The 144,179-nt window shown below is 43.2% G+C and overlaps 1 protein-coding gene, 2 long non-coding RNA genes and 2 pseudogenes across 4 annotated transcripts in view; 4 read left to right on the top strand and 1 right to left on the bottom strand.

Moving 5' to 3' along the window:
- Nucleotides 1–5,196: 5,196 nt before the first annotated feature.
- Nucleotides 5,197–7,972, bottom strand: LOC143667836 (uncharacterized). The gene is made up of 3 exons (XR_013168150.1): nucleotides 7,922–7,972; nucleotides 6,914–6,995; nucleotides 5,197–5,254 (listed from the first exon to the last, which is right to left on the bottom strand). It is a non-coding gene; the product is annotated as an uncharacterized LOC143667836 (long non-coding RNA).
- A 30,581-nt stretch (nucleotides 7,973–38,553) lies between these two features.
- On the top strand, nucleotides 38,554–94,972 carry LOC143667830 (lamina-associated polypeptide 2, isoforms beta/gamma-like). Its single transcript, XM_077142385.1, is given in 10 exon segments — nucleotides 38,554–38,681; nucleotides 40,343–40,527; nucleotides 77,700–77,894; nucleotides 79,544–79,702; nucleotides 85,131–85,178; nucleotides 85,181–85,227; nucleotides 92,318–92,413; nucleotides 92,834–92,944; nucleotides 93,979–94,067; nucleotides 94,687–94,972. Coding segments are annotated over 10 exon segments (1,344 nt in total).
- On the top strand, nucleotides 80,495–82,240 carry LOC143666453 (lamina-associated polypeptide 2 pseudogene; annotated as a pseudogene).
- Nucleotides 94,973–98,387: 3,415 nt separating the features above from the next.
- On the top strand, nucleotides 98,388–118,563 carry LOC143666849 (myosin-9 pseudogene; annotated as a pseudogene). Its single transcript, XR_013167755.1, has 4 exons — nucleotides 98,388–98,611; nucleotides 100,071–100,162; nucleotides 104,325–104,477; nucleotides 105,113–118,563. The product of XR_013167755.1 is annotated as a myosin-9 pseudogene (transcript).
- Nucleotides 118,564–135,230: 16,667 nt separating this feature from the next.
- LOC143666850 (uncharacterized) overlaps nucleotides 135,231–144,179 on the top strand; it is a 13,279-nt gene continuing 4,330 nt past the window's right edge. Inside the window, exons 1-2 of the long non-coding RNA XR_013167756.1 lie at nucleotides 135,231–135,689; nucleotides 144,121–144,179. The exon at nucleotides 144,121–144,179 is cut by the window's right edge and continues 166 nt beyond it. This is a non-coding gene — a long non-coding RNA (uncharacterized LOC143666850). The remainder of the gene's footprint in view (nucleotides 135,690–144,120) is intronic.

Below are 144,179 nucleotides of genomic sequence, written 5' to 3'. Positions count from 1 at the left end.
AGCACCTGAGGTCAGGCTCCAATCATTTTATTGGGCTGCGCAACAGGGCACAAAGCTTTGTGGGTGCCGTGGTGAGTTGGGACCAAGGAGGTGCAAACAGCTGCAGGTTTATACATAGCAGGATGGAGACATTCGGTTAAGTCAATCATAAGCCAAGTTAGAAATGATAACCACAACTGGGGCGAGCTGCAGATGTGTTCTCACTGATTTATTGACCTTTGCACTGTGCATGTGCGAGGGACTTTCCAGCCAGCTTATGTGACTGCCTCATTTAAGATTAATGGTGCCGGCTGACTATGGCTCGTTTTGATGACCTGTGGCAAGCTCCACACAAGGGCAGCTTGTTGTCAAAGATCCAGAAGTGGGAGATTGAGCCTGAAGGATGCAGAGCTCAGGTACCTGAATATGCTAGATGTCAACCAGGAGATACAGGCAGATGTCAACCAGGAAATACAGGCAGGTGTCACCCAGAAAGTACAGGCAGGTGTCTACAGGAGATACAGGCAGATGTCAACCAGGAAACACAGGCAGGTGTCTACAGGAAATACAGGCAGGTGTCCACAGGAAATACAGGCAGGTGTCTATAGGAAGCACAGGCAGATGTCTACGGGAGATACAGGCAGGTGTCTACAGGAGATACAGGTAGGTGTCAACCAGGAAATACAGGCAGGTGTCTACAGGAAGCGCAGGCAGATGTGTACGGGAGATACAGGCAGGTGTCTACAGGAGATACAGGTAGGTGTCAACCAGGAAATACAGGCAGGTGTCTACAGGAAGTACAGGCAGATGTGTACGGGAGATACAGGCAGGTGTCTACCGGAGATACAGGCAGGTGTCTGCAAGAAATACAGGCAGGTGTCTATAGGAAGCACAGGCAGGTGTCTACAGGAGATACAGGCATGTGTCTACAGGAAGTACAAGCAGGTGTCTACAGGATATACAAGCAGGTGTCTACAGGATATACAGGCAGTGTCTACAGGAGATACAGGCAGATGTCTACAGGAAATACAAGCAGTGTCTACAGGAAGTACAGGCAGGTGTCTACAGGAGATATAGGCAAGTGTCCGCAGGAAATACAGGCAGGTGTCTACAGGAGATATAGGCAAGTGTCCGCAGGAAATACAGGCATGTGTCTACAGGAAGTACAGGCAGGTGTCTACAGGAGATACAGGCAGTGTCTACAGGAGATACAGGCAGATGTCTACAGGAAGTACAGGCAGGTGTCTACAGGAGATACAGGCAGTGTCTACAGGAGATACAGGCAGTGTCTACAGGAGATACAGGCAGATGTCTACAGGAAATACAAGCAGTGTCTACAGGAAGTACAGGCAGGTGTCTACAGGAGATATAGGCAAGTGTCTACAGGAAGTACAGGCAGGTGTCTACAGGAGATACAGGCAGTGTCTACAGGAGATACAGGCAGATGTCTACAGGAAATACAAGCAGTGTCTACAGGAAGTACAGGTAGATGTCTACAGGAAATATAGTATCTGCTATAAATCTAAAGAAATCGTGACACTCAGAGGGCTCCTAAAGGAAGTGAGGACTCTGGAGGGCTCGCCTGTGGTGTCACAGGAGTAGCTGAGCAGTCGTGTAACCCATGACTACATGGAAAATGGCTATTTTAGCTCAGTTACTAGTTATTTTGTGGTAACAACTCCACTTTTCCTTGTTTGAATCCATAAAATCCTTAAAGTCTTTAGACTTGGGAGACGGATCTGGGAATTTTTTTTCACTCCTGTCTCCTTTCTTGGCAGCCATGAAATGAAGCCTGTGTCTCTCTGCAGCCCTGGGCACTAACCTGTCCTCAATTTACCCTGGGCAGCACTCACCCATCAGCACCCTCTCCCCACTGCGCTGCTTTCTTCCCTGTCTTTGCCCGGCACGCCCAGACATTCCCAGGATATCACCAGCGGCTGACCATAAGAGCACTTGCGCGAAGGCTGCCAGTGCCCATTCATATTTGTCTCTCAGTCCAGTTGTACACTCTCCCTCCCACGCCCTCTAACCACCAGCTCTTTTTCCTGGCCAGAATGGCCCCGTCCCGGCCCCCTTCTTTCTAGCCCATGGGAACAGAAGCTTCCTCACCCCACTCCTCCCACAGCTTCAGTCCCGGGCCGTGAGAGCCAGGTGCTGCCCAGGGGTCTTGACCTCCGGGAGGGACTGGCAGCCACGTTTCTTGTTCCCCTCAAGATGCAGGGGTTCCACCTGGCTCTGCGAGGTCAGCCCCATGAGCAGTTTTCTCTACGACTGTGGCAAGTGAGAAAATTAACTGCTCGTCTGTATCTTCTCACTTCTCCCCATCTCACGTCCCTCTCCTCGTACTCCTGCTGCCCTGGGACTGCAACCACCCTCAGCCTAATCAATCTCCCTAAGCTCAGTTTTCTGAGGACCCAGGTGGGGAGAGCAGGTTGCCCCCTGCCCTGCCCTCCCCGTAGCCTGCGTTTGCTCGTTTCCAGCGTTCTGGACACTTTGACGAAACACTCACATCTGTGAATTGCTGAGTGCGACCTTCGACCTCAGGGTGAAACCAAAATGAGAAAACAGGAAGGAAGCATTTATCTAACCTCAAACAAAATTAAAATAGTGCTCAGGCCGAAACAAAACAAACTCTCAAAAACACAAACAACCAGCCACACGAAAACACCCAGGGTCATGGCCTGGTGAGAGCAGACAGCCAACAGAGACATAAAAAGGGAAATTTCTTAGTGAGTAAAGAGCTTTAATGGAGAAATGCCTCCTCATACAGGAGCACATGAGAAGAGCCCCAACAGGTGGGCCACACACAAGGAAATAAGACAGGTAGGGACCGTGCGATGAAGTCCCCTCACAAGGCACTGCGTCTCCAGCCTCCCGCGTTCCTCTCCTCCCTTCCCATGTCCACCTCATGAGCTAATTTTTGAGGAACAAATAAAATGCACAGGGAGCTGTTAGAGCAGTCCCTGCTCATGGTGGGCCGTCCGTAAATGCCCCGTCCTTCCATAGATGTACCATGCGGTGGGCACTCACTGAGCTGGCCCCGCCCACTGTCCTCACGTCCGTCCTCGAGGGGCCTTTGCCCCCTTCCTCGGGGGATACAAGAGGTCCCGAAACCAGGAGGTCTGAGGCCCAGATTCCTGCTAAGTGCAGGAAGGATTTGGGGAGAGCTTACAAGGAGGCAGCTCGAGGGGCAGGGAGGGCGGCTCCACATCCCCCCGCCCTGGCCGAGTCTCCACCTTTTCTGTCCTCCCTGGGGCCCTGGAAGGTGAAAGCCCAGTGGCTCCGGTCACCCCTCCACAGGGACGGAGGCTCTGGGCTACAGTAGCCCCTGCCTGGCTGCAAGCAGACACTTCCCGTGGCCCCAAGTGTGAAAGAATCATCTGGAGCCATTTCGGGAAACTTTGGGCAGGATAGCCCTACCCTTGGAAATTGTGCTAACATGCTCAACACACAAATATAACCTGCGAGCGAATACATGCACCAAGGTGAGACAAAGCACTAACCATCCAGCAGCTGTCCAGCCGTGCAGTGCCACCGCCTGGGCCAGGCCCCGCTGAGGGCGGCTCGGCTGGAATAGCCGCTGCGCTCCCCGCAGGCAGCCGCAGTCCTTCTCCCTCTAGGCCCTGGGAAGGTGCAGAATCCAAGGGGTCACAGTTCTCAACCCAACCCCAGCCCCGGGAGCCGGGGGAGCTGCCGGGTAGGGCTCAGAGCATCCCCCTGCTTTGAGCTGGGATTTCTGCCCCTGGACTCTCTGGCCCATGGCTGGGACCCCTTTTGGACTCTCAGCAGGCCTGCCTGTGGCAGCCGTTGACCGTCTGCTGGGCATATGCATGCGAGGCCGGCACCCCAGCTCAGGGCTCGGCATCTGCCTAAACGCGTCCTCTCCCAGGGCCCCACTCCCGCAGGGCTGGCCTGCTCTCCCACATTCCCAGGGAGCTCCAAGGGCTAAAAATAACCAACTCTTTCTGCTTTATCCAGAGAAGTGGAAGTGTGCACTTCATTTAGTAACACTTTCCAGTTTTGAAAACCCCACTTTTTCCCACACATATTTTTAAAAATTGCCTTTGGAGACATCCTCGGAGGAAAAGATACTCAGGGTCAATTTTGCTGAGGACCTGCCATTTGTAACCCAGCAGGTCCTGATGGCAGGCCCAGATTTCAGGGAAAAGTGCCTGGTGAGAAGAGACAGAGGGGAAGAGGAAGGAAAACTTCTGAACTCGCCAAGTAGCTGCCGACTGCAAACCTCTGGGGTGCCGTGGCTGAGGGTGGTAAGACCAGCTCGCAGGGATCAGGAGAGTTGTCGCCCGCTGTGTGTCTGGCCCGGCCCCTGTGTGGTGTGTCTCCTGCACAGCATGCGTGGCTTGGAAGCTGTGCTGGGCTCTGCCGGGGTGGGCAGGTCAGGGCTCCCCATTCTCCGAGTAGGAAGCACCCCCGTGTCCAACGCGTACCCTCAGACACTGAAGGGAAGAGGTCATGTTAGTCCCTCCAAGGATTGGCTGTTGGTGGTCGGTGCTGTTCCCTCACCTTCCTTCTCACTGGAAGGAGAGCTGCACCTGTCCACAAAGCTCCCAGTCCAGACCTGAGAGGAATTGCTGATGCTCTTCCACCTTCTGCTTATGACAAGGAGAAGCCGCCCACTTGCTGGCTGATGCTAAGTCTGGGCAGCCTTAGCTTATTCCATGGTGACTAAACCCCCAACCCGCAACCTGCAGCCACTGCAGTAAGATATGAAAAGGAAATAGGGGCGTAAATGAGAACAGAGGTGACATGGATGTATAAACGAACATTTTTCTTATGAACAGAGTCATAATTTGGAAAATGAAACAGAGACGCTAAGACCCCAACCTCAGCAGTAAGGACCCAGGGATGACCTCACCTGGAAGGGCAGGGGACAAGGCGGAGTGGCCACAGTGTCACCAAGCACGAGGACAGGACGACAAACACACTAAGGCTTCCCAGACTTTAAAGATTTATTAACAGTCAAAGAAAATACCTGGACTTTAAAAACCTGATAGTGTGGTCCTAAAGCTCATAGAAGACTGCCTGAGCGTGAGGAGCCAGGCGGCAACTTCAGGGAATTCCAGGACCTTCCTCATCAGACGCGAGGCCATTGGGTGAAGCTGCAGTCGCTGAGGGAAACACGCTGCAGTGGCAGGCCGTCAGCTCATCCTGGAGGAGGCAGATGAAAGAGTCTGCGTTCACGTGGGGACTGTGCTGCGGTGAAACGACAGCCCACCAAAGGCTGATGGCATAACCACTAGTTAATAAAGAGTTTCTGCAATCAAGATGTGGAATCAAGAAGTAAATTACATAGAGTAAAATTAGATCTTTCCCATCACTTTAAAATATGCTTGACATTAAGTCGATTTGATTTTAATATAAAAACATAAAAATGAGACAAAACAGACAATGTTTATTGTTTTTGAAGATAAAATGATATTTTAGAAAAATATGTAAGAAAGCACAGCAACATTAGATCTGAATTCACATTAAAACTATAATTTAAAATAACAGTAAAAATATGGATGCAAATAAACCACAGAGTAGGGTAGCTATAAAAATATATAATAGGGCAGTGCAACGGTGGCTCAGTGGCAGAATTCTCGCCTGCCATGCTAGAGACCCAGGTTCGATTCCCGGTGCCTGCCCATGCAAAATAAATAAATAAAAATAAATTAATAAATAAATAAATATATGTATCATAGGCAGAGTCCCCTTTACATGTAAGAGTTTCTTAGAAATAATAATTATCATATCAGTTGAAAAATGGGCAAAAGACAATCACAAAGATGAAAATAATAGTTAATAAACATGGAAAAAATGTTTAGCTTCATTATTGACCAAATAAAGGTAATTTAAGCAGGAAACTATGAATTTTTTAATAGCATAATACACAACATTGTTAACTGAGGCGTTTTGACCTTCTGATGAGGTCGTTGAAATGAACAAACTTCCTGGAGGCAGCAATTGAACAGACATAGGCACGGCTCCCCTCCTCCCCGAAAACCCAGTGTTAAACCCATCAGGGGTCGCTGAGGCCGGCACCCGAGCGTGCGGACAGGACCTGTTGGCTCAGAGCAGGCTCAGGGCGCATGTGGAGCGAGGGCCAGCGGGGATGGGACGGGTCACGTCCCTCTAAAAGCCACGTCCAAGTCCTCGCCCCGGACCCCTGCCTGTGACCTTATGGAAAAGGGTCTCTGCAGGCGGGACTGGTTAAGACAGGGTGGTAGAGGGTGGGCCCTGATGCCCTATGACTGCTGTCTTTTGAGGAGGGGCAAAGAGTCAGACAGACGCACAGGGGCCGCGACTGAGGGAAGCTGGAGAAGAGACTGGGGGCTCCATGGCCCTCGGCCTGGGAGGGGCAGACAGGGCCCCCTGGGGCCTTTGGAGGGCATAGTCTGGCCCACCTGGACGTGGGACCTGTTGTCTCGAGCCCCCGGGTTTGTGGCGCTTTGTCAAGTCACCCTCTACCCTGTGCACCCAAGACCTCCCAGACTGCCAGCCGTGCTGTCATTGAATGCCGCCAAGAACGCCGTCCTCGAGCTGGACATGTCTGGAGGCTTGAGCTGCTTCATGTCTGCCATGGGACCAAGGCCCAGGAGAGGGGTGGTGGGCGCCCCGAAGCCTGCCTGAGCGTCACCCAGCATTGGGAAACCACCGAGTGAGGGAGCCCAATTGCTTTGACTGGCCCAGACCCGGCTCTGGGGCTGATGTCACCTCTTTTCCTCCTGGAGGCGGGGGGAGGAGGGGTCCCCCAGTGGGGGGTGGGTTTCTCCACTCCTGGGCAGGGGGTGGGCGGCCGGTAGCCCACAGTCCCATTTCCCCTCGAGCCCCCTGCTCCCTGCAGCAAAGAAGGACCCTTGGCCTTGGCCTGCTTTCCACTGAGCCTGCTGCCGCCAACAGGCAGAGCACGTCAGGCCCATTGGCTCTTTACCTGCAAGCATCCCTGCTGGGGTGGGAGGGCTGGCAGTGTCCATTCTTCCATGGAGAAGAAAAAAAGAATGGAAACAAGAATCCTGAATCCAGGAGAACAAAATAAGGGGAAGAAGACAGAAAATGGGAACAAATATCCGCCTTTCGACCCAATTGGGAATCCAAAATTTACTGAAGAGGTAATAATAAACAAAATTAAGGGGTGCTGGGTTTTCTCCATGCGTCGCCCAGTTTGAAGCCAACTTTAGCAGGTTTTGAAGTCACCACTGCAGGTCTCAGACTTAGATCAGTGCCAGGGTTCAAAACTGCATTGCACCTGGGTCCTCACTAAGCTTAATTACAGTACCCTAAAACCTAGGGGGCTGCTGAATACAAAACATAGACAAAGAGGTTGGACTCACCTTGCCCACCCAGGTATCTAAATATCCCACTGTGGACGAGATATGCTGAGCCAATGAGCTAAAGACAAACATTAAGGAAGATCTTTGGCTCTTACGAATAGTCGGGTTGAAATGGCGTCCCATGGACCCCCCACCCCCACCCCAGCTAAAACCGTCGATACAGAACAGGATCCCAAAGGGCCCAGCCCATTAAACAACGTGAGGGGTGACTGGTGGGGTGGAGCCCACGGCGGGGGGACCCGCCATGGTGATGCCAGAACCGGCTGTGCCCGGTCAGCAGCAACGCCTGTTCCGCAGCTGTGGGAATGTTGGGCAGCTTTGCTCCACGCCGCAATGCTGCACACGCGCCCACCTCCACCACATCCCCATTCAGACCAGTAAATGCCATAAGGGGCACCTCTAAAGGGGCCCCCAGGCGATGCTCCCCCAACACCCTGCTCTGACAGTATCGGGGCAGGGAGGGGAAGGCAGGGAGAGGGGAGGGAGGGGAAGGAGGAAAGCGCTTCCTGGGCCTCTATGAAGCACCCAGAGTAAACCTGGAGCCTCTGGCAGGTGTACAAGGGCCAGGCTGCCCCTCACTCCCTGTGACATGGGGCAAGAGCACTGACCTTGCTGTGAGCATGAGGCAGGAAAAGTCATTTGCTTTATTTTTTCCTGAGGATGTTGAAAGAAGGAGGGGAAGTGGCTTATGAAAGAGAGCAAGCAGTTGTGATATGAGCAGGGATCTGAAAGTAGACAAGGCTTGTGGGATGTGCTGTGTCTCGTGGTTCATCCTCTCTCCTCTCTTCTTGCTCTTGCCAGCCCAGAAGCCCCATCTAGAAACTCCACAGATACTCCAGTTTGTACTTGTCGACGATGAAGTTGTGCCCCACTCAACTCAAGTCCCAGGAAATGACTCTGATTGTGGCCTCTCTAACAAATGAAGCACACATTTTTCTAAGCGTGACTCAAAGGATGTAAATTTCATGAATAAGGCAGTTCTAAAAGTGGATGGGTAAGTGCTGGCTCTGCTTCCCGGGATGATGTTGTAAGATCTCACACACACGTGCACGCTCACACACACAGAGAAAACAGTGTGGCATCTGTGCGCAGTGCACACAGGAGTCCCCTGAAGGCATTGGAGAGTGACCAGCAGCAGGTGGGCTTGGGGCAGAGTGCACGCTGGAGAAAGGGGGTTGGATGGGCGAGCGCTTGTTTCTGTCATTTGAGCCTGGGGAGGCAGAAGTGTTGCTGGCAAAACCATAGCCTTTATGGCCTGGAGAGTAAGAAAAATGGAATTGGGGGGGCTGTGGTCACCAAAGGAAGAGAAGATTCCCAGAAGGGAAGAAGCGCGGGAAGAGCCTCACATCGTGTCTACAGGGATGAGAGAGGCATAAAGCAAACCAGTGGAAGGCAAAGGATCTGACTTGAGATGGAGGCGGACATTCTAAGACTCTAATTCCACTCATTTCAAGCCAGGCGGAGTCATTCACAGTTATTTTCTTATCGATTTTGCGTGTGTGTGTGTGTGTGTATTTTCTATGTTTAGTTTCAAATTTTTTTAATATATCTTCAAGTTCATTAACCTTTACTTTTGCAGCATCTAATCTGTCCTCAACCTCATGCAGCAAGTTTTTCATTGCAGACATTATAGTTTTCAAAAGTAGAAATTGTACTGGGTATTTTTCATATCTCCACCTAACATTATCAGTCTTTCCCCTGCCTTCTTGAGCATATGGAATACAGTTATAGTAAAGCGTCTGTGTCTGTGGATCCCGTCATTTCTGGATGTGTTTCAGTTGGTTTTTTTCTCCTCATTGCATGTATTTTTCTGCTACTTTGCATATCCAGTAAATTCTGATTGGCTGCTAGACACTGTGAACTTCTCATTCTTGGATCCTGAATAGTTTATTTTTTAGTTCATGAAGGAGCTTTTTAATTTTAATCACAGTCACCGTCCACCACAAGATTCCCCGTGTTATACATTCACAGTGTTACACAGTCCTGTGTTTTAACTTCCAACTTTCCTTCTGGTGACTTACATGACTCTAAACCTCTCTGCTTCATCTCTGCTTCAGCACACTCACACACCATTCAGTACTGTTAATCATTCTCACAATAATATGCTACCATCACCTCTGTCTATTCCCAGACATTTAAGTTTACCCTCATTAAACATTCTGTACGTATTAAGCAACCGCTCCCCCTCCTTGTATATCCAGGTAACCTATATTCTGTATTTTATGTCTAATGAGTTTATGTATTATAATTAGTTTATATCAATGAGATCATAAAATATTTGTTCTTTTGCGTCTGACTTATTTTACATAACAAAATGTCTTCAAAGTCCATCCATGTTGTCCTCTGCTTAAAGACTTCATTCCTTCTTACTGCTGAATAATAGTCCATCGTGTGTACGCACGACATTTTGTTTCTCTGTTCCTCTGTTGAAGGACACTTGGGTTGTTTCCATCTTTTGGCAAGTGTGAATAATGCTGCCATGGATATTGGTGTGCAAATGTCTGTTTGCGTTCCTGCTTTCAGATCTTCCAGGCATATCCCAAGTAGCGGGACTGCTGAGTCCTCAGGCAACTTTATGCTAGGCTTCCTGAGGAACTGCCAACCCATCCTCCACAGCGGCTGCACCATTTTACATTCCCACCAGCAGTGAATAAGTGTTCCAATTTTTCCACATGAGCTCCAGCACTTCTAGTTACATGTTTGTGTAACAGCGGCCATTCTAGTGGGTGTGAGATGATATCTCATTGCGGTTTTGATTTGCATTTCCCTAATAGCCAGTTGTGATAGTTGGGTTCATCTGTCAGCCTGGCCAGGTGATGGTGCCCAGCTGTCTGGTCAAGGAAACACTGGCCCAACTTACTGAGAGGACATTTCATGGACTTAAATCATCAGCCATTGCATCTATGTCTGATTACATCTGTAATCAACCAAGAGGGATGCCTTCTGTAACGAGAGATGTTTAATCCAATCAACTGAAGCCTTTGAAGGGGGGAGTGATGCATTCAGCAGTCAGAAGAGAGAATTTTCGTCTCTGCTTCATCCACCACACCTTCCTGGGGTAATTCATTGAAAACCTTCATTGGAGTTGCCGGCGCGCAGCCTGCCCCATGGAATTTGGACTCATGCATCTCCACAGTTGCCATGAGACACCTTCATAAAATTTCATATTTACAGATACCTCCTGTTGGTTCCTTTTATAGAGAACCCTGGCTAGCACACCAGTGAGCTGAGCATCTTTTCACGTGCCTCTTAGCCACCTGTATTTTCTCTCTGGAGAAATGTCTTTTCATGTTCTTTGCCCATTTTTTTTACTGGGTTGCTTGTCTTTTTAATGTTGAATTATAGGATTTCTTTATATATACTGGATATCAAACCTTTTTTTTAGATATGTGGTTTCCAAATATTTTCTCTCATTAAGTCAGTTGTCTTTTCATCCTTTTGACAAAGTCCTTTGAAGCACGGAAGTATTTGATTTTAAGGAGGTCCCACTTATCTATTTTTTTTTTCATTTATTCCTTGTGCTTTTGGTGTAAAGTCCAAGAAACTACTCCCTATTACCAGATCTTGAAGATGTTTCCCCACATTTTCTTCTAAGAGTTTTATGGGACTGGTTCTTATATTTAGGTCTTTGACCCATTTTGAGTTAATTTTTGAATAGGGGATGAGATAAGGGTCCTCTTTCATTCTTTAGGTTATGGTTATCCAGTTTTCCCAGCACCATTTATTGAAGAGACTCTTCTGTCCCAGTTGAGTGGGTTTGTGAGGCTTATCAAAAATAAGTTAACCTTAGATCTGAGGGTCTATTTCTGAGCTTTCAATTCAATTCCATTGGTCTCTATGCCTAACTTTATGCCAGTACCATGCTGTTTTGACCACTGGCTTTACAATATGCTTTAAAGACAGAAAGTGTGATATCAATACTTCATTCATCTTTTTCAAGATGTTTTTGGCTATTTGTGGTTCCTTACCCTTCCTAAAATTGATAATTAGCTTCTCCACTTTTGCACAGTAGTCTGTTGGAAGTTTGATTGGTATTACAAAGAATCTGTAGATCATTTTGGGTAGAGTTCATGTCTTAACAACATTTAGCCTTCTGATCCATGAACACAGAATGTCTTTCCATTTATTCAGATCCTCTTTGACTTATTTTAGCAATGCTTTATAGTTTTCTGTGTACGAGTCCTTTATATCCTTGGTTAACTTTATTCCTAGATATGTGATTGTTTTAGTTGCTACTGTAAATGGAATTTTTTTCTTGATTACCTCCTTGGATAGCTCATCACTAGTATATAGGAACTCTATTAATTTTTGCATGTTGATCTTGAAGCCCGCCACTCTGCTGAACTCACTTAGTAGCTCAAGTAGCTTTGCTGTCATTTTTTCTGGATTTTCTAAATATAGGATCATGTCATTTGTAAATAGCAGCAGTTTTACTTCTTCCTTTCCAATCTGAATGCATTTTGTTTCTCTGTCTTGCCTAATAGCTCTAGCTAGAGCTGCTAGTACAGTGTTGAATGGCAGTGGAGACAGAGGTCATTCTTGTCTCACTCCTGATCTTAGGGGGAAAGCTTTCAGTCTCCCACCATTCAGATGATGTTAGCTGTGGGTTTTCATTTGTCCCTTTATCGTGTTGGGGAAGTTTCCTTCAATTCCTACATTTTGAAGTGTTTTTATCACGAATTTTGTCAAATTGAGATGATCATGTGGGTTTTCCCTTTTAATTTGTTAATGCATATTAACATTATTTCCTTGTGTTGTGTTTCTTGTGATTTTCTTGCATACCTGGAATACAACTCATTTGGCCATGGTGCATAATTTTTTAATATGATGTTGGATCCTATTTGTAAGTATTTTGTGGAGGATTTGTGCATTTATATTCATTAGAAAGATTGGTTTTCTTTTCTTGTAGTTTCTCTATCTGGTTTTCTTTTCTTGTAGTTTCTCTATCTGGCTTTGGTATTAGGATGATGTCGGTTTCATAGAATGAGTTAGGTAGTGTTCCTTCAATTTTTTGAAAGGGTTTGAGCATGACTGGTGCTAATTCTTCTTGCAATACTTGGCAAAATGTGTCTGTAAAGCTGTCTGGTCCTGGGCTTTAATTTTTGGTAGGTTTTTGATAACTGATGTAATCTCTTTGCTTGTGATTGGTTTGTTGAGGTCATCTATTTCTTCTCGAGTCAGTGTAGGTTATCCATGGGATTATAGGAAGTTGTCCATTTCATCTAAATTGACTAGCTTATTGGCATACAGCTGCTTATAGTAACCACTTATTATTTCTTTTTATTTTTTCAGGGTCTGTTGTAATGTCTCCTCACTTATTTCTGATTTTATTTGCAGCTTCTCTCTTTTTGTTTTGCCAGTCTAAGGGTTTGTCAATTTTTTTGACCTTCTCAAAGAAACAACTTTTGGTTTTATTGGTTCTCTCTATTGTTTTCTTATTCTCTATTGCATTACTTTCTGCTCTAATCTTTGTTATTTCTTTCCTTCTGTTTGCTTTGGAATTAGTTTGCTATTTTTTCTCCAGTTACTCAGTTAGATCATTAACCTTAGCTCTTTCTTCCTTTTTAACTTAGGTATTTAGGACTATAAATTTCCCTTTCAGCAATGCCTTTACTGCATCCCACAAGTTTTGATACATTGTGTTCTTGTTTTCATTGTCTCAAGACATTTACTGATTTCTCTTGTAATTTCTTTTTTGACCCACTACTTGTTTAAAATTGTGTTGTTTAGCCTCCACATATTTATGTATTTTCTGGTTCTCCATTTTTTATTGATTCCCAGCTTCATTCCACTATGATCAGAGAAAGTACTTAGTATTCCATATTTTTAGATTTATTAAGACCTGTTTTGTGCCCCAGCATGTAACCTATCCTCGAGAATGTTCCATGAGCGCTTAAGAAGAAATTATCTCCTGCTGTTTGGGGATGCAGCGTTCTATATATGTCTGTAATGTTTAGTTCGTGTATCATATTACTAAGGTTCTCTGTTCCTTTGTTGACCCTGCGCTTACTTATTCTGTCTGCTGTAGAGAGTGCTGAGTCTTTTATCACTCCCTTCAGCTTCGCTGTGTTTGCGGCCTTTGCTTCGGGGCACCTTGCTTAGGAGCATACATATTTATGATTGTTGTTTATTTCTGTTGAATTACTTTATTACTATATAGTATCTTTTATTATTTTATAGTATCTTTTATTACTATATAGTATCCTTCTTTATCTCTTATAACATTTTAACATTTGAAGTCTATTTTGTCTGATATTAGTAGCTACCCCCATTTTCTTTTAGTTATTATTTGCATGGAATATCTTTCTCCATGCTTTCACTTTTACTGTATTAGCATCTTTGGGTCTAAGGCGAGTCTCTTGGAAACAGCATGTAGAGGGATCACATTTTCTAATCCATTCTGCCAATTTGTGTCTTTTGATTGGGGAATTTAATCCACTAACCTTCAAAGTTATAACTGTAAAGGTAATTCTTTATTCAACCATCTTATCCTTTGGTTTTCATTTGTCAGATCTGTTTTTCTCTCTCTTTCTCTTTTTATCCTTTAAGTCATGTTTACTAATATTCCCCAATTCTGTATCCTCCTCTGGATCACTCTCTTTCCTGTCTTTTGTTTTCATCTGGCAGGATACCCTTTAATAGTCCTCGTAGGGCTGGTCTCTTATTAACGAACTCTCTCAGCTTCTTTTTATCTGTAAATATTTTAAACTCTTCCTCATTTTTGAAGGACAGCTTTTTTGGATAGAGAATATTGGGCTGGCAATTTTTCTCTTTTAGTGTCTTAAATATATTGTGCCACTGCTTTCTCTAATGAGAAATCACCCCTTAGTCTTATTTAGCTTCCCTTGTATGTGGTGAATCACTTTTCTCTTGCTGTTTTCAGTATTTTCTCATTCTCTTTGGCATTTAACAGTGTGATTAATATGTGTCCTGGAGTGGGTGATTTTGGAGTATAGCGAGCTTCCTCAATTTGCATATTTATGTCTTTTGTAAGGGTTGGGAAATTTTCAGCCATTATTTCTTCAAATATTCTTCCTGAACTTTTTCCTTTTTCTTATCCTTCTGGGACACTCGTGATGTGTATATTTCTGTGCTTTGAGATCAGTAATCTCCCTGAGACCATGCTCAGATTTTTCCCTTTTTTCTCCCTTTGTTATTTTGTCTGTTCAAATTTGATTGATGTGACTTCTAGCAGAGTAGGGTAGTTATAAAAATATATCATAGGTATAGTCATTTAATTCCATAATATCTGTATTTTTTCCTACGAAGTCTTTCGAATTGTTTTTTATGCTCTTCTAGTGTCTTCTTAATGTCCTTTATCTCTTTATATATACTTCCCTTCATTTCTTTGAATTGATTCTGATTTGTTCACACATTTTTGATTCGCTGTCCAGATTCTGTATCTCCTCCGATTTTTCTATCTGTTCTTTTGACCAGGTCATTTTTTCTTGAATTTTAGTGTGCCTTGTGATTTGTTACTGATATCTGATCATCTGATAATCTTAATGGATCTTATTTTGAAGGTCAGTTTCTCTTTCTTGTCTAGGGTTTAGTTGTTGCTTGGGTTTGTTTTAGGGCACTGCTTTGATGGTTGATTCGTCTGTGCTTCTCAGCCAAAACAGGGCCGGGTTCCCGTGCAGGGTGTAGACCAGCTCCAGTGGGCCTGGGACAGGGTCTGGAGAAGCTCTGTAATGCCCTGTGGTTCCCTTAACAGGGCTGGGTTCCATGCAGGGTGTAGACCAGCTCCAGTGGGCCTGGGACAGGGTCTGGAGAAGCTCTGTAATGCCCTGCGGTTCCCTTAACAGGGCTGGGTCCTGTGCAGGGTGTAGACCATTCCACTGGGCTTGGGACAGGGTCTGGGGAGGCTCTGAAAGGCCTTGCAGTTCCCCTGCCCTCTCCACCTGCCCCGCAGATGGCAGTTTGGTGACTTATTCGTCCTCAGAAGCCGTTTGTCTCCTGGAGCCCAGACAGTGTCTGACCAGGTGGGGCTGAAACTGCAGGTTCCTGTGCCCTCACTGGGTCCTGGATTGTTCTGTGCTCCTAAACATACTTTTAAGTTTTTGTCTTGGATGGAATTATGTCACTTGGAAACAATTTGAACCATTTGAGGTTTTAGCTTTGTTAGGTGGGATGTGAATGGTCCATGGTTGGTTACGTCCCACTCTGCTGACCCATCCAGTTGCCTGTGAGCTGTGAGGTCTCAGCCATGTGTGAGCCTCTTGGAGCACAAACCATTCCTGGTCCTGTGTGAGCTTCGGGGGTTGTTTCTTCTAATTCTTTTGGGCATTTTACGCCCAGGCTTTGGCAGCCTCCTCATTCTCATGCACTGAAGACTCGCAGGGACCCACTGAGGATCTCGGCAGCTCTCTTCTTTGGTCTCTTCCACGTAAACCACGGTGTCTCAGCCTCCCAGGACTCCCAGCGTCATCTCCTGGGTTCAGGGAGACCACCGGGCTCCCACGGGCTCTTCCCATCCTGGAGTCTGGACCTCCCTCCAGCTGAGGCAACCACAGGGCTCAGCTCATCAGGGTGACCTTCCAGCAGCATGGGGCTGCACTGTCTGTCCCCCGGTGCCTGAAAACTGCTGCTTCATCTATTGTTTCCAGTTTTGTAGTTGTTTCCAGCAGGAGGGTAAACCTGTTCTTTGTTACTTCATCTTGGCTGGCAGCTGAAATATAAAAAAATTTATATGTGGCTATTAGAAACACCCCAATGAAATAAAACAAATATGCTTCCAGTGAACTGAAAAATGGGAAATCTCAGCAGAGAAATATGGACAATAGAAAAACAGAAGATGCTTGAATTGAAAACTACAATGCCAAAAATTAAAAATTCACTGCATAGAATTAACAGCTAAATGGAGATGACAGTAAGCAGCGAATTTGAAGATCGAGCAATATAAATAATTTAATGTGAAGGACATTAAAAAGTGAAAAAAATCTCAGGACGATTTCACATGGAATAAAATTCCAACATACATGCAGTAAGAGTTAGAAAAGAGGGGGAAATGGGTAGAAAACATATTTAAAGAAACAGTGGAATAATTTGAAGAATAATGGAGAAAAGTTTGCAAATGCAAGATACTCAAATAACACCAAACAGAAAAAAGACAAATAATTCCAGTTAGAGGCACACCAGCCAAACCATTGATTTTCGGCACCAATGACAAAAAACGAATATTGAAAGCAGCAAGAGAAAAATGGTGCTTTATAGTATAGAGAAGAATGATTTTATTAACACCTGAATTCTTATTGGAAATTATGAATTCCAGAAGAGAGCAAAAATATATTTGAAGTCCTGAAAAAGTAAAAGAGCTGTTGTGCTGATTTGAAAAGATTATGTACCCTAGAAAAGCCGTGTTTTAATCCTGATTCATCCATGGAAGCAGCCATTTCTTTTAATCCCTATCCAGTACTATAGTTTGGAAACTTGATTAGATTATATCCATGGAGATGTGACGCACCCAACTGTGGGTATTAATCTCTGATGTGACGCCACCCATTCCAGGTGGGTCTTGATTTGATTACCAGAATCCTTTAAAAGAGGAAGCATTTGTTTACAATACTGTGGTAGTTTGGAACTGGGTATGTACCCCAGAAACAGCCATATTATTTAAATCCATCATTGTGGGTACAGACCTGTTGTGGGTGGGACTTTTTGGTTAGGTTGTTTCGACTGAGATGGGACTCAGGCCATTCAAGGTGGGTCTTAAGTTTTTACTGGAATCCTTTACGAGAGGATAGAAGGTGGAAACACCAAGAGAAAGAGCTTAGAGAGATGCACCCCAGAGATGCTAAACGAGGACCCACAGATACTCGGAGAGAAAGCAGGAACCAGAAGCTGAAGCAATGAAACCCGGGAGCAAAGGACCAGCAGATGCTGGTCACGCGCCTTCCCCTGGGACAGAGGAACCTCGGATGCCAGCAGCCTTTTCTCGGATGCTAGCTTCCTCTTGATGCCTTAATTTGGACATTTTTAGGGCCATAGAACTGCGAAGTTATAAACTAATAATTGTAAAAGCCAAGCCATTTTAGTATATTGCGTCTTGGCAGCTTAAGCAAACTGAAATAAATACACGTAACTATTTATAACTCTAATATTTTCTTCTGAGGTTATAAGATATATAGATGTTTTATATATATATCTATACACGCACACAGTATGGTTGCAATATTTCCATATTTTACTGGTAGTGGGAAAATGTTGACTGCAAGTAAAATGTGAAAAGTTAAGGAGCACCGTCTCTGCTGTTTCAGAGGGGCCCGTTTCCTTTGTGGCCACAGTCGTGTGTGAGACCCCACCCCACAATGCCACCCACTGAGTGCCTTCAGGTCTGTCGTGAGGGTGGTTTTAATGGATTTCCACCATTTCCTGATGGCAGGTGGGGAGGGAGGATGGGCTCTCACATGGCAAAGGGTCACAGTTCCCTCCCATCTTCCACCTCCTCGGCTATTCCCCACTTTTCTCCATTGTCAGGGTGTGAATGGATGCGCCACTTTCTTTCCAATCAGGGTGCGAAATGGATAATTTCTCCCAATGGAATTTCATTTTAATGAGAGACTAGATCACAGGAGAGAGTAATTACTTAGATTCTAGGCATGTCAGGTTAATTTAAAATCAGCTCTTAGGTCAATCTATTTTAATTATTCTATTAACTATTTTTGACTAGCAATTTCTGTAATTCTATTAGCATAATGCTTGGCAATGTAATTTCTTTTTGGAGTCTGTTCATTGTGACATCCCAGCCAGTTCCTGGGCGAACAGCGCCTGGTTGGATATGGGCATGTGTGCATAGGTGTGAGTGTGTGTGCTTGTGCATGCACATTTGCATGTGTGTGTGTATGCTTCCACATGCATGTGTGCACACGTGTATGAGTGCATGTGTGTGCGTTTACATGTGTGCCTGCACAAGTGCCTGTGGGCACTAGTGCGTGTTTGTGTGTGCGCACTGGGGAAAACACTTTCCCTGATTATTAATGAGCGGTTTTCCATGGGACTGATTGATATCAGGGGGTCCTGTCTTTATCTTTTTTTCATTTTTTAATTTTTTGATGCATGGGCTGGGAATGCAACCCAGGTCTTCCACGTGACAGGTGAGCATTCTACCACCAAACCACCTATGTACACTTGTCTTCATTTTTTGAAAATACACTTTTAATTTTAGAACAATTTTAGATCAACAGAAAAAAATTGTGAAGCCGTAGAGAGGGCTCCCATAACCTCTTCTCAATTTCCCCTATTATTAAATGCTTATATTGCATTTGTTACAATTAATGAGTCAACGTGGACATGCTATTATTCATTGCAGCCCATACTTTATTCATATTCTCTTAGTTTTTACCCAATGTCGTTTCCCTGTTCCAGGATCTCCCCTCTGGTCCCTGGTTCTGGTGGCCTGGGCGGTTTTGAGGAGCATGGTCAGGGTTTTTATAGGGTGTCTCTGTCTTGGGGTTTGCCTGCTGTCCCTTGGGTGCCCTGGGGTGAGGTCAGGTGTTCCCGTCACGTCACATCCAGGGAACAAGCCATCAACAGGACTCTCGCTGCTGGCATTGACCTTGAACACCTGGCTGAGGCCATGCTTGTCAGACTCTGCACTGCGGAGTTTCTCCTTTGCCCCCTTCCATACTCTACTTTGCAAGGAGGTGACCATGCAGTGCCTTTATTTTCTGAACAGCTGAATTGAGATGCTATAAATGCACATATGCTATAAGGATTCAAAGTGTACAATTCATTGGATTTTAGATATTTACAGATTGTTAAACTATTGCCACAATTCCATTTTAAGACATTTTCATCCAGGAAGAAGCCCCGTCCCCACAGCAGGCACCCCGTTCTCCTCCCCTACCCCAGGTCACATTAATCTACTTCCTGTCTCCGTGGAGTCCTGTTGTGGACACGTCACATAAATGGAATCATTGCAGTATGTGCTCCTTTGTGGTGAGATTCTTTCTTAGGCACAATGTTTTCAAAGCTTCACCATACGTAGCATTTATCTGTAGTTCATCTTTTTTATGGCCTAATATACTTCATTGTATGTTATCCCGTTGATGGATATTTGAGTTGTTTCTCCTTCTTGGCTATTATGAATAATGTTGCTATAAACATTTGTGAACCATTGTTTTGCATATATACTTAGAGGCAGAATTTCTGAGTCATATGATGACTCTATGTTTAACATTTTGAGGGCTGACCAAACTTTTCTACAGCAGCGGCACTGTTTTACATTCCCCCAGCAATGTACAAGGTTCCACTTTCTCCGCATCCTGGCTAATGCATTATCTTCTGGCTTCCCGAGCACAGCCTGAGTGTGTGTGGAGTGGTAGCTCACCGTGCTTTTGATTTGCATTTCCTTAAAGACTAATGATGTTCATTTCCTAAGCAAATTACCACAACTTGGGTGGCTTTAAGCAACAGGAGTTTCCTGTCTCACGGGTCTGGAGTCCCGGAGTCTGGAATCAAGGTGCTGCTGGCTCCCAGGTCCCGGGGACACCCGTTCCTGCCTCCTCCAGCTTCCTGACGCCATATGCTGTGGTGTCTCAGCTGGCCAGTCAAGGCTTTTTGTACCCACCTTCCCCCACGAACTCCCCAAGTTGTACCAATGACGTCTGTGACTTTAGTAAGTGACAGATGGTTGCTGAGCAACTAAGCAACGGCACAACTGAAGTTCTAGTGAACTGGGCCCAGCCTGGAGTGTCCTTAAGCCAGAACCACTGGCATGCAAGAAAGACCAACCCTCCACATCTGACTTCCTTTTGCCGTGAAATCCCCAAAGTTCTGGTGTGTCCTCTCACCGAGGTCCTCTCGGCTTCGAGGGCCCTGATGTGCCACGGGACCCCTGTGCCCCCTCACTGGCACTCATCCCATGAGGGGCTTTGAGGTTTCTGCTTGCAATGAGCATAGCGCACCAGGCTGACGAAAAGGCTGTCAGCTGTTGCCTCTCAGGAGCATAACACAAGTGTTTATGCACAAAACACTAAATAATGTGCATAATTAGGCAAACAATTCCCCTGAGTTTCCAATGCAGAGGGAAGTTGTGGGGGGATGTTCAAGCTTGTGGGCTCCCAGTACTGCAGGACAGGGGCTTCCAGGGCCCAGGGCCTGGCAGGGCTCCTGCCTACCTTTGGGGTACTTTGAGAGCCTGTGTGCACAGAGGAGGGACGCACCTCGCTTCCTGGAGAGGGGACGGGGGGGGGGTGACAGCAGGTGGCGTTTCTTCGGATACACAGGGATTGAGAGGCATCCGTTCTCCTGCACTCGAGGCTTGAACCTTTTGGGTCTTCTTGGAGCCTTGGTGGGTCCAAACGAGTCCAAGCAAACGGGACTTTGTTTTCCCCCAAAGGCAGCCCTGGTCACCCTGTGTCTGACTCGGGGTGGGGGTGGGGGGTGGTCAGTTATGCTGGTGGCTCACCTGAGCTGAAGTCTCAGGGATCCGAGACAGCAACACCCCTGGAGGGGGTCTGGATCAGCTGAGCGCCCCCTCCAGCCTGTTCCTTCCTGGGGCTGATGGTCGAGGGAGGACGGGAAGGGGGGTCCAAGCAGAAGGGCAGCAACTTAATTCACAGGCACCCAAGGATCCCGCGCAGAGCAGACAGCCATCAGGGAGCCTCCCTGGAGGGTGAGGGGCTATGAGGTGAGGGGCCCCCAGTTGAGGAGCGGTTTCAGCAGCCTACAAGATGTCCCCAGGCCGGTGTCCAGACACCCACCATGAAATCCACTCTGCCACGTGGGCTGGCAGAGCCTCTGTTTACTTCCCTGCCAGCCAAGGAGGTGCTGGGGGCATCAGCCTGGTGGCCCGCCTCCCCTCTCCCCATGGAACCCCACCTGGCCTGCTCGGAGGAAAGAGCACTGACCCAGCTTATGGCCAACTGGTCACTGGGGTGGTGGTGTATGATCTGCTGCTGGGACAGTTTCCACGCAGTCCCCTTTCCCCATCCAGAGGGGCCAAGCAGTGTCTTGGGTGCCCCTCCTCGGGTGAATGGCAGTTACTGAGCAGCTCCAGGGGGCACAGCTGGGGAGCCTCCCTGACTACCTAGCAGTGCAGGGAGGGAGAGAATGACACCCCATTTCATAGACGAGAAATGAGGTACAGACAGGTTAGGAGCCTTGTCCCCAGCAAGGCTTGTCTGGCTTGGTCTGCTCCCAGGCCCAGGCGAGGAAGCTGCTCCTGGCTGAGGGTCCAGCACACTGGTGGCTGTTGCTCACATGAGCGGCCACCTCGGCCCGGGAGTGGACCTGTGGCTCTGGGTGTCCTCCAAACCTGTAGGCCTGCTGTACTCTGGACCCAACAGTGGCAGTGGAATCTCTTGCCACACAGGTACTGTGCACAGTGGCTTTACTTTTTGTCCCAACTAGCAGCCAAAGGTACATTTTTCATACTTATTCGCCGCTAGGTTCCCTCTTGCCGGAGTTTTCTGCTCACGCCTTTTCTTCTTTAAGAATGACCTGTGTCCTTTCTGTGACAATGTCCCTCCATTATGGACCTTAGATGCAAAGAACTGGAGCGAGGAAGAGGCTGCTGGGGGCTCGGTAAGCCCCGCCTCCTTGGGGGCCCCTCCCTTGTCTGCCCCTGCCGGTCCCAGGAGACAGCCCTGTTGCACAGGGCAGGTGGTGAGTCACGGCGTGGCCAAACTGTGGGCGTCTGAGCTGCCCACTGTGGGTGAGGAAGGAGGAAGTGGCCGTGAGTCAGAGGCCCCTGGTGGGCGTGATTCCGGGACACTGTCCGCCCCATGACCCTATGGAAAGGCAGATGGGGAGGCTACAGGCCAGGGCTTCTGCTTATGCTGCTGGCTGTGTGTGTGTGAGCACATGGGCACACACACACGTGCACATAGACATGGGTGACAGCATACGTATGCAAATATGTGTGAGCATGTGGGCACATGCACATCTACAAGACACATGCATACATGCACACATATACACTCGTGTGCACATACCAAGACACACATGTGCAAATGCCCATACACACATGCATACACACACACACATGCACTCACCTATACCTATGTGCACAAGCCCCCCACATGTGCACATACCCACACGCACTCACATACACATCCATACACACATGCACAGACACATGCACACTTACACTTGCATACACACATCAACACACACACACATACACCAAGACACACATGTACACACCAAGACACACACACGTGCAAATGCTCATACACCCCCCCCACACCCCCACACATACATATGTGCACATGTGCAATGTGCACTGCTGGTCATGGGTGTTGGTGGCCAGAGGCCTGAGGTTGGGCACAGGCCTAGCCATCTCCTCCTTACAGGTTCCTGGAGCACCAGCTCTGCCCACTCCGGCCCAACTTCAAGTCTGGCTTCTCCCTGTCCCTCTGTCCCTGCAGGTCAGCCTTAGAGTTTGTGCTCTGGCCGGCAGGCGTGCACCCAGCTCTGCACAGATGTGTCACACAGTCTCTTGCCTCTTCGGCCGGCCGCTGAGCCCCCGAGATGTCTTCAGAGCGATCTTGTCTCAGACCGGCCTGTGCAGTCCCTATCCCCAAAATTTAAAACCCAGGTCTCTATTTCTTCTAGAAAACAGAGAGAGGCCTTTTCAGGTAGAAAAGCAGGGAAAATGTCAAGGAACAGGAAAGCAGAAGAGTAAAACACACCCTGGAAACCAGGGTAGACCAAATGAATTTCGCTTTGACCCCCTGTGATTTCTGCAGACTTCTCATGGGAAGGTGCTTGGGGGGTTTCACACCCCCATGACCTGCCCTGAGGTACCCCCAAGGCCCCCCTCTCCCTGGGAAAGCATCATCCCCACCTCCAGTGGCCCAGAATATATTTCCTTTTGGAATTTTCTTTCCCCAGAGACCGAAAGAACACAGGAAGGCAGATATGAGGCAGCCTGGCTGGAGAGAAGGGGGCTGCACAGAACCGTCCTCGGCGAGCCGGAGAAGCTGGAGCCAAGGGGGTTCAAGCTATTTCTGTACGCTGTTTGGGGAAACACTGGTGTTATTTTCCCATGTGGATTTTAAACATGAGGGTGTTTGCATGAATTGGATGTTAATTTAAGCTGGTCTTGATTGCGTTTGACTTCAAGGAGTTAAAGTGCTGAGCCACCCACCTTCTGTGTAATCAGGACGCTGTGCTTAGCTCTTCCATTTGCATTTTAATTGCAACGTTTTTTCAGAGCTTCTCAGCACGGGGTCACGAGGGGCCTTCTGTCCAACGTCCAGGGCTGGAGTCCAGCACTGCAGCCCCCCGGGCTTCTCCGTCTTGCTGGAGGAGCAGCACCAGCCAGAACGAGCAGATGAGCAGAAAGCTTCTGCTTGGGCCTGCGGGGCCCGTCGTCCCTTCCGTCACTGTCGAGGGGGCACAAACCCCTGCACGAAAGAGGGAGGCTGGGCTGCTCCCCTTGGGGAGGCTGTGAGCCCCTCTCCTGGGGGCCTCCATGGCTGGCAGTGGCCCCCTCTGGGTGAGGCAGACGCTTGGAGGGCAGCAGCGGCCAGGCTCCTGTGGGGGCCGGGGGTTCAGCCTATTTGCCAGAGGACGGAGCGAGCCCCTGTCAGTCCCAGGGTCTTCAGGGCATGTTTATTCCATGTCACTGCCCACGCCGTGGGCCTGCTGGGCCTGGCACTGCCTCCCCCGCCACCGGGCAGACGGACCGAAGAGAAGATAGGAAGCGTCTGTGCCCAGATGCTTTCGTTAAGCGGCTGTTCCTGGCGGTTGGAGGAAAGAGGGACATCAGGCATTTCACCTGTACATTCTTGGACCTTCCTTCTGCAGATGACACAGAAGCATCCAGTAGCAGTTGGACCATCAAGATGTCCCTGGGCTCCCATCTGCTGTGGTGTGTGCAGGTCTGCAAGGGCGTGCAAGGGCTTGGCTGATGCACACACGTGTGGGTATGAGGGCCTGCTCCGGTGCATGTGAGCGCATGTGTGCAGTGCATGTCCTGTGTACAGAGTGGAAAAGCCTGGGGAGGGAGGTGCCTGGGACTCAGGCGAGTCAAAGCCCCATACCAGGGCTGCAGCTGGAGGTGCCCCCTGACTCTGACTCACTCACAGGGGAGCACATGCCCCACTCTCCAAAGTCCCCAGTGTCAGGAAAGCACAGGAAGAAGTGGCCATCTTCACAGGGTAACTGTGCTGGGAAGGGCACACAGGTATGACATTCAGACCCGCAGCTGACCCCACAGAAAGAAGTGGGAATGGTGACGTCGTACAAGGACTGATACACAATTATACAAAATTAAGACTAAAACTATGGGGCAGGCCATGGTGGCTCAGTGGCAGAGCTCTTGCCTGCCATGCCCGAGACCTGGGTTCGATTCCCGGTGCCTGCCCATGTTAAAAAAAAAAAAAAGACTAAAACTATGGTACATTAGATGGGGCTGGAAGTCAAATTAGCCAGCTGGAAGAAAAGCCAGGGAAAATCACAGTAACACAGATAAGGAAAAGCCAAGCACATTGCAGCAATTATGGAGAAGAAAACCAGCAATCGGACAAAGCCACCTGACAAAAGGATCACTGGGTGTTTCTGAAGTAGAGAGCCTGTAGGTGAAACAGACAGCTTGTTTCACCCAGGGAGCACTGAAACTTTCCCTCAAAGAAAATTCCTACATCTTTGCAGGCCCGTGGTGTTCCTTGGGCATTGAAATGGAGCTGTAATGGCTCAGCTTCCCAGGGAAAGAGGGGCTCATCCAGGCTCCTGGGGCGGGAGCAGAGTCATACAGATCAGGAGGAGGCCAGGCTGCCCCCCAAGTGCACGGAAACCACAATCCCTTCTTTAACTTCTATTAGGTTCAAAGGAAAAGAAATTTGTTTCACCAAAAAGTAGCACACATCACATCATTGCATTGTTATACAAATATATTTGTCTAGCTAGCCAGCTGGTTATCACCATTCAATCTGCTATCATCTTTCCAAACAAATATCCCGCCCCACCTGTGAGGTTTCTACCCGTCCATCTCCACAGGGGCTTGGTGGGGAGGGTAAGGGGCCTGCGGCACCAACAACGGCTCAGATCCACACTGTGGAGAACTGGGCGGTTTACTATTTTGTCTACATTTTCTTGATTGAATTCTTTATAATAAGTCTGTGTTGTGGTTTATTCCAGTTGTAAGCGGCCAGAACGCGATATGCAAGAAAACGAAAAGCTTTTAAAAAGGAGAATGTATGAAGTTGCAGGAAGACCTGGGCCCCAGGACCCACGTTTCTGCCAGAGCAGCATGTGTTCCCCTCCCCACCCAGAGTGCTCCCCTCCCCACCCACAGCAGCACAGTGCTTCCCTCCCCACCCAGAGTGCTCCCCTCCCCACCCACAGCAGCACAATGCTCCCCTCCCCACCCAGAGTGCTCCCCTCCCCACCCACAGCAGCACAGTGCTCCCCTCCCCACCCAGAGCAGGGCCGGTGCTTCTGGACACAAGTCTATCTACTCCATAGGAGGCTCGTTGAATGTCATCCTTCCCTTCTGGCTGGAAAATGTCCAAATTAAGGCATCCAGAGAAAGATACTTAACTTCAAAAAAAAGGGCTGATGAAGTTCAGGGTTTCTCTCTCAGCTGGAAAGGCACATGGTGCCATCTGCTACCTTCTGTCCAGGTTTCTTGAACAGCTTCCCCCAGGCTCTGTTGGTTCTGGTGGCTCTGAGGCTTTTTCCAAAATGGTTCCCTCTTCAAGGGTTCCAGGGAGCAACCCCACCTTGAATGGGTGGGGGGTGTCACATCTCCATGGAAACCGTCTAATCAAAGGTTATCACCCACAATGGGGTGGGTCCCATCTCCATGGGAACAGTCAGAAAGCTCCCACCCAGCAGTACTGAACGTGGATTAAAGGACATGGCCCTTGTGGGGTACAGAATAGCTTCAAACCAGCTCAGGGTTATAAGAAAAGAAGTTCATAAGAAGGAAGGGAGGAAGGGAGGGGAGGAGGAAGCAGTGAAGAACCCGAGCCCAGGCTGCTGAAGAGAGCAAGGGGAGTCTCACTGGTGGTGGAATTTTGCTGGTGAATGAATGGCAATTGCTCATTTCTCACACTTTACATAATGATTTCAAGTACGTGTCACAACTGGATCAATTTTCTCAGTGTAGTCAAATATTTCAAAACCGGAGAGGCTGAGGGAAGCATGTTCCGTAAGCAGCCCCCATGTTCCCCCCACCTGCCCCCCTGCAGGATGCTTCTCTCGCCAGGATTTGCTCTCTTGGGCCTGGAGCCGAGACCCTCAGGCCAGGTAAAGGCAGCTTCCCTGGTGAACAGGTGGGGCCGGGCCTGGGTGAGCTGGGGCCTCGGCTCTGGACCCCAGAGACTGGGGCACCCCTTCACCCCACACCCCACCCTGTCGTGCAGGCCTCCCTCTGCCCGCCTGCCCCCCAGAAAGCAGTGAAGCCCTTCTTGGGTGACTCAGCCCCCGGGACCGCAGTCCCCTCTCTTGCCCCACAGAGCAGCGGTAAACTCGGTCCCCCCAACTCCACTGCCTTCCCGGAGGTCCTCATCATCTTTTAATACATGCAATGTGCTTACATAGTGTGCTTATTAATATAGAATATTCGTCTGTGAGGACAGGGTTTTCCTACTTGCCCCTCCTCTGCTCCGGCCCAAATACCGGGAACGGAACCCTGGATAAAGTGGGGTTCAGGTAATGGATGACGCAGTACTTCCTCTTATAATACATCTTTAACACATTTACTCCTTTAAAAATGACTTTATTTTTGTAGCGCGCTTTTACGGTCACAGAAAATTTGTGCCGACAGTTCAGAGAAAACACACTTCCACAAGTTTTCAGTGACAAACCCCAGTTGTACTAATAATAACTGAGTAAGATGTTTGTGGCTCAGGGGGATTCGTGAGAAGAATGGACAACCACGTTCACTTAACTGGGCTTCAGGGTTTCCTGCGGTGAGAACCGACAACCAATGTGCGCCTGCTAGTGCCGGCTGCATGGAGCACGGGGCGCTCACGCTCACCCTAACAGGCTCTTTAACACGTGACAGGTTCAAACATTCCCCCCAAAGCACCTGAAAATGAGTAAAACAATAGCAAGCTTGTGCCTCAAATGACCCACATTTTCACCGGTTTTGTCAGTTCGCCTAACTGCGCCTTCCTCTGCTCCATGTGTACTTCTCCCACCATAGGAACACATGCAGCAGATTCTCCTTCAGGATTTAGTGAGTTCAGGAGAAGATCTCACTCGTGGTCAAGTACTTCCATGCAGACACCAGAGACGGCGATCGTCGGTCGCTTCCCCCTTTGTCTCCCGGAATAAACAACCACGACACCTGTGGACTCATCGGGAGCCAAGGAAACCCACTTCAAATCACTTGCCTTGTCCCCTTTTTTCCTCCATTTTCACCATTTCAAGTGTATAAATCGGTGGTATTTTTATATTCACAATACTTTAAGACCATCACTTTCGTCTAGTTCCTAAAAATTTTCATCTCCCCAAACAGAAACTCTGCACACATTAAACAATAACTCCTCATCCCTCACCTGTAATCTACTTTGTCTCTATGGATTTCCTAATTTTACATACTTCATATAAATCTTCAGACTCGTTCTATATTTGTCCTTCCGTACCTGGTTTATCTCACTTAGCCTAAGGTCTTCAAGCCTCATCCATGCTGCAGTATGTCTCAGTACCTGTCAGAAAAAAGCTCCCAACAGCAGTTAAAGTGCAGGGACAGCTTTCTTCAAGCTGCCATGACAGAGCAGAAGAGAGGCCAGCACAGCCAGAGTCAACTCTGATCAGCACAGAGGTGGATAGAGTTCTAGGGGGGCAAGAGGGAAGGGGAATTGTCAATGGTGAAACTAGAGAGAGGGTCTGGCTGCATCTCCAAGGAATAAAGGGAAGAGAACATAGTTGAGGGAGGTCTGGCAATGGACTTGCAGAGCGGGGACAGGCAGTTGAGCAGCCTTTCTGAGAATAGCATATTCTGTGGTTTAGGTGGTATTGCCTCATCTTAGGAAGTGCTCAGACTGGGGTCAGAGGGATACCCAAGGACATGGCCTGGCATTAGGGAAGTCCACAGAAAAGCTTGCATAAGTCTCTTGTGCAAAGTTTGGTGAGCAGCGGAGCCAAGCAAGTCTCTTGCAAGGACCCACAGTTCCTCGTCCTGTTCAAGAGAAAGAGCAGTTCTTTCTCTCAGAACAAACACATTTATTCAGGGTGGTTTCACAAGGTCTTCAGGAAGGGTCTGGCCATTGCTTCCAAATTCTCTGTGATTGCAGAGGAAACGAGTCAGCAGGCGGGACCCAGGAGGTTTAACGTTATCTGCGGCGGCAGCCTCGCTTATCCCATGAGAGTGAAGATGCACTGGAGAGACAAAAATATGACCATTAAGAGCACAGTAAAGGAGCCATTTCCCTTGAGAAGCCCCCTGAGCTACCCAGTACACTGAGAAAAGCAACTAAATAGGGAATAAAGCTGGAGACTCTGGAAGGCGGAAGCGACTTTGGCTCTTTTCCAGCAAGGACTTCTGCTTCTGCTCCCTCCTGGTAAACTCTGTTCTGACTCCCACTTACAACTCCATAGCACTGTGTGTCCACTAGCGCCCACCTGCCTCCTTGGGAAGCCAGAATACAGTCTTATGCCAATTGGCTAGGTAGAGTCATTTGTCAAGTTCAGCACCTCAGCAGGCAGTGCAGTGACGGCTGAACGCCAGCGGGAAGTGAATTATTCTTTCCCGATTCCATCTGAGATCTTACAGCGTGAATTCCAGCACAGGGATGGCTGCCCCAGTGAAAGGGGGTGTGCTGGCTTGACATTATGCACCCCAGAAAAGCCACGTTTTCTATCCTGATCCAGTCTTGTGGGGGCAGCCAGGTGCCATAATCCCAATTCAATATTATTGGGTGGGACATTGATTAGGTTGTTTCCATGACAGTGACCCACCTAATTGTGGGTGTGACTTTTTGATTAGAGGGAGATGTGACGCTGTCCATTCAAGGTGGGTCTTGTTTAGTTTACTGGAGTCTTTTAGAAGAGGAAACATTTTGGAGAGAGCTCAGAGCCCACAGAGATGCAAACATCCGGCGATGCTAGGAGTGCGACAGAGAGAGCAGTCTTCTAGACATGGATGTTTCGAGATGCAGAGCCCAGCAGACGCCGTGAACTACCTTCCCATGACATGCTAACAAGCCAGAACCCAGAGTTGTGTCCCGGAGGAGCTAAGTGAAGGCCCACAGATGCTTACAGAGGAAACCACAGGCATCAGGAGCTAGAAGCAGTGGAACCAGAAACAAGGACAAGCAGACGCCAGCAACGGGCCGTCCCATGTCCCAGACATAAACCTTTCTTGAGCCAAGGTATCTTTCTCTTGATTCCTTAGTTTGAAAATTTTTATGACCTTAGAACTAAACTTGTAACTTAATAAATTCCCTTTTTAAAAGCCTTTTTGTTTCTGGTATAATGCATTCCGGCAACATTAACAAACTAAAACAGGGGGATGTTACAAGAACAGAAAACCTCCTGAGTTTGACTTGTGTTTTAGTTTCGTTGCTGCTAAAACAAATACCACACAATGGGTTGTCTTCATTCATTGGCTCATAGTTTCAGAGAGTAGAAGGCCTGCTTCCTCCTGGGACCCGCATCTTCTGCTGGCCAGCAATCTTTGTGGCTCCTTGGTTTTCTTGTCACATGGCAATGCACATTTCAGTGTCTTCTCCTTTCAGACTGCTTTGGCTCCCTGTTGGCTTCTCTCTGTCTCACTGTCACTCTGCTTGTGAAGGGCCCCAGCAGTCTGGATTACAGTCCCCCTGATTCAGCTGGGCTACGCCTCAGCTGAAGTAACATCTTGACGATACCCTAATTGCAGTGGGTTCACTCCCACCAGAGTGCAGACCAGAACCAGAACATGTCCAAACTGGGTCCACAACTCAATCCACTGCAGTTTGAGTAAATGGTGTTTTCCTCGATCCACTCAGAGCTGCCTCTAGTCTGCAGTATCCTCTTGGTAGGTTTCCATGGTGTGTAAAGACGTTTTAAGAGCCCTCATGTTTCTTCTTATCCCTTCTGGAAGGAAGCTCATCATAAATAGCTTTTTTGGAGAACTACAGAAGCTGTATAACAGGAATCCATCCAATTTGTCTGAGGTGCTTTTTATGCCTTATGTCCACATACAAAATAATGTCCTTGAAGAATATAATAAGGGTATCTCTTGCTGTCAAGGAATGATCTATTGGCCTGTAGAGCTGGTCGGCCATAAGATCCAAGAGGAGGAGCATAACCAATATCTTCGTTAGCTCATATTTTTGTCCCATTTAATCAATAATTTCCCCTGTTTGATCTTTTAGCCTACCAGAAACTCCTGCCTTGAGTGAAATAGTGAAACCCATGTCTCTGTGCTTAGTTCTAGTCTTGGAGACTCTTGTGGCATAGCCCAGGAGCCCTACCTGGGTATATCTGAGGTTTCTTGTCAGCGCCAAGTCTATAAGTGCAAGAGGGATGGGCTCTAGAGCAGTAAGTGGGGGTAACACAAACCCGGTAGTTCCCCTGTGGTGTGTGATGAGGACAAAGGAATTGTGCTCATGGTAGGAGTATGTAGGACAGAACAGAGTAAAGAGGAGACAAAAGAAGATCAAGGTTCAGCAAGGAAGTTGTTGGGACAGAGAGTGAATGCTGTCAGGAGTATACCATGAGAAACAAAATGCTCAGACAGATGGAGAGCTGACAGATGGAGAGCTGAGTGAGGTAAGGGGAACTGGTTGGGTCCTGGACTGAGGTCTCTGTTGAAAGGTGACCATTTCATGATGACATCTCCTTGTTCCAAAGGTCTTGGTGGACACTGTCTACTTTAGCTGCCATCTATTTCTTGAGGCTCTTTTTGAAGCTTCAGTTTGAGGTCTCCTCTTGGAGGGCTTTACTAGTCTGAATAGTTCTTATATTTTTTCAGTTGTGAGATATGTATCCAAGGTTGAACACCCTGTGATGTAATGGCAGTGTTGTCAATGAGTAAAACAGTATAAGATACTTCCCATCTGGGTTCATGTTTAGTTTCCTTGTGATGATGTCTCAAAACACCAGGTTTACCATCAGGAGATAGAAATAGGGTAAGATAATGGGTAATTGGAGCTGAAGGGATACAGACTGTGCAACAGGACTGGATACAAAAACTCAGAAATGGACAGCACAATAATACCTAACTGTAATGTAATTATGTTAAAACACTGAATGAAGCTGCATCTGAGGTTCAGTTTTTATTTTATTTTATTTTATTTTTTATTTTTTATTTTTATTTTTTTCTCTCTATTATTGTTTTATTTCTTTTTCTGTTGTCTTTCTATTTCTTTTTCTGAATCGATGCAAATGTACTAAGAAATGATGAATATGCATCTATGTGATGATATTAAGAATTACTGATTATATATGTAGAATGGAATGATTTCTAAATGTTGTGTTAGGTAATTTTTTTAATTAATAAAAAAAAAAAAACATCAGGTTTTCCACCTGCCAGCTATGCCAAGGTCGGTGATAGAGTTCAGATGGGAAGGTTATTTAATTAGCTGGTTGTAGGAAGGGTGTACTTGGTTAGTCCCTGGGAGTACTTGAGGATGCCTGATGGAGTCAAATTTGAGTCTTTGGCTAGCAAGGATGAGTAGGGCCTTCTCAAGATGTCCCTATGATGATTTCAAAGCAGCAAAGTCTTTGCAGAGGTATGGGTGAAGACCTCAAAGTCACAAGGGTAAGAGGCAGCACTTGTGGCCAAGGTGAAGCCAGTTCTTGAGATAATTTAGCTCATTTAGATTTTAGGATTTCATCATTCCTTTCAACAGCTCCGGGTAGCTGGTGATGATAAAAACAATGAAGTCTTTGGTTGCTGTGCAGAGCCATTTCTATTCTTTGTATGATTTTACCTATGAATTGAGTTTCCTTGAAATGGTAGAGGGGATTCCCCAGGCAGGAAGTATCCATTCCAGAAATACTGTAAGCATTTCCACAAGGGGAGGCTTCCAGCCATTTAGAAAACACACAAATTAAAGTCAATACCCACTGGTAGTCTTATGCTTTTGGCAGTTGGATAAAATCTGACAGTGAAGGAAAGGCCTTGGCTGGGCCACCTCCCTCAATTATCTCACCTTTAGTTTCTCCAGGGTTATGTTTTTGGCAAATGAGTCAAATGGCAACAGTCTGAGACAAATAAAAGCTGATGAATCCAAACTATTGTTTTCTAAAATATCCCACATTTTGTTTCTTATGTGATGTGACAAATTGTGTTGGCCATCATAATTCGTCTGGTGAGGGAGGAGCCACCAGGCAGACATTTGGGGCTCCAGAGCCCTTTGCCATGAACTGCATACCCAGCATCTCTCCATTGCTGTAGTTTCCTAGGCTGCCCCAGCAAATACCAGGAAAGGGGTTGACGTAAGCAGTAGGAACATATTAACCTACAGTTTTGGGGCCTAGTAAATGTGATGTAAGCAATAGGAACATATTAACCTACAGTTTTGAGGCCTAGCAAATGTCCAAATGAAGGCATCTAAGGCAATGCTTTCTTTCTAGAGACCAGCTCCTGGCAATCTCGGGCTCCTCTGTCACATGCCGGGGTTCAACAATTTCAACTTCTTGCTTCTGTGGTTTCTTCTCTCCCTCTTTCTTTTTATAAAGACTCCAGGAATAGGAGTAGGTCCCGTCCCAAATGAGGTGGGTTGTACCTTCCCTGACGTAGCCCCATTGAAACATCCTACTTACAATAGTTTGACACCCACAGCGATGCAGAACCTTTTTTATGAACATGCTTTTCTGGGAATTCAAAACAACCCACTCTAATTGCTTCCATCTCAGAAGCTGTTTGTGCCAGGCAGCTCTCATAGATGACATCTTTTGGAGGCAAATTAAAGAAATTGGAATGGGAACCAAGCATGAGGGAGAGTATCGCCATGGCCTTGGCCTGTAGTGGGGATGGAAGGACAATCTCCTGGTTAGGGGACCCCCTGGATTTGACTTGAGGGTCTCGGAAAGAGGCAGTTATCTTAGCATATTTGTCAGCCAGCTTATTCCCTCAGGCTTCGTGCAATATAACGTCCAGTAATAGCATTAAGACCCATCCTTAATGGGTTGCACTCCCTTGGCAGTAGCAGCTACTGCTGTCACACAAGGAGGAGAGCCTTAGATCCCTGATCCAGAGTCAGGCTTGAATTGCTGAGGGCTTCTGCTGTCCGTTTTGCTTTTAGGACACTACACCAAGGACGTGTCCTTGTTTACACCCAGCAGTGAGCAGGGTAAGTTGTAGTTGGATAGGCCAAGGTTAAGAGTGATAAAGTGACCCTTCGTGACATTTGCACACCCGTTTAGGTGGTGAGATCCAAATTAAGGGTCTGGGAACCGACGCTTTAGTCATGGCGTCATAGAGTGAAACGATCATGGAAAAACCGGGTATCCACAGTGTGCAGAGCTAATGAGCCCTAAGAAGCCTCTGGCTGTTTCGTGTTTGGGGAAGGGAACGTATCTGACGGCGCAGGTTGATGTGGGAGAGTCTTCCCTTCAGCTGAACGTCAGGGCCTAAGCAGCAGACCTGCAGTCAGGTGCTGGATGTGACCCCTCGTTGCCTTATGCCCTTTGAAGCCACCACCGGGAGTTTCTCTGTTTCTAGAAGAAAGGCTCTTAGGAAGGGGTGTGGGTCGGTTCTTTTCTACTGAGCGTTTGTGCACCCCATGCATGGCTGACATCTTGCCCACGCGGACGGGGTGCTCCTGCATCGGAGGCTGTTCAGTTCTGCAGTGAGGTGGACGCTAGGCTAGGAGAACCGAGAGCTCAGAGAAACTGTTGGCTCAGCCTCTGTTGGTTCTTCTGGGTGTCCCCCTTGTGTGGCCATTGAACACACAGGTCCTAACATTGAAGGGGCCGTCTGTATCCCCAAGTGAGTGGCTTAGGGAAGGTGATGTTAGGGCAACCCCACGTCCCTGTGCTCTGAGCCCAGGCTGTCCCTGCCGCCATGGGAAGCCTGGAGGACTCCTCCAGACACCTTCTAGGGCAGGGGCGGGCCATGGAGCCAAGGAGAAAGGGGGGTGGTTCGCACTCGGCCTCACTTGTGCTCGGGGAGCCCCAGCAAAAGGCTCCACCCCCGTCTGGATTGCTGGGGAGGTCCTGGGAGGTCCTGTCGGGGGGTGTCATAGGACCACCCTGTGGGACCCTGGAGTGGGGCTCAGTGATCTGGCTAACGTTACCCAAATTCTCTGCATCTGCTAGAGGGAGGGTCAGCACTGCCGGCCTCAGGACCCTGGACTCCTGGCCCTGTGTGACCCCCTGTCTTCCTAGGAGCCTTCAGAGTATTATCTCCACTGACTCTTAAGACCACCCGAACCCCCGAGCCAACAGCCGCTGCCCGAAATGGCCCCCAGCCCCCGGCGTGCCCCACAGGGCTTCCCTGGCTGGCTTTTCTGGCTCTGGGAGGTCACCTCAGCTGGGGCTGGGGTTCCAGGTGCACCTGTCCCCTGAGCCAGCAACCTCCATGGAGGAGGGATGCAGTGGCCTGGGTCCACTTGGAAAAGTTTCTCTGGAGGTAGGAGGGTTTGTCTCACCCTCCAGACCATGGAGAGCCCCCCCCCCATCATCCCCACTTACAGGATGCCATGAGGGGGAAACCACCATCCTCCCTCGCACCCTCCTCCCCTGGGAGGGGCTCAGGCCCGGCATCCTCACCCCCGGGACCCTCAACCCCTCCCGCCCCTGGGAGGACTCAGCCCCAGGCCCTCCTGTTCGGAGGCCTGTGCTCTGGCGCCACCTGGTGGTGTCCAAGCAGATGGCCCCGGGGTTGACCCCTTGCCCAGTTCAGGGCCTGGAGCAGGTAGTCTGCGTCCAGGGCCCCCACGCCAATCAGGGCAAGGGTGACGACGGAGGCCGAGTGCTCATTTTCAGGGGACACAGTCGGGTGGCAGCTAAAGCTATGGGTAGAGTGATCGTGAGCTGGACCCAGGTGGCCTGAGTGGCCCAGAGGGGCCTCAGTCACATCCGGTACCCGTGGTCAGTGTCCCCCCACCAAGATGCGAACACTGTCCAGAGATCGGGTGTAACCGGGGGTGGGGGAATGGTCTGGGCGGCTTCAGGAAGGCGGTCTCGGAGCACTTCACACACCTCACCACCCCTGGTCCCCTCTTGTGGGGAGACTCCAAGGGTTGCCGGCTGGCCGGGTCTCTGAGCCCTGAAGTCCAGGTGCCTCCTCTACCCTTTATGTGTGAGCTTCCAGAAAATGTCCTGAGCTTCAACCCACCCGCCAGCACCTGCCAGGATCCACCCCAGAACCCTTGTGCCCGCAGGCCCGGAGGCAGCACCCAGCTCTGGAGCCTCCAAGTCCTCCAAACCAGAACCAGGTTGTTCTGGCCTGCTGGGAGACGGTGGGCCACGAGCCCGAAATTCTTCCCCCAGGCACCCTTGGGGGGCCTGAATGTGGCCCTGCCGAACCCTCAGGCTGGGCTGCCCTGGGAGGCCGCTCAGGGGTCAGCACAGCTGCCCTGCCCTTGGCTGCCCTTGGCCTGGCTGGGAAAGTGCCTTCATTCCCACGGGGCCTCTGCTCTCCGCCCGGCCTGGCAGATGCAACGTGCAGGCTCAGGCGTTGCCTGTTACAGGATGCGGGTCAATGGCCAGATGCAGTGGAGACCCGCAGAGCGAGGCTGAGGGTTAGGATGGCAGAGAGGGTCAGGTTAGAATGACAGAGAATGAAGGGTTAGGGTTGGGGCGCGGCTGGAACGCAGTTCCCTCGCGCACGCGCAGACTCTTCACGCGTCCCTGGGGCCCCGGAGGCGGCGATCCAGTGGCGTGGGGAAGAGATCCATCTCTGACTTAGGTCGCTGCACCTGGACCGACAGGTGAGCTCCAGAAGGTCCAGCGCACCTGAGGCGGGGGTGGCCCCGCAGCCCTCAGGGTACGGGAGCCAGCACCGCTTTCTAGTTTTCACATCGGCCGTGGGAACTGCTGGAGCCACTGGGAGGCCCGAGGTTTGCTCTGCAGTTGGCAGGAACAGGAAACACTTTCCACGATGAGCGGTGGTCAGCGTTGCGCAGACACCTCAGGGCTCAGCGGAGGGAGCCACTGTCGCCTGGGGGGACTCAGGGTCCAGTAGGCAGAACGTCTGCGGAAAATGGTCAGGGTCCCACCTAGAGTCCTGGGTTCAGGTTCGGGGTTCGGGATTAGGGTGCAGTTTCGGGGGTTAGATAGTAAATAAAGAAACAAAAAAAATCAATAAAAATATAAAAACATAACATTTCTATAAAATAATATTAAATAAAATATAAAATAATGAAAAAGTAATTATATTACAAATGAAAAATATATTTTAAAAAAGGGCAAAAAGAAAGTTGAACGTGAGGAAAATAAAAAAACTGGCAGATAGGGAATTAGACTGCCTGCACTCACCTTTCTTCCCAGAAGGTGGCGATCCTGAGGCACCTCCTCGCCCTTTCCAGGTGGATGCATCGGCCTGCACTTCCAGCGTTCAACCAGCAGGTGGCAAGCCTGAGGCTTCAAGAGGACAGCGTGTGCGGGCAAGAGGGGTGCGGTGAGAGTTAGAGGGTTGGGTTAGGGTCTGCGTGCATCTCTTTCTGATCCATGAGACCTTAGAACAGGTGAGGACGAGGTTTCCCCGTGTCCACCCACTTTGGGGCCAGCCCTGGGCTAATGCAGTGTAACCCCTATAGCTTGGGAGGAACCCACAGTCCCAGCAGCGCTTTGGGAGGGAAAGGGATGCAACCCACATCTTCAGAGTTTAAAACCAAACACCTCAAGACTGTTTATAAAAGCACAGGGTACGGGGAGGGGGCAGAAATCAGGTAAAGGCCGGAGTCTGAGGACGGAGCCGGAAGAATTAAGGGCACGATTTCGTGCACCGCCCTGCGTGAACTTGGCAGCGACCAGGTTTGCGTCCCCCTCACCTCGGGGTAGCTGGAGACCTGGCCTCCAACCTGTGGTAGGCTGCAGGGACCCCCGGGTACCGTCAGCATCCGCTCCCCGCGCCCGGCAGGCAGCCTCTCCCTTCCTTAGGGGACGAGGCCAGGGTGCCCACGAGCACCTGCCCAGGCCTAGGCAGGAAGGTGGGCACGCCTGAGGGGTCCACCCCGTGGGATCCACCCCGCAGTCCCCGCCGCGCCCTCGGGCAGGCCCCCGCCCCGCGGGGCTCCTGACTGCCGACTCAACGCCCAGTGCGCTTCCCTGTCCTGAACCGGATTGCCCACGGGCTGCCCCTTTCCCACGCGCCCGGGAGGCTCGGGGCACGCTGGCCCTTTCCCCAGGTCCGGGGCGGCCAGAGAATAAACACTTCAGGCTGGGGGGCCACGCGGTGTCCACCGCAGCCCATCTCCGCGGCGCCCGAGAAGGGGCAGGAAAGTTGCCGGAGAAGGGGCGCCCAGGATGGTGACGGCCCCTTTGTTCCGGGAAGGGAGGCGGCTAGACAGCCGCAGGTGCCGGGAATGGAGGGAGCGGCCCCTTTCCCAGACAGTACTGCGTCTTTTTTTTTTTTAATACCTTTTTGAACAACTAACCTTCTGGGAAAATAGCCTTTTCTTTTTTTCAGATGGTTAAAAACCTTTTATAGTTTCTCACTAACAGCAAACAAAGAATCCAAGAGAACATTTTAACCGAGTGAAAACCGAATTCTTGTTTTGCGTGAAGATACCTCTGATAAGTAAATTATTAAAAATCTTACAAAACGGTAAAATCTTAGCCAAACTTAACCACAATCAAAAAAATTCACTTCTAACAAGCCTTCTACAATTTTCTGTCCATCTATTTTGTCCTGCACATTTCTGTTTCTCATTCTGCAACAATCAGTTATTTTACTGTATGGGAAAAAGTACTCTTTTTTTCCTTAATAGAAACATTTCCTGCATACTTTACATATTTAAATCACAAAAAAAGATGTTGGAATCAATCTTCAAGCTAAGAGAGCAGGATTTTTCCCGAAAGAGGACGTGAACTGCGAAGACAGTTGCGTTGCGCCCTGTGGACCCTGGAACGGTCAGGCCCGCCAACCCCGACAGCTCCGCACGTGAGCGCCCTGCCCTACAGAAGCCCCCGTCTGCCCTCCCTCTGCTTTCCCACTGGGATGCTGCCCCATTCCTCAATCTCTCAGTAAAGCGGGGGCCCTAAACTGCATGTTTATTTTTTTCTTTTAAAAGTGGTCATTGTCAGGCAGCCCCGGCTCGGCCCAGTGCGCTGCGGGCACCGTCTGGAATTCCCAGTACTTGTGTCCGTGAACTTGTGCTTTGCGAGTCGGTCTGAGGGCAGGACGAGCGCGGCCGACAGGCCCCACTGCCCCTTTGAGCACCACACGCCGTGAGCGCTGGACATGGGTGGACCCGTCGTGCGTGGGCGTCCGCGATCCCTCCAGCGAGTGAAGGTGAGCGCGTCCCCTAGGCGCAACCCTCACCCCCACCCGCACCCGCACCCCACCCTCACTTGCCTCCCACGAAGAAGGTGAGTGCAGGAAGGGGCCCAGCGCCCCCGGAGCCTGCTTCCCTCTGTCCCGTCGCCTCGTCCTGATGCTGGGAACGGGCACGGAAGGACAGGGAGAGATGAGGCGACAGGACCCTTTCCTCTAGCCCTTCCTACCCGAGGGTGAGCTGCAGAGTCGGGAGAACATGGTTCCACGGAGAAGCAAAGTGAAAACAGTCGAGTTCATTTTGTGCGGTGTTTCTAGCATTCAGGTAAGAAACCCACCCAACAGGGGCACCTGTGAGCTGCGTGCACAAGGTGAGTCATTTCAGTGATTCCTCTGGCTAGCTGAACGCACTTCCATCTGCATTTGAGACAGGCATTGCACATTATAAAGAGGTATGGTAAAGTTCAGGCTATCAAATTTTTATTTTTTCTTAGAATAACATTAAGTAGTAAAGAAAAAAAAAAAAACACAAGTCAAAAAGTCAGACCCCGGAAGCAAAAAGAGAGAGGCTTTACTGGCACTTTTTTTGACCCAGAAGCCCTGCGTTTTCAGTTTGCACGGAACACACAGTCCTGCAAGGGGGCCTGTTTATAGAAAGTAAAAGAAGAGACGGCAGGGGCAGCAGCAGTGCTTGGGGGTTGGGGGGTTGGCTCTGAGCACAGACCTCACCTCCTCCCCACCCCCCAGAGCCCACCCCCCATCCCCAGATGCGCCTACTGAGCACAGCTGCTGCCCCTGCAGGGATTTGCACTCAATGGGGCTAATCAAGCAGCTGGGCGGCTTCGCAGTCACCAGGTCCTTCTTGGCCCTGCCTTAGCATGGAGGCCGAGGTCCGTGAGGGGGCGCGGCTACTGGGACCTCTCTTCCAGCATTCTGGAGGCATGCAAGCATGAAGAAAGCACATGTTTTCTGCTCTGAAAAGCAATCAGTCCCTTTTAGATTGGTAGTAGGAAAATCTAGATTCAGTTGTCAACTGGGCCAGGTGAAGGTGCCTAGTTCTGTTACTGCGGCTATGAGCCAATGGTATGTGAACCTCATCTGTCACTGATTACATCTGCAGTCGGCTAGGAGGTGTGCCTGCTGCAATGAATGATGTTTGACTTAACTAGCTGGCGCTTAAGTGAGAGACTCAAGGTAGCACAGCCCAAGCAGCTCAGCATACCTCAGCTCAGTACTTAGAGCTCAGTCCAGGCCTTCAGAGATGCAGAAAGGAATCACCCCGGGGAAAGTTGTTGGAACCCAGAGGCCTGGAGAGAAGGCCAACAGAGATCACCCTGTGCCTTCCCACGTAAGAAAGAACCTCAGTTGTAAGTTAGCTGCCTTTCCTCTGAAGAACTAATGAAATAAATCCCCTTTTATTAAAAGTCAATCTGTCTCTGGTGTGTTGCATTCTGGCAGCTCGCAAACTAGAACACCCTTTCCCACTCTTTTTTATGTTTCAATTTAAGTCCAAATTAGAAAGGGCTGGGGGCCGTGACTCAGTCCTGCTCGTGCCCCTTGGAGGGCCACGGTGGAGGGCAGGACCCGTGATCCTCGGGGCGCTGTCCATGGCATTTGGGTTTTGCTGTCATGGGGCTGGGGCATGGGGCACCCCACTTGGTGGCTCGAGGGTGGGCCAGCACCCTCCCCATGGCATGGCCTCGCCCCCAGCACTCTCGGCTTTCCTGAGAGGCCCCCCAGCTTCTGGGCCTGGCAGCGAGGAGGGTGCCAACAGAGCCCACAGGCACCTTCATTCCTGCCCGAGGACCAGGGGGAGGCAGCAGCCCCGTGAGGAAAAGCCACGTGCCAGGGTCACGGGTGTTGGCGGCTCAGTGCCGAGGAAGAAGGAGCTGGGGGAAGGAACAGAGGCTTGGCAGGAGCAGCGAGCCACTGGCACGGATGGTGAGCGGGGCTGCCTCCTGGGTGCCGGCGTGGGGGGTGGGGGAGGCTTGGGGTGTCTACTACATCCCTCTCTCTAGGATGGGGTGCCGAGGGGGTGAGTGTGAGCCAGATCTGCTGGCAGCGATGGGGGGCAGCGCCTTTCTCCCTGGCCCCGAGATTCCCCCTCTGCAGAGTTGGGTGGTGGGAGATGATGACTGCAGTGTCCCTGCCCAGTGCGCAGAGGGGTGACGAAGTGGCGGTGCTGGTGGTGGCTGGGGACACACAATGGAAGGAGTTTGCGCCATCTTGTCACTCAGCTCGCATCTCCCCTGTCGCCTCCGAGGGCCTCCCCTGTGGGGACATCCCAGTGGCTTCCTGGCCCCCTCGGTGTCCCCACAGTCCCCCGCCCCACCCTTCTCCCACCCTGCACTGCCCTGACAGCCCTTCACCCCTGCCCCGCCTCACCCCAGGGCCCATGTACATGCTGCTTCTGCCGTGGACGCTGTTCTAGATGTCCACATGGCCCCTCTCTCTGTCCCAGGGTCTGCGCTGGGAGGCATTCCCTGACCTGACCTCTCCATGGCACCCTCCCTCCCCTTACTCCTTCCTTAAAATGCTTTGTCCTTCTTAGAACTATCACCACCTCTCCCTCTAGAAGGTCATCCCCACGAGGGCAGGGATTGTTGTCTCTGTTGTTCCCTGCTGTGCCTCCAGCACCTAGCACAAAACTGGTACATAAATAGTGGTTGGGCGAGGAGGTGGGCGGATGGACAGATGGGTGGGTGGGATGGACAGATGGACTAGTGGTCGAGTGGGTGAGCAAGTAGGTGGATGGATGCAGAGTTGGGTAGGTGGGTGCCGTGTGATGGTGCGACTACACAAGTTGAGGTCTCATAGCAGCTGACATTTGAAGGGACAAACCCTCTGGCTGCATGGGCACAGGAGCTGCCACCTGATGCTGGACAGCTGACTGCTTCTCTCTGTGAGCCTCAGTTTTCTCATCTGTAACATGGGGACGATGGCAGTAGGGTAGGATAGTATGATGGTGTGATAGGACCCCCCGGGTAAAGCACCTCAGCTCAGAGCCTGGCCCATGGTGAACACTCAGTAAATACTGTTGTCGCTGCTGCTTTTCTTCTGGAATGCAGGAGAGTGGGATGAGGAGGGATTTTGGGGCAGCTCCTGTTCTGCTTTCTTGGGAGACCCAGTTTCAGATGTGTGGGACAGCGCACGGAGGCCGAGAGGCAGGGTGGGGCGGGGCCAGTTCTCCCACTTTCCATCTGTGGTTTGGGGCCCATTGCTGGACTCAGTTCCTCAGGTGTGAGTAGGGTTACTAGTGGGACCTCTCACACAGCTGATGCAGGGCATAGGTGAAGGCTTCGGGTATGCCTGGCACATAGGTGTACGATGCATGTTGGTTCTGCTGATAGCCACTTGGTCACAGAATCTCAGCACACCTGCAAACCTCCTGGTTTGTACACATCTGTGTCAGAGACTACTCTTTGCCCCTAAGTCAATCTCCTCCTCCTCTGGCAGTAGTCCCTCCAGAGCCTGGCTGGGCCCAGGGCCTGCCCTGGTAAAATGCTCCTTCCCCCCTGCTAGCTGAATGCAGGTCCAGATGCTCTGTGGCCCTTGCAGAGGGGAGCACGCTAGAAGAGGGGGCAGGAGACAGGGGAGGCTGCATCTCTGCACCACGGGACCTCCCAATCCGCCTTCTCATCTGGGGACTGCTCTGGGAGCCACAGATAAATGTTTGCATCGGAAAACCATGCTGAATTTTGTCGAAAGCTTTGCCAGTGTCAATCGAGATAATCGTGATTTTTTCCTTTCCACTTGTGAACATGTTTAAGTAGGCTGATTGATTTTCTCATGCTGAACCACCCTTGCATGCCTGGAATAAACCCACTTGATTGTGGTGCATAATTCTTTTAATGTGCTGTTGGATTTTATTTGCTAGTATTTTGTTGAGAATTTTTGCATCTATATTCATTAGGGAGATTGGCCTGTAGTTTTCCTTCCTTGTCCATCTTTATCTGGTTTTGATATTAGAGTGATGTTAACCTCAAAAAATTTCCTGAGATTTTTTTTGAGGAGTTTGAGCCCCAATGGTGTTAGTTCTTTGAGGAACAGTTGATAAAATGCCCCTGTGAAGCCACTGGCTTTTTTTTTGTAAGAAGAAATGTGATGACTGATCGAATATCTTTACTTGTGATTAGTTTGTTGAGATCTTCTATTTCTTATCGTGTCAGTATAGGTAGTTTGTGTGTCTGCAGGAATTTGTCCATTTCATCTAAGTTGTCTAGTTGGTTTGTGTGTAGTTAGTTGCTCATAGTATCCACTTGTGATTTTTTTTATTTCCTCAGGGTCAGTCGTAATGGTAACAGTCCCACTCTCATTTCTGGTATTGCTAACTTGCATCCTCTCTCTTTTCTTTGTCAGGCTAGCAAGGGGTCTAACAATTCTGTTGATTTTCTCAAAGAACCAACTTTTGGTTTTATTGCTTCTTTCTAATTTTCTATTTGTTCTCCAATTCACTTACTTCTGCTTTAATCTTTGTTATTTCTCTTTGTTCTAGTTTGCTAGCTGCCAGAATGCAATATATCAGAAATGAATGGCTTTTAAAAAGGGGAATTTAATAAGTTGCTAGCTTACAGTTCTAAGGCTGAGAAAATGTCCAATCAAAGACATCCAGGGAAAGATACCTCGGTTCAAGAAGGCCAATGAAGTTCAGGGTTTCTCTCTCAAATGAGAAGGCACATGGTGAACACAATCATGGTTTCTCCCTCAGCTGGAAGGGCACACGGCGAGCACGGGGTCATCTGCTAGCTTTCTCTCCTGGCTTCTGGTTTCATGAAGCTTTCAGGGAGGTGTTTTCCTTCTTCATTTCCAAAGGTCGCTGGCTGGTGGACTCTGCTTCGTGGTGCTGCAACATTCTCTGCTCTCTCCAAATCTCCTTCATTCTCCAAAATGTTTCCTCTTTTATAGGACTCCAGAAACTTATCAAGACCCACTCAAATGGGTGGAGACATGTCTTCCCCTAATCCAGTTTCACAACCACTCTTGATTAAATCACCTCTCCAGGGAGATGATCTGATTATAGTTTCAAACATACAATTTTGAATAGGGATTATTCTGCCTTTATGAAATGGATTTAGATTAAAACATGGCTTTTCTAGGGGCATACATCCTTTCAAGCTAGCACATTCTTCTATTTGTTTGGGGGTTAATTTGCTGTTCTTTCTCTAGTTCCTCGAGGTGAGCAAGTAAGTCTGATTTTTACCTTTCTTCTTTTTTATATAGGCATTTAAGGTGACAGATTTCCATCTCAGCATAGCCTTTGCAATATCCAGTAAGTTCTGGTATGTTGTATGCTCATTTTCATTCATCTCCAGATATTTACGGATTTATCCTGCAATCAATAGGTTTCAGGGTTTGGGGTTTGCTGAATTTATTAGCTCAATTAGTTTTGCTCTCAATTTCTCAGGGTTTTCTCAGTATAGGAGCATGTCCTCTGCAGATAATGAAACTTTTACTTCTTCCTTTTCTATTTGGATGCCTTTTATTTCTTTCTCCTGTGTAATTGCTCCAGCTAGGACTCCTAATGCAATGTTCAATAATAGTGGTGACAATGGACAACCTTGTCTCATCCCCAATCTCAAGGGAAATGTTTTCAGTTTCTCACCATTAAGTATGATGCTGGCTATGGCTTTTCATATATGCCCTTTATGATACTGAGAGAGTTTCTTTCAATGCCTAAGTTTTGAAATGTTCTTATCAGGAAAGGCTGCATAAGATTTTGTTGACTGCTTTTCCAGCATCAATCAATACGATCATGTGATATTTTTCCCTTTTGACTTGTTAATGTGCTGCATTACATTGATTGCTTTTCTTATGTTGAACCACTCTTGCATTCCTGGTATGAATCCCAGTTGGTCATGATGAATAATTCTTTAAATGTGGCATTGCATATGATTTGCTACTATTTTGTTAAGAATTTTTGCAGCCATGTTCATTAGGGAGATTGGTCTGTAGTTTTCTTTTCTTGTATCATCTTTATCCGATTTTGGTATTAGAGTGATGTTAGCATCACAAAATGAACTAGGTAGTGCTCTTTCTCAATATTCTGGAAGAGTTTGAGCAGGATTGGTGTTGGTTCTTTTTGAAATGTTTGATAAAATTCTACTGTGAAGTCGTTTGGTCCTAAACCATTTGATGACTGATTGGATCTCTTTATTTGTAACTGGTTTGTTGAGATCTTCTATTTCTTCTCGAGTCAATACAGGTAGTTCATGTGTTTCTAGGAATTTGTCCATTTCAACTAAGTCGTCTAGTTTGTTGGCATATAGCTGCTCATAATATTCTCTTGATCGTTAAAAATTTCTTCAAGATCGGTGGTAATGACCCCCCTCTCACTTCTGATCTTGTTTGTTTCTATCTTTTCTCTTTCTTTCTGTTAGTCTTGCTGGGAACTATGAATTTTATTGATTTTCTCAAAGAACCACCTTTTAATTTCATTGATTCTACTTTATTTATTGTTCTCCAGTTTGTTTATTTCTGCCATAGTCTTTATTATTTTTCTTCTTTTATTAAATTTGGGGTTAGTTTGCTGTTCTTTCTCTAAATTTTCCAGGTGAGCAGTTAAATCCTCAAATTTTGCTCGTTCTTGTTTTTAAATATAGGCATTTAGGGCAATAAATTTCCCTCTCAGCACTGCCTTTGCCACATCCCATAAGCTTTTATTTTTGCAAGTGCATGGCCAGGAATCAAACCTGGGTCTCCCGTTAGGTAGGTGAGAATTCTGCCAGGGAACTACCATTGCACCCCACATCCCATAAGTTTTGATATGTTGTATTCTCATTGTCATTCATCTCCAGATACTTACCGACCTCTCTAGCAATTTTTCTTGACTCACGGATTATTTAAGAGTTTGTTGTTTAATCTCCAGATATTTGTGAAAGCTCTGGTTATTTGGTGATGATTAATTTCCAACTATATTCCATTGTGATCAGAAAAAGTACTTTGGATAATTTCAATCTTATTACATTCATAGAGACTCCTTTTGTGTGCTAGCACATGATCTATCCTGGAGAACGTTCCATGTGCCCTAGACAAGAGTGTGTGTACTGGTGGTTTGGCCTATAGTGATCTCTGTGTATCTATTAGATCTAATTCTTTTATCCTGATGTTTAGGTTCTCTATCGCCTTGTTGATCCTCGGTGTGGTTGTTCTATCTAAAGTGGAGAGTGGTGTATTGAAGTCTCCCATTGTTATTGTTGATATGTCTGTAGCTCCCTTCAGTTTTTCCAATACCCTCATGTACTGTGGAGCTCCTTGATTGGCGGCATTTGTGATTGTCCTGGTCCCTTTTATGAATATGTAGTGTCCTTCTTTGTCTCTTACAATGTCTTTACATTTAAAGTCTATTTTGTCTGGTACTAGTATAGCTACTCCTGCTTTGTTTTGGTTACAGCTTGCATCCTTTCACTTTCAATCTGTGTTCTTGAGTCTAGATGCATCTCTTATAAACAGCATATAGATGGATTGTGTTTTTTGATCTGTTCTGTGGGTCTGTTTCTTTTAATTGTGACTTTAGTCCATTAACATTTAAAGTAATTGCTCTAAAAGCAGTTCTTGACTGTTTCATCTTGTCCTTTAGTTTCATTTGTCAGATTTACATGTTATGATTCTTCTTTCTTTCTCTGTTTTCCTTTAAATTATCTGTGCTCATACTCTTCACTTTTGTGCCCCCCTCCAGATCTCTTCTCCTGTCTTTTTTTTTTCCAGCTGACAGGACTCCCTTTAGTATTTCTTGTAGTTCTGGACTCTTGTTGACTGGTTCTTTCAATCTTTCTTTGTCTTTGGAGATGTTAATCTCTCATTCAATTTTGAAGCATAATGTGTCTGAACAAAGAATTCTTGGTTGAAAGTTGTTCTCATTCTGGATCTTAAAAGTATTACACCACTGCCTCTTTGCTTCCAGGGTGCCTGTTGAGTTGTCTGAAGTCAGTCTATGTGTTTTCCCTTGTGTGTAGTAGATTTGTTTTTTTTTTTTTTGCTTTTCTCATGCTGCTTTCAGGACTTTATGTTTCTCTTCAACACCTGACAGTCTGATTAGTATGTGTCTTGGAGTGGGCCTATTCGGATTTATTCTATTTTGAGTTTGCTACCTCTTTGATTTGAATATTTATGTCTTTAATAAGGGCTGGGAAGTGCTCTTCAATTATACTTTCAACTAGAATCAAAAGGAGACACTCCAGGATATATTGGGAATGAAGTCTGGCTGGTGCTCACAAGAGAGAGAGAAAATCTAAGAGAAAAACAATAGTCGCAATAAGAAATAAATGAAATTGAATAGTAGAAATAATATGTGTAATAAAATATAGAAAATAAAGAATAAAAATATATAAAATAAATAGAAAAATTTAAAAATAATGAAAAAAGCAATTATATTACTACCAAAAATGTATAGAGAGAATATGTTTAAAGTGGCAGGAAATAGAAAAAATTAAGGAAAACTATTAAAAATAAAATAAAAAGTGAAGATAGGCAGATAGGGAATAGCTTGCCTGCACTTGCTGCTTCTGCCCAGAAGGTGGCGACCGTGAGGCTCCGCCTCCCTCCAGCTCACCCCCACCCCTTCTGATGCAGCCTACCTGCACTTACCTGGTCTGACCAGCAGATGATGCACTCGAGTCTCCTCCTCCCTCAGCCTGGCCCATCCTGGCCAAAGCTCCTGGAGGTCTGCATTCTTGGCTGCAGGGATGCTCCACCAGGGGTAGTGGGGAACTGACCAGTGCATGGGGAATCAGCTGACAGTGGACCTGCAGCACTGGCGGGCCTGCCAGATGCTGCAACTGCAAGCCAGCTCTTCCCACACCTGGCCAGGTGATCACTTCCCTGTCCCTGCCAGGCCCCGCAGTGTATGATTGGCCCACCTCTAAGCTCCCCATGGTTGCTGTCCACTGCAACCATGGCGGGAGGGTTCCCCAGCTGACTGCTGTGCAGGCTGGAGCCAAGGAGGGTCAGTTCCCTCCTATCGCACCTCCCCAGTGCATTGTAGCCTGCCCGGTGGGGATCCTGGTCACCAGACCCACTCGCTCTACCCAGTTCGCTCATGCTCTCTTCACCTAGACTGCCGAAAGACGCTCCTAGTTTACTCACATACAGAGACTTGCTCTCCTGGATATTTTCTCCCCTTGTCCTATTTAGGATTAGGATTAGGGTTAGGGTTGGAAATCATGAATTCATACTGGTAGCTCCAAATCTAATGTAACCACACAGGGTTCTTCACTTGCCTCCCCCATTCCAAACAGGGTCTCCCGGGAGTTCTGGGAAGGAGAGAGGTTGGGTGTGGGCTCAGGACAGGGAGAGCAAGGTGGGGTGGAGCATAGGGGGGCTGAGACCCCCACTGGGAGGCTGTGGCCCAGGGAGGCATGATGGGAGGGTGTTGACTGTCCTTGGCTGCAACCTGCCCAGCTGCAGGATGGGGGCCCATCCCCTTGTGGGTCTTAGTGGCTAGTGGCCAACGGAGCCCTGAGGTGGACCCCATTGTCACCCTGGGAGGCCAGGTCCTGGACACAGAGAGTGATTGCTCTGTTGACGGCAGCTTCCCCAGTCCCCATGGCAGAGACCCACCATCCACCCACTGCAGGCTGGAGCAATCCCACCGAGCTCGCAGCACTCCAGCTCCTGCAGCCAGGGTCAGGTGTGTGTGTGCTCAGAGAGAGCTGAGAGAGCGCCACATGCTGCTGAAAAGGTGTAAGTGCAGGTGGCATGCTCTAGACTGGATTTGGGGAGGCTGGAGAAGGAACAGACTCAGGGTTGCCACCAGCTGGGCAGAAAGGGAAACTGCAGGCAGATTACTGCAGCCAGATTACTGCAGCCAGGATGGACATGCCTCTCATCTGCTGGCCAGAAGCAGGAAGTGCAGACAAGCTGTTCCAGTAAGAAAAGGGCAAGGTTGTGGGGAACAGGAGCCTCACGCATGCCATCTGCTGTTAAGAAGTAGGAAGTACAGATAGGCTGCTTCACCAAGGAATGGGTAAGGCTGAGTGAAAGAGTAGCCTAGTGTCTGCCACCTGCTGACCAGAAGCAGCAAGTACAGTTAGGATTAGGGTTGGGGTTAGAGTTGGGGTTGGGGTTTGGGGTTAGGATTAGGGTTTTTAGGGGTTAGGGTTAGGGGTTAGGGGTTAGGGTTAGGGCTAGGGTAGGATTAAGATTTGTATGAAGCTTGGGGTTGGTTTGTGTTTGTGGTTGGTTTTGAGGTTGTTGTACGTTTAGGGGTAGTGTTGGTATTAGGTTCAGGTTAGGTTTAGATCCAGGTTAGTGTTCTCTAAAGAAAGTACTTTCCGTCCAAAAAGTGCATGGAAGTGAATGGATCTATTAAGTCTCTTAGCCTTCAAAGGAGTACTAGGTAAGGGTTTTACATAACAGTTGTTGAGTTTTCTGTGAAAATGCCAGTTTTGCGCAAGACATACATCAAAATGAATGGAGCCAGTATGTGACTTAGTTCTCAGAACATTTTCACAGACTTTGCTCAAGTAGAATTAGGTGCGATTTGTTTGACAATGCTGTTTTACACTAAAAATATGTATGAACGTGTGTGGGCCAAGTACATTACTCTGTTCCTGAAACAAATTATGTTAAGGCTAGGCTCAGTGTTAGGGTTAGGATTGGGATTGGGTGTAGGTTTAGGGTTAAAGTTAATGTTGGGTTTAGGATTGGTGTTGGGGTTAGGGTTAGGGATGGGGTTAGGGTTACGGTTAGAGTAAGGGTTGTGGTTAGGTTTACATTTCGGGCTGCGTTGGGGTGCAGGGTTGGTATACAGCTGAGGGTTGTGCTTAGGGTTGACTTTGGGTGTGGGGTTAAGATTCGGGCTAGGGTTCATGGTAGGGATGGGTCCAGGTTTAGGGTTTTAGTTAGGGTTAGGGTTAGGCTTAGTGTTAGTATTAGGGTTACATATAGGGCTGTGATTTGGTGTAGGATTGGTCAAAAGTTGAGAGTTGCATTTACGGTTGGCGTTGGGGATGGGGTCAGGTTTCGGGCAAGGGTTGGTGGTCGGGTTAGGGCTAGGGTTAGGGGTTAGGGTTGGGGTTGGGGTTAGGGTTGGGGTTAGGGGTTGGGGTTAGGGTTAGGGTTTAGGGTTTAGGGTTAGGGTTAGGTTAGGGTTAGGGTTAGGTTAGGGGTAGGGTTAGGGTTAGGTTTAGGGGTTAGGGTTAGGGGTTACAGGTTAGGGTTAGGGCATAAAAATCATCTTGATGTGGCTAGCCAGTAAACTCTTCAGGCTCAAATTTAAATTTCTATTACCTAGATCACCAGTTTTTCGCTCCTAAATTTAAACCTAAAAAATTAAACCATTATAAATACATGTAAGAAAAAAGAAAACACTACCAGTTTTAAAAAGAAAGACAGACCAACTAACCAACTGACCTGCAAATCTCCTACCATCACAATATTAATTTAATTAATTTCATATTTCAGAAAGAATCTAAACATCTTGACTATGGGCACAAGAGGGAGCAATTTCGTCTTGAATAAGACTTGTATCTATAGTTTATTCAGAGAAAACTTCAGAAAAATTTAACCCCATCCTTCTTTCAATGAAGTTTAATCTTAATAGCAGTGAAAGAATCTAATAGCACCAAGGAAATCTGAGGATAGAAGCAAATAGAGAAAAATTCCATGCTTTAAAAACTCAGCATACATGGGCTAAGGCAGTAGCATTTAGTCTGAAGAACCAGAGAACTATACTGAACATATTCAGAATTTTAATATAAAGAACTTGGTAACCTGAGCTACAGTAAATTCCTTCTTTCCCCCACCACATAGTGAACTTAAATATTAAATGGAGATCAAAGCAGTCTTCATTTTATGGAAATATATTTTTGGCCTATAGCATTAACAGTGTAAAAAGAGAGCTCAAATAACTATGCGGACAATTTTCTGCTTTGATTATGTGTGAAGAAACTTTAAAATAAAACATTTTTAAAACATATTAAAAACAAAGCAAGGTTGGCAACAGTGGCTCAGTGGCAGAATTCTCACCTGCCATCCCAGAGACCTGGGTTCAATTCCCAGTGCCTGCCCATGTTAAAAAAAATAATAAATAAAGCAAAACCTCAGTATGCAAATATAGTAGTATAAATGATGAAGTTATGTTAATTCTTTATAATTTTCCCACAAATAAAAAGAACAAAGGGTTGACCCTTCAAAAGGAAAGCAGGCTGCTTAAAAATTTATATAAGTGATTCAAAACTTTATATCCTTTCATTTATACTAACCACCAGCCAACGTAACAAATTTCCATAGGAACCACATTTCTTGTTTGTTTTTATTTTTTATTGATATATATTATATATTCACATATCATGTAATCATCCAAAGTGTACAAAGGTTCACAATATCATCATATAGCTGTGCATTTATCATCACAATTGACTTTTTATGAAAAATAACATATATACAAAAAAGCAATACATTTCAAAGCACATTGCAACAATTAGTTGCAGAATAGATTTCAGAATTTGTTATGGGTTTCAATTCCACAATTTTGGGTTTTACTTCTAAGTGTTCTAAGATAATGGAGAGTAAAAGAAATATCACTATAATGGGTCAGCAATCATAATCACTTGTTAAACCCTACCTTCTCTGTATACTCCACCATCACCTTTGATCTTTCTCCCACTCTTGAGGGGTATTTGGGCTGTGCCCATTCTAGCTTTTTCACGGTGGAAGGGACGACCAAAAACATGGGACAGGGGGATAGAACTAGTTGATGTTGTTCTAGAAGGGCTGGCCTTCTGCATTTCAGGACTTATCTGGTCCATGGAGCCATCTGGAGGTTGCAGGTTTCTGAAAAGTTACCCTAGTGCATGCAAACTGTGTAGAATCTTGTATTATGCCCTTAGCTGGTCTTTAGGGTTGGCAGAAATGGTTTTGGCTGGGGGTTGGCAAGCTATGATATATAGCAAAGTCTAACTGAATGAAGCTTGTGTAAGAGTGACTTCCAGAGTAGCCTCTCAACTCTGTCTGAAGTCTCTCAGCCACTGATACGTTACTTATAACACTTCTTTCTCCCCCTTTTGGTCAGGACAGCATTGTTGATCCCATGGTGTCAGGGCCAGGCTCATCCCTGAGAGTCATCTCATACAGGGAAATTTTCACTCCTGAATGTCATGTCCCACATAGGAGGGAGGCAATGGTTTCACTTAGAGAGAGTGAGGCCACATCTGAGCAAAAAAATTTACCTCTGCAGGTAACTCAGGGATACCCATAGGTAGGCTAAGCTTCGCCACTACACACATAAGCCTCACAAGAGCAAGCCTCAAGATCAAGGGCTTGGCCTTTTGATTTGGGAATGTTTGACACAGTATTAGGGGTTTCCCCAGTGGTAACGTTTAGTAGTTTCATGTTTTATTATCCCACCCTGCAAGGACCTTGCCAGTATTTTTTGATTTTCTGCATAATATACTCTGGAATGTAACCAGGCATTATATCTAGCTACACAGGATTAAAGGCCCTCATTCTTTTTCTGGGCTCCCTGTGTTTGGACTGTTTAAATGATCTATTCAGACAGGTTGAGTTAGATTATGTGCTACAGAAAATTAAGAGGAACCACGGTTCTAATCAAATTTCTAACCCTTACAATTATCTACACACTTGAAGAAAAAAAAAAAAAGAGGGTTTGTACTACAATCAAATTTTAAAAATTCAATGTTCTTACATTTTAGGAAAGAAGTGAACTCCACAGACCAAAACACACCTTTGGGAAAGCATCTACTCTTGAACTAGTGGAGTAGAAAAAGGTTTGGGGGTGCTGAGCACATAGGTCAAAGAAAACCTTTTAGGTTCTTCTCTGATCTCTTCTCACTTACTGCCCACAATTCTCAAAACCCGAGGAGAACATGAATTCACAGACCAAAATAACTTGACACCTGAAAAGCAGATTACTCTGAAAGGGCAGAAAAGGAGATGTAAGAATTTAAAATAAGCAACACAACTGTACTTAGATAAGAACAAGATCAAGAAATCAGTTTTTTTAATGGAAATATATAAAAAACAATATGTAATTGTGTTAGGTTGAATCATGTGCTTTCTCCCTCAAGAGATATGTTCTTAATACCAATCCATATTTCCCTGGGTGTGAGGCCCGTTTATAAATGGGGCTTTTTGAAGATGTTATTTTTAGTTAAAGTATGGCAAACTAAATCAGGATGGGTCAACCCATATTACTGGAGGCCTTTAAGGAGAAGAAACTGAAGTCAGAAATCAACAAAGCCACATAACAAGAAACAGGAAATCAGCACAAACTGAGCAGCAGACACAAGAGAGATTTCCAAACAATGGTGGCAGATCTGCAAGCTGAGGGACCACCAGATTCCAGCAAGCCAGCAGGAAAATGCTACAAACCCTGGAGAGAAAACATTGCCTTAATAGCACCTTGATTTTAGACAACTAGCCTCCAAAACTGTAAGCCAATCAATTCCTTAGTTAACGGCCATGGTGGTTCAGCAGGCAGAGCTCTTGGCTGCTGTGCCGCAGTCCCGGGTGCCTGGCTGTGTCAACAACAGCAACAAAAAAACTCCTTTTTTAAGTCAACCTGTTTTGTGGCATTTGTCATAGTAGCATGGCAAACCAAGACTAGCATAGAACACAAAAGATGCGCTAAATAGCAGATTAATACTCACATGTAAAGGCAAACTACAAATAAATAGAACCAAATGTGAAAGGTAAGACTAAAATACAACTACTTAAAAACTTAAGTAATTTGAAGCACAAGTTAGAAGGCCAAAAAAAAAAAGATTAACTTGAGTATGTCAGAATTAAGGATTTCTTTTCTATTAATGACATCCAGGACAAAGGTAAATATAGATGACTAATTAGGAGATGGTCTAAAACCAACAAGGCATAATATCTAGAATATCCAAGAAATTCCTAAAAAGTAAGAAGAAAAGATGGAAATCCCAATGGAAATATGGACAAGGACACAAACAAAATGTATAAAAAAAGAAACCCAAAAGGCTAACAAGTTCATAAAGAAATGTTCAAACTGAAGTGATCAGAGAAAAACAAATGAAAAGATATCACTTTATATCTGCCGGACTGGCAAAAACTATAAAGCTGGATGATACGAAGCATTCGTGGAGAAGTAAGCATATGGGAGCTGTTAAACTCCACTGGTGGGAATGCACAGACTGGTGCAGCCATTCTGGGGGGCAATCAAATGTGATAAATTTGCATATCTTACAGTTTAGTAATTCTGCTCCTAGCTAAACATACTCAAGAAATTCTCACTCAGATAAAAGTTCAACCCAGTCTGTTGGGACAGTTGAGAGTTAGAGGCAATCTACATATCCATTTCCTGGGGGAAGAGACAGTAAGATGCATTAGATGCATTCCATGGACAGTGACAACCAGAAGTAATGGACAATATGTATACACAGCAACAAGGGTAGGTCTTAAAAAACACAGTATCAAGAAAACAAGAAACAGAAAAAATAATTAACATCATGTTATTTATGCAAATGGAAAATATATTTCATATAAACAATATACATACTTCACAAGAATACATACAAGCTAAAGAATATATATTAAATACATTAAAAGGACTGCCAATGAGGAGGGGGAAGGAAATGAGAATGAGAAATTTTTAAAAAGAAATAAACAACTAAACAAGAAGCTAAGTCTTGTGCACACTAAGTATGATAATGGCCCAAAAATAAAGATTATGATTAAATCAATCCTTTGTACTTGAGGTCCCATGAACGTGCAGGTGGAATATGAATTAAGCTCACTCTGTACTGATGACAAAGGCGATGAAGTGTACACTAAACCCAGGTGTGTAAAACAGATGTGCCTTAGCCTCCATGTGTCCAAATCTTAGTGCCTTACTGCTTATTCCATTTATTTGTCATTTAATCATAAGCTTTCTTAACTGCCAATTATATCTTGCCAATTATACAAAAAAATTTAATAATTAGAAGTCAGAGAATATATTCCTCTATAAGGGTTACACAGAGAACTCATTTATGAATAGAAGTAACCAAAGACTGATAGAGTTGCACACTATTCCTGACAAATATCCTGAGAACCTGTCGACTCAAGGTCAGGAGTAGGCCTGCCAAATATGCCCTAAACCTCCTTCTGCCTGGTGTGCCCTTCCTCACTCCATTAACCATCTGCTACCCTCCACACCTTCCCTACTTCCGCGTCCCCACCTAGACCGCCTGACAAACTTCTATTCTTCCTCCAAACTCCAGCTAAAATGTCCTCTCATTTAGGAAGCCTGTCCTGTCCATCCCCCTTCCCCCAGACCTAATGCTTCCTTCCTCTGTTCTGAGTTTGTACCTTATACTTGTTTCTACTGTTCAATTTATTGCATATATCATAATTTGTTTAAATGTTGGTCTGATCTACTAAACTGGGAGTAAACTCCTTAGTTACAGAGATTATGCCTTTTTCTGAATCCCAAGTGCCCAAAACAATGCCAGGCTTATAGCAGGCTCTCAAACGTTTAATAATACATCAATACCTGAAGCCAGAAAAGCATATCACCACATGTCAAAGTAATCTACGAAGCCTACCTCCAAGAATCTACTGACTGCATTTGTCAACTCTCAACTTTTCTTTATCCTAAGCTTATATATAAGGTAGACAAGTTACAAAATATTTACATTTTTTAAGATAAGCAACTGATAGAATTAATTACAGAAATAGAATTAACAGTTTAAACTAATATAGGATACCAAATACATGGGAGACTTGCTCTCTGGGAGAGTCATGAATGGAATTGAGCTCCAAGAATTTCCTTCCCTACAGCACTCTATGACAAAATACTGAACAGATATGAAGGTATTAGTCTACTCCTGCCTAAAAGGCAAGGATATAAGCTAGACAAGCTTTTAAGATCCAAAGATCCTTTTTCAACTCTTAGATTACTTTAATCATTAAGATGCATGGAAACTAGCATCATTTCAATGATATTAAGTACTATCTGATACATAAATGAACTTATTGGATTGGCTAGACAAGTCTCACTGTGGCAGGATGGGCAGAAAAATTCCAAATTTAATAATGCCTGTGGTACACTAAAGAGGTACACATGCCAATCCCCATGACTTGTGTACACGTCACCTTACATGGTAAAAGAATACTTATAGATAAGATTAAACTAAGGATTTTGAGATGGGAAGATTATCCTGGATTATCTGAGTCAACCCAATGGAATCTCATGCAGGAGGCAGGAGAGTCAGAGATGTGACAACAGAAGCAGAAGTCAAAGAGAAAGAAATTTAAAGATACCATGAGTTGCTGGCTTTGAAAATGAAAGAAGCAGCCATGAGTCAAGGAATACAGGTAGTCGCCAAAGCCTGGAAAAGGTAAGAAAATAAATTCTTCACTAGAGCCTCCAGAAGGCACTAAGACCTGCCAATACCTTTATTTCAGACTTCCGACTTGCAGAATTGTGGTTTGTGTTGTGATGTTTTAAGCAACTAAGTTTGAAGTAACTTGTTACAGCAGGAACAGGAAACTAATACAATACCTAGAGAGTATCCCCTTAGCCCTTAACACATAGTAGCCAAAACTTACCTTCTAAGAGGGAATGATCTGGAACAGCTTCTGCAGCCAAAACAGACTTCCCACAGCCTGCCATTCCGTATATGGTAACCCATCCCGGTTCACTATTCAGTTTGAAGAGCTTCTGCTGAACTGCACTCACCAGCTTCTTCCTGGTAACAAAAACCACTGGCCTCTGTGGTACTCCATCTTCACATAGAACTGTCCTTACTGAAATCCAAAACAAAACAAACATAAATCAATAGAGCTTTGAAATGGTTATTCAAGTAATACCATAAAAACAAAAAGAACAACTGAGACTTCAGCTTCAGAGTTTCCAAGAACACTAAGAAAATGCGGCTAGCATATTAACTTCAACTTTCTGATTTCTCAGAACACCCAGAGCAAAAGTAAGCACATGTCCTTCAAAATAACTATGAACAATGAAAGTTTTCATATACTTTCATTGTATATGAAATAGGGTTTTCATATACACCCTATTTCTTCTTGATTCTCCAGTCTCTTCCTCATATTAGAGACTGAAGAGTATATAATGGGAACATTTCTGGAGTTCCTTTCAAAAACGTAGACTTAAAGAGTCTTATTATTTCTTATATATGAGCTCTGGAGAAGAACTTAAATAAAGGCCTATAAATTGTCCTATTATCTCAAACAATTAGGGTAAGTATGGCATACCCTCAGCAGCTCACTGGGCAAAAAGAAAATGTGAGGATTAACATGACTGCCAATAAAAGCATTGGAAAACAGCACTATAATTTTTTCACATGTTTTCAGTGGCACACCACAGTCTTCCAGCAGACTCCATCGACAATAAGACTAAACTGCAGTGACGTAGTCATTGTGACAGAAGGTATCAAGGATACAAACCATATGAAGTTATTCCACCAATGGAATCTTTGCCACAAGAAGAGACAACAGGAATGCCACTGTGGAGAAGGGCAGCCAGATCTTTATATCCTTCAAGTTGTAGAGCATTGTAGAAAGATATGTAAGAATAATTATCTTTTTTAAGTATCATTTTAATTAGTATAGCTGCTCGTTGCTGTTGAGTGGGCTAAAAAAAAATGAAGTAGTTTAGTATATAAAACAAGGAACGTTTTTGCAACAGAAATTAATGGAGATAAGTACAGATTCTGAAATAAAGACTAAAAATATATGTGCCCTTGCCACAAAGACACACTTTTTCAGACACCTTTGGGGGCAGACGCGATTCCAGGAGTGCGCACGTCACATCCTATCAGTAAATGTTTAGTAACCGTAATGACTGCTAATAAAGGTTCTGTCCCCTCTCACCTGAGAAGAACAGCACAGCAGGGCTCTTCGGAAGCTTCTGTGACCTCTGCTGCAAACAGGCTCTCCATGGGCAATTAACAGGTGACTCCAGCTACACAAATTAGATTACTGATGTTCATATTTTCAGCTGCATAAACCCAAATGGCATTGACCAAGACCCATGCCAGTTCAGGAGGGACCCTGAGCAGTCTAATTATGCCAACAAACACTTCTAATTCCTCTATACTTTATACAAAGTCCACGCTAATTTGCCCAACTCCAATATCTGGACCTGAAACTAGAAGGCACCTTGTAGAAAATTCTGGAGAAAAGCACAAAAATCACACATATAAAATGCTTTTAGGCTATAGTACATTTTAGACTATCTGTTGGGTGTTTGTAGGGCCTTGCTTTGCGAATCAGAAGTCAATGCAATTCTCTATTGTCTTTTATTATAAGATCTTATAGTGTCTTCATTCTTCGTATTGTGTAGCATTTAGTAATTCAAATCCTTATTTTCCTGAGAGTCAGGAACTCAGAGTTAAAAAAATTAAGGGTGCAGGGATTAGGGGAAGGATAGGTATTTACTTGCTGACTTTGTGATTGGCTTTTAGGGGAAGAAATTTTACATATGCCAATTCCTCTCCATTATTTAAATATCCTTCTAATTTCACTTAAGAGAATGATTACTACAATATCTATAACTATAAGGGCAAGACAATTAGTTGCCCAATTTTTCTAAGGAAGATATAAAATAAAGGGTGCTATATAGGTTAAATATTGGGAGGGAGAAGGAAAGGAAGGTATTCTTATGCATAAATATAAAATTTGTTACTGTTCATATAAATTTGGTTGGCAGATGTTAAGCAAAATGTGCTGCCTTTTTATCTTTGGTACAGACCACTGACAATTAATTAAAACACAAATAAACTTGTACATTAGTCAGTAGAAGCAAGATGCTCAAGATAAACTAGATTAATTATGGAGGTAGGAAAATAATCCACAAATATTAGTGAAATCTTTTCTCATGGTCATTTTGATAGAAAGAGAATTGTAATGTGGATGGTACAAAAAGTTTGGGTCAATATTTGTTATAATTTTACAATACATGCACATGCAAACACTGCAGCAGATTTCTCTTAAACCATAAATATGAGCTTATATTCTTGAGGGTTGCTGGAAGCATGCTGTGTCCCGCCATGAGTGGCAGCCATTCGATAGCAAATAAGAGCCAATGTCTTCCTCCTGACTGTATGTTCCTTGAAGGAAGAAACAATCTAGTCTTTACTGTTTCTCCAATAATAACTGGTCCATAATAAGTGCCCAATAAATGTTTGTTGAACAATAACTACGGAATGATTAGCTGCTTCCTTCCGTTCCTCCGACACTCAACCTGACTCTGGCACATGTGAACCATCCAAACCTCCATCCCCTAAGTTCTTCCTTTATTTCCCAGTCAGTTGTCCTCTTCATGATTCTTTCTCCTTCCTTATCGAGGATAAAATCCAGAATGCTGCTTACACCTTCAACACAATACTTCCCTCATTTTTCCTCTGCTCTGGCCTCGCAGATGCTCCCCCTTCTAATCAAGAGTGAGCCAAATCATGTGTCTTCTCCACCCCACAACTTCAACCTCTGCTGGAGGAAGCCCTGCAGGCAGCCACCACATATTCACCAGGACACCCTGCAGCTGGGCAGCCTGCTCCTTCCCTACTCTTCCTCAGGGTCTCATCTCTAACGTGAGACTCTTGATCTTACATGTTTCAAGCAGAACTCATCATCAACCCCATTTCCTCTTCCTCTTCCTGAATTCCCCACTTGAATGAAATGCCTACCTCCTCTCCCATGCATCTGTCCCTGCCAGAGAAAACTGGGCATCACCATGTTTTCTCTTTCATCTTTAATCCCCACATCCAACCAGTCAGTGATTCATTCACCAAATGTCAGCTGAGTGCCTACCATTTACCTGGCATTGTTCTAGAGTGTGGGATAGAAGACTGGAAAAAAGAAAACAAAAACAGTCCTGCCCTCATGGAGCTTATATTCCAACAGGGGAGAAAGACCATAAACAATGAACACAAGCATAATTAGAATAATTAGTGGGTAAATAAATTACACAGGGAAACTAGAGTATGAAAGGACAACAGGAATTCAGGTGTTTGGTGGGAGGGGGGATGGATGGCAGTTTTTAACAACATAATTGGGTAAGCCTCAAGGAGGTGGTATTGAGGAGCTGATGGAGAGACCTGCATAAATATCTGGCAGCAGATGGTTTCAGGTCAGCATAACTCAAAGCCACCATGCTCATTTGTAGCACTTACACCCCCATCTGTCCATTTCCCTGCCACTGCCTCAGTCCAGAATCTGGTCCTCTCTTGGCTACATTACTGATCTGATGAACTAAGTGGTTTTCTTATGTCCAGACTCACCCCACCCTCATCAATTTCCTATACTGCAGTTAGAGGAGCTTTCAAAAATGCAGATGTTGCTGGATCGCAATCCTTCCATGGCTTCCCATTGCCTGTGGGCTGATGTGTACACTCATCAAGCAGGGTTTAGAGAGCCCCCTCCCACTGGCTCTAGCTCACTGCTCCAACATCACCTCTTGTGATGTCTCGCCCACCCTAGGGCTCTGCCACTTGGTCCTACATAAGATGGAGTTCTCCCTGGCTCCTATGCCATCATGCGTGCTGCTTTCTCTTCGTGGAACACCTCCCACCCCCCTTCATCACTTGTGGCACTCTTTCTCATGCTTCTCGGCCTGGTTAGTCAGTCCTACCCCCCTTTCCCTGTCCATCACTTCCTCCAAAAAGTTTCCTCTGACCTTCTCTCTGGTTGAGGTGTCCCACAACCAGATCTCCCATTGCAGCCTTGGCAGATCTCTAATGCAGCAATTTTACTCTGTATGTTGACAATCTCTTTATTCCTTGGTGTTCCCAACTGGGCTCTAAGCAAGAATGGGCATCATGCTTTATTTGAACCCAGCACCAAGAACTTCTCCTGACAACAGGAAATGCTATATAAATGTTAGTTGAATGAATGAATAAATACATGCAAAATTCCCATGCAGAAAGTTAAGGATTATATAGGTGAATAAGATAGAGAAAAAAATAAATGTGTAAGTTGCATATAACCTCCTCTACAAAGGAACTTCTTACAGGAGGAGAAATTCTCACCACAAGGAGGCCATACCAAGGAGTGCTGTGATGATCTATGCTTCTGCAGGGTGAGGGGAGTTTTGGGGTCAAGTGGATTACCCCAATCTCTCTTTAGAGCCATTAGAGTAAACCTCCTCTCCAACCAGGGTAGACTCTTCTAGCACCTGACCTCCTTTGCCCTCTTTAGTCCATACAGTGTGAAACCATCTCCAAACAAAACAGTCCCTTGGGTTTCACAGACAAGAAAAATGTAATCCATTTCCTACAAGGGACAACAAAGAAAATCTAAAATGACATAAAAACGCAATGGTAATATCCACATAGATAAGAAAGGGCTGAATCAAATGAAATATGAACAAATGCAATCAGCAGCGTACAGCAGGAAAAAGGCAGCTGTCATCTTCACTTCTTTCACAAACTACTCAAAGAAAATTATGTCATTTAGAATCTAACTTGGTTTTCTTTCTGGATGTTTCTTCTTAATGCTTTATCTGCTGTTTATGGAAGGCGAAGCATTGCCAGCATTCCCCATCACAGAAGCTGCTCTGAATTCCATGCAGATGTTGTATTCATTAGGGTCCACCCTCTCTCAGCAGAATAGCGTCCCAAACACCTTTTCCTTTTGTCCCTTATGGAACCGCTGATAAAAATGCATTTTGCATTGACAGATTAATAAGCTCGGGGTGCTTGCAGTCTGGAGGAGGCCCAGGCCCAGACTCGGCTACATGAAGCCCTAACTTGCAGCACTGCCTGCCCAGCACCCCAGGGGGCTGGGGGGGCTGCTGAGCCTGGGCTGCACATGGAGCAAGGACACGGGTGTCGGGTGTGGGCTGCCTGCCATGTCCTGGGCGTGGCTGCCGCATGTTCCAGACTAGAAACCCAGCTGTCTGGAGGTGGAAGAGCCCAGGGACGGTGCAGATTGCTGAGACACAGTTCCAAAATCTCTTGCAGGATGCTCATGTTAGGAGAGAAGGCCCCACAAAAAATTCTACTGGCTTTAAATGAGCACAGAGCATTCAAGTATTAGTCGTTATCTGTGTGGAGAAGGTGTTTCTCAAACGATCACAAATACTGACGGCATGACTAATGACCCCCTTGTTAAAAAACACCAAATATATGAAAACAAAATTCCCTGAATGTGCCAAATGCCTCTTGGAGGGAAGAACCGGAGCAGAAGTGAAACCACCAAAAGCGGATGCATGAGTTGGGGATGATATCATTAACAGACTTAGCACAAACCCTGGCCCTGTAGGGTAATGCTCAATAAACGGGGGTTACTATGGAGATTTCCCTCTGTTTTTCTAATCTACCAGGTGAGTGCTGGGATGCGAAAGGCTTCATGCCTTAACAAAAGGTTGAGATGGGGGAGTTGCTGCCAGAGAACATTTACTTCGTACCTCGTATGTTTGGGCACTCAGTGAGATGCTTGATGCACTTTTCTCATTTTACCTTCTAAACAGTCCTTTTAGAGATGTGTATTTATATCCATCAGGCAGAGGCAAACTGTCAGTGCTCTGGAGATGCTGGGAAGTGAAGGGATGGCTCCAGGCGCCCACTTCCAAGTCTACAGGAGTCAGCCTGGCCTGCTCCACCGCGGCCAGCGCTCTTGGGGGGCTGCCTTTGCACCTTCCCCTTCTCTGACAGTGTCCTCACAGACGTGCAGACTGCAAGCTCCAGGAGCCAGGGATTTCTATGTCATTTTTCCATCATTAATTGTATCCCCAGTGCCTTCCACAGTGCTAGATACTTGGTTGATGGTTCATAAATATTTGTAGAAAAACAGACTGAGGTCCTGGGAAGCATTTTCTGCCTCCAGCACCACCTTCCAGCATATGAAGGGTGGTTTCCCCATGGGAGGGCCGGCCACAGGCCAGAGGTTCTGGGGGGATGAAACACTGTTTGTTTTGGGGAGCTGAAGGGCTTCGGGGTCAGGCTGAGTCTGGTGTCAACCCAGCTGACAATGGAACCAGGAGACCTGAACGGAGAACAGTCTCTTAGCACCTGACAGTGTGGCCGGGGCCCAGCTTTTAGTGTTTAATTTCCAGTTCTGGTTAAAATTAAAATAACCAAAATCGTGGAACTCTAGAGGATCGCAGAACTGTGACAAGCATTTTTAAGAGCCATCAATCCAATTAGAGTTTGGAACATTTTGATTTTGAGCTACAAATGTACAATTAGCATAAAACAAAGGCTTTTAAAATTTTTAAATTATGAGTTTATAAATCAGTTTGCATTTCTGTGGTTGGATTACATAATAAATTTGGATGATAAATGTTCAAAAGACAACTAGAAGTAATAGCTTTGTTTGGGAATATTATTTAATGGTATATATATTAAAGTCTTAAAATGAAAGGAAACCATGCTACTAGTATTTTTTAATAATTTGGTTATTCATTCACTCACTGTTGAGTTCAGTGTGGCTGAACTTCTTTAATTGCATTTCTCTCTGCGAAATGGGGATAAGAAAACCTTCTGCCTCGTATGAAGTGCTCACGATGGAGGAACCTGCACTGAAAACCAGAATGCTTGACTGTGTCCTGCCCCCAGGGTGCAGCGGCTAAGAGGAACAGTCTGGCTGGGCTCTGGACTCTCAGGCAAGATCTGGAGGGCCTGGGCCTCCGTTTCTTGATCTGTGACATGTGCAAAAGCAGATGAGCTAATGTTGATGGAACATGCAAGGTGGGACGGGGCTTACAAATCACGAAACTGAGGAGTAGGAGCTCTGGAGGCCTGCAGAGCAGCTAGGAGGAGCTGCCCGAGTCATCAGGATGGTCTGTAAGTGGTGTGGGGATGGCCAGGGCTGTCGTGAAGAGTCAGGGCAATCATGCATCTGCAGAACCTAGAGCAGGCGCACAGGTGGTGCTCAGCCGTGGCAGCGTGGGCTTGTGACTTTGCTGGCAGGATCAGCTTGCAACAATCCCGGCCAGCTGCACATGCTTCCGGGGCAGTGGGACGTCAGCACGGGCAGGGGAGGCCTGGGCAGACCCAGACCCACGAGCAAACAAAGGCGGGGGTCCCAGAAGGCATTTTGCCAGACCGAGAGAAACCAGAAGAGAAGAGCCTCTGTGGGTATATCTTCTTTCTTTCTGTCCTTTTTCTCCATCCCTCCCTTTCCTCCTGCTGGCTTCTTCCGTTTCTTTCCCAATAAGCAACGGAATTCCGGGCTGCCTGGGAGAAGCTGTTGGGGCAGCTGGCGAGTCCAGCTGTGGGTGATGAGGACACAGGCGGAGGCCCTGCGACTTCATCCCCAGCCACCCAGTCTGCCCAGGTAACTGGACGCGAGATGGACACAAAAGCAAACCCTTGCCTATCACTGTGTGTCCAGCAGCCTGGCCGGCCACATGTCCTGCTCACTCCACCTGCGGAGGCAGGGCCAGTCCACAGGGTCAGCGCTGCAGGGGCCTGGGATGGCCCTGCCCACATGCCTGTGCATGGCATGAACAGGGTCCCTTCCGGAACGTTCTGGGCCTGGAGACCCACTCGTGCAGGCTGCACTGCTCACACGTGGGGTGGGGCAGAGGGGCTATCGCCACTTCATTTCTCTTTTCCTCATCTAATCAAAATTTCCTCCCACTTCTTTGAACTGAGCCTGGGCCTTTTTCCTTTTTAAAAATTTGCCTTTTTTCATTTTACCTTAAGAATGACTTGAATGAAGTACGTTCTAACCTCTTCCTCACATAAGTGATCCGAAAGGTTTCTCACATTGTAAACCCTTTGAATTCCAAATTTCTTTTTTTTTTTCTCAGTTGTTTCTCTCTTGGTAGGACATTATTACTTTCTGCCCATATAAATACCATCCTCCCCGATTTTCTCTCTTTCATCATAAAACATGACTTACATTAACATTTAAAAATAAATTCTGATATTTAAAATCTAAGCATTGCCTTGCATATTAACTCAATACCAGAACTCCTACATGCATACTGCCCTAGATTATAAAATATGAAACAAGTTGGAGACATGTAATCATCTGCACTTGATGGGCGAAGGAAGGAAGGCTCTGGGAGGTTAAATGCCTGGCACAAAGCACGAAGAAGTGAGTGGTCCAGCTGAAATGAAAATCGATATCAACCTTTCCTGTCAGATCACAGAAGGTAACATGAGGAAAAGTATGCACATTTAAAATTCTTTCATATTTAACAAAAACTATCATCTCTCCCCATAAATCAAAGAGGCAGTTACATTTTGTGAGGTGCTATTTTTCTTACCATGTTCTTTATCGACTTTGAAAATCTGTACAATGTCCATTGGAATTAAGATAAATGAATTTATCTCTACAATGGGAACAAATTACTGGAAATTAAGCAATTTAAAGCCGAATCATTTTATCAATGATAATGAACATGATGCAGCTTCCAAGGCAGTGCTGAAAATGTTCATGTACTGTCACATGTTCTTGGCCATTTGGGACAGAATTTCGTATTTAATGAGGATGATTTCTGTAACATTCTATTTCTAAACAGAGCTGTATGGGAAAATCTAGGGCGTTTATGATAACATTGAGTATACATTACAACATTTAAATTGCTTTGCTCAGCAGATAACAATTCATCATATATCCTTTTAGCTAAGTCAAGTGACTCTGAGGACCAGTTACTCCATTATCTAAAAGGCTAGCAAAGGCTAAATAGACCCAACACTTATTTTTTCCCTCCCACTTGCACACCTGTGTTCCCACAGAATTTTAGTTTCTCTTAGACCTGCCAAAGACAAAGACGGGGGGACCTGGAAAGAAGAATCACAGTAAGCTGAGACTGGCTATCTTGTGCACAGGAGATGCCTTTTCCCTCTTGTCTGTCTGGAAAACTGAATTTGATTTCCCCAGACCTGCAGTTAGAGTCTCCTCTGCAGAGCCCTCATCTTCCCTTGGCACCACTGAGACACCTTATAAATCCACCTGTCACAGCTCGGGTCACACTGGGCTGGAACGGACCCCACCGCTGCCTCTTCTTTATGAGCCTGTGAATTCTTTGAAAGGAGGGCCAATTTTTTTTTTTTTTTTTTTTGGCATGGGCAGGCACTTGGACTCGAATCCAGGTCTCCGGCATGGCAGGTGACAATTCTGCCACTGAGCCACCGTGGTGTTGCCCAGGGCCCATCTTTTTTATTCTAGCATTTGACCCCCGGAAGTAGTCATTAAATGCCTGTTAAATGAATGAATGAATAAATGAATGAAGAAAAAACCTCTATACTCTCTGTAAGCAATTTAGGCCCTAATACCATTTAAAGGATAGTTGTATTTGTTTGTTGAGGGAAGAAAGATATTGTAATACAAAGCTAAAGGAAGATGCAATAAAATTCACAGAAAGAAAAGTGCCTATTGATGAACTTATTAACAGAGAAGAAAGTAATCGATGACGAGAAAATGGAAAAGTGGAAGCAGAGGGCTTGGGACAGAATGATACAACTGGCTGATGCTGGTGCAGCTTCAATGAGACAAATGTCCACTTCAGGGACAGAATCATCACAGGGACCATTTCTCTGGACCAGGCCTCACAGCATCCCACGTGTAAACAAGACCTTCACCGTGAAGCTCAAGAACAAAAGACTCAAAGAATATTCCAGGTGACACTGCAAAAAAAAACAGACGTGGCTCAGGAGGTAAAAATAACTGCTTGCTAACAGGCAGAAACAGGGAATGGGGAACAAGCAAATAAACATGAACCATGTGCACTGCCCCTTCTAAAGGGGTGCAGAAGCAGACAAGCTAATATTAGGGCATCGCGTAAGGGGGAAGGGATGGAGTGCAGGCCTGTTGGCGAGTTGAGGACATTCAGGAAGTGGTCAGGATGACGTGTAAATGCTGGGAAGGGATGGCTCAGGTAGTGAGAGGCAGACAGACCACCACCCTCTCCTGCCCTCCCCATTCCCTCCATCCTCTACAAATAAGGAATCTACTTAAAATAAGACATGTGGCAGCAACAGAAACCCAAACATTTAAGTGCCGAGAAAATGAGGCAAAAGGAAAAGCGAGCCCAATTTTCAAACGAGGAGAGTGATCCTGGAAATTGTAATTTGGCAAGTCTGTAATACTGTGAAAGTAATAAAAATCTGTTAACATCTAGAGGGAATAAACCCAAAAGTAATAAGAAGCTGAGCTCTTATGAAGGGGGGGGAAGCACTCCAAATTTGATTGCTTTTCTGGTGGAATTACAAGATTACTAGTTTAAGGGAATGGAGCAGATGTGATATATTTGAATTTTATTAGAGTATTTGGATAAACGTCTCACAATTTCCTTCACAAAACTACATGACTTTGGACTTTGGATGGACTGAACAGATAATAAATGAAGGCTAATAACAATATATCACAGTCAGTCCAGTGGGAGGAAGATGTTTACGAGCTGACACGCAGGCTGCTGCTGTTTGGACTGAACAGAACCTTCATTTCCACGATCTGTCAAAAAAGGAAGAATGCAGTGGCAGGAAGGAATCATCAGATCTATTGGGCAATGGGATTAGAAACTTGTTTTGAAATATCTAAAAATAGAGAAAAATGGAAGCCAAAATATATTTTAAAAATTAAGTCTATTTGGAAAAATATTTGCGAAAGCACCCACATTGGAAGGAGAAACTAAAAGTAACAAAATGGAACTAATGCCTAGGAGAAGCTCTTTGCTATAAACTTGGATTGTAATAGATATAAAATGTAGGTTTTAATAATTTATACCATGTCATCAAGAGGACACATTACATACCCTGCCCCAAGGTGATTTTTTTAGGTTCAAAAGGGCTGATTTTTACTTACCTGTGGACTTTTATCATTATGAATGCTAACCCTCAAGTTGAGCAATAAAACTGTTAAAACCGTCTACACAAGCTATTCTGAGGCAGGGACAACCATTCACAGCCTCTCTCTGGTACCAAAAGAGGCCCAACTCAGAGGCAACTTTTCCTGGGTAGATGGACCTTCTTGGACAGTGTGGCCCAAGCACCCCATGAGAGCTGGCTGCTGCTTTCGGAAATCTCTTTTGGAAGTTAACATTTTTAAGTTAAAAATCCCTTAAACGAATGATCCTGGGCAGGTTCTGAAACAATAACGCCTGTGTCCTGGACTTGCCCACTTTTCTGCGTGGGTGTTTTGTCCATCATTCTTATCAAAGCGATGAAGAAAGGACACGCTGGAGGCATCACGCCTGGGTGCAAACCCTGGCTCAGCCATGACCTTGAGCAAGTTTCTTCACGTTGGTACCTTAGTTTCCTCATCTAAAAAGAGGACAATAGGGGCCACCTCTTAGATGTACCGGGTGAAATGAATTGTATGTAAATATATAGAGCACACAGTAGCCCTTTATAAACATTAGCTACTCCAAAACAGACTCACTGTGAGCAGGTAACAATTTAAAAGAGAGAATTTCAGAGAAGAACTTTATATACAGCCCCAAATGCCCATCAGTGACTATTTGCCAAAAACCAAAATATGAATTGCATGTAGCTAGGATTGCATAATCCAGTGATGGGTCTTCAAAGCAGACAATGAGGTCTAGAAGCAAGAAAGGGGGTAGCATTGCAGTCCTGCTCTGCCACATTAGCTGTGTGCTTTTGTGCGTGATTGCTCCGTATCTACAAAATGAGGATATGACCACTGTTACAGGTTTTAAAGGAAACATGCTATAAAAGAGATGGAAATACTTTGCAGGGCTGCATACAGTTTATAAAAGGAGTTTTACTTTTTGACAAGAACATAAAAATGAGTCAAGGAGAATGTATCCCTTAGTGTAACTGCATGTGGCGCTCATCTCCAGCCAGAAGGGTCCCCCCTGAAGAAAACTGTGGTGTTTACTGACATGCTGAAGCACCTACAGACCATCTTTATTCCTCCTGGACTTCATCCTCTTACTCCTCCCCAGCGCAGTGAATCATCAACCCCTGCTCGCCGGCTCCCTTACATGGTTCAGGCTTTCCTGCCCATAGATGTTTGCTGGCTTAGAGCATTCATTATTTCCTACCAGCATTGCAGTTGAGTCCAGGAACAGAGGGAAGCAGAGGCAGTATGTCTGTCTGCAGCCTTGTTCCTCTCCAATCCACTCTCTCTGCTGAGAGAACAATCTTTCGGCAAAGCTGACCATGTTAATCTTCCTTGCTTAAAATCTTCCAGTGACTCTCCACATCCTTCAGCATAGGCTTGGGTTGGGAAAGAACCCTTATGGACCTGGCTCCTTCCAACCTTCTCAGCTCCTTCACCTACCAACTCCCTCGTCTTACCCCACTTACTAGCCTAAACTGTTTCCAGTTCTCGGCAGCTCTTCTGCCCATTTGCCTTGTGCCCCAGCCCTCTTTGCTTCCTCTTTCAGGGCGCTGTGCAGAGGCCATCTCCTACAGGCAGCCCTCCTGGGCTCTCTCTTCCCTCTTTCATGTGTCTTTAGTTTCTCAACCCTGGTATTTATTGCACAGTGCTAGAATCATCTGCAGTTCTGTTTCCTCCGGAGCTGTGAGGCAGGAGCTGTCTGATCTCTCCATGTGCCCAGCCCAGGACACAGAGTGGGTCCCCAGGACAGGCTTGCTGATGGGCCCAGGCCATCACCATACTCAGGGACTGCCCCTGAGGTTGGAGCAAGTCTGGATTTGCAATCAGAAGCCGCACCGGTTTTGTGAGCAACGTACAGGAGGCAAAAATGGTCTGCAAATAAAGGACTATAGTGCCAACGTGCCTTAAACACCACGCTAACCAGCCAGGGATAGCTGCAGTAAGCAACTGCTACCTGCGGCTCTCAGGCTCAGCCCTGCTCAGTTCATTCGGTCCAGAAACTTTAATAGTTTGAGTCAAGCCTGCGGGAACTGTGATAAAACCAAGGCTGGTCTTTAAATATAAACAGCACAGCAGCAGAAGAGAAATGCAGAGTATCAAAGAGACCCTTCCAAACTACAAATATAATCATGTCACTGTTCTGCTTAAAGTCCTTTCAATAGCTCCCCAATGGTTGGAGCCAAAGTCTAACAGCCTCCTTTCTCTCCTCTTCTTGGTTCACCCATGCTAGCTCCATCGCCAGGGTCTCCCAAAGGGAACTACAAGGGGTGTGCCTCATGCCTTGGCCCACACTGTTTCCCCCACCAGCAGTGTCCTTCTCCCTCAGCCTCCTCAGGTTTTCCTGGTGAATTCCTGATCAGCTGTGAAGACCCATCTCCTCTGAGAAGTCTTCTGGGACCTTTCCAGGTGAGCTGGGCATGCCTCCCCAGAGGCCCGACACACCTTATAATCAACCGTGTAACCGAACAACTTTCCATTTACGTGCTTGCTCCCCGCAGATGGAAGACCCTCACCCTACATGTCTGTATTCAGGGAGCTCAGCATAATGCCTAACTCAGATGAACAAGCTATGGGTGGATCTGGGTTGGTTAAATTCACATGGAAGACGACACTTCTCCAGAGCCTGGAAGGTTGAAGAGTTTGCATTTCATTTGACAGTGGGCGACAGCATCAGGATGGATTAAAACAATCAAGAATGTGCAGAAAGACCGCCATAATCAGTAACTACGGGGTCACCAAACTTTTTAGTTAAATAAACTGAAGACAAAAGCAATGGAAGAAAATAGTATTGAATGGCCTTAGGGTACAGGTCGAAGTCACATGATATTTTTATGCTTTCTTTTAAAAAAATGCATCAAAGCATTGTGAAAGGCCAAAACCAACCTTTTAGAGGTGGCATTATACAACAGGTATTTTAATTATATTTTCACTGCGACTTTAGTCAGATTAATGGTACAATAAAGCGATGCACTTGACCTTCAGGTCACTATGCATCTATGGCTAAATTATGCAGTTAGATGACATGTAATTAACCAGAATAGCAACATGGCCAACCTAATGGGGCCAGGTGGGGACTGAGTGACTCATAAAAACATTATGCACTTAAATGAGAGGTCTAAAGAGGTAATGGAAAGGGAAGTCTCAGCCATGAGACTATGCCAGTGGAAATTCTGCCCAAGACAAAGCTGACGTGTCATCATCTTATCTAAACTTCTAATGAGACAGGAAATCACTCCAAACATTCTGCTGCAGCATTATCAGGTAAACCCTACTAGACATAATAGAAAAACAACATTAGTTGAAACCTATTTGAAATCTTGAAGAAATACTTCCTGACCCATCAGTTGGGGTCATGCAACAGGTTGAGTGCTTAGTGAGTGTAAACTAGTGGCAGAGAAAGCCCAAATTTGCCTTCTTCCTTCTTCTTCAAAGATTTATATGTGGCAGGTATAAAGGAATTAATGAAGCCACAAACAAGAAATACTCTCTTTTTTAATGGTCAAGTTTTTCTTTTTCTTTAGGGTGTTGGTTTTGGTTTTGCCTGTTTATTTAAGATGTAGAGAAGAGAATTCTGGATCTTAAAGGATTCAAGCTATGGACAGGAAAACATCCTTCAGGAATTGTCTGCCTACATTTATGTTTATTATGAGGAATCTGGCAAATATCATGCTTACTATGTGGGAACAGATTTTTTTATCTTATTTTTTTAAGTGAGAAAAAACAGTCCAGCCATTTAATGACAAATGCAACCCTATTCTCCAACACCATTTATTTCATATATATTTATTGAATATAAATATACTAAGCCCGAGTGAGAGTGGACAGTACAGAAGTCTCAGCACCTGCCCTTAAACAGCTCTCAGTCTATGACAGGAAGCAAATCTGGTGTTCAATCTTTTTCTTTTTCAAAATGGCTTGAGCATATACAATGTAATCTAATGTTTTAATTAAAATTGTATATATACAAATATGAAAGGGTACATACTAAAATGTTATTGGGAGAGAGATAGCAGATTACTTTATTCTTTTTGCTTCTCAATATTTTCAATTTTTTTTTTCTGTAATAGGGATGTGTAAAAATGTAGAAAGGAGAACAAAGGAAAACATTTTGCTTTATAAAAGAAGAAGAAAAAAAACAAGCCCAAAGTAACGCAAGCTGGGTAGTTCTAGATGTTCTACTTTGAAAACTTAAAAAGCACCAGTCTAAACTCTGGAAAAGACAACAGAAGGTTTTGCTGATCACAGAATCTATTGCAAACGCCTGTTTACTATTCTGTTTTTCCCCCACCGGGTGGGAGAGCTTCCTGAGGGCAGGAGCCTGTCCTGTTTGTTGGTATACGTTAAAGCTTAACATGGATCCAGGCACAGGAAAGACACGGGATAAATACACGTGGAATAAGACAGGAGGACAGGAAAGCACGGAGAGAGGATGGGCAGCTGCAGGCACATGCATCCAAGCCGTTAATTAAAATAAGTAATGTAATCATTTCGATGAAAACGCAATCAAACTGGAGGCATGAAGAGGACGTAACTGATGTGACTACCAGTTGTTGTTTTTAATTCTTCAACCAACTCTATTGGGCGGAGCACCCCCTCGAGAGAAGACGGTTTGTGGAAAACTTCCCGATTCAAAAATCTGGGAGTAATTTGCTTTCCTCCTGTATACAGGGAGGGGGACTTTTGAAAACTGTACTAGTTTTAGAAGAAAAAAAAAGTTATCCAAATTCCTTGGATTTCAGGCTGTTTTTTTCAAAAGCAGGCACTGTAAGAACGCAGCGCTAACGTGGCAGGGCCGCTCACTGCACACACTGTCTGCGTGGACGCTGCGCCGGAGTCGGGCAGGGGCCAGCCCGTGACCATGTCCACAGCTCCGGGCTTGTCTGCAGCTCGTCCCAGCTCCAATCTTCCACATCAGAATGGTACAGAAGACTCACTCTTCATCCTGACTCTGGAGATGGGGCTCGAAATGAAACACAATGTCTACAACAAGTATAGGAGTCTTTTATGAATAAAAGGTGGTGTTTACTGAGCACCTACTGCGCATGAGAGCATTCTCCATCTACCTATTCATTTCAGCTTTCGTCTGCAGAATTGCGGTGGAAAGCAGACATCATCACCATTTTACAGATGAGGAAAAAGAGGCTCAGAAACATTCGGTTTGGTAATTTTTCCAAAAGCGCACACAGCTAGTAGTGGTGGAGCTAGGATGCAACCCGAGCTCTGTCTGGCAAGCAATCCGGGGCTCACTCTTCACCACTCCTCTGAAGAAATGTAGCAACTTGTACCAGGTATTCCGCTGACAAGCTATAAAAATTTAACCTTTCAGCTCTTCCTCATCTGGCTCGGGCTGAAGTGATTCCTCTTGCATCCTGTTTCCTTCCCCCTCCAGTTTCAATTCTTATTCCTCTTTATGTGCTTGTGGCATCTGAGAAAAATTAGCTGAAAATTCTTTAAATGGTGTCTGCAGGTCTTCTGAGAGAAAGTGCCATAAAAAATAATCTTTAAATAAAATACCACATAGGAAGGATAAATTTATGTAGGCTTTCAGACACCCAGGGTATTGGGCAAATAAATTCTCTCTGAATCTCCATATTGACATATATATATGATTAGAATCATTATTTTTCCCTGGCTGGATAAGCAAAAAGAGAGTTGGAATATTGAATTTCTTCAGGTTTGTTTTTTTTTTGCACAGTGTGATAAATGATGATTAAAAGTACAAAATGTATGTTAACCATACAAAACAGAACTATTTTCAGTGCTCTGCAGATTGTCACCTTCACATCCCTGGGATGCTGCCCTTCTGACAGCCATGAAATCAAACCTATGTGTGTGATTTTCTGCAGCCACAGAGCGTTTTTTAAGTCAGGAGAAACTTCAAGTGAGACAATAAGCTCATATTCGGGATCACCTACTTTCTCTTCAGGGGACAGGCTCAGGTATCAAGAAAAAAAAAAAGACTCCACTAAAGAGCTTTTATGAATAATAGGTAGCACTAAAATAATTTTAAATGATTTAACAGCAACAAAAGACACATGTGATAGTGAAAATCCATTTAAATACCAAGCGCCTAAGCTAAGAGTGTTGACACAAAAGAGGGTAGATTTGGTAGACGCTAAAGGGCTAGATTTGGATAACAATATATCAACTGGAAATAAGAATAAAAAACAGATCAGTGTTAACTGTAATCCACAAGTAGACTTTGCTTCATAACATGGACAAGCTAACTAAATATTCCTCGTATAAAGTTTTTTTCCCAGAATTACTAAGAGAAACAAAAGCTAATAAAACCTTAAATGTGAATTCCCCTATGAAGGAAGAAATATTTTAACTGGCAAATATCTGCCTTGACTCCCTATCTTAAATGTTAAAAAATTTTTTTTAAATAAATGAGGATTTGTATAACAGCAGTTTTTCTAAAAATGAGGTAAACCTGTACATCACTGCAAATAATACAGAAAGCGAAGAAGTCATAGGGCTGATTTCTATTTTACTCTTGGTATTTAAATGCCACAGTGGTAAGTGCACACTGCAGTGTAAACAGGCAAATAAATTATGTTAAATTGTTTTGTAAATTGCTCAGGCCTTTAGTTCCTAGTCAATAAAATACATGCCTTGTCTGTGGTTTACTCAAGACAACAGAAATTCAAAATAATCAATCATTCCAGATGCTTTCATAGTTTTCCAGGCAGGGAGAGCTGTATTTTATTAAATGTAAGCATTTAATTAGTAGGTATTATTAAAGTACAATTTTCCATATTAAATTATTTTCTGTATAAATTAGCTTCCTGGTTGCTGACTTCCAAATGACAGGGTTATCTTGAGTTCACCCAACAGACAGCTAATAACTCATCTTATCTTTCTCTCTCTGTTTTCGGATTCTACAAGATGTATTCTTTCTGCTGTCATCAAAATATATTGTTTATGAACAGCATTCCCCAAGATTTTTCTTATGCTACTGTCTAATAAACTAAAATTTTTAATTTTTTTTTTGTATGCTATATGGCAGGGATCACAGTTCATTCTTTTTCCTTGTGACTATCTTGTTACTTCAGCACCATGTGTTGAATTTTGTTTTGTTTGCTTTGCTTGTTTGTTTTGGGAAATGCATGGGCCAGGAATCGAACCCAGGTCTCCTGTATGGTGGGTGAGAATTCTACCACTGAACTACCCTTGCACCTCCTCAATAAACTACATATTTAAAAACTTACCCGAAATGCTAACATAACCTATTGTAATATTGTTTATGTTATAAGGAAATTGTACCCCATTTTCCAATTATCCCATGGTTGATGGATTAATTACAGCCATTCTACAAAAAAGTGCAATGTTCAACAGATGCCTTCTCTCCATGATAATGTGAAACACCATTTTGACCTTCTATTTAAAAAATACTATGCCAAATGACTATTAATTCAATGCATACATTTTATCTAACAATGATCTCAATTTACCAATATAGATAACAGGATGAAAATGAATCTGGAATAAATATATACTTCACATGACTCTTGGCATATAGCAAGAAGCATTCAAAAAATAAATTCATTTGATTAAAGGCAAATATTGTGTACAAAATCAACAATAAGTGAAAAGATTTTTTCCTTCCTTTTTACGGAAATTCACTGGTTATAATATGTAAATTGCAGCTCTTCTTTTTCTTCAATTGTAACTTTTGTTAGAAGATCTTTAATGAGATACCACCGCTGATTATGTAACGTTGGTAATGTGCTATGATTTCTCCGCTCTGTACCAAAAGCCAAAAAAAAGCAAAAAATCCTGTTAATACTCTAGAAAATGTTTTTAAACACAGATACTTTCAAAATCAGCCCTACTTTAAGGTGCAGAGACGCAGATTCTGAGTGATTATATGAGAAATGGTGGATGATATGAAGGGGAACATTAATTTTCCAAAAATTCAAACTTTGTAATATTTTAATGGACACTATGAAAAATAAAACATCCTTTCCCAGATGAAATGCCATAGAATTAATGAGAAAATTGGGGCAATGCCTTTGATTATGATCAACCAGTTGGATGGGTTATTAAATAAACAATCTGGCTATTGTTACTTTGCTAGAAAACTGACCATTTTTAGTGGTGAAGCTTAATTGTTTTTTAAAAATATTATAACCAAGTGGCATTGTGAAGCACACCTCTCTCTAATCCACAGTTAGTAAATCAACAGTCTAATCATCATTATAGCACACTTTAATATATTAGATATAAATAATTGTCACTAAACTTCATCTGCTGTGCCTTCAGATAAAGCTATAGAGCTGCCTTGTTACCTAGCAACTGGGGAAGCAACTGCCACACTGCAAAAAAAAAAATCCTTATTTTTTTAGGTAGAGAGAAGGTTCATAAAACTCCACATTACGATGTCTATAAATTCAAAGTATATATTAAGATACAATTACTATTTTAGATGTATCTGTGGCTTACATTCTAAAATACCATGCAGTAATGAAAACTGTCAATATCTAGAAATATAACTTCAAACAACCACAAACAAGAACATTCTGCATAGTTTTTTAAAAAAAGAATCAGCAAACATTATCAGTATTTTTATCTGTCTTTACCGTTTTAAGGACAGAGGAATTCCAACATGATCTTGTGTACTGACTTTACGGAAAGGGTGATGTGTGTTTATCTAAAGTGCAATAAAACTGTTGTAATTATTTCCCTGCTGGGGATCCCAAGGTTTCTTCCTCCATTTCACATAACAACTTAATGCACTAAATGTGCATCATCTGGGGGGCCGGCCCGGCCGGCCAGCTAATCTCTGGCTGTTTCAATTTTGCTAAAAGTCTGGATTTGAAGACTGTGCCTCTGTCTCAGAGCACCAGGTGATGGAGGATCGCATGATCAGACTCCTCAGGTCCAGAGTTCAGCGTGCGGCCCGCCCAGGCCGGGTGGGGAAGCAGCTCCTTCTGGTATGTTCTGCAGACTGACCTGTGAGGCCTGAGCATGAGGATGCGCCCCCCCCCAGCTCTGCAGCTGGGCCCAGAAGCTGAGCCCCACAGGCTCCTCTCAGAAACCCAAGCCCACCGCCTCCCTGGCACTCTTGCCCTGGGAGAATGCATGCTCACTTCTCCTTCTCCTTCGGGTATCCTACACGCCTTGGCACAGTTTCAAAGCCCTTCAAATTATTACTCAGAATTACTAGAAAGAAGCCTAACTAAGGAAGAGGTAAGCTGGAAATTAACAGGACTTGGTAGTAGCATCTGCCACATTGCCTTCATGGGTGTTTATCCACTCTCACATTCACTGTGACACAGGTTTCTTGACTTGAGAAGTAATCCATATTAAATGTGCTAAATAAGTCAGATTTACTCACAGTCAAGAGGAGAATGGAGAAAAATCTGCTTTAGTTTGGGGTGTGGGTCCTAGGAGAAGGCAGCAATTCAGGAACCCTCAGGCCATGTGTACCACACCTTGCTTGAGAGGAATGGAGATGTCTTCTAGCTTTTCTTTTAAACCAGTACTTCATATACATGATCACATTCAATACCTTGCAGCTTTATAAGATGGGACATTCTGATAATGCCGCCCGACTGAGGGGAAATGGGGCTGAGGTAGTGGTTCTCTGAAGACTACACAGCTGGTAAGCAGTAGAGTCTCCCTCGCCATTAGGAGTTTAACACTTTAATAAATGCATTGTGTTAGTCAGGGTTCTCTGGAGAAACAGAACCAACAGGAGAGATCTGTAAATATGAGATTTATAAAGGTATCTTATGCAACCATGGGAATGGAAGAGTCCAAAGTCGGTTGTGAAGCTGGCAGCTCCAATGAAGGGTCTGGATGAACTTCACAGGAGAGGCTTGCTGGCTGAATAAGCAGCAAAAGAGTTTTTCTCTTCCTTAAAAGCCTTCATTCAGCTGATTAGATTATCTATCTGACTCTTTCGGGGGGCTGCCTTAGTTGATCACAAGTGTAATTAGCAACAGATGCAATCGACTGGCGATTTAATCAACTGGCCATGAAATATCCTCGAAGCAGTGCCCAGGCCAGAGCTTTCTTAACAAGACAACTTGGTGTAATCATTTGGCCAATTTGACACCAGAACCTAACCATCACATGCTATATGAATTTTAAGTTATTTAAAAGAAAACAAGCGTGTTATTGATTATAATACAAGATATATAAGATAGCCCAAAGTCATTTGGTTTTAATTTCAATTTGCTGTCTTGGATTTTTGATGCCACAATCTCCACTTTACTTCCATAATCCAAAACTAACTGTTTAAACATTAGTGTCTGTAAAATTGGATTACTGAGTTGGGTGTTATATTTGTATAATTAGAATTGAACATAGAAAACTTCTTCAAATAATCTGTTGCTTTTAGCTTTTAATTTAATCAAATCACTCAGAATTCATGAAACTGAATCTGCTTGAAAGTAAATTTGCATATTTATCACAATAATTGTATACAGAGTGTTATTTATATAAGTATAATGAAGTTGTCCTAATTCTTGTGAAAAATAATGGACTTTGTTCACAGAAAGCCACAAAGAAAATGGATAGACCCAGACCAGAAGATAAAGATGATCTAGATGTAACAGAACTTACTAATGAAGATCTTCTGGATCAACTTGTGAAATATGGAGTGAATCCTGGTCCTATTGTAGGTAAGTTAATAAAATTTCAAATACCTTTACTGTGAATCATTACCCCAAATTGTTTCTCCAAGAGTTTGGGTTCTCTTAGCCAGTCCATCCTTAATCAGTTACATGATTAGGACCTTAGCTTCCTAAACTATAAATGAGAGAATTGAAATCGGTGATTTCTACCTGTGTTGTTGAGATTATTTCACATGGTGCACATCATGCTACCTCGTGAGACCATATCGGTCTAGTTATTTTCAATATGTGGCAGCTGAGGAAAAACTGAGATAATATAGCTGGCCACTTTCATCCAGACCAGTAAATTACTGACAGACTTGTGAATAGAACTCAGTTCTTCATTTATAGTATACTACCCTTTTTTGGTTATCTTTTTTTAAAAACACCTTATCTCAATTGGAACTCAAGAGTGATACCTTTAAGAACAAACATTGGATTTCCATCATTAGGTTACTTCTAAGTGGTGATGATTTGCAAGGCTGATTGTGCTTTCGTTTTTTAGAGTCTTAGCAGTACCTTCAAGATGAGAGAAGCCCGTTTTGATCTTAATTGTGTAACATTTTGAGTTTTAGGAATTTGCTTTTTTGTAGAGGTGTAGATACAAACAAGGATTTAGAATGTGTTCATTTTTTAAAAATGAAATTTATTATTTCATTTCCCAATGAATATAATTGCCAATAGATATTTGATATTCTTTTTAAATTTTCATTTAAAATTCCGAAAAGGAGACAGTGAAAAATGTATATTATATATCAATATATACTAAAGTTAGACGTTAGTATGCCATTTATTCATCTTAAGACTACTTAGACAACCTTTCTAAATACATGTTGTATCTAAAGTGATTCATTGTCCTTTTACCCAGCTTATAGAACAAGGGAATGATACACAACTAGTGTAAAATGGAGGGAAAGCTATTTTTTATTTTAAATTGTCACTAATGATGAAGTGTATTAAGAATTTGTTTATAATTAATTTTAATTTGCTGTGTAATTGGTATGTGATTTTTTTTCCATAAAAGTTCATTTTAACTTTAGAGAAGTTATATTTAGATGTGATTTGTGGGACTCTTTTTTTTTTCCTGGTAACTCAGTGGCTATTTATAGGTAGATTGATCTTTTAGAGTACTGGATTTTGATCGTGGTAATTCTTTAGGGAGGTACAGTCTGTTTATAAAAGTATTTCTCTATATAAGCAAATACTAAAACAAACAAAACTCATGATGTAGATTGGAAAACCTACAAAGTCAAAATTCAAAGCCTAAGACAAGATGGAGAGCTCTTTCAGTTTAAAATATTGAATCATACATGGACAGAGTAAAATCTATATCAATCTACTATCTATTCCATGCTATTAAAAGAAACATTTATGTAATCGTATGTTAAAATCCCAGAAAAACATCTATTTTAGAGAAGTGTCCATTATATAGTATTTTTTTAAGCACTAAAGTTTAGAAAAGGAAAGTACAGACCTAATTTTTAAATGTTGCTAGGGATAGTGCCTAAATTTGACCTTAAAATAAGTGAAAATATTAAAATATAAAGTCAAGTTAGTAGCAGGAAAATAAATATATAAGAGCAAGCAAGAACAGTAACTAAATGAAGAATTATATGACAGCACCAGCTTCTAAAGCAAATTCCACCTTAATAATACAGGGACAACCAGAAAGCTGTATGAGAAGAAGCTGCTGAAACTGAGGGAACAAGGAGCGGAATCCAGGTCATCTACCCCTCTGCCAGCAGTTCCTTCTTCAGCAGCAAACACAAGGCAGAACGGGAGCAATGACTCTGACCGATACAGTGACAACGAAGAAGGTAAAATTTAAAGTGGTGTTTGTAAAATATATGTAGGGTTGGTTTTTGTTTTTGTTTTCAGATTATTTTAAGATACAGTGACCATGAAGAAGGTAGATTTTAAAATATTAGAAAGACGTAAAGTTTTTCACATCATTAAAGTAATCTTCCAGGTAATTTGATTTAAATACTCATTGTTAGAATTCTAAGAAACTGAAAAGTACAAATATCTAATCTTCACGATCCAAAACTGCCTATTAACTTTTCAGAGAATAAAATACTACGAAATTCTTCTGTTGACCCATTCCCATTATCACCTTCGCGAAAGTAATCACTATCATTAATTTGGTGCTTGACTTTTCAGTCCATTTCTCATACTTTTATATATATATATATTGACCTAAAACTTTATATAAATATCTTGGTAAATAAATATTATCACTTTTCTTTATTCCATATTATATTTTTTGAGCTCTTATCTTAATGATCTATTACATATATGTCTGATTTATTCCCTGTAATTAATATATGTGGTAACATTTGAATATGGCATATTTTCCTATTCTCTATTGGTAGACATTTAAATTGTTTACAGTGTTTGCTAGATAATCCGGTTTTAAGGAAACTTTAAATATTTTATACATACTCTTAGTGGACTATACTATTTTAAGAAAAGTTTGCCATGATATTTAAATACTTTTGGGAATAGAAAATGAATTAAATGTCCATTTAAAAATTATTAGTAATATAACTTGATGTTTATAAGCCTTTAAATCATATGATTTATGAATGGATTCTTAATTAGTTCATAAGTTCTTAACTGATTAAAATTAAAGTTATTTTAATCAGATTTTAATTTTATGCGAATTGCCCATATCTCCCTAAGAATTCCCTGCCAGGGCATAGTCTGCAAATTGGTTGTTCAGAACATGCAATATAGAGCCTTTTTCCTTCAACAGCACTATTTTAGCAAGGAGGCAAAGAATAAAATCAGCTCAAACACAAGTAATGCTTAAACTTCCTGCCTCTTTTGCCTCTACAGGAAAGAAGAAAGAAAACAAGAAAGAGAAGTCCACTAGGGATTTTGTTTCTTTTTCTGAAATTCCAACTACTTCCTCTGGTGGATTTTTTCAGGGTATTTCTTTTCCTGAAATCTCCACCCGTCCTCCCTTGGGCAGGACTGAACTACAGGCAGCTAAGAAAGTACATACTTCTAAGGGAGACTCACCCAGGGAACCTCTTATTGCCACAACCTTGCCTAGCAGGGAACAATTGGAGAAGTTAGCTTCTGGAGGGAATTTGTTTATTTCCTCCAAGTCTAGTCATGATAGGTGTTTAGAGAAAAGTTCTTCGTCATCTTCTCAGCATGAACTCGCTGCCATGTTGGTCTCTGCTGCAGCTTCTCCTTCACTGACTAAAGAAACCACCAGTACTTGTTATAAAGCCATATTAGAAAATATTTGCTGTGGAGAGAAAAGTCAAATTCAACCATTATGTACTGAAAGGTCCCATATTTCAGACCAATCAGTTCTTCCCAGTGAACGGAAGGGAATAGAAGAGTTTGAGAGATCACAGGTCATTTCCCCACCCCTTGCTCAGGCAATCAGAGATTATGTCAATTCTCTGTTGGTCCAGCGGGGGGTAGCTAGTTTGCCGGGGACTTCTTCCTCTGTACCCCTACTGGATGTAGAAAACACATGGAAAAGAATTAATCGATCTAATTTTCAAGAAACTGAATCCCTTTCTCCTCCACAAAAACGCCCTAGATGCACTGAAAAGTCAGTCGAGGAAAGGGATTCAGGATCCTCTGTGGCATTTCAAAATTTACCTGGAGATGAAAATATGTCTTCTTTTGCTAAAACTGTTGTCTCTCATTCACTTAATATCTTAGGCATAGAAATGTCTAAGGAATTACAACATGATAAAATAAATGCCTCAGAACTGTCTTTTCCTCTCCATGAGTCTGTTTTAAAAGTAATTGAAGAGGAGTGGCAGCACATTGACAGACAACTGCCTTCATTGGCATGCAAGTATCCAGTTTCTTCCAGAGAGGCAACACGGATACTATCAGTTCCAAAAGTAGACGATGAAATCCTAGGATTTATTTCTGAAGCCACTCCAGCAGCAGGAATTCAGGCAGCCTCTGCTGAGTCTTGCGATAAACAGTTGGACTTAGCACTCAGTAGAGCATATGAAGCTGCAGCATCAGCATTACAGATTGCAACCCATACTGCTTTTGTAGTTAGGGCGATGCAGGCAGATGTTAGTCAGGCTGCACAGATTCTTAACTCTAATCCTAATCATATGCCCCAGGCACTTGGAAATCTGAGCAAAACGTACGATGCAGCCTCATTTCTTTGTGAAGCTGCATTTGATGAAATGAAAATGGCTGCCCGTGCCATGGGATCTTCCACTATGGGTTGCAGATATCTCTGGCTGAGGGATTGTAAAATTAATCCAGCTTCTAAGAATAAGCTGGCGGTTACTCCTTTTAAATGTGGAACATTATTTGGAGGACATGTATACAAAGTAATTAAAAAACATGGGAAGAAACACTGATAAAGTTAAAAATAAAGACATCTAATCTTTGATATGGAGAAATTAGTACCTCTATGTCAAAATTTTCTTTTAAAATCTTTTTAGTCTTTGTGTTAATTTCAAAGTGTTAAGATTCTGCCCATCAAATTACAATATAAAAGTAATTGCTTACATAGAATTGCACCCGCCCCATTTTAAAGTTAAGCAGCTAGAAAGCCTAGTACAAACATCTAGATCACGTTTTTATCTTAAATAGTTCACTATTTTCTATTTTATTTTTGCTTTTACAGCTCTTCAAAGTTGAGAAAATTACATTAACTGTAATATAAGTAAAATTATCTTACTGTTTAAAAGTACCATATGCATTCTCCTTTATATCAAGGACAAAATTAAACGCTCGTTACACATTGAAAACAATTTTTATTCATTTTGATAGTCCCATCTAAATATACTTTTTAGAACTTGTCCACATTTTTGCTCTTATTCTCTTGCTTTGTTTTTTATTTATGTCTACAACATGATACTTTATCAGCACAGGTTAGATGCAGGTACACAAACTATTACTCATCTGCAGACAAGGCAAAGGTACCAGAATTTTTAATCTAGAGACACCTTTTAGGTCAATTGACAGGGGTTTTTTGGTAGTAAAACTTTATTGATAAATGCGTTGATTTGAATTCTGGTGCACGCACCTCTTCATGTATTATTAGCAAACAGTTTATGAATCGGTACCAATCCATTGACCATACTTTGAAAAACACTGTTCTGGAAAACAATAGATAACTCTGGACTAATGCATTCTCACCATCAATTTAGTTTGTCAGACTAACTAGACATGGGTAATTGTCTGAAATTTTTTAATAATACTTTTATTTCAAGGTATGTTAAATAGTTCATGGGTGATTAAGCTTGGCAATCTAAACTTTAAAAGCAAATTTAAATTGTTTTTTTTAATCATACAAAATCATACTATAAGTGTTTTTATCTGTATAAAGCAATATATTTCCCCCTGTTTTCATTTCTATGATTGTAAGCTGAAACAGTAACTGTAGAAGGCATTTGATATTCATATTTCTTTGTTTTTTTGGAAAATCGTTTCCTTAAGCCTAAGTGAATACATTGCCTTGGGGATTTCTCTAATCAATACAGTCAAACTTCTCATGTTCATTTTTGCAGATTTCTGGGGCTAATTTTATTTGTTATTTGTCTTCTGAAATGTACATATATTCATGTACCTACTAAGTGCTTTGTGATTTTTAAAAAATGTATTACTGTAGAATGCTTTTGCAAATTCAATAAAGTTGTTAAATACGAACAGATTTGTGTGGTCTCCAGAAACATGTTGTATGTTTGTTTTATTCTTGGAATTGCAACAAGTTAGATATTTGGATAAATATTCCCTTTCCATTTCAGATTGAAATTCACTTGACATTGCAGTGGTATAATTGACAATATCCTAATGTGTTGTATGTTTTTCCTTCTGTTTGAGGACCATGTTTTTGTTAGCTGTTGGAATCTAAATTTGTAAGAAAATTAATCTTTTTGTTTAAATTTCTAATGCACTTTTTACTTTGTGCTTTCTGATTCCTATATTCTGAGTTAACAAAGCATAAGTTTTATAATGCTAAGGGTTATACCAAACACAAATAGATAGATAGACAGACAGATCCATTAAAAGAAGTTGTTGGGAGGTGGGCGGTGTGGAATTGATAGCTCAGTCCTAAATAATGATTGAACTGTTTGTACTAACTTGATAAAAATCACTCTCCAATTTTGGGAAAATTGCAAGGACTCTGACTAGTGCAAGATTGGAAAGTTAGCAAGATACATAATATCTTGACTACTTTTTAGCATAAGTACATTGAGTTCATGCAAAACTAATTTAAGCTTTTGTTTAATAATAGACGCCTATCTCTTGGGTAAGAAAGTAATCATCTAACTTTTAAACTTTGAGATAAAAGAAGTTGTAGAAGTAACAACTGACTTTTATTAATTTTGCTATACCATGATACATGATCACAAAATTGAGGAAGTTAACTAATTATAAGTCTTTAAAAAATCTGTGTCTTCAAATGACAATAGAACCAAGACTAGGAGAAGAGAATGGGAAATTGGGGTCTATGGAAAGATATGTAACTTCAAATTGTTAGGTTAATAAACATCATGGTGACAAGCCAAGAAATATATATATATGGTTTCTGTTCAAAGAAATGCTATCTCAGTTTTATCGTGGGTGGGGGAAGGAGTAACTTGTGATTGGTTGTGAAAAAAATTCTGCCTTACCTCCACCTCGGTTGTAGCCAGATGTTTTCATAATTATATTTAAAAAAATAGGAAAGAGTTTTAAATTGTACTTGTTTTATCATCATTTCCACTTATCATGGCAGTTACTAGAATTGTTAGAGGCTTGATACCTTATAAGTTTTTTCATTCTTAAAATTCCCTATAGCTTTTCCTCTTCCACATTCCAAATCTTAATAAATTTAATTGGTCCTATAGTAGGAATATATATGAACAAAAGAATGTCAACTGTGTATTTTATATGTTCTTTTTTCCACATGTGTCTTTTCGCAAAAAGCCTCATGGGAACAATTTTAATTCACTTCATGTTTAAGGCTATATATTAGTTCCAGAAAAAGGCAAGGAAAATAAATAGGAAGAAGTTGTGATCAGATTAAGAAATGGGGGAGACAAAAATGGAATAAGATAATAAGGAAGAAAAAATTATTTTATGACAGAAATCACAGTGTATTTTTGTTTAGTGAAGTAATACCAGTAGACAAACTTGTTTTACATATTAATGTACCTAAACCCAGGATTCTTAGTAACATTTAGAATATTATTAATACAAAGGATGACTTTGCAGTTTGTTGTAGGTTTCAGAGAGTAATGACTTCTCTGTTGTTTTCAGACTCTAAAGTAGATCTCAAGCTTGAGAAGAGAGAACCACTAAAGGGCAGAGCAAGACTCCAGTGATACTCAAGCAAAGAAGATTTGAACACAATCAGGTTTGTTTAGTTCTGTGATTGCCGTTACAGGTATAAGTAAAACCCTGACAACACTAATCTTGTGTTTTAGCTTTTGGCTAATAGTTGACACCCAGATTCCAGCATAGTCAATTAATTGTTCATTATATTTTAAAATTAAGTGGCATTAGAAATCTCAACTTTTGTTTTTTGTTCAGTGTATTGTCACCTGTGCTTACTTTAAATGTTTAATTCGTGTCTTGGGTATTTAATTCTGTGCTAAATATAAATCAGATAATTCTTTTTAGAAGGTAGGGAGGAGTGTTTTTAAGTCTTGGTCTCTAAATTTCTCACCTTACTTTTAGCTTGGAAGCCAGTTTTCTTCCTTTATCCTAAGTGGAAATAGTGGGAAAGTTTTTCTTTTTTGTTGTGAGAGAATCAAGGTACTATTTTTTCAAAAGGAAGTATAAGAAACTAAGAAAACAGATACAGAAATGAATATGTTCACAGAACATGTAGTCTAACATTGATTTGACTGATGCTTTACCAGGCAGCTGTCCTGAGTAATTTTCCTTGTTACTCAATACCTAGCTAGAAGATTTGTCTCATTGGTTATTCATCTTCTGTTTCTCATCTTAAAAATTGTGCATCTTCAAGGAAATGTTCTGAATTTCTTAAGCCATGTCACTCTCCTTGTTTGATGTAATAAATTGTAATTTGATGAATTTCTAAGTTATTTGTTAGAAGCAAGCTTGGTGACTGTAGAGAATGTATAGAACATTGAGTGAAGAAAAATTCCATTTAAGATAGAACCAAACACTGGGATAAATATTTTATTGCCTTTTTATCTAGTGTTGTTAGGGAAGAGCTGCAGTAGCATGCTGAAGAATAAGGAAATAACAGAGCAGCAGAAACTAGAAACTTCTGTGAAGAACACTATAAAAGAAGCACTGAGATTTTAGTCCAAATATGATGACAAGATGGTATAGTGCTATCATGAGTATGACCGGTCAGATGATAAGTTCAAAAAAAGTAGGGGGGGAGATGGTACTAAAGATGGGTTAAGGGATAAGTGTTTGAGATGAGACTCTAAAATGAGGAGCAGGATGCATAATCAGAAGAGAATAGATTTAGGAGGTAACAGGCAGACTTGGATGATAGCCCTATGAAAATATCAAGCATAATAGTAAGTAGAGGAGAGAGTTGAATGACTCTCCAGTCATAGAGGTTTAGCAATTATCAGCGCTTCACCAGTTTTGTTTCCTCTTCCCTCTCGCTTTTTAATTTGCTTTTGTAGTTTTTCTCATTGAAGGATATTAAATCTCTGACTTCATATCATTTTACACACAAAGATCAATATTTCAATTTATAGCTCTATAAGGTGTTTAAAAATATGTATAATGACTGCCACTATCATAACTAATAAAATTAATAATTCTGTCATGTAACCCATGTTCAAATTCCTCCAGTTGTTTCAGAAATGTTTCTTTTATTATGAAATTGTTCAAATCAGGATTCACAACATGATCCACAGGTCATTTTTGTGTTTTTTTTAAATTTCTTAAGTCTATAGCTATTCATACTACAAGAGTTCTTCCCTCCCTTCATTAATTTGATGGTGAAATCAGGTCCTTTCTCTTCAAAGTTTCCCACATTTTTTAGCAGATTGCTTCTTTAAATGTTGCATAATTTGCTTTTTTTATACCTTGCATTTCCTGTAGAACAGGCATTAGACTGTAGTGAGTCTGTGCAATAGAAATTTTTGCAATGATAGAAGTGTTCCGAATCTGTGCTGTCCATTGTGGTTGCTACTAGCCACATACAGCTACTGAACAGTTGAAGTGTGGTTGGTGTGGCTGAGAAACTAAATGTAATGTGTTTAGTTTAAATAGCCAGATGTGGGTAGGGGCTACCATTTTGAACAGCACAGGTATAGAGGACTGGTTAGATCAGGTAGAGTTTTTTTGGCAAAAATACTTCATAAATAGTGTTAATCCTCCTTAATGCATAATTTCAGGAGACATGTAATGTCTTTTGTTAATGTTAAAATTAATTAGCAATAGGGTCAGATGTCAGAAGCCTAATCTGTCTATTATAAAGTTCCGTCTCAGCCGTTTCATTTAATGGTTCAAACAGCTATTGATGGTATTACCTGGAGCTATTATTTCATTTGAGTTTATACGATAGGGATTTTTCCTTATTGTCTCATTCCTTTGCATTTATTAATTCTAATTCTTTTAAAAGAACTTTTTGTCACGAACTGCTTAGTTACCTTGTATAATATTCAGATAGTTGAGCCAGAATAAATGTTATTTTTTGCCTTTTATATACCAGTTTTCAAAATACAGTGTCCTAGCCACTTTGAAGGGTGACCAATAAGATTTTTTTAATATTACTGTTTTTATAGTTTTGATTTGTTTTACTCAGTTGTAGTCATCATTTTCTTTTAATACTCAAATTGTACCTTCTTTAGCCAGGGGAAATTACAAAGTTGCTTCCTATATCCTTTAATTGACCCAGTTGTCTCTGACAGTGGTTTTTCTGGCACAGTAAGGTGTCCCAGGCTCATGTTAATTTCTTGCCTCATACCTAAAATCAGCTGTTTTTTCCAAAGGAACCTATTTCTTTTTTGAGGGTTGGAGTGGGGGGTTGTACAATTGTTTACCAATGGGTAAAACTGCCTCAGGGAAGGTCTAGGAAAATATCACTTTTCAACATTGGTACTTATGAATGCGTAACTTTATACTGTGGATATAACCATGCAATAACCCTGAAACAAGTACTCAACTCACATCTCAAAGTAGAGAAAAAAAGAAAGGCTATGCTGCATCATTTATTCTGCTTCTCACTATGTAAATTAGATCTGTAGAGAATACAAGAGCTCACGCTGAAGTGAAGCTTTTCTGAGCACAAAGGCTGAAGTCTGAATATCAAAATTTTGAGGAAAAGGTGAATTCTTTATAGAAAAAATTTGACAGAGTGTTTTAACTAATAATTTACATCTTTCCACCACATGTTTGTGTAACTTCTTGACATATAAAGCAAGCTGTAAACTTCTAGTTAAACGTGTTTCTATGTTGGAAAATCTTATCCCACTTTGTCAGATCTGGACACATTCGTAGATGGATTCTTCTGGTTGATGAAGGAAAGATTAAATTTTCTCCCACTTTAAGGAAACAATGAAAATTGGCAATCTCAAAACAATAGAAATACTGGTATGCATTCAAACCTTCAATAAATAACTTTTAAACAATCTGTATAAAAATAATCTGTCACTTATTATTTTTTTTTATGGAAAATGCTATTTGGAGGCTACAGTCTGCGTGTACAGTATACATTCCCACTGATGGTCATTGTTTCTAAACCTTTTCAGTAGGTAGAGGTAGGAAATACCTTTTTTTAAGAAAAAAATAAGTTATGAGTTTATGGTGATATTTTAAATTTAAGATTTTTAATTTAAGATTATTGGGTATCTAACTTTTGTGTTATATTTGTATCTCTTTGTATCTCTTCTCAAGCTGCATGTCTTGGTTCTTAAAGTATTAATTTTTAATTATCACAATATATATTAAAGTTTCAGAATTATAATACAGTATTACTACTAATAGGCTGCTAAGTACAATTTTGAAAATTTTTGTTGTAGTTTTTCTTGTCGTTAGGATATATAGTCGAAATATAGTGCTTAAAATCATATAAAGTAATTTTTTTCTTTGTGTGTAAGGCCTCCAGTTTGATGTACAACTTTACTTTCTAATAGTAAGGATTGCATTTTTCTTTCATGTTTATTTTTTTTAATTTATAATATGTATGTGGTTTCATTTGGACAAAAGGTTGAATCAGAAATCGGGCTTCTCTTCTTATTCAGTCTATCTATAGGTCATCATCTTTATTATTTTTTGGTTTATAATTGGTTGCTTTTTTAAAATATGAATAAATACATAGATTATAAAATTGTTCATGCTTCTCCTTTTTTATACAAAAGGAGTCTACTTTGCATACTGCTTTTGTACCTTTCTGATTTTAACCAAAACACATCACCTGTAGATCATTACATATCAGTACAAGCCATCTTTCTCATTACTTTATACAACTGTTTATTATTGTATTTTATATATGGACTGTAATTTATTCAGCCAGTGCTTTTGATGAATATTTGGGTTTTCGATTGTATGCTATTATAGAAAATACCACAACAAACTAATGAACAGCTGTTTGCATGTATCATTTCATATTTTTACCAGCTTACCTTTGGGAAATCTAGAAGTGAAATTGCTGGGTCAAATGGTAAATGCATATGTAATTTTGCTAGATATTTCCAACTCCATAGGACTTGAAACATTTTGGTATTCCCTCCAGCAATGTATAAGTACCTTTCTCTAATAGAGAAATTTGATGCTGCTTAAAAAAAAATTAATATGATTATCCATGTTAGTCATATTTAACCCAAATTGATATTGAGCACATCAGAGTAAGATAGCTTTTACTTATTTTTGGTTTATTTCTTTTCATAACTTAGTTTTGTAAATTGTTTTTTTTTTTAACTTTTTACCAACTGTGAGTCATAGCATTCTTTAATGGCCCAGCTCCTTCCTATGTTCTTTGTGCCTCACTACCTGATGTCTTCTGAACAACTTTTTACTTGATAGCTTATCAGAAGGCAATGTGAAAAGAATTTTACTTTTTTTTCTGATATCTCATAATAAATTCAAGACTTTCTGTAGAACATCTAGCTGGAAATAGATGTTACTGTAATTAATTATTTGGAGCTCCAAAGAATACAGCAATCACATTACTAAATTTAGGTACCAATGAATTCCTTTTTTTAATTAACATATGGTCCATCTTGTCAAATATGACATTGGATTACAATTTTATTATTTTTTAATTTATATTTTCTTCTCAAAGTCACTTGTTAGTGGATTCTAAAAAAAATTAACCTTCAGGATTTTTTCCTGGTTGTGTGAAAGGTTGTCAGTGAGTTTTTTCTGAAGATTAAGTAATTGTAGATTAAATGATGATAACATAGGCTCTGATAAAATTGGATGACATTTCTCAACTTAAGAATTTAATAAATGTGAACAAAAGAAAGTATAAATGATTTACAGTGATTTCCCATTCCCAGCCATCCCCACAATCAGTGAGTTCTTGTGTTTGCTTCCACAGAAGAAAATCTTTAAGTAGAACTTGACCTTTATAGTCAAACATACTAACAAAAATGTAAATGTTTATATATTTTTCATTAACCAAAATTGTTTCAATAACTCCTTGGTAAAAGTGTAAAAGAAAATTGATGAAGAGATTATTCAAAACATAACAAATGCAAAGTCCTGGAATTTTGTAGGTAACTATTTTAATGAAAAAGGTGTCTTTTTCCACCCTGTTATCTTCATGGATGTAGGTAAAATTATCTGGTCTTTATAATAGGATCAGTTGCAAAACTGATAACTTTATTTAGCCCTTTCAAGTAAGATAACAAGAAACAGTGTTAAAAGTAATTCAGAAGCACTTCACTTTTAAATGCATCATAAATACATTATTAGTTATATTATCTTAAATCAGTTGTTCTCAACCCTTGCTACACATTATAATCCCCTCAACAACTGTAAAAATTAACTATGCCCAGGCCCTTCTGGAAGAAATTTTGATTTAATTGGTCAGAGGTGGAGTTGGGGGCCTGGATATTCTTTTTGAAGTTTACCTGATGATATGCACAGCCAGGGTTGAAAACCTCCAGATTAAATCTATTCTGTTAATCCTATTAGTTCAGAATCTTGTCTGTTAGTCAGCATTTGCTATTTGTGTATGTGTGGTTTGTTTGTGAATTTGTCTTTTGACTAACATTAACTTTGCATTCAGCAAATATTTACTAACTGATAGTAGAATAAGTCAACCCAAAGATTCAAATCGAGTTAAAGGAAAACTCATATAACAAATTATAAGTATAGGTAAATACAAAATCAAATACAAGAAATCGATACATATTACTGGGTTTGGGGAGTAATGCTTCCAGCCAAATAAGCATATTTCTTAGGTGACTACTTCTGTCATAGGGGTATCTTTCGGTGGAAGATAAGAGTAAAAAAATAAATGCATCTTTTAAATAAATAGACATTGACTTGAATATAAAAATACTAGTTTGAAAGCAGAGTGACAGTATCGGCACACTCTACCGTTATACTCATTGTTGGTGGGTGCTTTCTGGTCAGCTTAAACCAATGCTCCAATAGGTCCATATGCATGTATGTCTGTCACTATCACCTTTCTGTCTTTATGTAGTGAGGAGCAGGTAGCATTGTCCTTTTGCAGTGATGTGTTAGGCCTGCATGTTCATGAAAGGGCGACTACTTGGTTTGTGTTGCTGCCCAATTTTGACGTTTTTTGTTTCTAAAGAGGATTTGACACCCCTTAAATTATAATTTGAACTCTATTTGAATTAATCCTAACCACATGAAAAAATGTTTACTCTATGGTAACAATCATAGAAGTTTGCATTTTTGTCTTAAAAGGAAATTTACTTGATACAGCAAATGACTTTTTCTAAGTCATAATCAGTCTAGTCTTTGTTTAGGCAACCAAAGAGATAGACAGCTGTGATACCAGAGCCATCTAACAAACAGTGAGTCACAGAAGGAGCCAGTGATAATTTATGTACTTTCCCCCCTGCTTTTATTTAATTGGTGACCTACTAGAGATGGACTCTTTAGTGTATTTTAACATATTTTTAGTGGTTTTTTTTTTTTTTGGTGCCTACATATTAGTTCAATCAATACATTTAAGAAATATTTTGAGAACCTAAGTGTTTACAACTACTAGCTTTTGGAGGTTTGTCTTGGGTTCTCCGTGTACTAATGTGGCCATTATAAAGGTGTTTGATGTTAGAATATGGCTTTTTAATGTGTCGATGCTTGAATAGAGCTATTCTCAAGCTGGAATAACTGAGACTGAATGGACAAGTGGATCTTCAAAAGGCGGACCTCTGCAGGCATTAACTAGGGAGTCTACAAGAGGGCCAAGAAGAACTGCAAGGAAAAGGGTGATGCAAGGCTTATTGCTTAGAATTGGGTTTTCAAACTCGTAGGGTTTTAGTGATTATTTTATATTTATTGTTTTTGTTTTGTTTTCAAACTAACAGGTGGAAACTTCAGAACATTTTCGTATAGATGGTGCAGTAATTTCAGAGAGTACTCCCATAGCTGAAACTATAATGGCTTCAAGCAACGAAACCTTAGTAAATATGTTTCATAAATTATATGAATGGTGTACCCTTTAATTAGAACTGGGGAGGTGGTGAATTTTGGCAAATCTCGTATTTTCATATTTTAAAATAATTGTGTTTTAAATTTATTTTCCCCATACAGTTCTGAATTGTAGAATTTTTCAGTATAGCAAATTTATATAAGTAAATCATTTCATCGTATAAAAATCTTAAGTATTGTAAGGATGCTTTTTGCTAAAAAATTTTAAGAATGATAAGACCTCATAGTGGAAAGCACTTATATGTTCCTGTATAGGCTCTGTGCCCTAAATTTTTATCAAAGAAAACTTGAAAATATTACAGACATAGAAATATCTTTTGTTTCTTTTCTTTTTTTAAGTATCTTTGTTATGTTTGGATAATTCTGAGTCTGAACAATTTGAATCTTGGCAGGTTGTCAATAGGGTGACTGGAAATTTCAAGCATGCAGCTCCTATTCTGCCAATCACTGAATTCTCAGACATACCCAGAAGAACACCAAAGAAACCATTGACAAGAGCTGAAGTAAATGAATAAAATTTAGATCGAGGGCTATCATTCATGTTTAAAGAAGAAATATTTATATTTGGTTTTTGGAGTGGGAGGGAGTGGAGTTTTCTTTTTTGGGGTGGTATTTGTATAAATGTATCTATTATTTTAAAGGCATAGGTGTCTTAGTGAAAATGGAAGTTAACTGATAACATGCATCATATAGTATGCCATGCTAATATATTCTCTTGCTACTGGGTGCCTGTATCCAGTTTTCAGGGAAGTGGTCATTTGTGTGCTGCTTTGTATGTTGTATATTGTGTTTGTCGTGGTGGGTACAGGATTATGAGGGAGGAGGCTACACTCTTATCTTTTAGACTGAAAGGTCAAATAATGAGTTTTTAAAGTGAAATCTGCTGCTTGAACTGATTAACAGCTATCTAATTAAGCTTTAATATACTAACTGCATGGTGCATTATAATTTAAATGACTACTGAAGGAAATGAAGTATTTTGAATTGGGCATAAAGGTAAACAGCAAAACAATTCAAGGTTAAAAGATTTTGTTCTTGACATTGGGAAAATTGGATTGACTATATAGTTAAAAACAGTGCTGTAGCTGAAATTTGTTCAAGGTCCATGTTAAGTGGCTATCGTCTTTATTTGATCATTTATTTAATTACAGACTTCTTAACAGAGGAAGAAACAATGTACTCTTAATGTTTTATTAGTGAAATTCATGGCTATCCAGTGAGGAAGCTTAAAATTTGCTGCCATATTAGATGTACTGAGATTTTTTTTAGTTTAGTTTTTTTTTAACCTATTTGAATGTGTGGTGATTTTTTCCCCCTATTCACCACATTAAGATCTCTTCATATTCAAGAAATTTGAAGAACACTTTGGAAGCACATGAATACCTAGACAATAATGAACTTTGAAATGGCAGTTTTAGAAACTAGGGTAGACTTTTTAAACTGTTTTGTTCTTTAAAACTGCTACTTAAAATTATGTTTTAATTATTGTACTTCTACCTAAACTTTAACTTATGATTGTTTGTTTGTTTCTTATTAGGTGGGAGAAAAAACAGAGGAAAGAAGAGTAGAAAGGGATATTCTTAAGGAAATGTTTCCCTTTGAGGCATCTACACCAACAGCAATTAGGTATTCAGATACATTTAAACAAGGATTACTGCATTATACTAGGGAATTTTTGTTTTTAATTCTGTTCTCTGTTTTCCTTTTGGGAACAGTTTAATTTCTTTAAGGTCATAATTTTTTATATTTGAGTCGGTTTCTAAATTAATTTCATTAAGCAGAAGGATTATAGGTAATTTACCTAATATATAATGTGTATTTTAGTGAAATAATTTTTTTCCTGATACTTCTATCTCAATTGTAAAGGCTATGTTTTAGATATTTGTTAAGTTGTTTCTGACAAAAGAGTCAAAGCCACACTACTTCTCCCACTTATCTCCCAAATGTGTTAGCTTAATGGGTGTTTATCAGCCTTCTGATAAGTATTATTTATCTGAACATGATTTTCTAATAAAAGTTCTGTGTCTAACTTTTTAAGTGAAAAATGTGTAGCAATTTTAAATAGATTGACCTGAAGCAATTTATGAGACAACTGTTACCTCAAAAAAATGTAGTTGGAATTAGGAGTAGCAGTGAGATTTTTATTGCTACTTGGAATTACAAAGAGCATTGACATTTGATGTTATTTATCTAAATCATGACTTTATCTAAAATTTATTTTTCTTCATTATTTCCCTCCCAACAGTGCTAGTTGTCGCAGGCCAATCAAAGGGGCTGCAGGCCGGCTGTTAGAACTCAGTGATTTCAGGATGGAGGAATCTTTTACATCTAGGTATGTTCCTAAATATGTTCCTATGACAGATGTCAAGTCAGAAAAGACAAAAAGAGGACGTACCATTCCTGTGTGGATAAAAATTTTGCTGTTTGTTGTTGTGGCAGTTTTTTTGCTTTTGGTCTATCAAGCAATGAAAACCAACCAAGGAAATCCCTTCTCTAAATTTCTTACTGATCACTCTACAAAATCCGACTGAATGCTATCTCTTTGGCACACTCAACTTGGTCTCCTATTTTTAATAACCGTATAAAAAACATTTGCGTACATTTGACTCAAGAACTAAAAATGTGATTTCACCTCTATCAATGTAATATTTCATTGAAAAGAAAACAAGACATATAAATGGACTTCATTTAAATGTTTTGAACTTTGGGCTCATAGGAGATCACTTTGTGCCATATGAATAACCTTTTTTAGCTCTGGAACTTTTTGTAGGCTTTATTTTTTAAATGTGGACATCTTATTTCATTTTTGAGAAAAATGTATATTGTTTTTGTGTATTTGGAAAACAAGAAGGGCAAAACATGGCAGTATAATGTGAAGTTACACATTTAAATACTTTGAATTCTTAAAGATTTTACATTTCATTTTCTGCTGAATTAAAAACTTGGAGATATGTGAAAGATAATGAAATTCAGTAAGAGGAAACATAATTTGGGGTTGCACAACTTCAGCAAAGATTGATAGTATTTTGGGGGCAAAGTACAGCAATAATCTCTTCTGTAATTTTTATTAATAGCAATGTTGTTGTAGCCCTATTGTACTCAGACTTTTTAAAAGATTTCTGGTATCATGAAAGTCCTACATTAGTAAGATCCATTTAAATATAATTGATTTTTAGCAGGGATCTTTTAGTGCAAGCATGTTTTAGAAAACTGTTAGTTGGCTATACATGTCTTAAAAAGCTATTAGCTGGCTATCAGGCCATAATTGGAAATTTGTATTCTTTATTTACAGTAAGACATTTATTCTGTCCAATTTACTACAAAAATATTTTTTAGATTGATTAGTATGTGTGTGTTAGTGTAGAAATTAGAAACTTAAAACATTTGGATTCATTATCACACTGTCTTCTGTTACCAAAAACAAATTTTTCCAAGTTTTTTGCCCTATATTTCACAACATAATTTAGTTAAAAAGTGCAAAAGAGTATTTGCTTTTAAATTGCATAGTAAACTTTCTTGGATATGCAATAGTTATCTCATAAAGTTGTAAACTCTAAATATGAGAAGGGCATTATGATTCGTGTACTCTTGAAAAGAGTTAACATCTTTGTGGTGGATTTTTTTTTTTTAGCTGAAACTTACCTCATGTATAACTTGGTTGAGTAAAGTAGTAGGTAATTGAAATTTCAGTCAAATCAAGTGAAACATAAAAATTTTGAACGTATTGAGTTTGAAACTTAGTTATTAAACATGAAGCACACTAAAAATGTAAGTTATTTTAAAATATCAACTGCAATAAAAATACTTTTGAAAAAGGAAAAATCTGAAGATATATATTTAACTGGCACCCAATTTTTATTTTCATGAGCTCTATTCTGATTCTCAGTTTGTAGATATTTTGTAGACATTTTCACTTAACTTTGTGATTGATACCAGAGACATTTGAGGATCTGGTCCTGTAGAGGGAGTGGGAAACTTACTCCTAAATCAGAAATGCTTATCTCTGAGTAAAAGTGTTTCTTTGAATGAGCCACAGAGGGCCACATTTTACTCAATCTTTCCACTATAGATAGGGTAATAGCAGGTCTTACTTTGTTTTTAAACTTTGTTTTCCATATTGTTTTCAATCTTTTGTCTACAATTTAGAAATTGTGAGAAACTGCAGTTTCTGTTTAAAAATGTGGGAAGTTAAATCACATTTAACATGTATGTAAGGTCCGTTCCTTTGAAAAGGGTGGTCCAAAATAGCAAAAGTAGGACCTAGTAAAATACATAGTCTTTATTTTTTAAAACATGTATTTGGTTTTTTGTCTGTGTCTGTTTTATTCCACTAGAGTAAATGTGTCCTTGCTGTAAATGCAAAGCATTTCCTCTTGATTAAATTGTAGACGTAGTAGTAAAGCCTTTATGATATAATTCAATAATAAAAAAATAATTAACCTTTACTTTTGTCATTGCAATAAATGCTTTTCAGATAATACAAACCATACAATTCTCTGATAGCATATCTTGAGTGGTATATCTTAATTATTGAGAATTTAGTTCTCATTTCAGTCTGTTCTTTCATATTTTCTTTTTTTATAATCATGGTAGTGAGGTCCTCAGTTGTCCATGGGTAAGCAAAATATAGCCATTATACTCACAGAATGATAGGAAAACTCCCAAAGATACCTCTCCCACTCCTTAAAATATAGTAACTACTTCTTTTCAGTCTCCATTTCCTTTTTTCCTGTTTTGCTCTTAGTACTCATTTGTGGCATTTCTGATTATTAATCTTGTTTTGAGACTAAGCAAAGATACCACTGATTTTTCATCATAGACTTTTGTTCAGAAAGCAAAAGTACAGTTATTTTTTTCATCATTCAAGTGTCTACCCAAAGGTATTTTTATTTAAATTAGTGACATTCCAAGTAATACATGCACTATAATTAATTAGAAAGCAAATAACTTCAAAGGCTTAAAATAAAAGATTTTTGTGTGCTTACCAAGTGTATTGTTCTGTTCACTTGATATCAACTCACTTAATCTTCATGATAATCCCATGAAGTAAGCATTTTATTATTCTCTTATTACAAATGAGAGAATTGATAGTCAAAAGAAATAAGAAACTTGCCCAAGTTTGCGTAGCTAGAAGTGGTGGGTTTGGTTGTGTCTGATATGATAAAGGGGACTGTATATACATTTTTTAAACCAATTCTATGTTCAGCCCTGTTCCTTCCACAACTTCAGATCATACTTCTAAGTTCCAGACCACTTAGAGGTTCTTTAGGGTTAAATAGTTAACTTCTAATTTTGATCTTTCTCTGCAATCATTTGTTTGAGCCTTCTTTAGCTTTGCAATTTCATTTTCCATTTCTTAATCTCTTTCCATCTTTCATATTTTTAAAATACAGAAACCTCATTTAACTTCCTGCAAAGGCATTAACATTATGTATCCCTTTTGTAACTAAAGACAAACTGGGTTAACACAAACACCAGTTGTAAGTAGACAGGGATACTTATCTGCAAGACCTAAAAACCTTGGACAAAGTCATAACCGCAACTGAACCTTCAAAGATACAAATATGACTATATGTGGGTGTTTTAGTTTTGTTATGCTGCCAGAAATGCAATATACCAGAAATGGGTTGGCTTTTATAAAGGGAATTTAAGTTACAAGTTTACAGTTCTATAGCCACAACAATGTCCAAACTAAGGCATCCAGAAAAAGATCTTGATTCAAGAAAGGCCGATGGTGTCCAGAACAACTCTCGACAGCTAGAAAGGCACAGGGCTAGTGTCTGCTTGTTCTTGGTTTCTGGTTTCACATAGCTTCCCCAAGGTGTTTTTTCCCCCCTACATCTCCAAATGTCAGCTTTTTCCAAAATGTTTCCCTCTTCAAAGACCAACCTTGAATGGGCAGAGATCCATCTCCATGGAAACTACCTAATCAAAAGGTCTCACAATTTGGTTGGTCACATCTCCATGGAAACGAAAAGATGCCACCCAAACAATAGGTCTGCCCCCACAAGACTGGATTAGGATAAAGAAGATGGCTTTTCTTGAGTACATATAACAGACTCAAACCATCACAATGGGTCACTGGACAGGTCATGAGCATGATCAGCTGCACCTCCCAGCACAGCAATGCGAAAAGAAGTAGGAGTGGGAGCGAGAGCCTAGAGGAGCCGGTTAGTGTTTTAGCTGTGATGCCTAAAACTGCATCTTCCCATGGGGCACAAGTGCAGAAGGTACCAACTTCACCTTACAGAGAAGCTCATCTGTACCCATAATTCATGGGATGGTTCGTGTTGTGGTCTGCTGTAATTGCCCTATGGGGACTGTAATTGGTGGGAGAGCCACTGTAATTCTGCCCAGACTCTGGGGAGCTATGGTTCAACTGGCTAGTATCATCTTTGTTTACCTTGGTAGGAGGAACTGTCCACACAACTCTGCAGTGGGCACCGGGTGACTGACTATAGGTTGTAGGGCTATCTGCATGAGCCATATCTATTCCCACCGCTTCAGCCTCCTCTACCATATAGTTGAATTTGGTTGTATCCTGATCTGCCCCCACCTCCAGTGGAGCTGTAAGAGTTGGAGTTACTTTGCCCGTGGTTATTGCTCTTCTCTTTGCCCTAGGGGAGGAGGTAGAGGGCTAGTTGCTGTTTTGGCTCTGGTTGTAGAATCCACATTTAAATATGTATATATATAGTTATATTAGCAGTTAAATATTATTATTAAGGTATCTTTATCCTTTTGAGAGATCCTTTATAGGCAAAGAACCAAAAATTTTTCAGAGCTACTTTGGAATAAATCAAAGCTGATTTCGAAAATCTGATCTAATCTAAGGCTTTTATTCTAAACCACCACTGACTTTATTGTCCAGAATTGAACACATTGATCTTGTGACAATGGATAATTTGGAATGGAAAAGATATGTATTGTATACTTGTTTTATTTGTCCTAATAACAGAAGTAATTGTAATATAATTTATGGCTTGAAAGAGAAGTTTCCAGATCACTGTAAAATTGGTATTACTAAATGCCAAGCACCATGTTAGGTACTAAAGTTTCTCACTGGGATATCAAATTCAATGTATTCAAACTCCCAAATCTATACAGACCAAATCTGGTCTTCCTCTAGAATTCTTCCTGAGTATTTACGAACCACCTTCCACTAGAAGACAAAACCTCTCAGGTACCTTTTACTTGTCCCTCTGTGACCATAACTATTCAAGTCTGTTGACTTTACATCTGAAAAATAACTCTAATATACTTATATTTCTCTCAGTCTCAACTGCTATTCACTGAATTCATTCATATTTAATCTTATATATGGTCAATTCTTTTGAATGATGAATTGATTAGTGAACACTCCAAAGAAATCTGCAAGGTCTACACAAATTTCAAAGCAGTACTTAATGTTTCAATCATCAAATTAAATATACAACCCCTCAAATTATGATGGCAGTTGTACTAGCCAAGCTCCAATATGAGTCCCAGTGATCCCTTCCTCCTGGAATTCAGATCTTTTTATAGTTCCTTCCAACATTTTATCAGGGTTGCTCAGTGTGACCAATAGAATATGGCAAAGGTGATGTCACAAAAAGATTGCAACTTCCATCTTAAGTATGTTCTCTCTTTCAGATAACTCTGGAAGAAGCCAGCTGCCATGTCAGAAGGCATATAAAATTAAATATGAATGAATTCAGTGACTAGCAGTTGAGACTGAGAGAAATGTAAGTACATTAGAGTTATTTTTCAGATGTAAAGTCAACAGACTTGAATAGTTATGGTCACAGAGGGACAAGTAAAAGGTACCTGAGAGGTTTTGTCTTCTAGTGGAAGGTGGTTCGTAAATACTCAGGAAGAATTCTAGAGGAAGACCAGATTTGGTCTATATAGATTTGGGAGTTTGAATACATTGAATTTGATATTCCAGTGAGAAACTTTAGTACCTAATGTGGTGCTTGGCATTTAGTAAGCACTCAAATACTATGTAAATTAATCCAAATTAAGATCATCTGTTGGTAGTTAGAGAACTATCCAACTCTCAGGAGATAAATTTGAACCAGAAATAGTTTAGAGTCCTTAGTAAACAGATATTTCTGATATAAGAATATATTAAATTGTCCACAGAGATGTGGAGGAATGAGTAAAGGAGTAGAGGGGAAATCAGTGTTTAAGGTATAAGTAATGAAAGAAGAACAGGAGGATGTGGTGTCACTGAAGAAAGCATTTTAAGATGAGTGGTCAAGAGTTTTGTGCAGCTAAGTAAAATAAGGGCCAAGAAATGGTGGTCTACTAAATTTGCAATCAGGTTGTCACTGATCTTGGTGAGACCAATTTCAGTGTCAGTGTAGGGACAGAGTGTAATAGCTCTGGTTAAGACAGCAATAGAGAGTTGGCAAGTCAAGGAAGAATTTTACCTGGTTTTTAAAATGAGACCATGCAGGCAGCACACAGATCAAGAAATGAAACAATTACCAGTGCCCCAGAGTCGCTCTAGTTTCTATCCTCTCCCCCTGCAAAACCACTATCCTGGTTTTATGACACCATGGAGTTCGGATTTTGTCCTACTTTGTTGCTTTATAAATAGAGTCATGTATCACATACTCCTGTGTGAGTGGCTCTCAATTATCATTCTGTTTTTGAAATTATCTATATAACTATAGTTGTAGGTTGTTTTATTGCTGTATTGTATTTCAAATCTCTCCATTCAATTTTTTAGTAAATATCCCAACTTTTTGTTGTTTAATGTTAGGCACCATTTTTATTAGAATTTTGTCCAACTGGACTTTTTATTTTAAAGAAGTAGTAGATTTACACAAAATTCATGCATAAATAGAAAGTTCCCTATTATTAGCACCTTGCATTAGTGTGGTACATTTGCTGCAATTGATAAGAGAACATTTTTATGACTGTACTATTAACTGTAGTGCATAGTTTACTCCAGGTTCACTATTTGTGTTAAATAGTCCTATGGATATATTGTTTCACATTTTTAGTCTCATAATATATATATAACTTAAAATTTATCCTTTTAACCACATTCAAGTATATGTTTCAGTGCTGTTAATTACATTCACAGTGTTCAACTATCATCACCACCATGAGTTACCCAAACTTTTCCATCTTCCCAAACATGTCCTTTTGTGTCTGGCTTATTTCACTCAACATGATGGCTTCAGGGTTCAACCATGTTGTCTATGTATCAGAACTTTACTCCTTTTTATGACTAAATAATTCTCCATTGTGTGTATTTAGCACATTTTGTTTATCCATTCATCAGTTGATGGCCACTTGGGTTGCTTCTCTCTTTTGGCTATTGTGAATAATGCCACTATGAACATAAATGTGCAAATGTCTGTTCAAGTCCTGCTTTCAATTCTTTTAGGTATATATCTGGTAGTGGGATTGCTGGATCATATGGTAATTCAATACTATACTTTTGGAGAAAACACCAAACTGTCTTCCACAGTGGTTGCACCATTTTTACATTCCCACTAACAACAAATGTATGTTCCTGATCGTCCACATCTTCTCTGACACTTGTAATTTTCCATAGATTCTTAAAAAAACATTTTTTATTATGAAATGTAACATATATACAAAAACAATAAATTTCAAAGTACATTGTAACAAGTAGTCATAGAACAAGTTTCAGAGTTTGGTATAGGTTACTGTTCAACAATTGTAGGTTTTCCTTCTAGCTGCACCAAGATGCTGGAGACTAAAAGAAATATCAGTATGATTCAGCAGTCATATTCCTTTATTAAATCCTGTCTTCTCTAGTAGTCCTCCATTGATCTTTCTCCCAATCTTGAGGGGTATTTGGGCTCTACCCATTATAACTTTTTCATTTTGGAAAAGGGTGTTGCTGATATGGGATAGGGGGATGGAACCAGTTGATGTTCTTGAAGAGGGTGGGTGGCCCTTTGGGTTTCAGGACTTATCTGGCCTAGGAACCCATCTAGAGGTTGTAGGTTTCTATAAAGTAATTTTAGTATGTGAAACTTTTGTCGAATCTCAGATAGAGCCCTAGGGTTCTTTAAGGTTAACAGGAATGGTTTTGGTTGGGGATTGGCAAACTGGTAATTAGCAATACCTAGCTAAAGCTTTGTTAAGAGTAGCCTCCACAATAGTCTCTTGACTCTATTTGAACTCTCTTAGCCACTGATACCTTATTTTGTTACCATTCTTTTCCTCTTTTTGGTCAGGAAGGCATTGTCAATTCCATGGTGCCAGGACCAGGCTCATCCCTTGGAGTCATGTCCCACGTTGCCAGAGAGACTTTCACCCCTGGATCCATTGTTTTTTAATAGTTGCCATTCTAGAGGGTATGAAATGATGTCACACTGTGGTCTGATTTGCATTTCCCTAGTTGCCAATGATGTTGAGCATTTTTTCATGTGCTTTTTTTTTTGACATTTGTAGATCCTCTTTGGAGAAATGTCTATTCAAGTTTATGTAAGTCTTTTGCCTATTTTATAAGTAAGTTGTTTATCTTTTTGTTGTTGAATTGGAGGATTTCTTTATATATCCTGGATTTTAACCATTATCAGATATGTAATTTCCAAATATTTTCCCCCATTGTATAAATTGTCATTTTACTTTCATGATAATTTCAATGAGTTCCCATTTATCTTTTCTTCTTTAGTTGCTTGTGCTTTAGGTGTAAAGTCTAAGAAACCATTGCCTAACACAAAGTCCTGAAGATGCTTCCCAATGTCTTCTCTTAGGAATTTTATAGTTCTGATTCTTATATTTAGGTCTTTGATCCATTTGGAGTTGATTTTTGTATATAGTGTGAACTAGGTGTCCACCTTCATTCTTTTGCATATGGACACCCAGTTTTCCAGCACCATTTTTTGCAGAGGCTTTTTTTTCCTGAGTGAACTTGACACCCTTGTCAAAAATCAATAGGCCAGGGGTGTGAGGGTAGTTCAATGGTAGAATTCTCACATGCCATGTAGGAGACCCAGGTTTGATTCCCGGCCCATGCACTTCCCAAACAAACCAACAAAAAATTCAACAAATGGTGCTGCAATAATGGGATACTCACATGGAAAAAGAATGAAATGTGACCTCACCATACAGCATACAAAAAAAAAAAAGAAAGAACTCAGTAGGCCATAAATATGAGGGTTGATATTTGAATGCTCAGTTTAATTCAGTTGTTTTAGATGTTTGGTTCTCTTAGTTGCTTTTGTAAATGGAGGGTCTTTTTTTCTTCTAATTTTTGCTTCAGATTGTTTATTACTAGGGTATAGAAACACTCCTGATTTCTGGGGTTAATTTTGTATATTGCCACTTTGCTGAATTCTTTTATTAGTTCTAGTTGCTTTGATGTGGATTTTTTAAGGATTTTTTTATATAGTATCATGTCATCTACAAATAAAAGTTTTACTTATTCTTTTCCAATTTGGGGAAAGGATGATTTTTTCAATAAATGGAGATATAAAGGAAAAAATGAGCCTTGATCCCTAACACTATGCACAAAAATTAATTTTAGGTGAATCATCAACCTAAACAGCTAAGCTTTTAGAAGAATACACAAGAGAATATCTTCATGGTCTTAGAGTTAGCAAACATTTCTTAAACAGAATCCAAAAATCACTAACCATTAAATAAAAATGGATAAATTGGATTTTACAGTAAGAACTTCTGTTAATCAAAATACATTATTAAGTAGAACAAGCAGTGTGGACAACCAAAGCTATAGGCTGAGCCCCCAGTCTTGGGGTTTGTTCATATGAAACTTAACCCCACAAAGGATAGGTCAAGCCTACTTAAAATTAGGCCTAAGAGTCACCCTCAAGAAAACCTCTTTTGTTGCTCAGATGTGGCCTCTCTCACCAGCCAACACAACAAGCAAACTCACCCCCCCCCCGTCTACAGGGGACATGACTTCCAGGGGTGTGGACCTTCCTGGCAACGTGGGACAGAAATCTGAGAAGGAACTTGGACTCAGCATCAAGGGATTGAGAGAAACCCTAGAATGAGCAGAGACCCAGCATCAAGGGATAGAGAAAATCCTCTCGACCAATAGGGGTAAGAGTGAAATGAGACAAAGTGTCAATGGCTGAGAGATTCCAACCAGAGTCGAGAGGTTATCCTGGAGGTTATTCTTATGGATTATATAGAAATCACCTTTTTAATTAAGGTATATTGGAGAGGCTGGAGGGAACTGCCTGAAAATGTAGAGCTGTGTTCCAGTAGCCATGTTCCTTGATGATGACTGTATAATGATATAGTTATCACAGTGTGACTGTGTGATTGTGAAAACCTTGTGTCTTATGCTCCTTTTATCTACCTTGTCAACAGACAAGTAGAACATATGGAATAAAAATAGATGAACAGAATGATTTCTAAATGTTGTGTTAGTTAATTTTTTTAATTAAAAAATAAAAAATAATAAACAATAGAGGGAGCAAATGTTAAAATAAATTTAGTAGATTGAAATGCTAGTGATCAATGAAAGGGAGGGGTAAGGGGTATAGTATGCATGAATTTTTTTCCATTTTCTTTTTATTTTTCTTTCCGAATTGGTGCAAATGTCCTAAAAAATGATAGTGATGATGATGAATATACAACTATGTGATGATATTGTAAATTATTGATTATATATCAAGAATGGAATGATCATATGGTAAGAATGTTCATGTTTGTATGTTGTTATGTTTAAGAAATAAGAAAGAAAGAATGAAAGAAAAAAGACTTCCAGAGAAGATGGCGGCTTAGTAAGGCACATGGGTCTTAGTTCCTCCTCCAGAACAACTACTAAAGAACTAGAAACAGTACAGAACAGCTCCCAGAGCCATGACAAAGACCAGACACACAGCATACCCCATTCCAGAATGGCTGGACCGGCTAAGAGACTCCACCGCGGTGAGGTCCCCAAGCGGCGCGTGCTTCCCCGGGCTGAGGCAGCTGGCAGCAGGAGCCCCTCCCTCCCTCCTTCCCGGGCTGGCTGGGAGCTTTGGATTGGGTTCCCCAAGCTGTGGTGACCGGAGCCCCTTCCACACATGCGGCTTCCCGGGCCAGCTGGGAACCTTGGACCGGCGGTTCCCCAAGCCATGGCGGCCCTCCCACACGCAGCTTCCTGGGCCGGCTGGGCACTTTGGATCAGCGGTTCCCCAAGCCACGGCGGCCTGTGACCCTCCCCCATGCACGGCTTCCCGGGCCAGCTGGTAGCCTCAGAACAGCGGTCCCCCAAGCCGTGGTGGCTGGCGACTGCAGCCCCTTCCACACACGCGGCTTCCCGGGCCGGCTGGGAGCATCGGAACAGTGGTTCCCCAAGCTGCGGTGGCTGGCGACCCTCCCCTACAGGCGACTTCCCGGAGGGAAAGAAAAGAGCCTCCAACAGTAGTAGAGACTGAGCCCAACCTAACACCAATAGTGGCATTAAGGAGCAACTTCTGACTACTAAAAATAGGCCCTCAGCTCAGGCGAAACTGAACAAGGCGGAAGTCGCTGATTGGGCTAACTGAAAAAGAGGAAAGGGGCAAAAGAGAGCCTTCTGTGGCTGTTTCTATGGAGGCTTCGTTGCCTCTGGGCTCAGCGCAGGAATTACATAGGTTACAACTGCCTTGAATGCAGAAACAGGCTGCTTTTAAGGCTCTCTACCACCTGAACCTTCCCCGCGGGAGGGGTGAAACGCAACTCAGGTGGAATCCTTCTCTAAAGGAATTCAGATCCCAGGACTTCACAATTTGAAGCCATTAAAACCAACCTACAGCTCATGGATCATTCTCAAAGATAGACCATATGCTGGGTCACAAAGCAAGTCTTAACAAATTTTAAAAGATTGAAATCATACACAACACTTTCTCGGATCATAAAGGAATGAAGTTGGAAATCAATAATAGGAGAGTGCCAGAAAATTCACAAATACATGGAGGCTCAACAACACACTTTAAACAACAAATGGGTCAAAGAAGAAATTGCAAGAGAAATTAGTAAATACCTATAGGCGAATGAAAATGAAAACACAACATATCAAAACTTATGGGACGCAGCAAAGGCAGTGCTAAGAGGGAAATTTATTGCCCTAAATGCCTTTATCAGTAAAGAAGAAAAGGCAAAAATGCAGGAATTAACTGTCCACTTGGAAGAACTGGAGAAAGAACAGCAAACTAATCCCAAAGCAAGCAAAAGGAAAGAAATAACAAAGATTAGAGCAGAAATAAATGAAATTGAAAACATGAAAACAATAGAGAAAATCAATAAGACCAGAAGTTGGTTCTATGAGAAAATCAATAAGATTGATGGGCCCTTAGCAAGACTGACAAAAAGAAGAAGAGAGAGGATGCAAATAAATAAGATCAGAAATGGAAGAGGAGACATAACTACTGACCTCACAGAAATAAAGGAGGTAATAACAAGATACTATGAACAACTTTACGCTAATAAATACAACAATTTAGATGAAATGGACAGGTTCCTGGAAAGACATGAACAACCAACTTTGACTCAAGAAGAAATAGATGACCTCAACAAACCAATCACAAGTAAAGAGATTGAATTAGTCATTCAAAAGCTCCCTAAAAAGAAAAGTCCAGGACCAGACGGCTTCACATGTGAATTCTATCAAACATTCCAGAAAGAATTAGTACCAACTCTCCTCAAACTCTTCAAAATAATTGAAGTGGAGGGAAAACTACCTAATTCATTCTATGAAGCCAACATCACCCTCATACCAAAACCAGGCAAAGATATTACAAAAAAAGAAAACTACAGACCAATCTCTCTAATGAATATAGATGCAAAAATCCTCAATAAAATTCTAGCAAACCGTATCCAACAACACATTAAAAGAATTATACATCATGACCAAGTAGGATTCATCCCAGGTATGCAAGGATGGTTCAACATAAGAAAATCAATTAATGTAATACACCATATCAACAAATCAAAGCAGAAAAATCACATGATCATCTCAATTGATGCAGAGAAGGCATTTGACAAGATTCAACATCCTTTCCTGTTGAAAACACTTCAAAAGATAGGAATACAAGGGAACTTCCTTAAAATGATAGAGGGAATATATGAAAAACCCACAGCTAATATCATCCTCAATGGGGAAAAATTGAAAACTTTCCCCCTAAGATCAGGAACAAGACAAGAATGTCCACTATCACCACTATTATTCAACATTGTGTTGGAAGTTCTAGCCAAAGCAATTAGACAAGAAAAAGAAATACAAGGCATCAAAATTGGAAAGGAAGAAGTAAAACTATCACTGTTTGCAGACGATATGATACTATATGTAGAAAACCCAGAAAAATCCACAACAAAATTACTAGAGCTAATAAATGAGTACAGCAAAGTAGCAGGCTACAAGATCAATATTCAAAAATCTGTAGCTTTTCTATACACTAGTAATGAACAAGCTGAGGGGGAAATCAAGAAACGAATCCCATTTATAATTGCAACTAAAAGAATAAAATACCTAGGAATAAATTTAACCAAAGAGACAAAAAACCTATATAAAGAAAACTACAAAAAACTGTTAAAAGAAATCACAGAAGACCTAAATAGATGGAAAGGCATACCGTGTTCATGGATTGGAAGACTAAATATAATTAAGATGTCAATCCTACCTAAACTCATCTACAGATTCAATGCAATACCAATCAAAATCCCAACAATTTATTTTTCAGAATTAGAAAAACCAATAAGCAAATTTATCTGGAAGGGCAGGTTGCCCCGAATTGCTAAAAACATCTTGAGGAAAAAAAACAAAGCTGGAGGTCTTGCGATGCCGGACTTTAAGGCATATTATGAAGCCACAGTGGTCAAAACAGCATGGTATTGGCATAAAGATAGATTTATCGACCAATGGAATCGAATAGAGTGCTCAGATATAGACCCTCTCATCTATGGACATTTGATCTTTGATAAGGCAGTCAAGCCAACTCACCTGGGACAGAACAGTCTCTTCAATAAATGGTGCCTAGAGAACTGGATATCCATATGTAAAAGAATGAAAGAAGACCCGCATCTCACACCTTATACAAAAGTTAACTCAAAATGGATCAAAGATCTAAACATTAGGTCTAAGACCATAAAACAGTTAGAGGAAAATGTAGGGAGATATCTTATGAATCTTACAACTGGAGGCGGTTTTATGGACCTTAAACCTAAAGCAAGAGCACTGAAGAAATAAATAAATAAATGGGAGCTCCTCAAAATTAAACACTTTTGTGCATCAAAGAACTTCATCAAGAAAGTAGAAAGACAGTCTACACAATGGGAGATAATATTTGGAAATTACATATCAGATAAAGGTCTAGTATCCAGAATTTATAAAGAGCTTGTTCAACTCAACAACAAAAAGACAGCCAACCCAATTACAAAATGGGAAAAAGACTTGAACAGACACCTACTAGAAGAGGAAATACGGATGGCCAAGAGGCACATGAAGAGATGCTCAATGTCCCTGGCCATTAGAGAAATGCAAATCAAAACCACAATGAGATATCATCTCACACCCACCAGAATGGCCATTATCAACAAAACAGAAAATGACAAGTGCTGGAGAGGATGCGGAGAAAGAGGCACACTTATCCACTGTTGGTGGGAATGTCAAATGGTGCAACCACTGTGGAAGGCAGTTTGGCGGTTCCTCAAAAAGCTGAATATAGAATTGCCATATGACCCAGCAATACCATTGCTAGGTATCTACTAAAAGGACTTAAGGGCAAAGACACAAACAGACATTTGCACACCAATGTTTATAGCAGTGTTATTTACAATTGCAAAGAGATGGAAACAGCCAAAATGTCCATCAACAGAAGAATGGCTAAACAAACTGTGGTATATACATACGATGGAATATTATGCAGCTTTAAGACAAGATAAACTTATGAAGCATGTAATAACATGGATGGACCTAGAGAATATTATGCTGAGTGAGTCCAGCCAAAAACTAAAGGACAAATACTGTATGGTCCCACTGATGTGAATGGACATTCGAGAATAAACTTGAAATATGTCATTGGTAACAGAGTCCAGCAGGAGCTAGAAACAGGGTAAGACAATGGGTAATTGAAGCTGAAGGGATACAGACTGTGTAACAGGACTAGATACAAATACTCAAAAATGGACAGCACAATAATACCTAATTGTAAAGTAATCATGTTAAAACACTGAATGAAGCTGCATCTGAGCTATAGGGGTTTTTTTTTTTTTTTTTTACTATTATTACTACTTTTATTTCTTTTCTCTATATTAACATTTTATATCTTTTTCTGTTGTGTTGCTAGTTCCCCTAAACCGATGCAAATGTACTAAGAAACGATGATCATGTATCTATGTGATGATGTTAAGAATTACTGAGTGAATATGTAGAATGGTATGATTTCTAAATGTTGTGTTAATTTTTTTTTCTTTCCGTTAACAAACAAAAAAAAACCAACCTACAACCTTTCCTCTGTCTCCACCACATACCCAGCAGCGAGAGTCTTCCAAAGTTAAAGGAGCCACATCTTTTGCTGGTGGGACCCACAGACAGACAAGCACCACATACTGGGCAGGATAAGAAAAACAGAGCCCAGAGACTTCACAGGAAAGTCTTTCAACCTGCTGGGTACCACACTCAGGGAAATCTGATTAAATGCCCAGACGCCAGCAAAAAATAACAAATCACACCAGGAAAATTGAAGATATGGCCCAGTCAAAGGAACAAACCAATAGCTCAAATGAGATACAGGAGCTGAGACAACTAATTCTGAATATATGAACAGAAATGGAAAACCTCTTCAAAAACCAAATTGATAAATTGAGGGAGGACATTAAGAAGGCATGGAAGTAACAAAAAGAAGAAATGGAAAGTCTGAAAAAACAAATCACAGAACTTATGGGATTGAAAAACACAGTAGAAGAGATGAAAAAAACAATGGAAACCTACAATGGTAGATTTCAAGAGACAGAGGATAGAATTAGTGAACTGGAGGATGGAACATCTGAAATCCATAAAGAAACAGAAACTATAGGGAAAAGAATGGAAAAATTTGAGCAGGGGCTCAGGGAATTGAATGATAATATGAAGCGCACAAATATACGTGTTGTGGATGTCCCAGAAGGAGAAGAGAAGGGAAAAGGAGGAGAAAAACTAATGGAAGAAATTATCACCGAAAACTTCCCAACTCTTATGAAAGACCTAAAATTACAGATCCAAGAACTGCAGCACACCCCAAAGAGAATAGACCCAAATAGGCATTCTCCAAGACACTTACTAGTTAGAATGTCAGAGGTCAAAGAGAAAGAGAGGATCTTGAAAGCAGCAAGAGAAAAACAATCCATCACATACAAGGGAAACCCAATAAGACTATGTGTAGATTTCTCAACAGAAACCATGGAAGCTAGAAGACAATTGGATGATATATTAAATTACTAAAAAAGAAAAACTGCCAACCAAGACTTCTATATCCAGCAAAACTGTCCTTCAAAAATGAGGGAGAAATTAAAACATTCTCAGACAAAAAGTCACTGAGAGAATTTGTGACCAAGAGACCAGCTCTGCAAGAAATACTAAAGGGAGCACTAGAGTCAGATACAAAAAGACAGAAGAGAGAGGTATGGAGAAGAGTGTAGAAAGAAGGAAAATCAGATATGATATATATAATACAAAAGGCAAAATGGTAGAGGAAAATATTACCCAAACAGTAATAACACTAAATGTTAATGGACTGAATTCCCCAATCAAAAGACATAGACTGGCAGAATGGATTAAAAAACAGGATCCTTCTATATGCTGTCTACAGGAAACACATCTTAGACCCAAAGATAAACATAGGTTGAAAGTGAAAGGTTGGGAAAAGATATTTCATGCAAATAACAACCAGAAAAGAGCAAGAGTAGCTATACTAATATCCAACAAATTAAACTCCAAATGTAAAACAGTTAAAAGAGACAAAGATAGAAAGAAAAAGAAAGAAGAAGAAAAAATAAAAAAAGAGAAAAAATAAGAGACAAAGAAGGACACTATCTACTAATAAAAGGAACAATTAAACAAGAAGACATAACAATCATAAATATTTATGCACCGAATCAGAATGTCCCAAAATACGTGAGGAATACACTGCAATCACTGAAAAGGGAAATAGACACATCTACCATAATAGTTGGAGACTTCAATTCACCACTCTCATCAATGGACAGAACATCTAAACAGAGGATCAATATAGAAACAGAGAATTTGAATATTACAATAAATGAGCTAGATTTAACAGACATTTATAGGACATAACACCCCACAACAGCAGGATACATCTTTTTCTGAAGTGCTCATGGATCATTCTCAAAGATAGACTATATGCTTGATCACAAAGCAAGTCTCAACAAATTTAAAAAGATTGAAATCATACACAACAATTTCTCAGACCATAAAGGAATGAAGTTGGAAATCAATAATAGGAGAGTGCCAGAAAATTCACAAATATGTGGAGGCTCAACAACACACTCTTAAACAACGAGTGGGTCAAGGAAGAAATTACAAGAGAAATTAGTAAATATCTTGAGGCGAATGAAAATGAAAACACAACATATCAAAACCTATGGGACGCAGCAAAGGCAGTGCTAAGAGGGAAATTTACTGCCCTAAATGCCTATATCAGAAAAAAAGAAAAGGCAAAAATGCAGGAATTAACTGTCCACTTGGAAGAACTGGAGAAAGAACAGCAAATTAACCCCAAAGCAAGCAAAAGGAAAGAAATAACAAAGATTAGAGCAGAAATAAATGAAATTGAAAACATGAAAACAATAGAGAAAATCAATAAGACCAGAAGTTGGTTCTATGAGAAAATCAATAAGATTGATGGGCCCTTAGCAAGACTGACAAAAAGAAGAAGAGAGAGGACGCAAATAAATAAGATCAGAAATGGAAGAGGAGACATAACCACTGACCTCACAGAAATAAAGGAGGTAATAACAGAATACTATGAACAACTTTATGCTAATAAATACAACAATGTAGATTAAATGGACAAGTTCCTAGAAAGGCATGAACAACCAACTTTGACTCAAGAAGAAATAGATGACCTCAACAAACCAATCACAAGTAAAGAAATTGAATCAGTCATTCAAAAGCTTCCCAAAAAGAAAAGTCCAGGACCAGATGGCTTCACATGTGAATTCTACCAAACATTCCAGAAAGAATTATTACCAACTCTGCTCAAACTCTTCAAAAAAATCAAAGTGGAGGGAAAGCTACCTAATTCATTCTATGAAGCCAACATCACCCTCATACCAAAACCAGGCAAAGATATTAAAAAAAAAAACTGCAGACCAATCTCTCTAATGAATATAGATGCAAAAATCCTCAATAAAATTCTAGCAAATTGAATCCAGCAACACATTAAAAGAATTATACATCATGACCAAGTAGGATTCATCCCAGGTATGCAAGGATGGTTCAACATAAGAAAATCAATTAATGTAATACACCATATCAACAAATCAAAGCAGAAAAATCACATGATCATCTCAATTGATGCAGAGAAGGCATTTGACAAGATTCAGCATCCTTTCCTGCTGAAAACACTTCAAAGGATAGGAATACAAGGGAACTTCCTTAAAATGATAGAGGGAATATATGAAAAACCCACAGCTAATATCATCCTCAATGGGGAAAAATGGAAAACTTTCCCCCTAAGATCAGGAACAAGACAAGGATGTCCATTATCACCACTATTATTCAACATCGTGTTGGAGGTTCTAGCCAGAGCAATTAGACAAGAAAAAGAAATACAAGGCATCAAAATTGGAAAGGAAGATGTAAAACTATCACTGTTTGCAGACGATATGATACTATACGTCGAAAACCTGGAAAAATCCACAACTACTAGAGCTAATAAATGAGTACAGCAAAGTAGCAGGTTACAAGATCAACCTTCAAAAATCTGTAGCATTTATATACACTAGCAATGAACAAGCTGAGGGGGAAATCAAGTTAATTTTTTTTAATTAATAAAAAAAAGAATGAAAGAAAGAGAAAAGAGAGAGAGAAGGAGAGAAGAAAGGAATGAAGGGAGGGAGAGACAGAGAGAAAGAGGGAAGAAGGAGTGCAACACTGACCAGGCGTCCATGTCCAACAGCACAGCTGACCAGAAAGTGTCCCACCTCTTAGGTATCAATGTGACTGATTTCACCAAAGGAATTCTCACCCTGTGCATCAAGGTGGGCCTAGATTATATCCAGAAGGTACAGACTAAAGGGCAGGCTGATTTTGCCATTGAAGCCTTGCAAAGGTCACCTATGAGCAAATGTTCTGCTGGCTGGTTCTGCACATCAGTAAGGCCCTGGACAAGACCAAGTGGCAGGGTGCCTCGTTCATCAGAATCCTGGACATTGTCAGCTTTGAGATCTTTCACCTCAACTCCTTTAAGCAGCTGTGCATCAACTATACCAAGGAGAAGCTGCAGCAGCTCTTCAACCATACCATGTTCATCCTGGAGCAGGAGGACTACCAGTACAAGGGCATCGAGTGGAATTTCATCAACTTTGGCCTCGACCTGCAGCCCTGCATCAACCTCATTGAGAAGCCAGCAGCCCCACCCCCCACCCCCAGGCATCCTGGCCCTACTGGATGAGGAGTGCTAGTTCCTCAAAGCCACCAACAAGAGCTACATGGAGAAGGTGGTGCAGGAGCAGGGCACTCACCCCAAGCTCTGGAAGCCCAAGCAGCTGAAAGACAAAGCAGATTTCTGCATCATCCACTATGCTGGCAAGGTGGACTACAAGACCAACAAGTGGTTGATGAAGACATGAACCCCTTGAATAACAACATTGCTACGCTGCTCCACCAGTCCTCTGACAAGTTCGTGTCCGAGCTGTGGAAAGATGTGGACTGCATCATGGGGCTGGAGCAGGTGGCCGGCATGTCAGAGACAGCACTGCCCAGAGATTTCAAGTCCCAGAAGAGCATGTTATGCACTGTGGGGCAGCTCTACAAGGAGAAGCTGGCCAAGCTGATGGCCACATCAAGGAATACCAACTCTAACTTCATCCACTGCATCATTCCCAACCACAAGAAGGAGGCCAGCAAACTGGACCCCAACCTGGTGTTGGACTAACTCCACTCCAACAGGGTGCTCAGAGGGCATCCAGATCTACCGCCATGGCTTTTCCATCAGGGTGGTTTACCAGGAGTTCTGGCATAGATATGAGATCTTGATACCCAATTCCATTCCAAAGGGCTTCATGGACGGGAAGCAGGCGTGTGTGTTCATGATCAAGACCTTGGAGCTGGACAGCAACCTGTACTTATCGGCCAGAGCAAAGTCTTCTTCTGGGCTGGTATGCTGGCTCACCTGGAGGAGTAATGGGACCTGGAGATCACAGATATCATCATAGGATTCCAGGCCTGCTGCAGGGGCTACCTGGCCAGAAAGGCCATTGCCAAGTAGCTGACAGCCATGAAAGTCCTTCAGAGGAACTGTACCACCTATCTCAAGCTGCAGAGCTGGCAGTGGTGGCGGCTATTCACCAAGGTCAAGCTGCTGCTGCTGCAAGTAAGCTGACAGGACAAGGAGATGATGGCCAAGGAAGAGGAACTGGTGAAGGTCTGAGAGATGTGGAGAACAGACTCATTGAGATGGAGACGCTCCAGTCCCAGCTCATGGCAGAGAAGTTGCAGCTGCAGGAGCAGCTCCAGGCAGAAACAGAACTGTATGCTGAGGCTCAGGAGCTACAGGCCCAGTTGACTGCCAAAAAGCAGAAGCTGGAGGATATCTGCCACGACATCAAGGCCAGAGTGGAGGAGGAGGAGGAGCGCTGCCAGTACCTGCAGACAGAGAAGAAAATGCAGCAGAACATCCAGGAATTGGATGAGGAGAGTGCCCACCAGAAGCTGCAGCTCAAGAAGGTCACCACCGAGGTGAAGTTGAAGAAGCTGGAGGAAGACCAAATCATTATGGAGGACCAGAACTGCAAACTCGCCAAGGAGAAGAAACTGATGGAAGACAGAAAAGCCACCACCAACCTCATGGAAGAGGAGAAGTCCAAGAGCCTTGCCAAGCTCAAGAACAAACATGAGGCCATGATCACTGACCTGGAAGAGTGCCTCCAAAGGGAGGAGAAGCAGCGCCAGGAGCTGGAGAAGACCTGCCAGAAGCTGGAGGGAGACCCACGGACTTCAACAACCAGATCGTTAACCTGCAGGCTCAGATCGCCGAAGTTAAGATGCAACTGGACAAGAAGGAGGAGGAGCTCCAGGCTGCCCTGGACAGAGTGGAAGAAGCCACTGAGAAGAACATGGCCCTAAAGAAGATTTGGGAGCTGTAATCTCAGATTTCTGAACTCTAGGAAAACATGGAGACTGAGGGTGCCTTGAGGACTAAAGCTGAGAAGCAGAAACGGGATTTCAGGGAAGAGCTAGAGGCTCTGAAAACAGAATTGGAGGACATGCTGGATTCCACAGCTGCCCAGCAGGAGCTCAGGTTCAAAGGAGAACAGGAAGTAAACATCCTGAAGAAGACCCTGGAGCACAAGGCCAAGACCTTTGAAGCCCAGATCCAGGAGATGAGACACAAGCACTCCCAGGCCATGGAGGAGCTGGCCGAGCAGTTGGAGCAGATGAAGCAGGTGAAAGCCAACCTGGAGAAGGCAAAGCAGGTCCTGGAGGATGAGATGTGAGAACTGGCCAGGGAAGTGAAGGTCTACTGCAGAGCAAAGGTGACTCGGAGCACAGGTGGAAGAAAGCAGAGGCCCAGTGGTAGAAGCTGCAGGCCAAGTTCAGTGAAGCGTGAGAACGTACACGGAGCTGGCCGACAAGGTTAACCAAACTGCAGAATGATCTGGACAGTGTCACAGGTCTCAACCAGTTCAGCAAGTTCCAAGGTCTTCTCCTCTTTGGAGTCCCAGCTGCAGGGCACCCAGGAGCTCCTGCAGGAGTAGAATCAGCAGAAGCTAAGCCTGAATACAAAGCTGAAGCCAATGGAGGATGAGAACCCCTTCAAAGAGCAGCTGGAGGAGGAGGCCAAGGGGAACCTTGAGAAGCATATTGCTGCACTCCATGCCCAGGTGATCAACATGAAGAAGATGGATGATGGTATGGGGTGCCTGGAGATTGCAGAGGAATCCAAGAGGAAGCTCCAGAAGGACCTGGAGGGCCTGAGCCAGTGCTATGAGGAGAAGGTGGCTGCCTGTGGCAAGTTGGAAAAGACAAGGATGCAGTTGCAACAGGAGCTGGATGATCTGCTCTTCAACCTGTAGCACCAACAGCAAAACATCTCCAAGCTGGAGAAGAGGCAGAAGAAGTTTGACCAGCTCCTGGCAGAGGAGAAGACCATCTCAGCCAAATATGCTGAGGAGCAGGACCAGGCCAAAGTAGAGGCCCGAGAGAAAAAGACCAAACTACTGTCACTGGCCTGGGCCCTGGAGGAGGCTGTAGAGCAAAAGGAAGAGCTGGAGCAGCTCAACAAGTAATTCCTCACAGAGATGGAGGACCTCATGAGCTCTAAGGACGATGTTGGCAAGAGTGTCCATGAGCTGGAGAAGTCCAAGCAGGCCCTAGAGCAGCAAGTGGAGGAGATGAAGACCCAGCTGGAGGAGCTGGAGGATGACTGCAGGCCACCGAGGATGCCAAGCTGCGACTGGACGTGAACCTGCAGGCCCAGTTAGAGCAGGACCTGAAGGGTCCCAATGAGCTGAGCAAAGAAAAGAAGCAGCAGCTGGTCAGACAGGTGCAAGAGATGGAGGCAGAGCTGGAGGATAAGAAGCCGTTCAATGCCAGTGGCCACTAGGAGGAAGCTGGAGATGAACCTGAAGGACCTGGAGGCCCATACTGACCCAGCCACCAAGGACCAGGGTCAAGCCGTCAAGCAGCTTTGGAAACTATAGCCCCAGATGAAGGACGACATGTGGGAGCTGGGCCACAGGTCAGCCTCTTGGGAGGAGATTCTAGCACAGGTCAAGGAAAATGAGAAGAAGCTGAAGAGCACGGAGGTGGAGATGATCCAGCTGCAGGCGGAACTGGCAGCTGCAGGCATGCCCAGCGTGCCCAGCATGCCCAGCACCAGGCCAGCGGGAGTGGGATATGCTGCCGCCAACAGCAGCTGCAAGGGAGCCCTGGTATTGGAGGAGAAGCCGCGTCTGGACGCCCGCATCGCCCAGCTGGAGGAGGAGCAGGGCAACACGGAGCTGGAGAACGACCCGTAAGGAAAGCAAACCTGCAGAAGGACCAGATCAGCACCGACCTGAACCCGGAGCGCAGCCACACCTGGAAGAAGCAGGACGGCGGCAGGAGTTGGAGCACCACAATAAGGAGTTCAAAGTCAAGTTGCAGGAGGTGGAGGGCACCGCCAAGTCCAGGGCCAAGGTCTCCATCACAGTCCTGGAGGCAGAGACTGCGCAGCTGGAGGAGCAGCTGGACAAGGCGACCAATGAGCCCCAAGCGGCCTGCGACCAGCTGCGAGGGCCGAGAAGCCAAGGGACGTAGCACTGCAGGTGGAGGACCAGCAGGGGGATGCTGAGCAGTTCAAGATCCAGGGCCCAAGGCATCCACCCACCTGAAGCAGCTCCGGCGACAGCTGGGGGAGGCCAAGGAGGACGGCCAGCGGGCCGGCGCCTACCGCCCGAAACTGCAGCATGGGCTGGAAGACGCCACGGAGACCGCTAGCGCCAGGAACCGTGAGGGCAGCTCCCTCGACTAGGAGCGCTGGTCCTCCCCTCGCTTAATGGCCCGGAGAGGTGCTGGCCACTGCCCAGAGGAGGGGATGGATGCTGAAGCGGGAGACTGAGGCCAGAGCTGCCTGTGAGCGCCCGCCTCCTGCCACCATAGATGGAGGGGCAACGACCCCGCCCCGCCCTCCCCGGAGACAGCTGTGACCACCACACTCCTTCAATTCCACCTGGCCCGACCAAGGCCCGCAGAGGCCCAGAATGCCTTGCCTGGCTGCAGGCCTTTGGATTCCTGCACTCGGCCTCTCCCACCTCACAGTATCCGCCCAGGAGAAGAGGATCTGGCGGGATCCCCCTCCTGCTCAGGCCCCAAAGCAAAAGCTGGCACTGCAAGCAGGGCAGGCCCCCGAGGCTGTGCAAGAGGGTTTTTATTAATCTATTTTTCTTCACCTTAAAGACTTCTGATATCTGGACATCCCACAGAAGTCAACACCTCCCCTCTCGGCCACCCTCGTCCCCTCTCCCCCACCCTCTCTCCCCTCTCCCCTCTCCCCCACCCTCTCTCCCCTCTCCCCTCTCCCCCACCCTCTCTCCCCTCTCCCCTCTCCCCCACCCTCTCTCCCCTCGTCCCTCTCCCCCACCCTCTCTCCCCTCACCCCTCTCCCCCACCCTCTCTCCCCTCTCCCCTGTCCCCCACCCTCTCTCCCCTCTCCCCCACCCTCTATCCCTTCTCCTCTACCCTCTCTCCCCCACCCTCTCTCTCCCCTCTCCGCCACCCTCTCACACTACTCCGCAACTCTCTCTCCCCTCACACCTCTCCCGCACCCTATCCCCCTCTCCCCTCTCCTCCACCCTCTCCCGCTATCCCCCACCCTCTCTTCCCTCTCCCCCACCCTCTCTCCCTTCTCTCCTCTCCCCCATCCTCTCTCCCCTCTCCCCTTTCCTCCACCCTCTCTCCCCTTCCCCCACCATCTCTCACCTCTCCCCCACCATCTCTCCCTTCTCAGCTCTCCCCAACCCTCTCTCCCCTCTCCCCTTTCCTCCACCCACTCTCCCCTTCCTCCACCCTCTCTCCCATTTCCCCCACCCTCTCTCCCCTCTCCACTCTCCACCCCCCCTCTCTCCCCTCTTACCCAGCCTCTCCCCTCTCCCTCAACCTCTCTCCCTCTCCCCCATCCTCTCGCCCCTCTCCTCCACCCTCTCTCCCTGTCCCCTCTCCCCCACCCTCTCTCCCTTCTCTCCTCTCCCCACCCTCTCTCCCCTCTCCCATACTCTCTCTCCCATCTCTCCTCCCCACCCCCCTCTCTGCCCTCTCCCCTCTCCTCCACCCTCTCTCCACTTCCCCCACCCTCTCTCCCATCTTCCCCACCCTCTCTCTCCTCTCCACTCTACTCCCACCTCTCCCCTCTTCCTCAGCCTCTCTCCCCTCTCCCTCAACCTCTCACTGTCTCCCCCATCCTCTCGCCCCTCTCCTCCACCCTCTCACCCTGTCCTCTCTCCCCCACTCTCTCCCCCACCCTCTCTCTCCTCTCTCCCACCCTCTATCCACTCTCCCCCCTCTCCCCTCTCCCCCACACTCTATCCTCTCTCCCTTCTCCCCCACCCTCTCTCCCCTCTTCCCTCTCCCCCACCCTCTCTCACCTCTCCCCCACCCTCTCTCCCCTCTCCCCCACCCTCCCTGCCTTCTCCCCCTCCCTCTCTCCCCTCTCCGCCACCCTCTCTCCCCTCTCCCCCACCCTCCCTGCCTTCTCCCCCTCCCTCTCTCCCCTCTCCCACTCCCTCTCTCCCCACACCCCCACCCTCTCACCCCTCTCCCCCACCCTCTCTTCCTTCTCCCCCACCCTCTCTCCACTCTCTCTCACCCTCTGTCCCCTCTCCCCTCTCTCCCACCCTCTCTCCCTTCTCCCCTCTCCCCTCTCTCCCACCTTCTCTCCCTGTCCCCTCTCTCCCTCCCACTCTCCCCTCTCCCCTCTTTCCCACCCTTTCTTCCTTCTCCCCTCTCCCCTCTCCCCCACCCTCTCGCCTCTCTCCCCCACCCTCTCTCCCCTCTCCCCTCTCCCCCACCCTCTCTCCCCCTCCCCTCTCCCCCACCCTCTCTCCCCTCTCCCCTCTCCCCCACCCTCTCTCCTCTCTCACCTCTCCCCCACCCTCTCTCCCCTTTCTCCCACCCTCTCTCCCCTCTCCCCCTCCCCCTGAGGAGATGAGAAGCACGGAGGCTTAGATGATCCAGCTGCAGGCGGAACTGACAGATGCAGGAGTGCCAGCGGGCCCAGCGTGCAAGCACCAGGCCAGCTGGAGTGGGATGAGCTGCCGCCAACAGCAGCGGCAAAGGAGCCCTGGTATTTACGAGAAGCCCAGGGTGTGGTGCTGCAGGTGGAGGACGAGCAGGGGGATGCTGAGCAGTTGAAGGTCCAGGGCTCAAGGCATCCACCCACCTGAAGCAGCTCTGGCGACAGCTGGGGGAGGCCAAGGAGGACGGCCAGCGGGCCAGCGCCTACTGCCCGAAACTGCAGCATGGGCTGGAAGACGCCACGGAGACCCCTGGCACCAGGAACCGCGAGGGCAGCTCCCTCGACTAGGAGCGCTGGTCCTCCCCTCGCTTAATGGCCCGGAGAGGTGCTGGCCACTGCCCAGACAAGGGGATGGATGCCGAAGCGGAGGACTGGGCCAGAGCTGCCAGGTGAACGGCCACCTCCTGCCACCTTAGATGGAGGGGCGACGACCCCACCCCGCGCTCCCCGCAGACGGCTGTGACCGCCACACTCCCTCAACTCCACCTGGCCCTACCGAGGCCCCGCAGACGCCCAGAATGCCCCGCATGGCTGCAGGCCTTTGGCTTCCTGCGCTCCGGCTCTCCCACCTTCCAGAATCCGCCCAGGAGAAGAGGATCTGGCGGGATCCTCCTCCAGCTCAGGCCCCAAAGCAAAAGCTGGCACTGCAAGCAGGGCAGGCCCCCGAGGCTGGGCGAGAGGGTTTTTATTAATCTATTTTTCTTCACCGTAAAGACTTCTGATATCTGGACACCCCAGAGAAGTCAACACCTCCCCTCTCGGCCACCCTCGTCCCCTCTCCCCCACCCTCTCTCCTCTCTCCCCTCTCCCCCACCCTCTCTCCCCTCACCACTCTCCCCCACCCTCTCTCCCCTCTCCCCTCTCCCCCACCCTCTCTACTCTCTCCCCTCACCCCCACCCTCTCTCCCCTCTTCCCCACCCTCTCTTCCCTCTCCCCTTTCCCCCACCCTCTCACCCCTCTCCCCTCTCCCCCACCCTCACTCCCCTCCCCCCTCTCCCCCACCCCCTCCCCTCTCTCCTCTTCCCCACCCTCTCTCTCCTCTCCCCTCTCCTCCACCCTCTCTCTCCTCTCTCCCACCCTCTCTCCCCTCTCCCCTACCCTCTCTCACCTCTCCCCCACCCTCTCTCCCCTCTGCCCCACACTCTCCGCTCTCTCCCCTCTCCCTGACCCTCTCTGCCCTCTCCCCTCTACCCCAGCTGTCTCCCCTCTCCCCACCCTCTCCCCCACCCTCTCTCCCATCTCCCCCACCCTCTCTCCCCTTTCCCCCACCCTCTCTCCCATCTCCCCCACCCTCTCTCCCCTCTCTCCCACCCTCTCCCCTCTCCCCCACCCTCTCTCCCCTCTCCCCTACCCTCTCTCCCCTCTCCCCCACCCTCTCTCCCCTCTGCCCCACACTCTCTGCTCTCTCCCCTCTCCCTGACCCTCTCTGCCCTCTCCCCTCTACCCCAGCTGTCTCCCCTCTCCCCACCCTCTCTCCCCACCCTCTCTCCCCTTTCCCCCACCCTCTCTCCCATCTTCCCCACCCTCTCTCCCCCACCCTCTCTCCCCTCTCCTCCACCCTCTCTCCTCTCTCCCATCCTCTCTCCCCTCTCCCCTCTCCCCTACCCTCTTTCCCCTCTCCCCTCTCCCCCACCCTCTCTCCCCTCTCACCTCTCCCCCACCCTCTCTACCCTTTCCCCCACCCACTCTCCCCTCTCCCCCACCCTCTCAACCCTCTCCCCCACCCACTGTCCCCTTTCCTCCACCCTCTCTTCCTTCTCCTCTACCCTCTCTCCCCTCTCCGCTCTCCTCCACCATCTCTCCTCTCTCCCCCACCCTCTCTCCCCTCTTCCCCACCCTCTCCCCTCTCCCCTACCCTCTCTCCCCTCTCCCCCATCCTCTCTCCCCCTCCTCCACCCTCTCTCCCCTCTCCCCCACCCTCTCTACCCTCTCCCCCACCCTCTCTCCCCTCTCCCCCACCCTTTCTCCCCTTTCCCCCACCCTCTCTCCCCTCTCCCCCACCCTCTCTCCCCTTTCCCCCACCCTCTCTCCCCTCTCCGCCACCCTCTCTCCCCTCTCCCCCTCCCTCTCTCTCCTCTCCCCTCTCCCCCACCCTCTCTCCCCTCTCCCCTCTCCCCCACCCTCTCTTCCCTCTCCCCTCTCCCCCACCCTCTCTCTCCTCTCCCCTCTCCCCCACCCTCTCTCCCCTCTCCCCTCTCCCCCCCCTCTCTCCCCTATCCCCTCTCCCCCATCCTCTCTCCCCTCTCCCCTCTCTCCCACCCTCTCCCTTCTCCCCTCTCCCCTCTCCCCCACCTTCTCTCCCTATCCCCTCTCTGCCACCCTCTCTCCCCTTCCCCCACCCTCTCTCTCCTCTCCCCTACCCTCTCTCTCCTCTCCCCACCCTCTCTCCCCTCTCCCCCACCCTCTCTCCCCTCTCTCCCACCCTCTCTCTCCTCTCCCCCACCCTCTCTCCCTGTTCCCTCTCCTCCATACTCTCTCCCCTCTCTCCCCCTCTCCCCCTCTCCCCTCTCTCCCACCCTCTCTCCTGTCTCCCCTCTCCCCACACCCCTCTCCCCTCTCTCCCACCCTCTCTCCCCTCTCCCCCACCCTTTCCTCCTCTCTCCTCTCCCCCACCCTCTCTCCCCTCTCCCCTGTCTCCCACCGTCTTTCCCCCTTCTCCCCTCTCCCCCACCCTCTCTCCCCTCTCCCCTCTCCCCCCTCTCCCCTCTCCCCCACCCTCTCTCCCCTCTCCCCTCTCACCCACCCTCTCTCCCCTCTCCCCTCTCCCCCACCCTCTCTCCCCTTTCCCCTCTCCCCCATCCTCTCTCCCCTCTCCCCTCTCCCCCTCCCTCTCTCCCCTATCCCCTCTCCCCCACCCTCTCTTCCCTCTCCCCTCTCCCCTCTCCCCAACCCTCTCTCTCCTCTCCCCTCTCCCCCACCCTCTCTCCCCTCTCCCCTCTCCCCCCCTCTCTCCCCTATCCCCTCTCCCCCATCCTCTCTCCCCTCTCCCCTCTCTCCCACCCTCTCCCTTCTCCCCTCTCCCCTCTCCCCACCTTCTCTCCCTATCCCCTCTCCCCCACCCTCTCTCCCCCTCCCCCACCCTCTCTCTCCTCTCCCCTACCCTCTCTCTCCTCTCCCCACCCTCTCTCCCCTCTCCCCCACCCTGTCTCCCCTCTCCCCTCTCCCCCACCCTCTCTCCCCTCTCTCCCACCCTCTCTCTCCTCTCCCCCACCCTCTCTCCCTGTTCCCTCTCCTCCATACTCTCTCCCCTCTCTCCCCCTCTCCCCCTCTCCCCTCTCTCCCACCCTCTCTCCTGTCTCCCCTCTCCCCCACCCCTCTCCCCTCTCTCCCACCCTCTCTCCCCTCTCCCCCACCCTTTCCTCCTCTCTCCTCTCCCCCACCCTCTCTCCCCTCTCCCCTGTCTCCCACCGTCTTTCCCCCTTCTCCCCTCTCCCCCACCCTCTCTCCCCTCTCCCCTCTCCCCCCTCTCCCCTCTCCCCCACCCTCTCTCCCCTCTCCCCTCTCACCCACCCTCTCTCCCCTCTCCCCTCTCCCCCACCCTCTCTCCCCTCTCCCCTCTCCCCCCTCTCCCCTCTCCCCCACCCTCTCTTCCCTCTCCCCTCTCCCCCACCCTCTCTCTCCTCTCCCCTCTCCCCCACATTCTCTCCCCTCTCCCCCACCCTCATTTTCAGGCAGACCAGAAGCTACTTTGCTCGATGAGTGTCATTCATTGAGTACCTGGTGGCACCAGGAACGCTGCCCTGCATGCTGGGGAAGAATGGAACCCACACAGACACCGCTCCCACTCTCAGGATTCCAGGGGCCACACAGCTGATAGCCGACCAATCTCACTAATAAGTGTAAGATTTCAACTGAGACCACCATTATGAAAGAGAAAGACAAAGGAGTTAAAGATCACCATGGTATATTAGGATAAAGTGGATTAAAGTTGTTTAGCTTTGCCACTTTGAAGTGCTTCCCATCCAGTAGGTGAAGTTTACTTCCTTTTCCCTTTGATACTCAACGTTGTATCAAAAAAGGCGTTCTTTTTTTTTTTAAAGGAAATGGATCATGAAGATATATAAAAGCTACATATGCCTAAAAGCTCCGAATTCACACCCCAGTTGTGGTCACAAAGGAGTGAATGGAACTTTCACCCCCCTTTTTATATAATAAAAGTGCTTATAAAATATAAGCACTTATATTATTATATTATTATACTATTATATAATAAAAGTGCTTATAAACGTGCCTTATAAAAAGTGCCTTTTTATATAATAAAAGTGCTCGGTTTATAGATGTCTCCACTGAGCGTCTCAATGAAGAGTACCATGTGCAAAACAAAACAAAAAACTTTACTTCTAGAAAGTGCTAAGCCTCATCTAACCCTGCAATGGGTTGTAATCTGTTTGCTGGTGGAGGACCTTACCTTGATGTTGACGGCTGGCGACTCACGGGGCGGGGGATTGCTGGAGGTTGGGGTGAATGTGGCAGTTTCTTAAAATAAGACAACAATGAATTTTGTTCGTTGATTCCCTCTTCCTTTCACAAAAGATTTCTCTGTAACATGTGATGCTGTTGGATAACATTTTACCCAGAGTAGAACTTCTTTCAGTATTAAAGTCAGTCCTCTCGAACTGTGCTGCTGCTTTATCAATTAACTTTATGTAATATTCTAAATCCTTTGTTGTCACTTCAACAATGTTCACAGCATCTTCACCAAGAGGAAATTCCATCTCAAGAAATAACTTACTTTGCTTGTCCATAAAAAACAACTCCTCATTCATTCAGGCTGTTTAAAAATATTTTTGTTTAAAACATAAAGCAGGGCGGGCCGCGGTGGCTCAGCGGGCAAAGTACTTGCCTGCTATGCCGGAGGACCTCGGTTCGATTCCCGGCCCCAGCCCATGTAACAAAAAACGGAAAAACAAAATACAATAAAACAAGAAAATGTTTAAAGATGTTTCCCTTTCTTCTATCCTTCCTTCCTTCTCTCTGTCTTTCCTTTAAAAAAAAAAAAAAAAACATAAAGCAATATACTTAGAACCACCAAAACTGGACAGCTTAGTTAGCTTAACCACAGGCATATGTAAATAAATATCCAAATAATCATTGCAAAACCTGTGTGTGGGCAGTAAGTTTCATAAACCATTTAAAATTAATGCAACAAGGAACAAATGTTTAAATTCAGATAGCAAAGTTCTTCAATTCCAAATATTAAACACTAACTTGAATATCATTTGAACAGCAGTCAGAACTGTGAATGTTCTCGTAGGTTTTATCGGGAGATTGCAGCAATGCAGTCACATCTTTAGACTCCATTTCTAATTCTAGTTCTCGCGCAATTTCCACTACAGCTGCAACTACTTCCTCCCCTGAAGTCTTGCACCCCTCAAGGTTGTAATCAACTTCTTCCAAACTCTTGTTAATGTTGGTGTTTTAACCTCCTCCCATGAGTCACAAGGGTTCTTACTGGCATCTAGAATGCTGAATTCTTTCCAGCATTTTCAATTGACTTTGCCCTGATCTTTCAGAGGAATCACTATGGGCGCTATAGCCTTATGAAATACATGTCTTAAAAAACAAGATTTGAATATCAAAATGACTCCTTGACCCATGGGCTATAGATTGGATGTTGTGTTACCAGGCATGAAAACAATATTAATCTCAATGGACATCTCCAACTGAATTCTTAGGTGACCAGGTACATTGTGAATGAGCAGTAATACTTTGAAAGTACTCTTTTTTTCTGAGCAGTAGGTCTCAACAGTGGGCTTAAAATATTCAGTAAACTATATTGTAAACGGATGTGCTGTCATTCAGGATTTGTTGCTCCTTTATAGAGCAAAGACAGAATAGATTGAGCATAATTCTTAAGGGCCCTGATCATTTATCATTTTGGAATGATAAATGAGCACTGGCTTCAACTTTAAGTCACAAACTGCATTAGCCTCTAGCAAGAGAGTCATTCTGTCCTTTGACACTTTGAAGCAAGCTGGGCATTGACTTCTCCTCTGCAGCTATGAAAGTCCTAGTTGACATTTACTTCAAATACTAGGCTGTTTTATCTACATTAAAAATCCATTGTTTACTGTAGGCACCTTCATCAGTTCTCTTAGCTGGATCTTCTGAATAATTTGCTGTGGCTTCTGTATCAGCACTTGCTGCTTGACCATGCACTTTGATGTTATGGAGATTACTTCTTTCCGTAACCTCATGAGCCAACCTCTGCTAGCTTTATACTTATCTTCTACAGCTTCCTCACCTCTGTTGGCCTGTGGACACATATTGTGGTATTCCAGGTCAGGGCCTCTCTTCCAGGTGAGAGCTGATGTGAAGCTGTCTTCTGCATTTATATGTGTTGCTGTTTGTGTGCCCTGAATCACCATCCCAGACTCCAACTGCATCAATCAAGCAAGATCCTTTTTAGCCTTTGCTCATCCTACTTCAGTGCTCTGACTTGGAAGAAGACAATGGCAGCCTGGGGAGGAGGAGAAGATGAGTGGAAGAGCAAGGTAGAATTTCAATGTGAACGCTACCTCTTCCCCATCAAAGTCCCCTAGGAATCTTCTCTGAAGACTGGCTGTCAGCAAGCTTAGGCTCTTCTGTCAGATAGCAAGTCACTTGGCAGCCTCAGTTGGTCTTTCTTTCCCGGATTTCATAGCTTCTTGTTTCTGGCTTCAGTGGCTTCCTCTCAGCTTCTCTGGCACTTTTCTGTGAGCTTCACTTAATTTAATCTCTTGGGAGCTATTAAACATTTTTACATACTAAATAGAACATCTGTTAGTAGTGCCAAAGTATATACTTATTATTATCCTTAGTAGTTGTGGTAGCTAGGTTCAGGTGTCAGCTTGGCCAGGTGAAGGTACCTAGTTATATTGCTGTGGGTATAAGTCAATGGCATGTGAAGCTCATCTGTCACTGGTTACATCTGCAGTCAGCTAGGAGGCATGGCTACTACAATGTTTGATATAATTGGCTGGTGCTTAAATAAGAGAGTTCAATGTGGTACAGCCCAAGCAGCTCAGCATACCTCATCTCAGTGCTCACAGCTCAGCCCAGGCCTTTGGAAATGCAGAAAGGAATCACTCCGGGGAAAGTTGTTGGAACCCAGAGGCCTGGAGAGAAGGCCAGCAGAGATCACCTGAGCCTTCCCATGTAAGAAAGAACCTCAGTTGAAAGTTAGAACTATAACTCTTTCCTCTTAAGAACTATAACTAAATAAATCCCCTTTTATTAAAAGCCAATTCGTCTCTGGTGTGTTGCATTCTGGCAGCTAGCAACTTAGAACATTAGTCAAGAATGTCTCTGATAATTTTGTTCTGCTGATTTCTAACTTCCCAATATCCTACAAATAGGATTCTGTTTTTGTGCACAGAGGTTCTCCTATGCCATTTTCATACTATAGAACCTTGCTTTAGGCAGCCTTGAAATACAGAGTTCTTAATAATGAAAAAATTTACAGACTAATTAAAACTTTTCTAATTTTTCCTTATCACAAACTGTATACATTTTACAGTAAATTTTTAAAACAACCAGACGTAACTATTGTCTGACAGCAGTGTCAACTGCTATAGAAAATTTTAATCCAGCTAAAATATGGATAGTGGGAACCCCAAGAAATGATACCGCATTTTGAAATGTACCCTAAAAATCATAATAAGGATTAATAAGCAAATTTGGTTAGGTTGTTTACTGCAGGACTTTAAAATTGCTGCCTATTCATATGAACGAGGTACTGTCCCAGAAATTAAATGATTTTGAAACAAGGATACACCAGGGGGGCGCTGTGGAGCTCATGGTAGCTCATGATTACATTTCTAGAATAACAGCTTTACCGACTAAAATTTGTCATTTGGAACTAACACTTAAAATGTCAAGTTGTGATTACATTTGTTCCCATAGCATGATCGATCAAAAATACAATTATACTTTAATCATGATTTTCATATTAAGGATAATTACATTAAAATGATCATAAGAGTACAGAATTAGAAAGTCAGTAAATAGGAAGTAGCCTTAATTTTAGCTTATGTTTTCCGATATAATATTACTAATTATCAAGATTTTAAAACCAGTTTAGAGTAATTTATTTTCTATTGATAGCTACTCTCATAAGACCAGAAGCCATTTACAGTAATTTGTATATATTAAAATCTGGAATATCCACATTTTTCTTTTTCTAAATTAAAAACTTTTAAATGGCAATATATTCATGTGGTTAAAGTTTAAATATATAGCTAAAATTTTCCCTCCCACCTCTGACCCCCAGCTATCCAGCTCCTTTCCCCATAGACAACCAATTTTACTAGTTTTTTTTGCGTGTGTATCTTTCCAGGGATATTTAATGTTTGATGCAAAGAAATAGATGTATATTATTTTTGTGCCCATATTTTACACAGATGGTAGCATGTTCTACATAAGATTTCATGCCTTGTTTTTTTCACTTAATACTTTGGAGACCTTTCTATAATTGTACAAAAATTCCCTTTTATTTTTCTTAGCATCTGCATAGTGTTCCATATATGCCTATACTATAATTTCTTTATTCCTGTTGATGGGTTTACTGATTTGTTTCAAGCTCTTTCGATTATAAACAATGCTGTAATGAATCATTCATCTTGTACATACATCATTTTGCACATGTATTATAAATGTAGGATACATTCCTAGGAGTGAAATCATTGGACTAAAGGGTTTGTGCATTTGTAAGTTTTGATAAATGTGCCAAATTACCCTCTATAGAAGCTGGCAGTTTAATATGTCTTTCAAGCAAGGTGCTTTGTCTCTCCCTCTTTCTCTCTCCTTTCCCCCCTTATATGTGCAATTGTGTTTAATATAAACTGTGCTGGTTTAAAAAGATGTATGTCCCCTAGAAAAGCCATGTTTTAATCAAAATCCCATTTCATAAAGGTAGAATAATCCCTATTCAATACTGTATGTTTGAAACTGTAATCAGATCATCTCCCTGGAGATGTGATTTAATCAAGAGTGGTTGTTAAACTGGATTAGGTGATGACGTGTCTCTACCTATTTGGGTGGGTCTTGATTAGTTTCTGGAGTCCTATGAAAGAGGAAAAATTTTGGAGAATGAAGGAGACTCACAGAGAGCAGAGAATGCTGCAGCACCACAAAGCAGAGAGTCCATGGGCCAGTGACCTTGGGAGATGAAGAAGGAAAACGCCTCCCAGGGAGCTTCATGAAACAGGAAGCCAGGAGAGAAAGCTAGCAGATGATGTCTTGCTTGCCATGTGCCCTTCCAGATGAGAGAGAAACCCTGACTGTGTTCACCATGGGCCTTCTCACTTGAGAGAGAAACCCTGAACTTTATTGGCCTTCTTGAACCAAGGTATCTTTCCTTGGATGCCTTAGATTGGACATTTCTATAGACTTGTAATTGGGACATTTTCTTGGCCTTAGAACTGTAAACTAGCAACTTATTAAATTCCCCTTTTTAAAAGCCATTCTGTTTCTGGTATATTGAATTCCAGCAGCTAGCAAACTAGAACATAAACTATATATATATATATATATATATTATATATATATATATATATATATATAACCACGTAAAACTGTTTAATCCTGAATAGGACTGGAGTCAGCTGTATTTTTTAAGGTTTTGGATTTTTTTTCCTGTTTCTCTCCTTGAATATTTTCTGTCTTTCCTTTTAGCTGTCCATTGGTTTATACTGTAATGGTTTCTCCTGTGCCCCCTCTTAATTTTCATCTTCTAATCTTTTGAAAAAGCAGATATCCAAGCTTATTAGGTACATGTCAAGAAAAGATCAAACTACTTCGCCAACTTTACCATTTATTTCTTGAAGTGGAGATCCCGGTTCGGATTTGCTCCAAATTTGGAATCTGAGTTAATCAGATTCTTTATATCTGTTTCATTCACAGTAAGGCATTGCCATATATTTTAATATTACTTTTTGAATTAACCAGTTACATCTTGAAGCAAGAGGCCTTTCCCAGAAGCCGAGCCTAAGGAGCGGAGTTTATCCTTGGATGCAGACGTGCTGTCCACAGCACATGGCTCCGGAGGTAAACGCATCAGCGTGGCGGACTCGAAAACGGCCCGTGTCATTGCGGGGCGGCTTATTCAGTGAAATCTTCCTTACTCCCAAGTCCGCCCGCTGCACTCGGTCGCCCTGCGGGCTCGGCGGCGGGGGCTCTGGGGGAGACGGGCGGGTTCCCCACCCCTCCGGGCTGCCAGAGCCCACACGCCCTCCCCGCCCTCGGCTCCCCGCTCCCAGGGCGGTGGCACTGAGTGCGGTTCCCATCCTGACCCCAGTGCTCCCTTTGTGACTTCTCAGGTCTCCCATGCCGGTTTAACCAATCCGCTTACTAAGTGCCCTGGTAAACTAACACGTGGTTTCTTTTTTCCTGATAGAATGATTATCAGCCCAGGTTATCCAGAAAAGTGAACATGAACGATTCTAATTGTTTTGACTTTATGAAATGTCAGTAATGTCAAAGTCCTGGTCAAAGTAACAATATGTACTGAAATCACTTCCTGGTCACTTAGAAAATCCTGAAAACACGGCAGTCTTGAAGAAGAAACCCTGAAAAATAATTTTTTGTGGACTGAGTTTCTAACACAGGTTAAACACCAAGATAACTTGTAGCACAGATAAGCTACAAACCTGTCACATGACAAGTGACTACACCAAATGAGTGCAAAGAGTTGAACTGCTTGGCAGTGGCCCTTGCACTTAGAATACAACCATATCTGATAGGAAGGCCTGGCAGCACGCGAGTCATTCGACAAATATTTATGGAGCACTTCCTATATGCATGTCAGGTACTGTAGGTTCTGGGAATCCACGGGTGAGCAACACAACTCTTGTAGAACTTTCCATCTCATAGATAATGTGACAGAGGTAAATGCTTTCTCAGCTTAAGAAAATGGAACCCAATGCAATTCTGCAGTTCAGACTGCCCAAAATGAATAGGTTCAATGATATGAGTCCTTAAGAAAGCACTAAAGAGTGGCCAGGTTTGGTTTCTAAATATAATTACCCCATAAAAGGAACCAGGTTCCTTGGAGGAATGAGCGGTTCCAGGCCAGGGCATGAAAATACAAGTGAGCCTGGAGTATATTGCAAAGGAAAGTTTGTTGTTGCTCAAAAAGTGATAAGACTACAGAATGATACAGCAAATGTGGCAAATTTAAAATTAGTGGATCTGGGCATCTAGGGCAGTGGGGCGTGGAGGGAGGTGTTCAAGTTCTCTGTGTGAGTTTATTTTTTCAACTGTCCTGTAAGTTTGAAATTATTTCAAAATTAAAAGTTTAAGGGAAAAATTCTGAAAAAAAAAGTGATGGGGCATGTTAAAAGGACACAGAAGCCAGCTTGAAGTGGCTCTCAGTACAATATTTTGAACATCAGAATAACAGTAATGTATTATAGCTTAGAATCTAGAGTCTATACTGATGATAAATGAGAAAGGAAAGATCATTCTTAACGTAGTATGCCAACCCCCAAAATGTAAAAGGAACAAGGATTTCTAAGATCACCATTTTTAACCGTGATGGTCATCATCGATTCAGGCAGGAATCTTCAATGGTTGTGAAAATGAAAGCGTGTAAGGCTTTTTTAAAAAAATATTTTTATTGAAATATCTCCATGCACCATACTAGTCCATCCAAAATATACAATTGATGGTTCACGATATCATCACATAGTTGTGTATTCCTTACCATGATCAGTTTTAGAACATTTGCATCACTCCAGAAAAAGAGATAAAAAGAAGAAAACCGCATCCATCCCATACCCCTTACCCCTCCCTCTCATTGATCAGCAGTGTTTCAATCTACCTAATTTTCCCCCTTATCCCCCCTATTATTTATTTATAATTTATCCTTTTTTTTTTTTTTACTCATCTCTCCATATCCTGGTAAAGGGAGTATCAGACACAAGGTTTTCACAATTGCACAGTCACATTTTAAAAGTTATATCGTTATACAATTATCTTCAAAAATCAAGGCTCCTGGAGCACAGCTGTACAGTTTCAGGTACTTCCCTCCAGCCACTCCAGTACACTGTGCACTAAAGGGAACATCTATATAATGCATAAGAATAACCTCCAGGATTACCTCTCACTTCTGTTTGAAATCTCTCAGTCACTGAGACTTTATTTTGTTTCATTTCTCTCTTCCTTTTGGTCAAGAAGGCTTTCTCAGTCCCTTGATGGTGGGTTCTGGCTCACTCCCAGGAGTCATGTTCTACATTGCCAGGGAGATGTACACCCCTGGGAGTCAGGTCCCATGTAGAGGAAGGGCGGTGGGCTCGTCTGAGTGCAAAATTTTTGAGGAACAGGATATTTACACAGTCATGAACATCTCCCCACAAATCACTTATTAATGACAAAGGAAAAAATACTTTACAGTGAGGAAAGACAGACACCACCTTGAACCAAGTGATTAAAGCTAACCTCACCGGGTGCACAGGTGGCTCTGTGGTAGGATGCTCACCTTGCATGCAGGAGATCTGGGTTTGATTCCCTGATCATGCACCTTAAAAGACAAATACTGAAGTTAACCTCATGCTAGTGGTGTAAATCCATGTGTGCCTGCGGGCGGATGCACTGAGAAAAGCACATCACCCATGTGTTTTTGACCTGACTGTAATCATGAGGAAGCATCACACAAACCAAAATTGAGGGAAATTTCAGTGTAATGTAGCTGGCCTGTACTCTTCAAAAATGTCAATGTCGAGAGGGACAAAGAAAGGCTGAGGAACTGTTCCAGAGCAAAAGGGACTAAAGAGACATGGCCACTAAATACAGCGTGCCCTCCTGGATTGGGTGTGGGTCAGGAAACAGGCATTCCTGTAAAGGACATTATTGGGGTAATTGGCAATTTTTGAATATGGATTTTAGATTATATTTTCCGTGTTAGATTTCCTGATTTTGATCATCGTACTATGGTTATGTATGACAGTGTCTGTCTTCTTAAGAAATGCACTCTGAAGTATTTATGGGTAAAATGGGATAAGTCTGCAATTTATTCACAAGTAGTTTAAATAAATAAGATAGGTAGATAGATAAGGTAGGTAGGTAGAGAGATGGATGATAGAAAGAGAAAGATAAGATAGATAAATGATAAAAGTAGCTGTAGCAAATGTTAAAAACTGGTGAATCTGGGTAAGTGTATAGGACATTCTCTGTACTATTCTTACAGCTTCTTGGTAAGTTTTAAATTATTTCACATCAATGGGGGCCAGGGGAGTGGGGTGTGGCATGGAAACCCCTGGCTGGAGATGGCAGGGCCATTCGATGGGGCAGCGGGGACCTGAGTCTTTACCTGGAGGGCAGTTGCCTGGGAGACCCTCGTGATGAGCATCAAACTTCCTGGAAGCAAGAAACAAACCATTTTTGGGGTGATTCTGTTAAGACTGGGGGTTAATCTGTAACTTCTGGATAGTCCAGCTGTGTCTCTTTCCTGTTCCCTGGCTCTGTTCTTTCTGCCTTTCTTTAACCATATTATCCACTGGTGTCTTTCCTGCACTGGTGTCAGGTCGGTGTGAGGTGGCACAGCGGGGTCCAGAGATTGTTACAAGCTGGCAAGTGAGCGAATGGGTGGATACATCGAAGAGCCTGAAAGCTGGTTTTATCTTTGTCCGAGGAGGGAGTTACAAATGTGAATGAAGAAAAAGGTTACAATGAATCCTGTGGTGCTCTGATCTGGGTCTTGGAGGTATCAGTATGAACTCATATTTTTTTAAAAGATTAAATAGATGCTGGATGAGGTGACAGGTAGGTGTATATAGTAGATATAAATGTGTATGTGTGTGTGTGTGTTTTGCATATATACACACATGTGTATCCTCTGAGAGAGCCTATAAGCAGTAACACCCCAGGAACAGGGAGCGCATTTAGCTCCCACATCTTGTCCTCCAGCTGCAGTTCTCTGAAAGGAGCCAGAGCCCTCTGGAGAAATGGCTGACACCGGCGCTGGCACAGAAGCAGCATAGCATGAACCCGGAACATCTTGCTGTGCTGGAGAGTATGGTGGGAACTTGTCAGAATAACACAGGAGCAGCTTAAAAGGGTTCCCATTGGCCAAACCCGGGGCAATAGGCGCATCACAATAAATGCTGTTATATTAGATTAAAACCCACTGGATAAAATAGGAACCCATGAGTCCACTCTGACATTAATAAATGAAAAATGGTTTAAGTAAATGTAGAGAAAAGAAAAACACTTTCTTACAGTTAGAATACCCACTAATAAACGTGAAAGGACTGATGGAGAATCACCATTTGGCAATCATCATAGAAATAACTGATTCAGGCAAGGTCACCAATGGATGTAAAATTAATACATGAATGTTAGTTGAAGAATAGAATCAAAATGTGTCCCCACAAATTACCTTTTAATTACAGACAGAAAAATAATTTTATAATGAAGAAACCTGACAGACATCAGTTTGATCAAATGACCAAAGTTCCCCTGATAAGTAATAAGAGAAATTGCCATTTATGCCTCCTGACATGGAATACTGAGGCAAATAAAGCCTCACTTACGTTTGTGATATTTCTGCCCCACATGCATAACGTAAAGCTAATCATGAGAGAATATCAGAGAAACCAAAACAGAGTAACATTCTTCAAAATTATTGCTCTGTACTCTTTGGAAATGCCAAGGTCAGGAGTGACAAAGAAAGGCAGAAGAACTGGTCCAGAGAGAGAAGATTAAGGATAAATGAAAATTAAATGCAATATGTGTTCCTGAAATGGATACTGGACTAGAAGAAAAAGTTTTTTTTTTTGTTGTTGTTAATTTACTTTTTTTGTTTCTTCATGGGCAGGCACCGGGTATTGTACCCAGGTCTCTGGCTTGGCAGGTAAGCATTCTGCCACTGACCACCATTGCACCAACATTCTGTTAATTTACTTTTTGCTATAAATGACATTATTGGGAATTCTGAACAAAGTCTGTGGATTAGATAGCAGTATTATATAGTGTTGCTATCCTGATTTTGATGGTTTTTACTTTGTCTTTTAGGAAATACACACTGTAATACATAGGGGTTGTGCCAGTTTGAATCTGTAGTGGACCCCAGAAAAACCATGACCTTTAATCCTCATTCAGTATTGCTGGATGGAGCATTTTGATTGTTCCCATGGAGATGTGACCCACCCAATTGTGGGTGGTTAACTTTTGATTAGGTGATTTCCATGGAGGTGTGTCTCCACCCACGGAAGGTGGAGTTGCTTGCTGGAATCCTTTAAAAGAGGAAACATTTTGGAGAGAGTTCCTCTTTGTAGAGCCACCAGGAAGCCAGCAGACACCACCATGTTTACCACGTGTCCTGCCAGCTGAGAGAGAAACCCTGAACTTCATTGGCCTTCTTGAACCAAGGTATCTTTCCATGGATGCCTTTGATTGGACATTTCTATAGACTTGTTTTAATTGGGACATTTTCTCAGCCTTAGAACTGTAAACTAGCAACTTATTAAGTTCCCCTTTTAAAGCCATTCCGTTTCTGGTATTCTGCATTCTGGCAGGTAGCAAACTAGAACAGAGTGTGGTATTGGAGAGTGGGGTGCTGCTGTGGTTTGCCAATACCAAACATGTTGGAATGGTTTTTTTTAAATGGATAAGAGGAAGGTTCTGGAAGATTTGTGAGGAGCTTGATAGAGAAGGCTAGAATGCTTTGAAGAGACGTTGGTAGAAATGTGGACTCTAAAGACACTTGTGATAAAGCCTTAGACAGAAATGAGGTGTGTGTTATTATAGACTGGAAGGAAGGTGAGCCTTGTTTTAAAATGGCAGATAATCTGGCAAAATTTAACTAGTGGCTTTGGCTGGAAGGCAGATTTTAAAAGCCATGAACTTGGATACTTAGTAGAAGAGATTTCCAAATTGAATGTGGAAAGTGTAGCCTGATTTCTCCTTGCAGCTTATAGTGAAATGTGACAGGAAAGACATAAGCTGAGAACTGAACTCTTGGATACAAAGAAACCAGAAATTGAAGTCCTAGAAAATTCTGGACCTCCAGAAGGGGACACCCCAGAGAAAAGTGCCCCATGTGAGGATTTAACCAAATGGGTAACCAGTCAACCATCTCAGAGAAAGTCAGGCTCAGACATGGAGTTATCCAGGAAGGAATTGTGGAAACTCCTTATGTCTGATGGGCATGATCCAAGGCTACTCCATAGAAAGCCAACGAGAGTGTTGCAGGATCTGTATAAAGGGAACCACTGCCAGTCAGGACGGAGAGGGACAGAGAAGGGACACATTGGAGGAAAAATAACTTCAGAGGCAACGCCTTTGAGGCTGGGGTCTGGAGTCAAGAAGCCTTGGGCTAGGAGAGCGGACCCACCTAAGCCCATGAAGAGGGTGAGTTTGTCCCAAAGGCAGAGGTTGGACTCTTCCACGTTGCAGTGGAAGAGTCATGCCGCCTCAGGCCTTGGAGAGGGTGAAGCACATTCCTTGGGGTTTGGGGAGAGCCTAGCTGCCACCACATGGAGGGGTTGAGTGTGTGCCCCAGAGATGGCAGAGAGCTCGGGTGCAGCCAGGATGCTTGGAGAGGGTGGAGCCAAGAAAAAGGTGGTCTTCCCAATGTCCCCCAAGGTTGCATTCAGAGAGAGACAAGCCACTGCATAGGCCCTTGGAAAGGGTGGGACTTCTGCTTTCTAAAGCCCTAAAGATAAATGATTCTCAGACTTTGAAATCTAATGGACTTTGCCCTGCGGGTTTTTGAAACTGTATGGGTCTGGTGACCCCTGGGTTCCTTCCTCCCTATGGAAATGGGTATATGTATCCTATGAATGTTCCTCTTTTATATGTTGGCAGCAAATAACGTGGTCTGAGTTTTACAGGTCCAGAGCCAGAGGAGAATTTTGCCTCAGGGTAGACCATGCCTATAACTTACTTGATGAGATTTTATAGTTTCTAACTTTGTATTTAAATGTATTGTTACTAAAATGGTTTAAGGCTTTCTGATATTGTTATGGAATGAATGTATTTTGTATCTGGAAAGAGCATATCTTTTTGGGGTCCAAAAGGTGGAATGTGCCATTTGAGAAAAGCCATGTCCTTTAATCCTCATTCAATATTGCTGGGTGGGAGCATTTTGATTGTTCCCATGGAGATGTGACCCACCCAATTGTGGGTGGTAACTTTTGATTAGATGATTTCCATGGAGGTGTGTCTTCACCCACTGAAGGTGGAGTTGCTTGCTGGAATCCTTTAAAAGAGGAAACATTTTGGAGAGAGTCCCTTTTTGGTAGAGACACGAGAAAGCCAGCAGATGCCGCCATGTTCGCTATGTGCCCTTCCAGCTGAGAGAGAAACCCTGAACTTCATCGGCTTCCTTGAACCAAGGTATCTTTCCATGGATGCCTTTGATTGGACATTTCTACAGACTTGTTTTATTTGAGACATTTTCTCAGCCTTAGAAGTGTAAACTAGCAACTTATTAAATTCTCCTTTTAAAGCCATTCCATTTCTGGTATATTGCATTCTGGCAGCTAGCAAACTAGAACAGGGGTGATGGGGCGATATGTATTTAACTTAACTTTTAGTTGGTTCAGAAAAAAATATGTATGTGTGTGTGTATAGGTTTATATGTATATATAATCTCTACATAGCCATACATGAGTATGTACATGTGTCTGTATACATATATGTGTAGTAATAGATAGGATAGGGAGAGAGAATAGTAAAGCAAATGTGGTAAAGTGTTCACAGAGAGTCTGGATAAAGGTTATACAGAAATTATTTGTATTATTTTTGCATCTTTTCTATAAATTTGAAGTCACTTCAAAATAAAAGATGATAAAATAAATAAGCAAGCAGAACCAGAAAATCTGAAAATTACAGATTGGGAATTTTTCCAGCAAAGGGAGAAAGCTGATCCCATGAGCATAAAGGAGATTCTTGGAAGAAGAGATGTCAAAGACAGAACCTTGGAAATGCTACCAGTGCCCTAAACTAAATGTTTAATAAACCTTAAATAATTAAAAAATCTATAGCCTACAATAATCTGGTTAATATACTGGGGTTTTAATTGTGATACTGAGGTCTAAACACAGTCTCACTTCTATTTTTCATAGACATATTTACATATTGTAACAATAATGCTGCATTAAGCATTTTAAAAGTCAAAACATACAAATGTCTTTTATTTTACATTGTCTTGAGGCAGACTCTCAATTATTTCAACAAATTATTTAAATATGTGATGTTACCTTGCCTTGTTCTTATTTTTATTTTTTTCAATAATATTTCTTAGAGTGAATGATATTCCCAAATCCTTTAAATTGTCTAGTTTACTATTACATAGAGAAGCTTCAATATTGACAAATGGGCAAGAGAAAAGGGTGCTTAGATGTTTTTTGAGAAGTTTTCTCAGAAGAGACCATCTTAACAGAAAAATAATGAATACAAGTAGCTCAAGAGGATTAAGTTATGGCAAAATAAGGGGTCAAACAGTTCTTAGTATTTAAAACTGAAATTTGCCCATATAACTCAAAAGGAAATTATTTTATGTTATCAAAATAGTAATAAAGACAGTTCAGACTGGGTATGATTTATAAGAAACTTCTTTTTTTACAGACAGTAACAAGGTAGGAACTAATAATATGGTGAATGGGCAGGGACCACTACATGAGAAGTCTCGAACTGAACCAATGTGCAAAGAATTTATAGCAACTTAAACAGTAAATTACATTTTCCTTTGTGTTTAATCATATTTTCAAAACAACTCAGAAAATTGGGACTTACACTTCAGCTCTACCACTTAAATAATGAAGTGAACAATCTTGTTCATTTAATTCAGACATCCACTCTGATAAGCCAAACACTGAGGGACAAATTATTCTAATGCACCAGCTATCCTGGTTAAGTAAATTAGATAGTTGGCAAAACTGTACTTTAATCTTTATTTTCCCCTACTTTGTAATTTAAATGAGAAATGATTTAAGTATTCTTAAAAGTTGAAATTCTTGATATCAAAAGGGGAAAACACTGTTTCTTTTCTGCAATGTTTTAAAACAGCACAAATTATAGAAAACATGAGTAATTGCTAGTGTTATGTCACTGAGTTGTAATTGTATAAAAATCAGCATGAATATTCAGTTTTTCTTAGAAAAATAAAGTCAATCAGTTAATTCCATTAATGTTTGAAGCTGTTGCTCTTTGAGGAATGTTTGATTCCCTAAAGCTATTCCTTTCCAATTGATTACCTTCCAAGTTTGCAGAGAGCCAAGTACAGTAGGCTGAAATTTTCTTGAAGTTTTATTATGTTTGCAAATTTTTATTTCACTTAGGGCTGCAACTGTACCATACCCATGTCTGGAGCATTTTGATTGTTCCCATGGAGATGTGACCCATTAATATCTACAGCCCAAAGCATCCTAAGTGGGATGAGATTTAAATTATGACAACGCTACAATATACTTTAGATGTCAAATGTACTGTCCCATATCTCTAAAGAGGAAGTGAGCTATTTCTACTCTTTTTAGTAAACCACAATCCCTTCACTATTGTTTTTATGGTTTTTCTTTAGGCCTGTGTATTTCTCTAAAATTTTCAGTATGTTAATAAACCAGTGGCTATGTGTCCATTTTTAAAGAGCTTCAATTCTTCTGCCCCTCCCCCCTTGGCCTCTCTTACGTAATTAAGAAGTTGCCCCATTTTCTTTGGGGTGCTGATGAAAGGGACTACTGCTGTAGCTTCTGCTGCACATGAAAGAGCAGATAAATACATCAGTCTGAAGCAGATCAGATCGGTAGGGATTTATTTTTCATAACTGAGTGCTTGTTATCTACTGCACACCAGGTAACTGAGAATGTGGGCTCCGTTTTCAGAATGGGGACTGCCACGCCCTCTCTGCAGGCTGTCATTCATGTCCACCTTGGGTTCCTTCTACGGCTGGTCCCGAAACCTGGCTGATTAGAAGAATCACCTGGGCACCTTTCTCAACATGGCAGATTCCAGGACTCTTCCTCAGACCCAGTCAAGTACAATCTTTTGAGGCCTGGGAACATATGTGTCTAAAAAGCTCTCCAGATGATTTAATGGGAAACTAGATTTGAGAACCTCTTCCTGTGATTACCAGTCCGCACTTTAGAGCTCTCAGGTGCCCAGAGTGAGTGAAGGTGCCACATATGTCTGTCCTTTTCATGTGGCTATTTTAGGGTCTTCCACATCTGGCTATGGCTTACGTCTCTGGGCCAAGCCATATTTTATGCATTTAATTGCAGAAAGACATTTCAAGATTCCAAAAGACAGAGACTGGGCAAAAGGATTCACTCTTTTTTTTACTGCCTATAAAATAATTGTCAAATATTCAGGTATAAATTCTGTAACTTTAGGTGCTCCGTGCTGGTATGGACAACTTCAGGAGACAGCCCAGGCCCCAGAGCTGGCTCTGTTTTTTTGGAGTGGGCCTTGCCAAAGAGGTCGCCCTTAGCCGTAGAGCCAATGTACTGTAGGCTCAACTCAGTTACCCTTCCAAAAAAGGGAGGGGGAATTTTGACTTTTAAAAACAGTCCATACTTCCAAGGGACTTCTTTCATTGCTCAGATGTGGCCAGTCTCTCTCTAAGCCCAACTCTGCAATGAAATCATTACCCATCCCCCTATGTGGGACACGACATCCAGGGGTGAAAGTCTCCCTGGCGGTGTGGGAGAGGACTCCCAGGGATGGGCCTGGCCCTGGCACCATGGGATCAGCAATGCCATCCTGACCAAGAGGGGGAAAAGAAGTGTAATAAGGTACCAGTGGCTGAGAAGGTTCAAATAGAGTTCAGAGGCTACCCTTGAGGCCACTCTTAGACAAGCTTCAGTTAGACATTGCCACCTATCACAGCTTGCCAAATCCCAACCAAAACCATTTCAGCCAATCTTAAAGAACACTTAGGGCAATATACAAGATTCTACAAAGGTTCCATGCACCAGGGTAACTTTCCAGAAACCTACAACCTCCAGGTGGGTCCCTGGACCAGATAAGCCCTGAAATGCAGAGGGCCCAGCCTCTCCAGAACATCAGCTAATTCCATGCCCCTATCCTGTATTATCAACAGCCTCTTCCAACATGAAAAAGTCAGAATGGACATAGCCAAAATACCCCTAAAGATTAGGGGAAAGATCAGAGGAGGAGTTATAACAGAGAAGCTAGGATTTAACAAATGAGTATGACTGCTGAATCATTATATTAATTTTTTTTAGTCTCCAGTGTCTTGGAGCAGTCAGAAGGAAAACCTAAAATTGTGGAACTGCAACTGATATCAAACTCTAATCTGTTCTATAACTAATTGTTGCACTGTGTTCTGAAATTTAGTGCTTATTTGTATATATGCTATTTTTCACAATTAAAAAAATTATTATAAAAAAAATCCAGAATAGAAATTTTAGCCCCATGGTGAAATCCATTTTATCCTATTTTAAGGAGAAAATTTCTTCCTATTCTATTTATGGAGACATGCATATAAAAATGCAAGCAAACAATGTTCCTAATTCCTAGTATGTCCAAACAAGAGGCAAAAACCAAGATGTTAGTGGATGTTACTCTTCTTTCCCTCAGGGCAGATATGAAAAGGGTTGTATTTTAATTTAAGCTGCCAGAGTGCAATATACCAGAACCAGAATGGCTTTTAAAAAGGAGGATTTATTAAGTTGCAAGTTTGCAGCTCTAAGGCTGTGAGAATGTCCAAACTAAGGCATCCAAAGAAACATACCTTGATTCAAGAAAGGCTGTTCGGTCCAGATCACCTCTGTCAGCTGAGGAGGGCACTTGGTGACATCTGCTAACTTTTTCTCCTTATTTTATAAAGTTGCCCCAGGAGTGTTTTCCTTCTGCATCTCCGAAGTTCTCTGGCTCTGTCGCCTCTGTTGACTCTGAAGCTTTTTCCAAAATGTTTCCTCTGAAACGGCTCCAGTAAGTGACCCCACATTGAACAGTGGAGACACATTTCAATGCAGACCATCTAATCAAAAGGTCCCACCCACAACTAAGTGGGTCACATCTCCATGGAAACAATCAAAGAGATCCCACCCAATAATATTGAATGAGGATTAAAGAGCATGGCTTCTCTGGGGTATATGACAATTTCAAACTGGGACAGGTTGTCACAGGGATTTAGTCTATCTTGCATAATTTATGAGAGACCCCTATTATATGCCAGGAGTTATATAAGGATTTTCTTGTGGCTCCCCTAGAAATGATCCTCAAATCTACAAATGCATTCTTGACCCTAATATCTAACTCTTAAATTTCCCATTGCCTGTTGAAAAGTTCCACTTGAATGTCCTAACCACCAAGTATCTCAACTCTAATAACCTCAACTTTGTTTATCTTTCAAAATGTTTCTGGGTTAGGATTAGCCACAAGAAGTGTTTGGAAGGCAGAAATGAAATGGCAGTCATCACACTCTGAAGATGTCAGGCACTGCTGCAGCTCCTGCATGCTGTTGCTCATGTGGGGTCTCACTTTGGTGGGGGGCAGTCCAAGTCTGAGACTCCTTGAGCAACTGCTGGATCTCCTGCTTCAGGGTCTCAGACCTGAGCCCGCTGCATGTGCAGTACCATCGCTTCTACAAGAACCCACAAGCATATGAGTCCCTGAGACTGCAGGTGGTGAAAGACAGATGCACAGCCTAATTTGTCCTTGTGCGATCCAATTTGTCTTAGTGGGTCCTGCTCACCCCCAGTTCATGTCCAGCTATCTTTGCTGACCGTAGGTCCTACTGTTTTACAGCAATTACAGGCCCAACCTCAGACACGGAGGCCATAACCTAGCTCTCACTATTGCATGAGCCTATCCCTGTAATAAACTTCTAATTCTACATTACTCATAGCAATTATGCGTCTCCGGACAAATGCTGACACAGACGGTGATATTGGAAGTAATTCCAGAACAGAACCTTAAGAATGGGTTCTCTGAATTGGTTCTCAACTGGGTCTCTGATCTGATTGGATTTCAAAACCAATGATAAAGGCAACACCAGTTGTCCATGACTGATTAGCAGAATCATTTCTTAAATTATCACCTGTAGACACCTGTAGTCAATTGCCTAAAGAAGGCAAGGCTTTAGGTGACCAAGTAGATGCTTCCATAGAATATTTTAGTGAAAATAAGGAGTGTAATGGGATTGGTTGGTTACTTCTAAATATGGTAGATAACTGGAAGAAAGAAAAGGATAAGGTTGGGGCTTTAAGTTCCCAGCTCAAGATCAGATAAAGGACCAGGTTATGACTGCCATAAGAGAAACCCTCATCTCCTATAGCTGCAGGGCTGCAATTCCTAAAAGCCAAACCCAAAATCTAATCCTTAATTACAATGCAAATTGGATTCCCAATCTTGCAGGGTTTCATCTTAAAGTTAGGCATAGACTGGGCATGAGTGGAACCCTGAAAATTGGGATGGGGACATATGGACAGATTCTATGATGCTGGGGGTCTTAAACCCCTGAATTTTGCCAATCCTCCTTTGCCGGTAGCCTTTCCTCCCTGGTTAACACCCTCTGCTGCTTCTGCACCCCATTATAGCAGGTCCCAGAAGTGAAGGCAAAACATGCGAGATGTGCAGGGCTTACATTGACAGAGTCCCCGGGAACATGTGTGGGGCTGAAGCCTAAGGATGTTTGCTGGGTACCTCCGGCATGGCCCCAAGGATCTCTGCTTCCTGATATTCACACCCTTGTGTGAGCCCCTCCTACATTGTATCAAGATTGGGTAACCAGTAGAACACAGCGGAAGTGATATTATGTCACTTCTGAGATTAGGTTATGAAGGACGCTGCAATTTGTCTTTGCTGCTCTCTCTTTCCTTGAATTTCTCACTAGGGGAAGCCCTGTGCCCAGCAGCCCTGTGGACTGGCCCCTGTGATCTGGAGCTGAAGCAT

The sequence above is a fragment of the Tamandua tetradactyla genome, chromosome 23 (assembly GCF_023851605.1).
Source record: "Tamandua tetradactyla isolate mTamTet1 chromosome 23, mTamTet1.pri, whole genome shotgun sequence".
Lineage (NCBI taxonomy): Eukaryota > Metazoa > Chordata > Mammalia > Pilosa > Myrmecophagidae > Tamandua > Tamandua tetradactyla.
This window is presented reverse-complemented; position numbering and strand designations above follow the sequence as displayed.